Source organism: Marmota marmota, unplaced genomic scaffold (genome assembly GCF_001458135.2).
Source record: "Marmota marmota marmota unplaced genomic scaffold, marMar, whole genome shotgun sequence".
In the NCBI taxonomy this organism is placed as follows: domain Eukaryota; kingdom Metazoa; phylum Chordata; class Mammalia; order Rodentia; family Sciuridae; genus Marmota; species Marmota marmota.
Window position 1 is genome coordinate 45,366,349 of NW_026000026.1, and position 144,179 is coordinate 45,510,527.

At 36.0% G+C, this 144,179-nt stretch overlaps 1 protein-coding gene across 4 annotated transcripts; it reads left to right on the forward strand.

Annotated features, from left to right (window-relative positions):
* Positions 1–38,250: 38,250 nt before the first annotated feature.
* Positions 38,251–113,499, forward strand: Xrn2 (5'-3' exoribonuclease 2). 4 transcript variants are annotated; one of them, XM_015483435.2, is made up of 30 exons: positions 38,252–38,435; positions 58,808–58,935; positions 59,019–59,130; positions 60,986–61,097; positions 62,006–62,064; positions 62,141–62,230; positions 63,056–63,128; positions 63,366–63,416; positions 64,045–64,202; positions 65,368–65,442; positions 65,524–65,657; positions 65,763–65,820; positions 65,905–66,012; positions 70,694–70,738; positions 72,107–72,238; positions 74,873–74,991; positions 77,222–77,357; positions 78,809–78,916; positions 79,012–79,101; positions 79,825–79,897; positions 83,074–83,157; positions 84,068–84,165; positions 84,756–84,835; positions 86,146–86,202; positions 96,006–96,074; positions 96,158–96,289; positions 98,492–98,619; positions 105,734–105,797; positions 110,399–110,537; positions 112,930–113,499. In XM_015483435.2, exons 1-30 carry the CDS (start codon positions 38,361–38,363, stop codon positions 112,993–112,995), a joined length of 2,853 nt encoding a protein of 950 aa, XP_015338921.1. In that variant the 5' UTR covers positions 38,252–38,360; the 3' UTR covers positions 112,996–113,499. The 4 variants fall into 4 exon arrangements, with proteins under 4 accessions (XP_015338932.1, XP_015338921.1, XP_048667340.1 ...); XM_048811383.1 differs by lacking the exon at positions 38,252–38,435 and adding an exon at positions 39,061–39,183; XM_015483446.2 differs by lacking the exon at positions 65,905–66,012 and having other exon boundaries at positions 38,251–38,435.
* Positions 113,500–144,179: the final 30,680 nt, after the last annotated feature.

Sequence of the window (144,179 nt, forward strand, 5' to 3'; positions counted from 1 at the left end):
TCCTTTAGGTAGTTCCCCTTAAATCTTTTTGAACAACACAGTGTCATCATTTGCCTTTCTCCACTGATGTTTTCCATTTCCTCAATCCAGTCCAGCCATTGACACAAAGACTAATATTTGATGACAGATGGCTCTGTGAGCTTCTGTTAAGGCCATATCTCACTTTTGGAATGCAAGTGATAACTGAGTTCCTCTAGAGCCTTATTTATTATACTATTATTGTGCACAAACTCATTAGATGTAAAACATTCTGCCAGTCAACTTGATCCTACTCTTCCCCAGCTGTCACATTGGCAGCTCAAAGATGACAACAGATGACACCATTGGACAGTACCATACCATCTCTTGCCTTCCCAAATTTAAAGCTGGGTGCTACTCAACCCAAGGAATGTGCTCGAGAAAAGAGCTAGGGAGGCTTTCTGTGGCATCCTGTGGTTTAATCACCATGGTAGTTTACTAAATGGCATTTATAGGGTCCTGCTGGCTGGCTGGCTTTTCCTAGCCCTCGCAAGCACACTTACAGCCACTGTGAAATCGAATGAAATCAGATGGCGTCTCTCCCTGCATTCCCACAAGAATACTGTCAGTTCTGCATGGGGACTGGATCCTTGCTTAGACAAGTCTTTCTGCTTTTCCAGTTATGCCTCATCCAGTCTCAATGTACAAAGTTCTCCTGGGCATTTTTGCTGTGATAATAAGAAGTAGCCTATGTTAGTCAGTATTTTGTAGCTGTGACCAAAATACCCAACAAGAACAACTTGGAGGAGAAAAACATTTATTTTGGCTTTATGGTTTCAGAGGTTTAGTCTATGGTAAACTGACTCCACTGCTTAGGGCCCAAGGTGAGGTAGAACATCACAATGAAAGTGTGTGGTAGAGGCATTCTGCTTTGTTCATGGTGGCCAGGAAGCAGAGAGAAAGAGAGACTGCAAGAAAGATGGATGAACCCTTCCAGGTCATCCCTCCAGCGATCCGCCTCCTCCAGCCTTGTACCACCTACCTCTAGTAACCACCCAGATAGTCCATCTTACTATGGTTGACTACTTTTTTTTTTAAGGCAATTATTTGGAACATCAGGACCTAAACACTCCAGTTTATATTCTTATCCTCCAGACATGAAGGACTAGTTTCTCATTGGATTACAGTCCTGGCTGCTTTGCTGCCTGTCCTAAATGCCACCATGACACTTGATGATCTTTCTTTTCCCACATCCTCCCAAGGGGCTCTTCTGAGGTTCAGTGTCACAAAGGACCAGAATATGAATCTGGGGAGCCCAGTACAAGCTCCCATGGTATGAGAAAACTCTAATTGCTCACAGGGAAAAGTGATATCATGATTATGCACTTGCTTCACCCATGCCAGCAATGATTAAACCCCCAGAGGTCACTTTGATGATCTTCTATTGGGCTTTTGAGACTCAGCTCAAAAGGTTATCTTCATATCCAAGCCTAATAGGACCTACCTCACAGCAGTCTATCCAATTCATTAAGTGCATTTTGATGGAGTGACAAATAATACTATTGTCAGATAAGATTTACTGGACTTGCTGTATGTATGTACTATATAAGTACTGGGATTCAAGTATAGGCTTGCTAACTTCTGAACTTAAATGTTTAACCATTGCATGATTCAGTTTCTCTTTGTATATTCTTCTATATTTACCATATAGTACTGGAAAGCAAAGACTTCCGGTTTCTCTTCAAAATTGACTTTCCTCTTCTTCCTAGGAACATGGTTGCCAAGTTGGCAATTGTTTTCCAACTTACTTTATGGCTAGGTGTGGCCAAGTACCAGGTGTTCACCAGTGACATGTAAGAAATTCCCATGTCACTCCTGAAAGAGAAATCTTCCCTAGGACTTCTAGAACTCTTTGTTTTCCAATGCCTGGAATCCAGCATGACCACACAGACCAGGATGGTACTCTGAGGGATGGTGGAGGAACCAGATAGGAAGGATCTGGGTTTCTGAACACATGGAACAGAGTCATCTGCTAAATCTGGGGCTATTAATGTTGTGAAACAGTTCTATTCCCTAAGCCACTATGTTTTGGGGCCTGTTTATCATAGCAGCTAAAACCTCACTCTAAACAATTCACATTGAGATGATCTTTTTTATTTTTCATTTGATATAGAAAAGTCCTTGATGGCAGACACCATGCCAAATTCATCTTTCTATATATTTGACCTGGCATAGTGCCTAGGGCATAGCAGGTCCTCCAGAATGAATGCACCTATAATGAGGGATTCCATGAATGGCTTTGGTTTAGATATAATGTGTCCCCCCAAAGTTCCTGTGTTGACACAGGAATAGTCAGAGGTAAAATTATTGGATTATGAGAGTTGTAATCTTCTCAGTTCATCCTAGTTTAAATGGACTTACTGGGTGGTAACTATAGGTTAGCTAGGACGAGGCTGAAGGAGGTGGGTCACGGGGGGCATGCCTTGGAAGGGAAATGATTTTCTTGTATCCCCAAGCACATTATCTTAAGTTCCTGGAAAGTTCCTGCAATAAGGAAACTCTTGTTTTCCCCCTTTTTCATGGAACACTTTGACCACTGTTTTCAAATGAAATGCCCTGGTATGATCAAGGAGATGAAGAATTTTGAAACACACTCACCCTTTGGGTATCCTGTTCCTGTGGTTGCTGACCTTCAGGAAATTTGCACTGACCACAGCTTGTCTTTCCTATATGTGGTACACAATCCCTTTACTGGTCTACCATGAGCCTCTCTACCTGGCATTAAAGTCCTAAGAAGCTGACCTGGCCCTGTGACCTGCAGCAGAATTGAAATTGTGCCCCTTTTAGGCTGGAGCCTCATGAGTGTCTGGCAGCTTCTTCTTTTGCACAATGTGGGGAACCAGCTGTCATGTAAGAAGTCTGATCTCTGAGACCACCATGTTGTGAGAAAGCTCAAGCTAACCACATGAGGAGGGCACCTGAAGGAAACCAAGGAATCCAGCTGACAGCAAGTTATCCCATTCAGCCACTAACATTTTGAGCATCACAGGAGATGCCACATAAAGAAGAGATGAATGTCTGTCCAGAATGCAGACCAGGAACAAATAAAAAGTTACTGGTTTAGGCCTCCACTACACTCACACCACTGTATTTTCCATGTGATTGATTGGACTCCTGAGTTGATATGCTGGGTCCTCTGACACCTTCAATCTCCTTTCTTCTATGGTGTCTGCTTTTTTCCTGGTAGCCTACATGTTGCAGCCAGCATCTCCAAAGAAAAGGAATATCCCCCTACCCGATTATAATACTAATATTTTATTTAAGATCATATCACCAATTATTGATCTCACAATATAAAATAAAATCGCTGGGATGTAGCTCAGTGGTAAAGCATCCCTGGGTTCCATCCCCAGTGCCAAAAGGAAAGAAAAAAAAATGTGAGCCCTGGAGGGAGAGAACAAAGAAGAAGGCACAGCAGTCTTTGCAGTGTGGTGTTGAGAGAAAGTGAAAGAGTCATAATTTTATTCTAATATACATTGTTTTCAAGGATGTTCAAAGGTTCACTTTTGGTCTCAGGCCCTTTTGGTGTGAGCCCTTTATTGTGACTACTTTGCTTGGAGGGAAAGGGACCACGACCCATATGTGGACAGCTCCCCTCATCTACCCTCTTCCTTAGGAAGCTAAGAAAGCAGAATCTGTAGCGACCCTACAGGTTATAACTGGGATCTTGGGAGTCAGATGTAAATGTTCCTATAAGGAAACCTCTCTGCCAGAACTGAGAAGAGAGAGAGAGAGAGAGAGAGAGAGAGAGAGAGAAAGAGGGGGGGGGCAAAAGAACAGATTGCAGTCTCTATCTTCTGTGAAGCCTCTAGGGAAGAACCACTGATTAAAAATAGAAGGTCAATATTGTTCCTGCTGGGCAAACTTGAGATCCTTGAAGAGCCTCTCAGCCCAGCAAAACTCTCAAAACCTGCTCTGGAGTGAGCAGAAAAGAGACTCAGTAGGTTTTCCCTCACGGCTAATCTTGGCCTGAGTTCATCATTAAATAAAAAGTGTTGGATATTTATGTTGCCTGAGCTGCCCTGGTCCAAACGGCATTCATCACAATTCTGACCTTTATAATTTCCTGAAGGAGCACAAGGTTGAAGTCACTCCAGTTCTTCCTTTTCAGAAAATGGGAAATGATCTTTGAACTGTCCAGAATAGCACACCAGGTGCCTTTTGGAATAGCTCCTCCACAAGGCTTGTCTGTGACCTCTCCTGACCCTTCCATTCTAACTGCATTCATTTGCTAAAAATGACCAGCCTCTTTTCTGGGGCAGCAAACAATTTTATTCATAGATTTTAAAGTAGATGCCAAATATTATAATAGCTGTGGTTTAGGATCACAGCCACCTTCTTCCATCCCAGCAGCTATAAAAGGAAACTCTGAGGTAACCATATTCCCATGCAGGGTGGGAATAAGGAATTGATCCCTGGCCCTTAAGAGGCAAAGCAGATAAGAAGGTCAGAGGGAAGTTCCTCTGACCTTTGCTCCCACTTACCCACCAGCCGTAAGCCCTGGCCTTGACCTCTCTGTTAAGAATGTCCTGTACAGCCAGGCATAGTGACACATGCCTTAAATCACAGAGACTTGGAGGCTGAGACAGCAGGATTGCATTATTGAGGCCAGCCTCAGCAACTTAATAAGACCCTGTCTCAAAATAAAAAATAGAAAGGGCTAGGGATATGGCTCAGTGGTCGAAAGTCACTGGATTCAGGACTGGGGTTGTAGCTCAGTGGTAGAGTGCTTGCCTCATACATATGAGGCACTGGGTTTGATTCTCAGCACCACATAAAAATAAATAAATAAAATAAAGATATTATTTAAAAAAAAGAAAGAAAGAGAAAGTCACTGAATTCAATCCCTAGTACTGGAAAAAAAAATCCTTCAGGGATTCTCATGACTATTTGCCTTGAATTCATCCTCACCTGTTAGAAGAGACTGAATAAGAAGAAAAAGCAACCCCCGAAGAACACTATTCTGAAATCGGAACTAAGACTAGAACAGAATCAGAACCTCTGGAGATGGCAAATACACCATATACTCAGCTCTGACACGCACTGTAGATTTTCTTGAACGCTCTACTTGGTATCTTTTCTTGCAGGTTCTGGCTTAATTTAATCCCTCAGTGTGTTTGAGTATCACTACTCCACGTCCAGAGTATGCTTTCCTCTTCTGTTCCCTGCCTGGAGGCTGCTGGGAAACCAGCTAGCTTGTTAAGTGCACAGTTCTGACCCCTGAGCCTTCTCCTTAGAGCAGTGGCACCCAAACTTGAGTGGCATCAGAATCCAAGGGTGGGGGAGCATATAAAATCTTGATTCCTAGCTCACCCCCAGGGATTCAAATCCAGAAGTCTGGGATGGAGCCTGAGAATATGCCTTTCTCACCAGTTCCCAGAAGGTGCTGTTGCTGCGGGATAGGAGACTGAACCCAGAGAACTTCTGCCTTTAGATCTCTGAGCCATCAACTAATTACTCTCTCACCTTGTTTTCCATGCACATCCTCACACTGTGGGAAAACTATGCCCCCAAAACACATGTGACATGGGAGGAAATGCTTTTCTCTGGGACTCCTGTAACAGTTATCTTTTGACTTGACTCCTGGGATAATGTGGAAAGGCATTATGGTTTGGATCTGAAATGTTCCCCCAAACTCATGTGTTAGGCAAGACAGCAATGTTCAGAGGCAAAATAATTGGATCCTGAGGCCTGTAACCTCATTAGTGATTAATCCATTGATGGCTGAGGAGATCACAGGGAGGTGGGACCCAGTTGGAGGAAGTAGGTCACTGGGGGTGACCTATTTTTTTCCTCTTTCTCCTCCCCCCTTTCTCTCTCTTTCCCTCCTTTCGGGCAACATGAACGGAGCCACTTTCCTCTTCCATGCTCTTCCACCACAGTATTTCTGCCTTAGAGCCAACCAATCATGAACTGAGTTCTCTGAAACCATGAGCTAAAATAAATCTTTCCTCCTCTCAGTTGTTCCTGTCAGATATTTTGGTCAGAGTGATGAAAAACTGACTAAAATAAAAGGAATACAAGCAAAGAGTCATGTGCTAAAACTACACCGGCCACCAATTGCAAGACTTGAGCTTTTGTAAGTCTTGAGGTTTGTGCAGGGTGCAGTGGTGCATGCCTGTAATCCCAGTGGCTCAGGAGGCTGAGGCAGGAGGATCACGAGTTCAAAGCCATCCTCAGCCACTAAGCAACTTAGGGAGACCCTGTCTCTAAATAAAATATGAAAAGGGCTGGGGATATGGGCTCAATACTTAAGCACCCCTGGGTTTTATCTCTGGTACCCTCCAAAAAAGACTTGAAGTTTACATTGATTTACAGGGAAAGGTAATCTTAGATGAATAAAGGCAAAGAAATTTCAAGAGTGGAGGAAAATTTAAACTTTATCAACTATTTCAACTGCTTTTGATCCAATCTTACAAATATTCTGTCTTCCAAAACTAATTTATAAATTGGTTGTTTCACCCTCAGAATGCACTTTCTCATGACAAGTATGCTACATGGTGGTAGGTTCAGATCAGCCCATCAAAAGTTATGCAAATATCTTAAGTGTGGCTGCAATTGCTCATTTTGCACAAAAACTAAATGTAGCAAATCATGTTTTATTTTCTCCTTAATTTAATATGACATATAAACATATAGTGTATACAAAAAGCCTCTTATTTAATTTTTTAATTTTTGGATACTAATTTTTACTTCTTTTTAATTTTTATTATGGAGAATTTCAAATATACACAAAATCTTTCTTCACTTATATTTCCTTTCATTACTCCATAAACCACCTATATTATTTTAAAACAAATGCAAAGTATCACATTATTGTATTGGTAAGCAGTTTTGCATGTATATATAAGTAATAAGCATTCTTTTAAAAAATCTGTTCTAATTAGTTATACATGACAGTAGAATGCATTTCAACACAACATACACAAGTGGAGTATAACTTCTCATTCTTCTGATGTACATGATGTAGAGTTACACAGGTCATGTACTCATATATGCACATAAGGTCATAATCATAGGGTCATAATGTATGATTCATTTTACTATCATTCCTATACCCATACCCCCTCTCCTCCCTGCTCCCATCTGTGTAATCCAAAGTACCTCTATTCTTCCCTAGCCCCACCCCCTTATTGTGAATTAGCATCCACATATCAGAGAAAACATTTGGCCTTTGGTTCTTTGGGACTGGCTTAATTCATTTAGCATAATATTCTCCAGTTCCACTGATTTACCAGCAAATGCCATGATTTCATTCTTCTTTAAAGCTGACTAATAGTCCATTGTATGTGTGTGTATGTGTGTGTGTGTGTGTGTATATAAATTTCTTTATCCATTCATCTGTTGAAGGACACCTAGGTTGGTTCCATAGTTTAGCTATTGTGAATTGAGCTGCTATAAACATTGATGTGGCTGCATCACTATAGTATGCTGATTTTAAGTCCTTTGGGTATAAACTGAGGAGTGTGATAACTGGGTCAAATGGTGGTTCTAGTCCAAGTTTTCTGAGGAATCTCCATCTGCTTTCCATAGTGGTTACACCAATTTGCAGTCCCACCAGCAATGTATGAGTGTACCTTTTCACCACATCCTCGCCAACATTTATTGTTGTTTGGATTCTTGATAATTGCCATTCTGACTGGAGTGAGATAAAGTATCAGTGTAGTTCTGATTTACATTTCTCTAATTGCTAGAGATGTTGAACATTTTTTCATATATTTGTTGATCAATTGTATTGTTTCTTCTGTGAAGTGTCTGTTCAGTTAGCCCACTTATTGATTGGGTTATTTGGTTTTTGCTGTTAAGATTTTTGAGTTCTTTATATATCCTGGAGCTAGTGCTCCATCTGAGGTGCATGTGGTTAAGATTTTCTCCCATTTTTTAGGCTCTCTCTTCACATTATTAATTATTTCGTTTGCTGTGAAGAAGCTTTTTAGTCTAGTTCCACCCCATTTATTGATTCTTGGTTTTGTTTCTTGAGCTTTAGGAATCTTGTTAAGGAAGTCAGTTTCTAAACCAACATGGTGAAGATTTGGACCTACTCTTTCTTCTATTAGGCACAGAATCTCTGTTCTAGTGCCTAAGTCCTTGATCCACTTTGAGTTGATTATTGTGCAGGGTGAGATATTGAGGTTTAATTTCATTTTGCTACATATGGATTTCCAGTTTTCCCAGCACCATGTCTTGAAGAGGGTATTTTTTTCTCTCCAATGTATGTTTTTGGTGACTTTGTCTAGTATGAGATAATTGTATTTATGTGGATTAGTCTCTGTGTCCTCTATTCTGTATCATTGTTCTATGTGTCTGTTTTGGTGCCAGTACCATACTGTTTTTGTTACTGTTGCTCTGCAGCATAGTTTAAGGTCTGGTATTGTGTGATGTCTCCTGCTTCACTTTTCTTGCTAAGGATTGCTTTGTCTATTCTAGGTCTTTTATTTTTCCATATGAATTTCACAATAGATTTTTCTATTTCTATGAAGAACATCATTGGGATTTTAACAGGAATTGCATTAAATCTGTATAATGTTTTGATAGTATGGCCATTTTGACTGTATTAATTCTGCCTATCCAAGAGCATGGAGATCTTTCCATCTTCTAAGGTCTTCTTCAACATCTTTCTTTAGTGTTCTGTATTTTTCATTGTATAAGTCTTTAACCTCTTTTGTTAGATTAATTCTCAAGTATTTTTGTTGTTGTTGTTGAGGCTATTGGGAATGGGGTAGTTTTCTAATTTCTTTTTTAGTGGTTTCATCACTGATATCTATGAGTGCATTTGATTTAATGGTGTTGATTTTATATCCTGCTACTTTACTGAATTCATTTATTAGATCTAGGAATTTTCTGGTGGAGTTTTTTTGATCTTCTAAATATAGAATCATGTCATTAGCAAATAGTGATAGTTTGAGTTCTTCTTTTCCTATTTGTATTCCTTTAATTTCTTTCTTCTGTCTAATTGCTCTGGCTAGAGTTTCAAGGACTATGTTGAATAGAAGTGATGATAAAAGGCATCCCTGTCTTGTTCCAGTTTTTGGAGGGAATGATTTCGATTTTCCTTTGTTAAGAATGATGTTGGCCTTGAGCTTAGCATGCATAGCTTTTATAATGTTGAGCTATGTTTCTACTATTCCTAGTTTTTCTAGAGTTTTGAACATGAAGGGGTGCTGTATTTTGTCAAATGCTTTTTCTGCTTATATTGAGATCTATCTGCTTATATTAAGTCTAATGATGTGATGATTTACATTTATTGATTTCTATATATTGAAATAACCTTGCATACCTGGGATGAACCCCACTTTATCATGGTGCACTATCTTTTTAATATGTTTTTGTATGCAATTTGCCAGAATTTTCTTAAAAATTTTTGCATTTATGTTCATCAGGGATATTGGTCTGAAGTTTTCTTTCCTTGAGGTGTGTTTGATTGGTTTGGGTATCAGGGTGATTCTAGCTTCATAGTGTTAGGCCAAGACTCAAGAAAAGACCACTGACTCCAATTAAAATCAAATTAAAGCAAGCTTATTATTTCGACCGGCCAGGCTGCCTCTCCCTCCCAAAACGGCGGGAACAAGACAGCCACCCCACCTTTCCTACAGCCCAGCTTTATAGCCCAGAAAGTTACACAAAAGGGGGGTTACAGATAACAGAACTCTGACAAGCATCACACTAATGGTAGTTTACATTTTTTTTTTTTTTTTGCTGGCCCCAACAACAGAATTTATGAGGACCATTAGAGCCTCAGAGAGGGTTGTTGTCTGGCCAGGGAAGGCCAATATTTATGAGGTGTCACTAAAGTTTCAGAGAGGGCTGCTATCTGGTCAGAGAGCCAGGCATGGGTGAGTTCAAGGCACGGGCAGGCATTCCAAGCAGGTTCAGAATTTGCAGTAATTTATAGTAAAGCCGAAATTATCTTTTCATGGCTTTGTGGCAAGATGGCTCCCAATTTTAATAAAAGATCAGGTTGGGTCTATCAATAGAATGAGTTTGGAAGGATTCCCTCCTTTTCTATTTCATGGAATAATTTGAATAATATTGGTGTTAATTCTTCTTTGAAGGTCTTGTAGAACTCAGTTGCAAATCCGTCTGGTTGTGGGCTTTTTTTTTTTTTTTTGGTAGGCATCTATTGGCATCTTCTATTTCATTGCTTGAAATTGATCTATTTAAATTGTGTATGTTCATCTGATTCAGTTTGGGTGGATCATACATCTCTAGAAATTTGTCAATGTTGTCAAGATTTTCCATTTTGTTTAAGTATAAATTTTCAAAACAGTTTCTAATTATCTTCTGTATTTCAATAGTGTCCATCGTGATATTTCCTTTTTCAACACAAATTTTAGTAATTTGATTTTTCTCTCTCTTTCTTTTCATTAGTGCACCGAAGGGTTTATCGATTTTATTTATTTTTTCAAAGAACCAACTTTTCATTTTGTCAATTTTTTAATTGTTTCTTTTGTTTCAATTTCATTGATTTCAGCTCTGATGCAGAATCTCTGTCTCTTTATTGAAGTGATCTTTCACTTCCTGTATGTTCTCTCTGATTTCATTCCTTATACATCTTTTACTTTGCAGATCAGTTTAACTGTGTACATTCTGAACTCCTTCTCTGACATTTCTTCCACCGTGGTGTCAACGGATCCTTTTATTGGAGTATCTTGGTTTGTTTGGGGCAATTTTTTTTCCTTGCTTTTTCATGTTGTTTGTGTTTCTACCCATCTAACAATATGAATCTGAGGCAGAGTTTCTACTTTGGGGATTTATAGTGTCCCTGAAGATTTCCAGTATCTCACTGTTTAGGGGGAGATAAATAATAAAAACAACCAATGCAAACAATATACAACATTAATCTAAATAGCTCTTACTATGACATTTACAATGTTAATTATCACAATAAACAGAAATGATATGATCAGTTATTTCCTACAATAAAATGAGCAAGTTTGAAAAGGATTTATATTTTCAAATGGTGGACAGGGAGAGAAAAGAAGTGATATAGGATGTGATATTTATGAGCGAGGAGGATAGAAGACAGAAGTAAAATATTAAAGAAAGAGAGAATAATAGATTGTCTATTTTGAAAAAACAGGAAATAGAAGGAAATATATATATATATATATATATATATATATATATATATAAATTAAAAATTTTTTAAAATTTTAAAATAAAAATAAAATACATAACAAAACTAAAACATACTAATCAAATATCCTAGTTCACAAAAAAAAAAAAACTAATCCATGAAAAACAACTGGCTTCAAAAATACTAGAAATGAGAAAAAATATATAAAAATGTATAAATATCCATGTACCATCAAAGTCACAATTAAACAAAGAAAAAGAATAAAACAAAAAAATCTTGATGAAAAGTTAATAAATTCTTCCATTGCAGTTCAAAATATTCTCAGCAGTTTTAGGTGGGGTCATCTGGAGAGTGATGCCGGAGTGAGAGATGTAGTCCCATAGGTGGAGTTCCTGAAGGCAGGGTTTAGGCTCAGATGGGCTCCATGCTCTTCCCTGAAAGCCAATTGGTCTGGAGATTTTAAATCAGTACACCTCCAGCACCCAGTACTTGCTGGTCCATGCTGGAAGACTGTACCCCAGGTATCTCTCTTGGGTTCCACTCATATGGTGGGGGAGCCAATTCTTAGTCTCCTACATCATCGGTGTACCCCATGTTTCATAAGTCTTGGGTTCAGTCTTCAATCTCTCCTGCCCCCATTCTTCCTAATTCCCAGCTAGATGCATCTCTCCCAGCCAGTCCTGCAATGAGTCAGATTGGAGGGGATGGGGTAGAGCCAGATAGGTTTCCCATGACCAGTTGTCCCCTGTGTAAATCTCTCTCCACATTTGATTTTCTCTTGGTCACTCAAGCACACTGTATGTCGTGCAGTGTGTGTCACTGGGCCTGTATGTTAGGTCAACACCGGGTTTGCCAGGAATTGGCTTCCTCAGCTGCCGGCCCCACACCAAGGCTGCAAAATGGTTTCTTCCTTTGTCCTCCTCCGCACAGCACACCACCTGGGGAGATGGCAGCTTCTTTCCCCACACAGGGATATTGTGCAGGTGTGTTGGGCAATGTCCTTGATCTCTAAATGTTCTGTATCCAGACACAACTCAGACCTCCCAAAACTGTGGGTTAATTTAATTCCCTTATCCTTCTTCTATGCTCATGGAAGGACTGCTCTGGCTGGTGCTTCTGGCCTAACCATGGTAGTGGCTGTGCCACTGGGGATTTTTTCCTTATTTTATTATATTCAACCTTCTGAGTCCCTGATCTGCTTTGAATGTCCAGTTTTAAATTTCAGTAAAGTCCCCCCCACACTTTTTTTGTTGTTGTTCACCCACCTCACAGAGAAGCTGCCTGTCTGTTTTCTTGGTTTCATGCCTCAGAACAGCCAGGAATGCAACCTCCTCTATTCTGCCATCTTGAAAAAACCCAAAGTATTTTTAAAAGTCATGCTATTATGATTATTTCACCCCAAAAGGTTGGCATGTTCCAATTTCTCTTTGTGTTATTGACTTGTAGTTAAATTTGACTGTAACCCAAGAGCAGACATAGTATAATTTGAATTCTTTGAAAATGGTTAAGATGTGTTTAGGGTTCACAGTATGGTCTATGTTGGTGAATGCTCCATGTGAGCCTGAAAAGAATGCGTTTTCTGTTCTTTCAGATAAATTAATCTATAGATGCCAATTATAGTCAGGTGTTATAAGTTCAACTCTGTCTTTACTGGTTTTATATCTGCTGGATGTATCTATTTCATTTTTAAATTTTCTTTATTTTTTAATTAACACACATTGATTGTACAATATTAATAGGATTCACTGTGATATTTTCACACATGTATACATTATGCATGGTTCATATCCCTCCACTCTTCTTCCACCTTCAATCTCCACCTGCTGAACCTCTTCCAGTCTCTAGTAATCACTCTTCTTAAAAGTCTTCTCTTTTAATAAGCAGCCATTTTGCAATGTATGGCATTACAATAGATGTCACTGATGGAACATACTAAGAAGAGAAGAGCATTGCATCTGTGATATTGCTTCCAAAATGTGTGGTGTAAAATGAATCAGGAATAAATATTAGACAAACCCATACTGAGGGACACTTTATAAGAGAACTGGCATGTGGCCATGTGCTTTTTTAAAAATGGTAAGGTAGTCCATTGCAGTGGCACATACCTATAATCCCAGCAGTTTGGAAAGCTGAGGCAGGAGGATTGTGAGTTTAAAGCCAGCCTCAGCAACTTAGCAATGCCTTAAGCAACTCAGTGAGATCCTATCTCAAAAGAAAATATTTAAAAAGGCTATGGATGTGGCTCAATGGTTAAGAGGCCCTGGGTCCAATCCCTAGTTCCAAAAACAAAACAAAAAATGGTAAGGTCAAGAAAGATTAAAAAAAACAAAACAAACAGTGCTAACTGATAGAGACTAACTTAGAGTAATGGCAACTCAGTGCAAATATGTGATCCTTGTGGATCCTGGACTGGAAAAAAAATGCTATAGTATATGCTATTAGGACACCTGACAACATTTGAATCTGAAATGTTTAGTAATGACATTGTGCTGATAATTTTCTGAATCTTGATAATTGAACAGAAGTTGTGAGAGTGAGTTCCTTTGTTCTTAAAAAATGCACTCATGGGTAAAGGAGCATTGTATTTATAACTTTACCCAAATGGTTAAAAATTGTGTGTGTGTGTGTGTGTGTGTATGAGAGAGAGAGAGAGAGAGAGAGAGAGAGAAAATAATGATTTAAAAAAAAACAGGGCAAAATGTTTACAATTCCTGAAATCTTCTCAATAAAGATCATACAGGGGCTCTTTGCACTATTCTTGCAATTTTTTCTGAGAGTTTAAAAATATTTAAAAATAAAACAAGGGTTGGGGATGTGGCTCAAGTGGTAGCGCACTCGCCTGGCATGCGTGCGGCCCGGGTTCGATCCTCAGCACCACATACAAAAATGTTGTTGTGTCCGCCGAAAACTAAAATAAATAAATAAAAAACAAGCTTCTAAAATCGTTAATTTTCTTATTTCCTAATGTGGGACACCACGAATCCTTGTTGGTGCCCATAGGTCCTGTCAGTACTGCCTCACTTCCAAATAGAGTAAATGTACAAAGAATTTTATTTGGATGGCAAAGCAATTTCTTTGTCTTTCCCTAGGGCATTATTTGTGCCCTTCTTGTCTTAGCTCTCTAGTCTTGAGTGCCAACTCTTTTCTAATCTCTTAGAATTTCTTTTTCATGGTCCCACCCACAGTCTTTGGCCTGATTAGGAGCCAGGTCCTAACGAATAAAAGTTAATGTTCAACTTTGTGTTTTGTTTATAGTTCCAAGAGACACACCACACTCAGTTTTCATACCTGACCTCTGAGCTCTGCCAGGATACAGGATCCTTGGTCAATTAACATGCAACCGGGACCAACAGAATCCAGAGGATGAGAAAATCAGAGATGGGAATGAGAATGGGAAGGCTTGAACCCCAAATTAGTGCTAGTGGTTAGGACCAACTGAGTGGTCCTTGCTCAAGACTAGGGTTTTAGAGTATCAGCACTATGGGAGGGAAGGAGAGAGACATCCTTGGGCAGGGGCAGGTAGTCTTTTGCTTGCAAATGACCCATTCCAGTTTGCTGATCAGCAGGAGTAGAGGCAGAGGGAGAAGGAAGGGAAATTGTAGTGTCTGGCAGTTGGTGGGAACGCAACTCCATTCAGCAAAGATACTGGTGGTGGGGTTGCCAAAGAGCATTGCAGAGTAGTCACCCAAAGCTTGTCTATGGAATCTGTTTTCTCTCTAGAGCAAGACAACTGTGCCCACAGAGATACCCCCTACTACCTAGTCATAATAGGCTTCTATTTCAAATTTGGGTCTCTGAAAAAGAAAGATTCCAGAAGTTTCTCAGTCTTTCTTCACCCCACTGCTATATTCAGTCCTCCCTTAGGAGGTTTAGACCCCATGGGAAGAAGATTCCTGAAGATGCTCAGGAATTCTCACTGTGTAATTTCATGCATCCTTTCATGAGCACATTGTGTGTGTGTGTGTGTGTGTGTGTGTGTGTGTGTGTGGTGGGAGAAAGTATCTCTTCTGAATTCTATTGTTATTTCAACATTGTCTCCCCCCCCAGTAATACCTATTTTTAAAATGTACTTAATGTGAATAAGAAACTGCAAGGGGATGAACATCAATGTCTTACCCTTCCAAGAAAGTATTATAAATGTTTGGCTTCATGCACTTCTAATTTCTCTACAAAATTTTGTTTTTAATGTCCAGGTAACTCATGAATGAGTTCTCCATCTATAATACTGAAGTAATAAACAGTTAAGTATCCTTAGGGGTGTTTTACTATGTATTTACAAACATACATTTAGAAATCCAAATTTTTATGATTTTGATTATGAAAGTGCTACAAATTACAAAATATAACTACTTATATTTTTACCTTGGTCTTTTAAAATTTCTACAAGTCAGGTGCAATGGCACACACCTGTAATCCTAGTGCCTCAGAAGACTGAAGCAGGAGGACCACAAGTTTAAAACCAGCCTCAGCAACCTAGACCCTGTCTCATAATAAAAAAATAAAAAGGGCTGAGTATATAGCTCAGTGGTAGAGCACTGCTGGGTTCAATCCCCAGTATCAATAAACTAATAAATAAAACAAAAATAAAAATAAAGTTGCTAAGGAGTATTTCTTTATACAAATATATCAGCTTGACTTAACCATTCTCCTTTCTATTACAAAGGGTTCTACCTTGAAAATGTCCATACCTGCTTCCTTGTACACAAGGACATTTCTCTAGATACTGAGATGAGAATGCTGGTACAGTTTGATAGAAACTGCCAAGTTGACCTTCAAAAGGCTGCACTAATTTTTACTTCCATGTTTTATGAAAATTACCCATTTCCCCATAACTCACCATCCATGAGAGTTATTGTCAAATATAATAGAGAAAAGCCTGGCATCATTTTTACTTAATTTGCCTTACTTAGGTTGAACATCTAGTCAGGTTTACCATTAGGGAATAAGTCATTTTCATTGAGGTCAGAAAAATAAGGCTGGCAGATTATTGCCTTTTGTAATTTGTAGTGCCAGGTTCAATATGTCAGTTTGGTAAATACTCTAAGGATGTCTGGAACGGACAATTTTGGAAGCTTGATGATTTAACTTTTAGGATGGGAGTGTATATTCTGCTTTAGAATGCAAGGGAAGGGGGTCTCCCCATGTGCAGCCCATTTCAGCCCCCATTGAGGGTTTAGACCAGACTTGGTCTCCCCTCCTTGTGGCTATTCCAACAAATGGTTGCTAAAGAGCTCTGGGGTGACCCTATAAAACTGCTTTGCCCATCAACGAAAAAGGACAAGATGCTGAGAAACCCTACTCTCCAAATTATAGACACTAAAACTTTTGCCATTTGAAACCCTATCAGTGTGAAGGCAGCATCTGCCTCTTGCATGGAGGGTCTGAGCTTTGAGGGACACTTTGGCCCAGGGAAGCAGCCTCTATTTCCACCTGGTATTACTTGACCCTTCAACTTTAACTTCCAGTTTCCAAGGACACAGGACCCTGGTCCTCTTCTCAGTCAAGACCTAATATTTCCTCCTTCATATGCAAACTTGCTTGGCTTTGGGTTTAACAAAATACTGCTTCATTCAAATTTCACCTAAACTCCACTTTCCTTCAACCCTTGAAAGTCTCAGTCTCTCCCTCAATTTTCTGAGGAGCACCATGATGCCCATGGAGCTCTTTCCCTTGTTTAATACATAACATACAGTCTAGGTGTTACCTATTCTGTTTTGTAATTTCCTCTATTCTATTAGAAATTTTTCACTTCTAGGTTTTTGTTGATGTACATCAAACCCTCCAGCCAGACACAGTGGCACATACCTATAATCTCAGTGGCTCAAGAGGTTGAGGCAGGAGAATCAAGAGTTCAAAGCTAGTCTTAAAAATTTAGCAAGGCCCTAAGCAACTTAATGAGACTCTGTCTCTAAATAAAATATAAAAAGGGCTGGGGATGTGGCTTAGTGGTAGAGTGACCCTGGGTTCAATATTTAGTATGGAAAAAAGAAGAAGGAGGATAAAGAGGAGGAGGAGGAAAAGGAATGCTCATAATGCATTTTTTTCTACTTGAAAGAATTATAAGCATCTGAATATGAAATTGGTTAAAGGAAAGGATGGAAAATGATACATCTAGAAAGTATTTTTTAAAAAGATAATTTAATTATTTTAACATTACACAAAATAAATTTTTATGACAAAAACATTTCTAGAGATAGTCACTTCATAAAGATGTAACAATTGGAGAGGATCCAAGATGGCGGGCCAGCGGAAGGCAGCATTCTGTGTCCCTCTGTGACCTGGGACTCAAGTAGTGAGAATACTGCCTCTCTGTGAGCAATATTCCTGCTCCTGCATGCAGGAATCACAGCCCCCTGCCTGTCCAGGGCTCCAGGTCTCAACATCAGAGTAGGTCTTCCAACTACTCGTCCATGCAGGATGACCAGGGCAATGACACCAGCTAACAACAGATGACCCCATTGGCATTAGCACCCTCACAAAACTTTCAATCAAACACCAGAGCAGAAATCATGGATGCCGCTCTCACACAGGACACCTAGTAGCTTCCCACAAGTAGGAATTCCAGCTGCCACTCCCGTGTGGACCTCTATCTACTAAATTGGGGCTCCCCCAGTATCCACCATCTTGGGACTCAGCAGCAGTGGAGATACTGCATGCAGTGGCCTGCCTGCACCAGAGAACTTCACACAGGCTCTGAAGTCAGCCAACAGTCATACACTGCACACCACAGAGCTCGTTTCTGAACTCATCATCCAATAACATTACTCGGCTCTCCCCACCTGACTGGACACCCCACCACTGAAAGCAGGTGCATCCATCCTGCATCTTGGGTCACCTTCATCACCATCTTCAGTGGGGGGCAACATCCAGTTTGGAACTCCGGCTGGCCAGGTACCCAGTTTCTAACTATCCCCTCTCCCCAGCAGCTGCTACCCTGGCACAGTGACACCCTAGTTACCTTCACCATCCTGAGGGCAGATATACCAGCTAACAATAGATGACCCCAATTATTGGATGAGAAGGGAAGCAGGAAAGATACGGATTTCTAACCAAAACAATACTGTTTCTTCCTTCAAAAAAATTTTCCCCTCTGCCTCTCTATTCTCCCACCCTCACATCCCCAAGATATGTGAAACCAAGTATTTTGCATGAATTAGGATTTTGAGGACTGGGATGACTGAAGAGTATATTACAGTTGTGTAGTATATTCTTTTTTAAAAAATTTTTATCCCACCAGTTTTTACTATCTTAACATTTTTTATTTTTCTTTTAAATCTGTGTTTGTTTTATGTACTCATACTGTCTCTCCACTTACTTGTCTATCCAAATTACTTCCTCTCTCTTCTCCTGTTACTAATCTTCCTCTTTAGATTTCTTTTTCACACTTCCTAAGATATAACAACTCTATATCCTCACCTCCTACCTCCTCAGCATATCATCCTACATCTCACCCCTGGTTTCTTTGTCCCTTTTACAAACCTACTAAATATTTTGTAGATAACAATTAAATGCACCATTTCTTTACATTGTGACCAAAATGTAAAAGTCTTAATAGCAAACATTTGTTTTTAGGGTGTATACTGTTTAATTGGGATCTGGTAACATTGTTCTTCATCTCAAAGAAGTGGTACTGGATCTCTACAGGGGCACAATAAGCCTACAGGGTAAAAATGGTAATGACTTGGATGCACAGAGCTAGAAGGGAAGACACAAAAGCAATATGAAAAGACAAGGAAAAAAAGTGCCCCCAAACATATCAAGATACCACAGTATTAAAATACATGGCCAGCACAGCAGGAGGAATTACAGAGAAGGAGTTCAGGATGTTCATGATGAAAATGTTCTGAGGATTAAAGGATGATATAAGAGAGCAAATATAGGCAGCAAAAGATCATTTGACAAAGAGCTACATAAACAAATACAAGTAGCAAAAGATTACTTCAATAGGGAGATAGAGGTTCTTAAAAAAAAACAGAAATCCTTAAAATGAAAAAAAATCCAATAAACAAAATTAAAAGTTCAATTGAAAGCATCACCAATAGATATAATCTTGAAAAGAATGTAGACAACACAGTGAAAATGGTAAGAAACCATGAGCAAAACATTCAAAAAATATGGAATAACATAAAAAGACCAAATTTAAGAGTTATTGGGAGAGAGGAAGGAATAGAGTTCTAAACCAAATGAATGAGCAATCTATTCAATGAAATAATATCAGAAAAATTTCCAAACATGAAGAATGAATTAGAAAACCAAATTCAAGAGGCTTACAGGATGCCAAGTGTACAAAATTACAATAAATCCGCACCACATTATGTTGAGGGCCACAGCCAAGTCGGGATGACACATGGCATTTTTGCCCGAAGTAATGGTTGAGAGGTGACGCCAGCGAGCCATTAAGATGATGACTTTTGAGTTCTCATGGAGTTCCCGTTGAGTTCTGGTTGAGCTCTCACGGGGATTCCTGAAGAGTTCGCATTGGTTGGGGAAGTGCCGGAGGAGAGATTTTCCGGTGGGTGGTTCCTGGAGGAGCCGTGTGGCAGTCAGGAGAGTTCCCGGGATCGTGTGTGGAGTGTGCTGGTGGAGTTCAGAAATAAAGTTTGTTCCTGCTTGAGTGGCTCGTGATTTGTGCCCAGCCGGACTGCGGCAACATTATAATGATGATGCCTAACATACAGAATAAGGAGAGAATATTAAAAGTCATGAGAGAAAGGAATCAGATTACATATAGGGGGAAACCAATTAGATTATGTGCAGATTTTTCAACCCAAACCCTGAAAGCTAAAAGACCCTGGAACATATATCAAGCTCTGAAAGAAAATGGATGCCAACCAAGAATCTTGTATCCAGAAAAATTAAGCTTTAGATTTGATGATGAAATAAAAATCTTCCACGATAAATAAAAGTTAAAGAATTTACAACTCAAAAGCCTATACTACAGAACATTCTCAGCAAAATATTCCATCAAGAGGGATTGACAAACAACAAGGAAAATCAGCAAAAGGAGGTATTACACTAAAGAAAAGACTAATCAAAGGAGAAACCAAGTCAAGTTAAATAATAAAAATAAACAAATGTGACTGGGAATACAAATCATGTCTAAATAATGAATATTAATAGCTTAAACTCACCAATCAAAAGACATAGACTGGCAGATTGGATTACAAAAAAAAAAAAAAAAGACCCAACAATATACTGCCTCCAAGAGACTTATCTCATAAGAAAAGACATCCATAGACAGAAGGTGAAAGGTTGGGAAAAACCATATCACTCACATGGACTGTAGAAGCAAGCAGGGTTTCCATTCTCATATCAAATAAAGTTGACTTCAAGCCAAAGTTAATCAAAAGGGATAAAGAAGGACATTTCATACTGCTTAAGGGAACCATTCATCAACAAGACATAACAATAATAAATTTACATGCCCCAAACAATGGAGTATCTACATTCATCAAACAAACTCTTCTCAAGTTCAAAGTCAAATAGACAACAATACAGTAATTCTGGGTGACTTTAACATACCTCTTTCACCATTGAACAGATCATCCAAACAAAAGCTGAACAAAGAAACTATAGAACTCAATAATACAATCAATAACTTAGATTTAACTGACATGTATAGAATATTTCATCCTCAACAAGCAAATTGACAACAAGCAAATACACTTTCTTCTCAGCAGCACATGGATCCTTCTCTAAAATAGACCATATATTATGTCACAAAGCAACTCTTAGCAAATACAAAAAAGTAGAGATTCTACCCTGCATTCTACCAGATCATAATGGAATGATAAAATAAAAATCAATTATAAATCAATGATAAAATAAAAAATAAAAGTTACTCCAACACCTGCAGACTAAATAATATGCTACTGAATAAAAAGTGGGCTGCAAAATACATCAAGAAGAAGATTAAAAGATTCTTAGAGGTAAATGAGAACACAGATACAATGTATCAAAATCTCTGGGACATTATGAAGGCAGTACTAAGAGGAAAGTTCATTGCATAGAGTTCATTCCTTAAAAGAAGAAAAAGTCAACAAATAAATGACTTAACATTACATCTCAAAGCCCTAGAAAAAGAACAACAAATCAACATCAAAAGCAGTAGAAGACAGGAAATAATTAAAATCAGAGATGAAATCAATGAAATTGAAACAAAAGAAACAATTGAAAAAATTGACAAAACAAAAATTGGTTCTTTGAAAAAATAAATAAAATTGACAAACCTTTAGCCATGTTAATGAAGAGAAGGAGAGAGAAAACTCAAATTACTAACCACATGATTAAAAAGGTAATATCACAACAGACACTATAGAAATACAAAGGATAATTAGAAATTGTTTTGAAAACTTGTACTCCAATAAAATAGAAAATATCAAAGGCATTAATAAATTTCTTAAGTCATATGATTTGCCCAAATTGAATCAGGATGATATAAACAATTTAAACAGACCAATATCAAGCAATGAGATAGAAGACACCATCAGAAGCCTACCAACCAAGAAAAGCCCAGGAATGGATGGATACACAGCCGAGTTCTACAAGACCTTTAAGAAGAACTAATACCAATACTCTCCAATTTATTTCGGGAAATAGAAAAAGGGGGAACACTTCCAAACTCATTCTATGAGGCCAATATCAACCTGATTCCAAAACCAGGCAAAGATACACCAAAGAAAGAAAACTTCAGACCAATATCTCTAATGAACATAGATGCAAAAATTCTCAATAAAATTCTGGCAAATTGAATATAAAACATATCAAAAAGATAGTGAACCATGATCAAGTGGGATTCATCCCAGGGTGCAAGGTTGCTTCATCATATGGAAATCAATAAATGTAATTCATCACATCAATAGACTTAAAGACAATAATAATATGATCATCTCAATAGACACAGAAAAAGCATTTGACAAAATACAGTACCCCTTCATGTTTAAAGCAATAGAATAATTAGGAATAAACAGGAACATATCTCAACATCCTAAAGGCTATCTACACTAAGCCCCAGGCCAACATCATTCTAAATGGAGAAAAATTTAAAGCATTCCCTCTAAAAACTGGAACAAGACAGAAATGCTCTCTTTCACCACTTCTGTTTAACATAGTTCTTGAAACACTGGCCAGAGCAATTAGATTAAAGAAATTAAAGGGACACGCATAAGAAAAGAAGAACTCAAATTAGCACTATTTGCTGACAATATGATTCTATACCTAGAAGACCCAAAAAGTTCCACCAGAAAACTTCTAAAACTAGTAAATGAATTCAGCAAAGTAGCAGTTTATAAAATACACACCCATAAATCAAAGGCATTTCTGTATATCAGTGACAAATCCTCTGAAAGAGAAACTAGGAAAACTACCCCATTTACAATAGCCTCAAAAATAAATAAATAAATAAATAAATAAATAAATAAATAAATAAATAAATAAAATACTTGGGAATCAACTTAACAAAAGAGGTGAAAGACCTCTACAATGAGAAATACTGAATGCTAAAGAAAGAAATTAAAGAAGACCTTAAAAGATGGAAAGATTGCCCTTGTTCTTAGATAGGCAGAATTAATATTGTCAAAATGACCATGCCACCAAAAGCAATATACAGATTTAATGCAATTCCAATCAAAATTCCAATGGCATTCCTCATAAAAATAGAAAAAGCATCCATGAAATTTATCTGGAAAAATAAGAGACCCAGAATAGCTAAAGCAATCCTTAGCAGGAAGAGTGAAGCAGGTGGCATCACTATACCAGATCTTAAACTATAGTACTGAGCAATAGTAATAAACATCATGGTATTGGCAAAACAGACTGGTAGACCAATGGTACAGAATAGAGGACACACAGACTAACCCAAAAAATTACAATTATCTTATATTAGACAAAGGCACCAACAACATACTTTGGAGAAAAGATAGCCTCTTCAACAAATGGTGCTGGGAAAACTGGAAATCCACATGCAACAAAATAAAATTAAACCCCTATCTCTCACCATGCACTCAAATCAACTCAAAGTGGAAAAAGTAGGCCCTAATCTCCATCATATTATTTGGATTTGGCCCCAACTTCCTTAATAAAACTCCTATAGCACAAGAATTAAAATCAAGAATTAATAAATGGGATAGATTCAAACTAAAAAGTTTCTTCTCAGCAAAAGAGAAAAATCTGTGAGGTGAATAGAGAGTCTACATCTTGGAAGCAAATTTTTACCCCTCACACATCAGATAGAGCACTAATCTCTAGGGTATATAAAGAACTCAAAAAAGCTAAAAACCAAAAAACCAATCAATAAATAGGCTAAGGACCTGAATTAGACACTTCTCAGAAGATGATATACAATCAATCAACAAATATATGAAAAAATGTTAAACATCTGTAGCAATTAGAGAAATGCAAATCAAAACTACTCTAAGATTTAATCTCACTCCAGTTAGAATGGCAGCTATTAAGAATACAAACAACAATAAGTGATGTGGGGAAAAAGGTACATTTACACATTGCTGGTGGGACTGTAAGTTGGTGCAGCCAGTCTGGAAAGCAGTAATGGAACCACCATTTGACCTATATCCCTCTCCTTGGTCTATACCCAAAGGACTTAAAAGCAGCATACTACAGGACACAGCCACATCAATGTTTATATCAGCACAATTCATAATAGCTAAGCTGTGGAAACAACCTAAATGCCCTTCAGTAGATGAATGGATAAAAAAAATGTGGCATATATACACAATGGAATATTATTTAGCAATAAAAGAGAATAAATCATGGCATTTGCAGGTAAATGGATGGAGTTGGAGATGATAATGCTAAGTGAAGTTAGCCAATCCCCAAAACCCAAATGCCAAATGTTTTCTGTGATATAAGGAGGCTGACTCATAGTGGGATAGGGAGAGGGAGCATGGGAGGAATAGACGAACTCTAGATAGGGCAGAGGGATTGGAGGAGAAGGGAGGGGGCATGGAGTTAGAAATGATGGTGGAATGTGATGGACATCATTATCCAAAGTACATGTATGAAGACATGAATTGGTGTGAATATACTTTGTACACAACCAGAGATATGTGCTTTATATGTGTAATATGAATTGTAATGCATTCCACTGTCATATATTTAAAAATTAATAAAAAGGAGATCAAAATAAATTTTTAAAAAACCTCATTATCTTAACACTTACAAACTGTGCAGCTTACTGTTGGCCTCAATATTGTTTTTAAGTGGAAAAATGGCCTTCTGTGACTTTAAATTAGAATCCCCACCCCATGGCTATTCCCCTTCCTTATGTCCTGTTTTGCTTTACTTCCTAGCACTTATCACAGTCTATCACAGCATTACATATTGTTTTGGTCACTTTGTGCTGTCTCTATTTCATCCCCACTCCCACCCCAAAACAACCACTATTTGTGCAGAATACTGTGCACCTGCATCTGAGTCTGGTCCATGGCAGATGCTCAGTCAGTATTTGTAAGGTGTTGTCGAATGGATGGCATGACTCCAAGAAGGGAAATGGAGAGCCACACATCTGAAAACAAGAGGCAATTGGACTGTTCATATCCATGTGTTAAATGCAGACCATTGTTAGAGTCTGTAAACAAGTCAAAATAACACCTGGCATTTTGCCAGGGGAATGTTAGAGTTCATAAACAAGTCTGGATGGTGCCTGGCAAAATGCCAGAGGGAGTGGTTTGAGAAGTAACAAAAGCAAGCCATTAAGTGTGGAGATTCCTGATTGGTTGACTGCTGTATCTAGTTTATGCTAATTAGATAAGCTGTGTGGAATGTATAAATACTGCTCCTGTCCTGCAATAAATGGCTCCCACTCCTGCTGTATCAATCTACACAAGTTGTTCATCACCCTCCGGTTATTTTGCTGCAGCCGGACTGCGGCAGACCATAAGTATCACACTCAGACAAGGGGGAGAGCATCTAATCCTGAAACTTTAAAGCCAAAGGATATTCAGAGAGACCTGGTTTAGCTCCTCCTTTTTATTTATTTTATTTCTGATACAGAAGATTGAACTCACAGGTTCTCTACCACTGAGCTACATCCGCAGCCCTTTTCATTTTTTATTTTGAGACAGTAGGGTCTTACTAAATTGCTGAGGCTAACCTTGAACTTGTGATTCTCCTACTTCAGCCTCCCAAGTAGCTGGAATTACAGGCCTGCCACTGCACCCTGATAGCTCCTCCTTTTATAGGTAAGGGCAGTGGGATCTGAAGGAGATGAGAGCCTCCATCAAGGGTACACAGAAGCAGGTAGGTTTAGAAGCCAAGACGTAATTTGGGCCACTAGATAGAGCTCTCAGTTCTTATGCCACTGGAGAAGGGCAACCTTGTATCCCCAGCTTGGCAGTGCTGCTGGATAGGAATGGATGGGATTTCAGAAATGAGACTGATTCTGTGAATTGGACCATCAAAGTCAAGATCATGCTTTACTGATTCTCCTTATACTAGACAGATGGGAAATGCATTTGCTTTGGATTTGGGATCATTTCGTTTACCTTTGGTCATAGGATCAACCACATAGAAAACATTCCTTGTCTTTGGTATTATTGAATCCCCTACTTTTAAACCATAGGCTAAAGTGCTTTCTGTAAAAGGTAGTTCTCTGATTCTTTTGTTTCATTTTTGAGAGCACTAATTAATTTAAGACATTCTCCTATTATGCTATACTAAATTCTAGAGTGTGAGTAGCTCCCAAATTGTGTACCTACAAGTCAGATAATGACTCATTTTTGTGTAACAAATGTGCCCAATTCTGTTTCAGTGCTTTTTTTTTTGTATTAGGAATTGAACGTAGGGCACCTCGCATGGTAGTGCTTTACCACTGAGCTACATCCCCAGGCCCGTGTTTTAGTTTTTATTGAAGTTTCTTGAATGATCCTATTTAAATAACCTGTGTTAGGACAAAGAAACACAATAGTTCAGGTGGAAAAAAATAGGGATTTGCAGAATAGTGCAAATCAGGTTTGAAAAATAGAAGAAATTAGAAATGGAGTTTACACACTTCAAACACTAAATTAGTAAAGTATTTCCCCTTCAAATTGACATTACTAAGAAAAACTGGCCACTAGTAGCTTTTAAAATGCATAATTTTTCTATCCCCATCTTCTCCCGTCTCTGTTTTCATCTTTATGATTAGCATTACCTTGAAGAAACTACAAGCTGAGCCCAGGAGACATTATGGGTCCAAATCTTGCCTGATAATGCTTCTAATAGCCTGTAGACTTAATTCAAATTCAGCATCATCAAATGGATGATTTACACTTACTTGCTTAAGCAATGAATGAATAATGAGGCAGGATGGATTACATTTTTCTTTATTTTTTCTTTTTGTAATTGTCATGAACCACACATTCCAATTTTCTAATTTGTGCTTCAGTTAAAATTGCATCAGTCCACTTAGTCACTTCACGTTCTCTAAGAGCCATCCGCTAGTGTTCCCCCTTTTTGATGGCTTCAGTGGCTCTCATCCTACAGACACATTGTATATTTGTGTCTTATGCAAAGCTTTGCTCATAATTGATGCTTATTAAATGTTTGTTAACTGAATCTGTGAAGAGAGAATGCTCCCTGTTTTTTCTCCCTTGAAAACAGGATTTCTAAAATCCTAGAAACAGGTTTGGTATGGTTTTCCTTAAAGACAAATTAAACATCAAGATTAATAATGAGCCAGGCACAGTAGCAAATGTCTGTAATCCCAGTGATTTGGGAGGCTGAGGCAGGAGAATCACAAGTTTGAGGCCAGCCTCAGCAACTTAGTGAGAACTTGTCTCAAAAAAAAAAAAAAAAAATTCAAAGGTCTGGGGATACAGCTCTAGAAGTAAAGCACCTCTGGATTCAGTCCCCAGTTCTAATAATAATAATAATGTCAAACATCCACATTGGTGCCTAACCAACTAGGGTTGTTGAGCCCTACTCCTGACCCTCTTGGTTGGTAAGTGTGTTTCATCAGCCACATGGATAACTTCATGGTTAATGTAAATCCATTTGCAGTCCTGGAAGAACTGCCACTCAAATATGGCTCAGTTGTAGATGGGCAAGTAATTTAATGATGCATGATGTAAGTACATAAAAGAAACCATGTAAGGTGCAATCTGAAAAGAAAATAAAGGCAGATGGTGGAGAGCTGAGATGATAGACTTTAGGAGTGTGAATTCCATGCTATAGAAATCAGGGCCCAAGGTGTACCTCAGTGGTAGAACACTTTCTAGCATGTTCAAGGACCTTGGTTTGATCACCAGGAACACACACACACACACATACACACACACACATACACACACACACACACCCCAAAGTTCCCACAGTTTTTGATGAGGCTATTAAATGTTCTTAATCATGTTTCTATAATCAATGTTTCTATAATCATTGAGCATGATATTTAGGTGAAATGATACAAGCCCTTTGGAAAACCATTTGGCGATTTCTTGCAAAGTTAAATATCCACCTATCATGCAACCCTTATTCCTAGGTATTTGCTTCAAAGAATGAAGATGTGTTACCACAAAAAGACATATATGTGAATGTTTGTAGCACTTTTATTCCAAAAAACGAGGAAGAGCCCAAATATGCATCAATAGGTAAATGGGTAAAGAAATTGTGGTACATCCATATGAGATGCTATAAAGCAATTAAAACAAAAAACTGGGTTGAGAATATATCTGAGTAGTAGAAACTGGGTGAGGTCCTGAGTTGGATCCCCAGCACTGAAGAAAACAAAACAAAACAAAAAAAACTAATGATTCACACAGCATAGATGCATTTAAAAAAATTCTTCTAAGTAAAAGAAGCCAGACAAAAGACTATAAATGGTATGATTTTGCTTATATGAAACTCTTGAAAAAAAAACTGAAGGATCAATGATCGCTCAAAGACATGGGTAGGGAGAAAGCTTTTTCCACAAAGGAGCCCAAGGGACCCTTTTAGGCTATATTTTGATTGTACTGGTGATTCTTAAGTATATACATTTGTCAAAACTTATTGAATCCTACAGTTAAAATGGATAGGTTTTAAGCTATGCAAATTATATCTCAATAAAGTTGGTTTTATTTTTTTTAAAGGACTATAATGATGCTTATTAAATGTTTTTTGAATGAATCTGTGAAGAGAGATTCAGCTATACACAAGGTAACGAGGAGAAAACAGAAGAGACTTTCCACCCACCCTAAGATCTAGGGTGAGGCTAAGGGACTGAGAGATGACACAGAGCCCTGAAATGAAGAACAGATGGCAGAATAAATTAAGTGGCCAAAAAAAGCAAACAGACAAGAAGTAGAGACAGAAGGGGAGCAGAAGGGAGGGGGGGAAAGAGAGAGACAGACAGAGGAGGTGAGGAGTGGGACAACTATACCCATCATTTTAGTGAAGGTCTTGTCTCTCTCTTACATTAAGTCCTGTTTCAAACCATTGGTTCCTTCACAAATGCTTGCTTGACTCCCCACCCACACTAAACTTTTACTTCCTTTGAATTCTTATAGTAAATTCAGTTTATTTATAAATAGTTATGGCCTCTGCTGCCTGAACTGCTATTCAAATTAATAAATTTAGATGTGTTTATCTTTTATCAATCAAGACTAAGTTCCTCAAGAAAGTATTGGACCCTGGGTTCCCATAGTTTCCTTTACAGCTAGGCAATCTTGTAGATAGTCTTGATTCATCTTTTCAGTTCCTGAAGTTGGACTGGGTTATGAATTTTGGGTAAGGATGATGCATCTATAATTCTATTAAGATTCTATTTAGAGACTTGGTAGGGAGATATTGAATCTTATGAACCCCTCAGTAATTCATTCCACTCCTTCTTTAATTGACAGACCATAATTTCTATCATAAAGTCAAGACCCACTTTAGGGATTGTCCTCTCTGAGACAAATTGAAATGGAGTTATATAGTTAGTTACCTGGTGATTTCATATCTCAATAATTTTTTTTTTCCAATCAGGAATTTCAGCCAGGGCGGTCACATTTGTATTCAAAGCCTGCCAACTCTGACCAGAAATCAGGTCTCCGTTTAAGACACACCTTGACAAGTGGATTAGATGTTCTAGTGAAGGCAGATAAATGTCATTCATGTCACTATAAATAAAAGTCTGGGCCTGCTTATCAGCTTGTAAGGTTGAGGTCTTACCTTCAACACTTCACAGAGTGCTTTATACTTTATGATCTTTTAAACAAGGTCTTTTCCATCCAGCTTCTTCCATTTATACTCCCAGAGGGAATTATTACTCTTCAACTCTTTGAAACATACGGCTTCTGTCAAATTTCTGTCTTTTCTTTTAAGAGACGATACAACCTGTGGCCTTAAATGGAAATCTGCCAGAATTTCCTCAAATGTCATAGTAAGTTATGAAATGTAGTGGGATCCTTTCACAGTCCTGGAATAGGATGTCTTGTACCTGTTTTACCAGTGAAAAATATTCTAGAGGCTTTGATTGTTTGAGGTTATGTTTAGAGCATAGGATTTGTGATCTAAGTCCATGTCATAACAAATATAGATTTAGTTCTGTGTTTTTCATCACATCCTGTTCTCTGAAACTTAGGTACGTACATACAGCAGTATGTCAGTAGCAGCATGTAGACATTCTACATGTGCAGCATCGTTTCTTAATACATCTGTAGTGCTACTTCTTAAAGTATCTGAGGGATAGGAGGCTTACAACTTTGTAAAAAAAATAAGGATTCTCATGGTTAAGAAATTTAGAGATGGAATAACTAAAAAAGGATCTAAGATGTCACAGAAATGCAGTCTGCTTAGCTCAATTCAATGCAGAATTCCTAAAGTTACTTGATCACAAAATCTCATTCTCAAACATTTTGGGGTACAATACTCATTGTTATGTTTTGGGGGCAAAGAATGTTATGTTTTTGATAGATTTAAGATGTGACTACAGACTGAGAAACTTTAGAATTAAATACTATTTCTGACATTATCAGTTTACACTTATTAATGCCTTAAAAATGCATTTTTAAAGGCTGGGGATGTGTGAGGCTCTGGGTTGGATCCCAGGATCGTATAACAAAGTCTTTTAGTTATCTGCATTTTTGTATCTACATTTTTGAGCTAAATATAAAGCCTCTTTGCTTACCAATGCTATGTTCATTTGTATTTGTGAATTACATTTCCTGATAATTATTGTAGAAGGTTTCAGGTAGTAAGGAGCATTTGAGGTCTCAATGTATCAAATCCTAGAGATTTGAAAACTAGCTTTGGATGGGTTCTAGGAACAGAAACATATAGATTCTATTTCTAGCTTAATGTTCTAAAATAGGCTCTTGAATTTTTTGGTCTCAAAATTCCTTTATACTCTTAAAAATTATTGAAGATTCCTAGGAGCTTTTATTTAGTGGATTAGAACTATTAATATTTACCATTATAGAAATCAAACCTGAGAAAATTTAAAAATACTAATTTAAGGGCTGGGGGTGTAGCTCAGTGATAAAGCATGTGCTTAGCATGCATGAATGGATTCAACATCCAGTGCTACCACCACAAAACAAAACACAAATAAAAAACTCCACTAATTTGTTGGTCCATTTAATAATAGCACAGACAAATAACAATAAGAGATTCATAACATATTATTATAAGTGATATTTTTATGCAAATAACTGCACTTTCTGAAAAAAAATTATTAGCGAAAAGATTGACGTTGTTTTACATTTTTGGAAAGCTTGTCCATATCTGGCTTGATAGAACACAACTGGATTGTCACATCTGCTTCCAATTCAACTTGTTGCAATATCAAATGTCACAGAGCCTCTGAAAAATTTTACCATACTCTCTCGAAGAATGAGTGAAAAGGGAAAGTAACAACCTAAAAGTTTTATGAAAATAGTTTTGACCTCATGGGCCCCCCAAAAGAATGTCTGGAACATACTTTGAGTACCACTTCTCTAAGAATTCAATTCAGTAAAAATACTGAGAATATACCAAAAGCCCACTATAAGATAAATAAAAAGATATATCCCTGACTCAAAAGTCTTCACAGTTTCTTTCCACACAAATTTCACAGGCTGGCCTCAAACTTGCAATCTTCTTGCTTCATCCTCCTGAGGAGCTGGGATTATAAGTATATGCCACTATGCCCACCTTCAACAAGATATTTTCATTGGAGCATTATATATACAATTCTGGGATTCGTTATGCCACATTCATGCATACATTCATTCATGCACATAATTTGATCAATCTCATTTCCTAGTTCCTTCCTTTTCCCTGTTCGCCCCCCTCCTCAACCCCCTTGCTCTACTCTGTCAATTAAATCTTTTTGTGTGTGCCAAAAATTGAACCCAGGGGCACTTACTACTGAGTCACATCCTCAGCCCATTTTATTTTTTTATTTTGAGACATGGTCTTGCTAAGTTGCTCAGAGCCTGGCTTTGAACTTTTGATCCTACTGCCTCAGCCTCCCAAGCCACTGGGTTTATAGGCATGTGCCACTGTGCCTGGCCCTCGACTAAATCTTTTTTTTAAAAAAAAATATATATATACATCTTTTCCTAACATGTAATATATATATATATATATATATATATATATGTACACAACATCTTTTATTTTTATGTGGTGCTAAGGATCGAACCCAGTGCCCCACACATGCCAGGCGAGTGCGCTACCATTTGAGCCACATCCCCAGCCCAACTTATTTTTTTATATGGTGCTGAGGATCAAACCCAGTGCTTCATATCTGCTAGGCAAGTGCTCTAACACTGAACCATAACTGTAGCCCAACTAAATCTTAATACTATTCTAAGACTTGGTGATCTTTCCTCCTCCCTATCGTATTTTATGATCCCTTTGAATGATAAAGTCTCTACTTTTCCTAAATGTCTGTTATTTATGTGGTTCATTTGAAATTTTAGCCAGATACTGTAGTAGAAGACTTTTTTTTTTTCTTTACTGTTGGTCAAACTGATATGTAACTATTGGTATTTCATTCTGTGGTTACGTCTTGTTCTTGCTTCTGATGAGGGCAATAATTTATTTTTTCCTTATGGTGCCCAAGATATGCAGCAAAGACTATGGATCTCAAATTGATATTTAGTAATTTGCTTTGCAACTAATTGAATGTGACACAGAGAGTATAATTCTATTTTCTTTTCCTACTCTTGAGCAGTTAGGAAAAATATATTTCCCCATCTCTTCTGCGGTTGGCCTGGGGCCATGTGACAGGGATTGAGCTACCACCAAGCCTTCCCCCCTTGAAAAGAACCAGTGTAGTTCTCATTCCCTGTTTCCCTTTGGGTAGTGACTGTGATGGTCATGTGTTAAGCTGGAAGAAACAAAGATGAAATAACAAGATCCCTGAGTCACCATGTGGAGGACACCTTAGAGCCTGACATCACACAGAAGATTTCAACCATTATTTGTTAATGCAACAAATTGTACCTTTTCCTAACATATTTTAGTAAAGAGAAGAGAATGTACATAAATGAAATAGAAAATAACATAAGACATAATATCATGTGTAGAAGAATTAAAGTGATATGCAAGATGAAGGTAGGCAGAAACCAATTTGGTTCATATGCTAGGAGAAGGGAAGAGAGAATGAATAGTATTAAAATTGGCAAAAAGGTGGTGGGAACACTAGCAGGGCACATTCAGTAAGGTGGGATGTTAGAGTCTGTAAACAAGTCAAAATAACACCTGGCATTTTGCCAGGGGAATGTTAGAGTTCATAAACAAGTCTGGATGGTGCCTGGCAAAATGCCAGAGGGAGTGGTTTGAAAAGTAACAAAAGCGAGCCATTAAGTGTGGAGATTCCTTATTGGTTGACTGATGTATCTAGTTTATGCTAATTAGATAAGCTGTGTGGAATGTATAAATACTGCTCCTGTCCTGCAAAAAACGGCTTCCACTCTTGCTGTATCAACGTACACAAGTTATTCGTCACCCCCCCAGTTATTTTGCTGCAGCCGGACTGCGGCAGTGGGAATGAGTAGGAAATACAGGAGAAGAGTATGAAGTCAGGCTTGACATTAGAACATTTCCAGCCACATATGATAGCTGGAAAAATGAGGTTCTGCTAGATTATTAAATTGTTCAGAATCTTTAAAAGTGGAACATACTAATTAAATTATGAAATTTCTTCAAGGCAAATAATGCAGAACAGGTAAGCACAAAAATGGCTAACACTTTGGTCTTAACATGTTTGGGACTATTCCCCAAGCACTGTATCACTGAAGTGTCACAGAAATTTTATGGTGTCTCTAATCCTCATTTTACAGTTGAAGAAACTGAGAATTAGAATGGTTAAACATCTTGCCAATGTATTAGGGTTCTGAAGAGAAACAGAACCAACGTCATGTAAGAAAGATTCATTTTAAGAAATTGGCTCACATGGTTGTGTAGGTTTGGTAAGTCCCAAGTCTAATGTCTCCCTTCCCTGGGGACCAAGGGAATAGTTGCTGTCACAAGTTCAAGGGCAATCTGCTGTCAGTATTTGTCCACTAAGGCCTGTGACTTGATAAGGCCTTCCCACATTATGGAGAGTAATTTATTTAAATGTTAATTTCATTTTTTAAAAAACCACTTCCACAGAAATATATGGAATGATATATACCACCTGGGCACTGCGACCCAGTCAAGTTGACATATAAAATTAAGTATCACATTCAAGACCCCAGGACTAGACCCTGCATTTCTCTAATTCTAAAGCTGAGAGAAACTCCCTAACAGACAAACCTCATTATATATTTAAATCGAGATTATGTTGGCAAATTCCTCAACTTCAAAAAAAGGCAAAGCCATAACGAATAGAGTTCTGCTCCCCACTCTAGACAAAGTGTGAAAAATGTTTTTTTTTTTAATATATTCATGATGAAGACAAAATACTATCACTAAGAAGTTGAAAGTGAGAAAATTATGTGACTATAGTCACTTCAGCAGTATACCAAAGAGGTATAAACTGGTAAATTGGAAACAGAACTTTTTTCTTTATTAAAACATTTTTTAGGAGATGAAAATTTTACTAACACATTGTAAGAGAATGACATTAGGCTTTTCATAGTATGACTCAAAAAGGGCAACTTTTAAAATTGATAGGTCTTTATTCAAAAGAATGAAAAGTCATCAATACATTGTAGAACAAAGAGGTAAGGCCAAATAATCTATAAATATTAGTCAATAATCTCTTTAGAGGTAGGGTGGAGAGATGGAAAAGCTAAGAATGATGCCAGGCATGGGCCGGAACGTGGTGGTGAAGGTATGGAAAGGCATTATGGGAGGTGGAACCCCCTCCCCTCCTTATTAAAAAAAAATTACTTTTGCCTTTCCAGTGGCCCACCCATGGTGGATACTCAACAACGTTCATCAAGTAATAATTGAGTAGCAGCAGTTTATGTGCTGAGAAAAATTCAAAAGACAACATGTAGAGCCTGCCCTGTCTGCCTGAACCTGTGTGGAGAATTAGAATCCACATTTTGTGTGTACTTCAGTTCATTGTGGTATTTTCATTTAGAATTTTGGTTCATTTATCTGTTCTACTGTTAAATAGTGGGGTGATTTTGTTTTAGCTTAGCCACAACAAAAGTGCTATGAATAGTTTTTTTATGCTTCTTTGGCAGTAAATTGCTGGGCACTAAAGTAAGTGTATCTTTAACTTTAGCAGATCACATTTAACTTTTTCAGAGTCCAATTTACATTCCCGCCAGCAGTAAATGAAAATTCCTGTTGCTTCATATCTTTGCCTTCATTTGGTATAGGTGGACTTTCTAGATTCGCCAATCTACTGGAGTGTACATTGTGACTTTCCTTTGAAATTCTTATTGCTTGAGAATTTTTGCACATGTATTGGCCATTTTTATTTCCTCTTTGGTGAAGCTTTTGTTGATATTTTTAGCCTATTCTTCATTTGGGTTTTCTATCAAATTAATTTCTAAGAGTTCTTAAATATTTTGGATATTAGTCCTTTGTCAGTTGAGTGTATTCAAACAGTTTTTATAACTCAGTGGCTGGTCTTTTTATTGTCTTTACCATGCTTTTGTGGAACAGAATTCTTATTACAGTATATCCACTTTACCAGTGTTTCCTGAATGGTTAGTGATTTTTATACCTCCTCCATCTAGACAGTCTATTGTCTTTTAAATGCTTTATAATTTTGCCTTTTATTTAGTACTGTAATCCCATTGGAGGTTGTTTTAAAAAAACTTTTAGGTAGGACATCCAATTTCATTTTTTCCATTTAGATAAGAAATTATTAAAAAGTATCCCTTCCCAGTGCTACATCTGTCATTTTTCAAGTGCTCACATACACATGTGGGTCTATTTTGGGGCTTGTTTCCCATTGACTCTTTTGTCTATTCCTGCACCAATACTCTGTCTTGATTATTATAACTTAATAAATCTTGTTTCCTAATTTAGATAGCATCTTTGCACAAATAAACTATATTAATTTCTAGGCCCTAAGCTTGTTTAATTTGGATTAAAAATAAAACTTCAAGAGAAAAGGAAAACCTCTTTTTTCAGTTAAAAAAAAATCTGATCTAGAATGGGAAGAAAGTTAACTGGAGGCTTATCTCACATGAAATAATAAAACATACATGACAACTTTCAAATGAATAAAACTATTTTATCAGAGTCTGGCAGAGAGAAAGTTACCTAGATATTAATTATAAGGACTTGGCACACATGATATAAAAGACTGGAAAATCCAGTTCTTCATTGTTAGCTAACAAGATTTGAGACTCAGGAAAGCCAATGGATAGATGAAACCTGGGAGCAACTGTTTGGACAAATCTTTTTTGCTTGGGAGCTATTACTTTTGTCTATTCGGATCTTTCACTTATTTCAAGAGGTCCATCCACATTATGGAAATCATCTACTTTACTGATTAAAAATTTTAATCTTATTTTTAAAATGCCTTTCCATAAATACTCAGAATACTTGACCCAATATCTGAGTACTCCATGATTTAGTCAAGTTAACCCATGAAATACATCAGGTTATATGAATTTTGTGAGGATCAGGAGGGAAAAGAGGCATTTGATAATCCAGAGGACAACAATAGGCAAGAAAATTTCAAAAATTCCTTTCTATTATAGTAGCATTACATAATGTTAATAATGCCTAAATGTTAATTTATGGATGTTTATGAACATTGTTTTCTATATATATTATACATTTTTCATATTATTCTTCACATTAATATAAATCTGATGTCAGCTGGGGCCTTCTTCTACCTCCTTTAAGTCTAGGCAAAAACGTTTCAAAACCTCTGAGTTCTTAAGCTGCAGAAGTTCAATATTACTACTAATTCTCAACACACATTCTCTCCTCTTCTGCTTCTTGAATTGTTTGTTGGCTAGCCCTGTGATTCTAGACCACAGTGACCTCAACATTAGACAGTCTCTTCTTCAATTTCTTCCTTTTTGAGTGTAAGAGTAGGATTTATTGAAGAATAGAAACAAGAACTCTTACAGTGCAAGAGGGGACCTGATAGCAGGTTTTCTCCCTTCTTTAATTTCTATAATAAGAAAAAAACCTATACCAAGCCTGAATCTGACAGACTTTTACAGGAAACACGGGCTGAGGAAGATGTCACAATACTTGGTCCATATACTCCTGCCACCTTTTAGGTTTCTTCTCCTCTCCAACTTTTACCCTCCCTTTTTCTAAGTGCTAAACATTCCAATTTTTGGACCTGTTCAATCTTACCACCTGGTTAAATTGGCTGTGCATGCCCCAAATATGATTAACGGTTTGTTAAGACTCTTTCCTTTGCAAGAGAGTGGAATTTAGTCCAAACCAGCTTAGAGCAAAAGGAGATTTTTTTTTTTAAATTTTTTGCTCATGGAATCAAAGGAAACTTATCAGTCATACTGCTGAAAGACAGGGATTTAGCAAGTCCTCAAAAACCACTGGCACCTGGGACTTAAACCTACTGGTAACAAGTCCAATTCTTATTTTACAGCTGGAAGGGGCTGTCTTACATTCTTTATAACTCAAAATTCAAAAATGCTGGGCAAGAACTTCAAATGGCTCGACTTGGCCTGACCAAGTACCAACTGCCTACGATGTGTGTGTTCTATAAGAACAAAGCACTTCTCAGGGAAACCAAATACTTGAGGAGGGATCTTTTCCAAGTAAAATGAAGAATTTTACCATAGCCATAATACTCTGGAGTAGTTTTCACTACCCTTGAGTAAAACACAAGATAACCACTTCTCTAAGTTCCATACCAGCAGTTTAAACAAAGTGTCATCAGACCACAGAGGAGGGGACAATGATTGCTTGCCGGATAGCACAGAGAAATACTTCCATTGAGGCCTCTTGAGGTGAGCCTTTAGGATTGAGTGTGATTTGTCAAGCCAAGGGAGGATTCAGGGGAGAGAGACTTCCAGGCTTGAGCAAATGGACATAAATACCTCCTCTTCCAGAATCTCTCCTTTCATATGTTGGGGAAAAAATATACATGAAGTCATCAGAAAACAAGGGATAAAAGTATCATAGGACAAGGACAGGAGATTAAGCGATCATTCACAAACTGTGTGAACAAACAAGTGATTGAACCTCCCTACAACTTGGCTTTCTAATACATGTTACACAGGATGCTAATGGTATCCTGAGAAGGCTCAAATGATGATTAAATGGGACAATCCCTTAGTCGACGCCTTAGTACATTCTAAGGGCTCAATAAACACTAGAGAGTGATATTAGCAATTTTTTATATACATAAGTGTAGCTGGAAAGCTGTATTGGATACTGTATCCTGGCTAGATTCTATACCTATTTAAAATGAGTTATTTATGAAGACCAGTCATAATTATTGTGAAGTTCTTTAAAACGCTCCTTTCTATAGTCCGGAGATGTACTGTGGGCACAAAGCCAAAGAAACCACGAAATGGAAATGAGAGTTTAAATGCTTTGATTCAACTCTACATTGAGACGAATTAAAAAGGAAGTGAGATCCCCGCGGAGCCATGGCAAAGGCATTACCAAGAAACCCCGCGATTCAGAGGAGCTAGACCTCGCTTTCCCGGGCAGCGAACACCAAGAACAAGCTCGAGAAGCGAAGCTAGCCGCAGTCTTCACACCACCTCGTCCGCCACCGAATCCGGCCTCCCAAAACCGCCATTACCAAGAGAGCCCGTCAGCTCCTTCACCTAGCTGAGGCCCCTTCCCGGCTTCCTCGGCGCGGTGCAGTGACGTCACTTCCGGTCCCCGGCGCGCACGTGGGAGGAAGTGCCGGTGCCCGCGGCTGCCGCTCCTGTCTCTCTGGTTACGCTGGTCCGCTGGCCCAGCCGCTGACTCCAGGTGCGCTGCTGCTATGGGAGTCCCAGCGTTCTTCCGCTGGCTCAGCCGCAAGTACCCTTCCATCATTGTCAACTGCGTGGAAGAGAAGGTGAGCAGGCGCCAAGCGGCCGCCGCGGTGGAACCCGAAGACTTGGTTTCTCTAGGCCGCGGCCCGCGGCCTAGAGAAACCAAGTCTTCGGGTTCCACCGCGGCGGCCGCTTGGCGCCTGCTCACCTTCTCTTCCACGCAGTTGACAATGATGGAAGGGTACTTGCGGCTGAGCCAGCGGAAGAACGCTGGGACTCCCATAGCAGCAGCGCACCTGGAGTCAGCGGCTGGGCCAGCGGACCAGCGTAACCAGAGAGACAGGAGCGGCAGCCGCGGGCACCGGCACTTCCTCCCACGTGCGCGCCGGGGACCGGAAGTGACGTCACTGCACCGCGCCGAGGAAGCCGGGAAGGGGCCTCAGCTAGGTGAAGGAGCTGACGGGCTCTCTTGGTAATGGCGGTTTTGGGNGGAACCCGAAGACGTTCGGTTCTCTAGGCCGCGGCCCGCGGGTCCAGCCGCCTGGCCGGGAGCAGCCCTCCGGAGCTCGTGCCACCCTGCCAGCTCCGCGGGCAGCCGCTGTCTGACGCGCGGTTGGTCGCGGGCTCAGGGATTCGGGATCCCTGGGAACAGCCCGAGAGGGGCGGGGGCGGAGCTGGGTCAGAACTCGCGGGAGGGCCGCTCCTCCCCTGTCCGCTTTTCCCGGCACCGGAAGGCTCCGCCCACGGCTTTGTTTCCTCCCGGGACCGCGCATTTTGGGTCTCTGTGGAGGCTCTACAGGCTCAAAAGCTGTTGAGCCACGCTTGTCATTGGTAAGGGTTGCGCGGATGCCGATTCTTGCTTTTAACAACCTTTAAAGTAATTCTGTCAATGATCTTCTTGTTATTTACTATCCGAGAGAGGCCATTTGTTTCTGTTGTTAAATCTTAGGCGAAAAGAAGCATGTGAGAAAGATCTAGGAGGAGACAGAGGTCTTATAAGTGCCGCTTTCTCCGTGTGTGTCTGCTACTGGACAGCTTGCTTGTTGACGTTTTCAAGACTCTTAGATGCACTCGAACAACACATTTTTTTGTTGTTAGTTTGTTAATATGTCGGTGGATTCTGGGCCTTTCTTGAGTTCTGTGTTTAGCGATTCTGTCCGAGTTCGATTTTGTACTTATTTAGAATTTATGGACTGGGAAGGTTCAGGGTCACGGTTATCTCCTCCCGTTCCTGGTTTTTGAAGTCAGCACCTGCCTGTTGCTGTGAATTTCTTTTTCTTATATTGCTGAAATCTTGATTTTTACTTTCTTAGCTTCTAACCCGGTAGAAACTAAAAGCCTTGTTTTGGTGACATTCTCAGTATTTCTTGTGTTTGTTTCCCCCTCACCCCCAAAAGAGAAACTGCTAAACTAAAAGCTTGTTCCCTTTGTAAAACTTTTATCATACTTTACATTCCCGTGGGCTAAAATAACAACAACAAAACAGTTCCTTGTTCTGTTTCCCATCCTGTCCTCTCCCGAGGCAGACATGTAACTGTCTCAGTTTGTTTATACTTAATTTTTCAGTTTTAGCTATTTCTAATTAGTTCTGGCCAAGGATAGGAGAGGATTTAGTTACTTATTCAGCCCTCCTTCCCATCCTCCTAATGTAGTAAAGCACTATCTTTATTTCTTTTGTTGGCAAACTTTGTAACTTCAGGTAATACATCTTAAAAACAAAAAGTCCATCGCCTGTGTAAAGTATCCCTTGAGTTGTTGGTTTCTAAGATTAATATTTCAAGTTTGTCAGCAGCACTTTTTCATTTTTGACTTTAGCTATAAAAGTTTGTTTCTAAAAGCTGAGAGATCTGATTGTACCATTGATTGTTGTTACTGCAGATTCACGTTGTGTACTGTGATTCTGTTTTTATGCTCCTTTTGTCTTTTTCATAGTGCTGCCTTTCTTTTTTTCCACTTTACGTCTTTTTCACCCAAAAGTTCTTTTGTTTTTTGCTTTCACTCAAATCCTTTTTCTTGGAAAAGAAGTTTGGAGTTTTATTTCTGTTGCTTTCACATTAGTTTTTCTATAGGCTTGCTGGAAAGCTGCTTCCTGAAATTTTCAGTGGAAGGTACTGTTTTCTGGATTATCTCTCTTTGCTGGATTAAATCCTTTCTTGGTTTTTATTCTCAATTGATTCTTAGGAAAAGCTGTTGTAGGATGTGATTTTTCTGTCAATGTAGTGCCCCACATATCTCCATTCTATCCCATACATGTGAATGATCATAAGCTGGGTATAGAGTTCAAGTTTGGAAACTAGTTTTCCTCAAAACTTTAAAAGCATTATTCTTTTGTCATTCAGTATCGCTGATAACAAGTTCAATGTTAAAGTGATTTTTATTTATTTAACCAACGCTTATGTAGCATTTACCATAAACCAGGTACTATTCTGAACACTTTCTAGATATTAACTTGTTAGATCCTTGTAACAACTACATGACTACTGCTACTACCTATAACAAGGGTAAGAAAATGGAAATAGAAGGGATGAGTAACATATTTAAGATCACTCAACTAATAGATGTCAGAGCCAGTGTGTGAAAACCAGGAAGGCCATGTTCTTAATTTTTGTGCACTTCAGCTTTCATTCTCTTTTAATCAATTTTTCTTTCTGAATTTTATATGATTTGAGTTTTTTGGAGGGGGGGGTTGTGGGGGGTCGGAGGTACTGGGGATTGAAACCAGGGATGCTCTACTATTAAGCTACATCCCCAGCTCTTTTTTTTTTTTTTTTTTTTTTTTTTTTTATTGGTTGTTCAAAACATTACAAAGCTCTTGACATATCATATTTCATACTTTAGATTCAAGTGGGTTATGAACTCCCATTTTTACCCCGTATACAGATTGCAGAATCACATCGGTTACACATCCACATTTTTACATAATGCCGTATTAGTAACTGTTGTATTCTACCTTTCCTATCCTCTACTATCCCCTCTCCCCTCCCCTCCCCTCTTCTCTCTCTGCCCCATCTACTGTAATTCATTTCTCCCCCTTGTTTGTTTTTTTTTTCCCTTTCCCCTCACTTCCTCTTGTATGTAATTTTGTATAACCCTGAGGGTCTCCCTCCATTTCCGTGCAATTTCCCTTCTCTCTCCCTTTCCCTCCCACCTCTCATCCCTGTTTAATGTTAATCTCCTTCTCATGCTCTTCCTCCCTACTCTGTTCTTAGTTACTCTCCTTATATCAAAGAAGACATTTGGCATTTGTTTTTTAGGGATTGGCTAGCTTCACTTAGCATAATCTGCTCTAATGCCATCCATTTCCCTGCAAATTCTATGATTTTGTCATTTTTTAATGCAGAGTAATACTCCATTGTGTATAAATGCCTCATTTTTTTTATCCATTCGTCTATTGCAGGACATCTAGGTTGGTTCCACAGTCTTGCTATTGTGAATTGTGCTGCTATGAACATTGATGTAGTAGTGTCCAAGTCACCTAGGATCTTGCTAAATTGCTGAAGTTGGCCTTGAACTTTCGATGTCTTGCCTCAGCTCCCAAATTGCTGGGATTACAGACCTGCTGCACTGCACCCTGCTACTTTATTTATTTATTTATTTATTTTAGATGGCATCTCTCTGTTGTCCAGGTTGGCCTCCAACTCGAGGGTTCAAGCAATTCTCCTGCCTCAGCTTCCCAAGTAGTTGGGACTGTAGGCATGCACTACCGCACCTGCCATTTTCTGAATTTTAAACTTTCATGATTATGTACCTAGGTACAGATTTCATTTAAAATTTAAATTCATTTTGATCAGTACTTGGAAAAATCTTTGAGTCTGGAGTCTTGTGTTCTTCAGTTTTAGGGAATGCTCTTTGATTATTTCTAGACCTTTAATGTCCCTTACCAAACTCTGGATATTGGTCCTCCTAATCAGATTTTTCCTCTTCTGTCTCTCCTTCTATAGCTCTCCCCTTTCCTCCTTTTGCAGCTTTATTGAAGTATAATTGACATAAAATAAATACATATTAAAGTGTACATACAATTTAGTATAATGTATGTATACATGAAATCATAACCACAATCAAGACAGCAAACATCATCTCTAAAACATTCCTTCTGTTCCTCTGTGATTCCTCTCTACCCTCCTTGTGGCCCATTTTTTGTCGATCATTGATTTGTTTTCTGACCTTACACAGATAAGTTTTCATTATCTAAAATTTTGTATAAGTGGTGTATAGCATATACTCTTTTTTACCTGGTTTACTCACTTTCATGTAGCATTAAGTATTTTGAGATTTGCTCATGTTGTTACATGTATCAGTAGTTCATTTCTTTTTATTTTTGGATAGTATTCTAGGCTGTGAATATATTACATTTTGATTATTTATTTTTCGATTGATGAGCATTTATTGTTTCCAGTTTGTCTATTTTTATAGGCAAATATCTATTTGTGAATATCTGCATACGAGTCTTTGTGTAGACATGTGCTTTTGTTTCCTGGGGGGGGGGAACTAAGAGTGAAATAATTGAGTTGTATGGTAGATATATGATTATTTAAAAACCTACCAGACTCTTTTTCCAAATTGGTTATGCCATTTTACTTTGACATGAACAACACATGGAAGTTCCAGTTGCTTTACTTCCTTGCCAACACTGGGTGTAACAGTTGCTGTTTCTAGTTTTAGATATTCCAGTATGGTGTTAGCTTATTGTGGTTTTATTTTATTTATTTATTTTTATGTGGTGCTGAGGATTGAACCCAGGTCCTCGCATGTGCTGGGTGAGTATTCTACTGCTAAGCCACAATCCCAGCCCTTATTGTGGTTTTAAACTTGCATTTCCCCAATGACAGGGGACACTGAGCATCATTTCAGGTAATTTTGTCTTCTCTCTTTTTTGTCCCATTTTCAGTCTGACTAGACTGTTTCTCAAATAACTAGTTTTTGTTTTGTCAATTTTTCTTTATTGTTTTCCTGTTTTTTTTATTTCTTTGACTTCTGGTGTTATTTTTATTTCCTTGTTATATTCACTTTGGATTTAGTTTGGTTTTCAAGCTGAGGTCATTGATTTCAGACTTTACTTCTCTTTCTGTGGAGTGTTATAAATTACCTTCTAGAGGTTGTTTAAACTATGTGCCACAATTATGGGCGTGTTTCCATTTCATTGTGTATATATACCTAAGAGTAGATTTCCTGGGTCATGTGGAAAGTCTGTGTTCAATCATCTGAAGAACTTTCAGACTATTTTTCAAAGTGGTTGCACCATTTTACATTCATTCCTTCCAACAGTATATAAGGGTTCCAATTTTTCCACATTCTTGGTGTGTAGCAGTTATACTATGTAGTGGTTACCAGCTTACTTGAGTCTGGTGGAATAGAACATCCTATATAATAAGTCACATGAAGCAGATTTATTATTTACAGACAGGCATTAAGGTACAAGAGAGGCTTAAATTTTGATGTTGATTCATTGTGGGATGATTCCCCAAGACTCAGGAAAACTGCCTAGGGCAAATGAAATCTCAGCTGCCCTACATTCAATGCAGCTGAGGGACCACCTAAAGGCAGACAACCTGGGTTATATACCTCTGGGGTGATGTGACTCACTGTGCAAAAAAACTTTGGCATCTGGCTTCTGGGGGAAAAGAGGAACAAAGCCCAGACTGTCCCTGTCAGTTCTCACTATCTCAAGATGTTCCATTCCCTGGGAGGGACAGGAAAAGCCTTGGCAGTTTCAGCCAGTTCTTTCCTGTTTTAGGATATTGCATTCCCAGTACATACATTTTGCAGTTACTTTGAGACCTCATAAGCAAGAAAAAGTGGGGGCAGAGCAGGTGGTTTGGGAGTGGAATATATTGGTCTAAGGCCACCAGAGAACTGTCATGCTCTTGCAGACACTTGTTAACTGACATTTTGATTCTAGCCTTCCTAGTGGGTGTGTGAAATGATATGTTGTAGTTTGACTTACAATTCCCTGATGACTAATGATATGGAACATCTTTTTATATGCTTATGCCATTTGTTTCTTTTTCTTTTCTTTCTTTTGAGGAATGGACTGGGTGAGAGAGAATATTTGTTTCCTTCTGTATGTAAGACCCTTTCTGGATATATGATTTGCAGTGTTTTCTCCCCTTCTGTGAGTTGGCTTCCACCTTTTAAATTTTGGTGATGAAGTCAGTTAATATATTTTTTCTTTTATTGTTTAGGCTTTTGGTGACATATCTAAAAATCCATTGCCAAATCTAAGGTAACAAAGTTTTCATCTAAGAGTTTTATAGTAGTATAGCTCTTAAATTTAGGTTCATGGGATAAGGGTTCAACTTTATTCTTTTGCATGTGGCTTATTGTCCCACACCATTTCTTGAAAAGACTGTTTTTTCCCCTATTCAATGGTCTTGATACCTTTATAAAAAGTCATTTGACCAAAGGGATATTGATTTATTTCTGGACCCTAAATTGTACTGCAATGATCTATATGTTAACCTCGTGCCACACTGTTTTGATTTATGGTCACTTTGTAGTAAGTTTTGAAGTCAGGAGATAGAAATATTTTTATTTTTTTCTTCTTTTTTAGGATTATATTAACTATTCTCTTTTCCTTGCAATTCTGTTTGAATTTTAAAATGAGTTTGTCAGTCTATATAGAAAAGTTAGGGAGATTCTGATAAGGAGTTCATTAAATTTGTGAATCAGTTTGGGGAGTATTGTGATCTTAATGTAGAGTCTTGTGTTCATGAATGTAGGATATTTTCCCTTTATTTAGAACTTCTTTGATTTAATTCAACAATGTTTTGTACTTTCTAGAATATAGGATTTGCATTTTTTTGTTAAAATTTTTCCTTCTTTGAATACTATTGTGAATAGAATTTTTTTGAATGTTCACTGCAAATTTATAGAAATTCAGTTGATTTTTATATATTGACCTTATTTCCTACAACCTTGTTGAATTCAAATTGGTTCTGAAAGTTTTCTAGTGGACTTTAGGATTTTCGGTTGACAAAAATCATATCATCTGCAAGTATATTTTTATTTCCTTTCCAACATGGATGCCTTTTATTTCTTTTTCTTGCCCATTTACCTTACTAGAATGTGGACTAGGAGTAGCAAGACCAGGCATCCTTGTCTTGTTCCAGGTCTTAAAAATAAAGCATCCAGATTACCATTAAGTATGATGTTAACTGAGGGTTTTGGGTTAGATGCCCTTTCTATTGAGGAGCTTCACATACATTGCTGAGTGGTTTTTCTTTTCAATCATGAAAGAGTATTGGATTTTATCAAATACTTTTTTCTATGTGTATTGAGATGATTATGTCATTTTTTTCCTTATACTTTACTAGTGTGATGTATTGCATTAATTTCATTTTGGATATTAAACCAACTTTGTATACTTGGGATAAATCCCACTTGGTCTTGGTGTATAATTGGTGTATAATTCTTTTATATATTGCTGTCTTTGAATTGCTAGTATTTTGTCAAGGATTTTTGTATTCATATTCATAGAAGATATGTCTATAATTCTTTCTTATCTACTTTTGTTATGCCTTTGTCTGGTTTTGTATCAGAGTAATAGAAGCCTTAAAATGATTTAGAAAGCCAGGTGTGGTGGTGCATGCCTATAATTCCAGCAGCTCTGTAGGCTGAGGCAGGAGGATCACAAGTTCAAAGCCAGCTTCAGTAACTTAAGGAGGCCCTAAGCAACTTAGTGAGACTCTGTCTCCAAATATAAAAAGGGCTGGGGATGTGGCTCTGTGGTAAAGTACCCCTGGGTTCAATCTCTGGTACCAAAAAAAAAGAGAGAGAGAGTTCAGAAGTGTTGAAAGAGTTTGTGAAGAATTGGCATGAATTTATTCCTTTGTGTGTTTGTTAAAATTCAGAACCATCTGGGCCTGGATTTTATGTAATTTTTTGATGTATGATTATATATAATAATTTTTTAAATAATTCTTTTTGTTTCTGGAAGGTTGGCAATAATGTACTCAGTTCTGTGTCTGATTCTAGTAATGTGAATTTTTGCTTTCTTCTTGGTCAGACTCACTAAAGATTTGTTAGTTTTATTCTTTTTATTATTTTTTCCAGATCTGTACTTTTATTTTAATTTTTTAAAAATTTATTTATTCTAATTTGTTATGCATGGCAGTAGAATGCATTTCAATTCATAGTACACATATGGAGCACAATTTTTCATTTCTCTGGTTGTACACAAAGTAGAGTCACACTGTTCCGTATCTTCATACATGTACTTAGGGTAATGATGTTCATCTCATTTTACCATCTTTTCTACCCCCATCCCCTCCATCCCCTTTGCCCTAAAAAGTTCCTCCATTTCTCCCATGATTCCCCTGCCACCCCATTATGGATCAGCATCCACATATCAGAGAAAACATTAGACCTTTGGGTTTTTTGGGGGATTGGCTTACTTCACTTAGCATTATATGCTCCAACTCCATCCATTTACCTGCAAATGCCGTGATTTTATTCTTTTTCAATGCTGAGTGATGTCCCATTGTGTATATATACCACAAAATTTCCTTTTTAGATTTTAATTAGTTATATATGACAGTAGAGTGCATTACAATTCATATTACACATATAGAGCACAATATTTTATTTCTCTGATTGTACATGATGTAGCATTGCACCATATTTGCAGTCATACATGTTATACATTACCTAGGGTAATGATGTTCATCTCATTCCACCATCTTTCCTCCATCCATGTCCCCTCCCGACCCTCCCCTTTGCCCAATCCAAGTTCCTCCACCCCCCCCACCCCCATTATGGATCAGCATCCATTTATAAGAGAAACATCTGGCCTTTGGTTTTTGTGGATTGGCTTACTTTGCTTAGCATGATATTCTCCAAATCCATCCATTTACCTGAAAATGCCATGATTTATTCTCTTTTAAAGCTAAGTAATATTTCATTGTGTATTTATACCACAGTTTAGTTTCTTTATCCGTTCATCCATTGGAGGGCATCTAGGTTAGTTCCACAATTTATCAATTGTGAATTGTGCTACTATGAACATTGATGTGGCTGTGTCACTATAGTATACTGTTTTTAAGTCCTTTGGGTATAAATTGAGGAGTGGGATAGCTGGATCAAATGGTGGTTCCATTCCAAGTTTTCCAAGGAATCTCCATACTGCTTTCCATATTGGTTGCACCAGTTTGCAGTCCCACCAGCAATGTATGAGTGCCTTTTCCCCCACATCCTCACCAACACTTATTTTGTTTGTATTCTTAATAGCTGCCATTCTGACTGGAGTAAGATAAAATCATAGAGTAGTTTTGATTTGCATTTCTCTAATTGCTAGAGATATTTAACATTTTTTCATATATTTGTTGATTGATTATATAATCTTCTGAGAAGTATCTGTTCAGTTCCTTAGCCCAATTATTGATTGAGTTATTTGTTTTTTTGGTGGTAAGTTTTTTGAGCTGGAAGGTTGGCAATTTTGTCAAGGATTTTTGTATTCATATTCATAGAAGATATGGTCTCTAATATGTAGAATCTATATATTATATCCTAGAGATTAGTGCTCTATCTGATGTGAGTATGGTAAAAATTTGCTCCCATTCTGTATGCTCTCTCTTCACTTCACTGATTGTTTCTTTTTCTGAGAAGAAGCTTTTCAGTTTGAATCCATCCATTTATTGATTCTTGATTTTATTTTTTTCACTTTAGGAGTCTTGTTAAAGAAGTTGAGACCTAATCCGACATGATGAAGATTTGGGCCTACTTTTTCTTCTGTTAGGCTCAGGGTCTCTGGTCTTAATTCCTAGGTCCTTGATCCACTTTGAGTTGAATTTTGTGCATGGTGAGAGATGGGAGTTTAATTTTATTTTGTTGCATGTGGATTTTCAGTTTTCCCAGCACCATTTGTTGAAGAGGCTATCTTTTCTCCAAAGTATGTTTTTGGTGCCTTTGTCTAATATAAGATAATTGTAATTTTGTGGATTAGTCTGTGTGTCCCCTATTCTGTACTATTGGTCTACCAGTCTGTTTTGGTGCCAATACCATGCTGTTTTTGTTACTATTGCTCTGTAGTATAGTTTAAGGTCTGGTATAGTGATGCTACCTGCTTCACTCTTCTTGCCGAGGATTGCTTTGGGTATTCTGGGTCTCTTTATTTTTCCAGATGAATTTCATGGATGCTTTTTCTATTTCTATGAGGAATGCCATTGGGATTTTGATTGGAATTGCATTAAATCTGTATATTGCTTTTGATTTTGACAATATTAGTTCTGCCTATCTAGGAACAAGGGAGATCTTTCCATCTTTTAAGGTCTTTTTTTTTTTTTTTTTATTGTGGGTTGTTCAAAACATTACAAATTTCTTGACATATCATATTCCACACTTTGATTCAAGTGGGTTATGAACTCCCACCTTCACCCCATACACAGATTGCAGAATCACATCAGTTACACATCCATTGATTTACAAATTGCCATCCTAGTGTCTGTTGTGCTCTNTGAGGAATTTGGAGCCCGACCCCACAGTATGTAGATCGTAACCAACTTTTTCTTCTATCAGACGGCGCGTCTCTGATTTGATATCAAGCTCCTTGATCCATTTTGAATTAACTTTTGTGCATGGCGAGAGAAAGGGGTTCAGTTTCATTTTGTTGCATATGGATTTCCAGTTTTCCCAGCACCATTTGTTGAAGATGCTATCCTTCCTCCATTGCATGCTTTTAGCCCCTTTATCGAACGTAAGATAGTTGTAATTTTGTGGATTGGTTTCTGTGTCCTCTATTCTGTACCATTGGTCCACCTGCCTGTTTTGGTACCAGTACCATGCTGTTTTTGTTAATGGATGTGTAACCGATGTTACACAAAAAAAAAAAATTTTTTTCTTTAGCATTCTGTATTTTTCATTGTAGAGGTCTTTAACCTCTTTCATCGATTCCCAAGTATTTTATTTATTTATTTATTTTTGAGGCTATTGTAAATGGGGTAGTTTTCCTAGTTTCTCTTTCAGAGGATTTGTCACTGATGTACAGAAATGCCTTTGATTTGTGGGTGTTGATTTTATATCCTGCTACTTTGCTGAATTCATTTATTAGTTATAGAAGTTTTCTGGTGGAATTTTTTGGATCCTCTAGAATCATGTCATCTGCAAATAGTGATGGTTTGAGTTCTTTTTTTCCTGTGTGTATCCCTTCAATTTCTTTCATCTGTCTGATTGTTCTGACTAGAGTTTGAAGAACTATGTTAAACAGAGTGGTGAAAGAGGGCATCTCTGTCTTGAAGTTTTATTCTTTTTAGAGAACTAGTTTTTGGTTCATTGATATTCTCTTTTTAAAAGTTGTTTTATTAATTACTGCTCTAATCTTGATTTTATTTGTTCTGTTTCATTTAGGTTCAGTTTATTCCTTTTATTCCTTATTTGATATCTTAAAATAGAAGGGTTAGGACATTGATTTGAGGGTTTTGTTTTGTTTTGGTGGTACTGGGAATTGAAGCTGGGGGTACTCTATCACTGAGCCTTCAGCCCTTTTTTTTTACTTCTTTCTTTTTATTTTAAGACAGGGTCTTTCTAATTTACACAGGCTGGACTCAAAGTTCAGATCTTTTTGCCTCAGCTTCCTGAGTGGTTGCAATTACAGGCATATGCCATTGCTCCTGGCTGAGATAGTTCTTAATTTAGGCCTTTGCAGCTATAAATTTCCCTTTGGAATTTAGATTTATCCCATAAGTGTTGGTATATGTGTCTTCGTTTTCACTGATCTCAAAGTAATTTTTTATTTCCCTTTTGATTTCTTTTTTGACCTGTTGGCTATTTAGGAGTATGTTATTTAACTTCCACATATTTGTGAATTTATCAGATTTCCTTCTGTTGATTTTCTTAATTTAATTTCATTGTGGTTGGAGAATATAATTTCTTATTTTTACGCTTTTAAATTGAGAGACTGTCTCTTGTGCACTTGAATGTACATTGTTCTGTAGATAGATGTCTGTTAGGTCTAGTTTTTGATGTTGTTCAAGTCATTTGTTTCCATATTGATTTTCTGTATCATTGTGCTACCCATATCCATAGTGGATTATTGTCTTCAGCTGTTATTTATTGAATTGTCACATTCATTTATTTTTTATTTCATGTTTTGGTTCACTGTTATTAGTTACAGAAATATTTCCGTTGTTATCTTTTTCATGATGGGTTGTCTTTTTATCATTATAGTATTTCCTTCATGATCTCTAGTAACAGTTTTGTTTTAAAGTTTATTTTATCTGATCTCAGTATAGCCATTTCAGAGTTCTCTTGGTTGCTCTTTGCATAATTAACTTTTCCCATCCATTTACTTTCTTACTTTCTTTGTGTGTGTGTGTGTGTGTGTGTGTGTGTGTGTGTGTGTGTGTGGGTGGAGGGGGGGGTGCTGGGGATTAAACCCAGGCCCTTCTGCATGAGAGGCAAGCATTCTACCAACTGAGCTATATCCCCATCCCCCATCCATTTACTTTTACTTCCAGTTTTTGAATTTCAAGAGTATGGTCTGTAGAAAATATGTAGTTGGGTCATTTTTTAAAATCCATTTTGATTTTATTGGATTATTTAATTCATTCACACAGTGTAATTACTGATATAGTTGGTTTTACATCTGCCATATTGCTTTTTGTTTACTCTATCTCAGTCATTTTTCTTTTATTCTTCCTACTTACTTTTGCATTGAGGGAATGAATATTTTCTGATGTAGCTTTCTCATTTCAGTAGTGATTTTCTTCATGATTTTTGAGTGTTTTTCAGTCATTGCTCTAGAATTACCATATATACTTACTAGAATCAGCTTCAGATTTATATTTGCTTAAATCCAGCAATTTATAGAACTTTTACTGCTTCATAGCTTGATTCCACTCCCTCTTTTGGTATTGTTGTTATATGTTATATATAATAAGATTACAAGCCAGCAAATACATTGTTGAGAGTTTACCCTCTAGAGTTATTTCCTTACCCATAGCAATTTTACTTCCTTCTACCTCCTTTTGTACTGTTATTGGCGAACACATTACACATAGATTACGTTTTATTAGTAAACCTAACAATATATTGTATAATATTTTATATAGTTTCTTTTTAGTTCAGAGAAGTAAAGAGGAAAAATGTGTAAAATTACTAGAGTTCTTTGAATTTGAATTATCATATGGGTCACTTCCTTTCAGAAGAATTTCCTTTAGGATTTCTTAGATGTTGAGTCTGTTGGCAACATATTTTCTCTCTCTCATCTGAAAAGTATTTTTATTTCACTTTCAGTTTTGAATAATAGCTTTCCTAAGTTTTTTTTTTTTTAATTTATTTTTTAGTTGTATCTGGACGAAATACCTTTATTTTTATTTACTTATTTTTATGTGGTGCTGAGGATCAAACCTAGGGCCTTGCACGTTCTAGGCAAGTGCTCTACCACTGAGCCACAACCCCAGCCCCTAAGTTTCTAGATTAACAGTTTTTGTTTCTTTTTTCTTGCTTCATTCGTTCCACTGCTTTCTGGCCTCCCCACCCCCATCCTTGCTCCAAGTCAGTTATTTATTTATTTATTTATTTATTTTGGTGCCAGGGATTGAACCCAGGAGCACTTAACCACTGAGCGTCGTCATCCCCAGCCCTTTTTTGTATTTTATTTAGAGATAGGGTCTCCCCGAGTTGCTTAAGGCCTTGCTAAATTGCTGAGGCTGGCTTTGAACTCACAATCCTCCTGCCTCGGCCTCCTGAGCTGCTGGGAAGCTATTAATCTTTTGGGGATTCTCTTTTAAGTGACTCTTCATTTGCTCCTTTGCTCTCTCAGTACTTTCTCCTTGTATTTTAGTTTCAGCATTTTTACTCTTCTGTGTCTGTGGGTCTCATTCTGTTTATCTTACTTGGAGTTCATAGAGCTTCCTGGATTATAGTGATTTTCTTTTAATAAATTTGGGGGGTTTTCAGCTGTTATTTCTTGGAGTGTTTTCCCCCTTTACTCCTTTCTCTTTCTCCTTTACTGGTGCACTGAATTGTGTTCTGTATTTCTTTTCAGCTCTGTTTATTTTTCTTCATTCTTTTTCCTCTGTTTTTTTGGCTTGTATAATTCTTTTGTCGGAGGGTACTAGGGATTGAACTTGGGACGCGGGCACTTGACCATTGAACTACATCCCCATCCCTATTTTGTATTTCATTTAGAGACAGTTCTCATTTAGTTGATAAGTATCTCGCTAATCTACTGAGGCTGGCTTTGACTCATCCTCTTGCCTCAGCCTCCCGAGTAGCTGGGATCACAGGGTTGTGCCACGGCACCCAGCTTCAGTTACTTTTTAACTCTTTCCATTTGGTTCTTTTTGTATATAATTTTAAAATCTGTTGACATTCTCTATTAAATATGAATTTTCGTCATACCTTTGTTTTTGTCTTCAGTCGTCTTTAGTTCTATATCTAACTAAATGGCTTACAGGTAATACTGGCCAATTTAAAATATCAATTAAGTCTAAGATCTGCTCATGCTCACAGGCAGCTGCTCTTGCTTTTTTTCCCAGTGTATGATTCATGCTTTCTTGGTTTTAGCATGCCTGATTATTTTTGGTTGCAAACTGAACATTTCTGTTGGGTATTGGGCTCCCTTCAAATCCTTCTAGGGCTTTTATTTGTTTATTGACTGGCTGGATTATTTTAGTGAACTTGTTTCTCCCTATTATGCCTTTGGTTTTGCTTCTTATGGCGGTGTGATTTTTGGTATGCCTACAGTCACCCTTGGATAACAGTGGCACAGGTAGTGCTTCCTTTTGTTCTGGTCATACCCTATTATTGCTCTGATATTTAACAGAAATTTCTCTACAAACTAGTGAAGTTGGATTATGGCTTGGGATTAGTTTCTGAGATCAGTGTTTTTGCTAAATCCTGGAGGGCTCCTTCCAGTTCTCTTATTCTCCAATTTTCTTCTGTAAACTAGCTGGCCTGTGATCTTGGTTATTTTTCCAGTAGACTCATGGATCTCCTCCCAATTACTTTTTATAGCTTTCACCATTCTTGAGAGTTCCTTTAAGTTTAACTTTGCTGTGCTTTTCTGCAATTGAGATAATTTCCAGTATTTTCATAGGTTTTCTTGATTAGATCACTGTTTTCCCTTAGGAACATTTCCCAAAGTTTGGAATGTTTTTGTTTTTAAAATAATATTCACCAGTTTCACTGGGAGCAGGTAAGTGGATCTGCTCCCTCTCATGTTGCAAGTTGATCCCTCCCATATGTTTCAATATCTGGAGAGAAAGGATTATTTTTATACATTTTACATATTTTGTGTTCTCCATAGTACTAGTGTTAGTCCTTGGCACACATAATATTGAATCTAGTGAAATTATGTTAATCAGTTTAGCATAGTGGTCAAGATAACAGATTCTAAGGTCAAACTACTGTATTAAAATCCTAGTTCCTCAATCCAATAGCAATGTTAACTTAGGAAAAGCCACTTAACTGTAAGCATAAGCATTTGTAAGTGGAATACTTCTGATCTCACAGGATTGTTGTGAGCATAAAATAGAATAATCTATGAGTAAAGGCCTTTAAAAGAGGGCTTGTCACATTTTAAGTGCTCTATAAATGTTAGTGATAATTATTAGTCTTTCTTCACTAACACTGTATAATAATGAAGCTCTAACACAAAACTTGAAAAAAATAGTAATCACAGGTATTCAAATGCCCTATTTGGCAATTAAATTAAAACGTATAGTATAGGACTGAAGATAAAGTTTAGTGGGGAGAGTGCTTGCCTAGCATGTGTGAGGCTATATTCCTAGTACAGCAAAACAAAATTAAACACACACATGCACACACACACACATAAATTTATAGTCTTGTTTTCTAAGATAAAATAATAAAATTTGAAACTTTCATTAGCCGTTTGTATATTTCTCCCCAAATACAACCCACATCTTATTTCTTTCCTATAGTTTCTAGCTGCTTTAAGGGAAATCTAAAATGAGTCATACAGTTTGGCATGTGACTCTCATCAGTAGGACACACTCATTACTCTGGAACCTTAAACATGATTCATGATTTTTCTGATGTTGTTAAATCCCATGTAGGCCTAAACAAAAATGCATCTATTCAGCTGTTACTGGCAGTAGTTTCTGTTTATAAAGTTGATTGTAACAGTGAGTTTATGAAATTGATTTTAGTGGTTTACTTCAAAAACTGTGAAATGTATTTTTATACAGTAGTCCTCCTTATTTGCAATTTTCCTTTCCAAGATTTCAGTTACCTGCTGTCAGCTCTGGTTCTAAAATGTTAATGAAAATTTCTGGAAATAAACTTCATAATTTGTATATTGTGTGGTATTCTTAGTAGTATGATGAAATCTTGCACAGTGTTGCACCATCCAGTCTGGAATGTGAGTCATCCTTTGTCTAGTGTGTTTACTCCGTACATGCTACCTGCCTGTTGGTCACTCAGTAGTTATATCAGTTGTCTCATTGATATGTTATTGCAGCATTATTGCAGTTTTTTAAAATTGCTTGTTTCTTGAATTGTCTATTAAACATTTTGGAACCAAAATTGACCACAGGTAACTGAAACGTAGAAAAGTGAAACTGAATGGTGGGGGGCGGGGCTGCTGTGTAAGAATACATCCCACATTGCACTGCCACTGTTCAGGTAACCCTTAGTTTACTTAATAATGGCCCCAGAGTACAAGAAGGGTGATGCAAGCAATTTTGACATGCCAGAGAATAACTAACTATAAAATGCTGTTTTTAACCCAAGGTGAAAGTTCTCAATAAGGAAAGGAAAAAAAAATGTGTTCGGAAGTTATTTGGATCTATAATAATGAAACACAGTGTAGTGTTCAGTACTATCCACACTTTCAGGCATCCATTGGAGAGCTTAGAACATACTCCCTGTGCATAAGGGGGGAAATTACTGCATAGACATCATTATTTATGTATATGTATTATCTTTCTGTAAATACCTTCTTTATTTTAATTTCTTGGAATGTTTGTGCATAGATACATTGATATTTGAACTTTTGGTTTAGGACACATGTGTTTTTTCCTTTTTCCATGAAATAGAGGAGGAGTCAGCTTCTTCCTAAGGCAGAGCTACCTTGACTCCCAGCCATTCTGGATAGGGATGCTCCCTGTTTCTTCATGGAATTGTTTGTCAGTCAGGCATTGTTCTTCCTTCTGACCCAGGCTTCCATATTCTCTGGGAATGCATGTCTCAAGTTATCTTAGACAGTGGGACATGATGGGAAGGAGAGGAGAGGGCAGGGGTTGACCCTCCCAACTGGTTCTATTCTGATGGGTCTTCCAGAAGCTGTCCCTTGAGCTCCCTCTCTGGGCCTGGATCCCTCTTGTTTTCTCCCACCATCAGCAGCATCTCTCCTCTACCATATTGTAGGTATTATACTCTGTCTTCAGTCAGGCTGCTAATTTCCCATATTTCAGGCATCTCTTGTGCTTTCTTGTCCACAGAAGGTTCTGCCTCAGGTTTTCCACCACAGATATGCAATTACTTTGTTCAACTTTTCATATGGTCTTGGGTAAAAAAAACTGCAGTGTGTTCTCGGTGTGTCATCTGAAGGCCCCAAAAGGTAATGAAAAGTTATTATATGAAATTAATTGGTTTTAAGATTCAGAGTGACTCTTATTTTAGATGCCCTTTGATTAAGGATCTCTTTTTAACCCAACGGGAAGCATGCTGATACTGTATTTGACAAAGTTTTTGAGGAGTCTGTTCCTTTGTTGACATCAAAATCTCTTGAAAAAAGGAGTTCCAAATTTATGTAGTATGTGTTGAATGTGTTTGCAGTTCTCTTGAGGGGAAAATATATTCAGTTTTCTTATTGGGCTTCTTTTCTCAAGATTGGCATCCTTACATGCCACTTTCCCAATACTGTGTTTTTTTCTGGGTAGTGGAGATAGAAATTCTTGTGCAGCTACATTCAGTATTCATTGAAGAGCTATAATACCTAGTGCTGTGTAAGCACTAGGGTATGAATTAGCCTGCCAGTGACCTGTTTTGTGACTAAAGTTTTATTGGAACACAGCCACACATTCATATATATCTTGTTTTGGCTACTTTCATAATACAAAGGCAGAGATTAGAGTTTGCATCTGAGATCATATGGCCCGGAATAAAATGCTTACTTTGTGAGGCTCAAAAGATGAGTATTGGTTTTCCTGAGTGTGGTAGCTGCTTGTTACAGGAGAAAGGAAGATATGAACTCTGAGGTGTAGGGGTTAGACAGAGAGGTAGATAGCCTCTTGACTGAACAGAACTTGGTTGTTTGGTGTTCTTTCTTTCTGTCTATCTGTCTGTCTGTCTATCTATCTATTTATTTATTTATTTATTTATTTTTGCATAGACTGCCAAGAATTGTCTTCCTGCTTTCCTTGCCACTTACTACCTCCCATGTGCGTGTGTACACACACACACAGTTTCTCATCAAGCCCTTTATGTACCAAATGCTAACAGCTTCTTCTCTGATCTGTCCTTAAATTCCTGTCCATAACCTTTCTTCTGATTATAATACAAATTGAGGTTCCATCTCAGGTCCTTCCTCCTTCTCAAAGAGATATCACTCTCCTGAAATTCATTTTTTAAACTTCATTTGCTTTTCTCTGTATTCATCCCTGAATAGTATCTAATATTATTTCATAACTTTGTGTAAATGGTATACTGTATGTAGTCTCTTGTGACTTGCTTTTTTGGCTCAACAGTATATTTATGACCATTCACTCTTTTTTTAGAATATCACTTTTGTCTGGCAATCCAGTATATGAACATATTAGCTTGTTATTTTTGATGTCTTTATTTATTTGTTTATGTTTGATATCAAGGATTGAACCCGGGGTGCATAACTACTTCTTTATTTTTTATTTTGAGACAGGGTCTTGCTAAGTTCCTAAGGGCCTTAATAAATTGCTAAGGCTGGCTTTTAAGTTAGGCTCTTCCTGCCTCAGTCTCCTGAATTGCTGGAATTAGGCGTGCACCACCACACCCAGCCCTATTATTCTCTTTTGATAGGCTTTTCCTCCCCTAATTAAACTGACTTTTGTTTTTTTATTCTTCTAAAAATAGCTTTATTAAGATTTAATTTATGTATTATGAAATGCACTTGATAGAGTAGTACAGTTATCTAATTATAAACACTTTGATCACAACTAAAGCAATGTTGTGTTTGTTAGAAGTAACTTCCCATCTCCCTCACCTTTCTTTCACCCGAACCTTGAAACAGCATGAATCTACATTCTGTCTATAGATTTGTCTATACTGTCATATAATTAGGATCAATACAATATGTAGTCTTTTGTGATTGGTTTCTTTGATTTCACATAATGTTTTGAGGTTTATCTATAATGTAGCATGTACATGAAGGGCTTTTAAATTGTTTACAGTATTTTTTTGCTAGATTGCTTTGTATGTGTTTAAAGAACTGTTATTTTTTGAACGACTTTCTATTAATAATAGTAAAAACTGGATCTCATGTTCTTAATCTTTTGTTGGAACTCTGGTAGGAAAATACAAAGATAATACCATTTATAAAAATACAGTTGAACAGTGGGTAGGCCTTACCTTTTGAAGAAATCACAGTGTAGTTAGGTTAGAATAAAAGGTTAATTGTACAACTATTGTGCTTACAGAGAGTAAGCACAATTCTAAGGAAATCTTGGAGAAGAAATGCAGTTAATTTCTTCACAGATAGTGTACAGGTGTTATAAAGAAAGTGACATTTAATCTGAGATATGTACAGGTATTATAAAGTAAATGACATTTGATCTGAGTCTAGACCTTGGAAAATTAATAAGATTTCAGGAAGTGAGTGCTGGTAGAGAGGAAGAAGCCTTTCGGAAAGGAGATGTATTAGGAAAGGGCATTGAGAGATGGAAGAGCATTTCCTAGGAACTTTTTGAGAGACCAAGTGTACCTCAACATTATGGCAGCAGGACAGGAGACTAGATCAGGCTCATTGGTTAGCACCTGCTTTGGGAATCATTGGCAAATTAGACAAGATTAAGACAGGCAAATTTATGTTTTAAAAGGAGGACTCTGATAGTATAGCAGGTGGGCTGGAAATCAGAGTCTCCTGGGGAGGCAATCCATAGGAAGGTTGTTGTGACCTTTTAGGTAGGATATGATAACCTAATGTTCCTGGTAGTAGGAATAAAAGAAGATGAAATGGAAAGGCATTTTTTAGGTAAAATTGACAGGACTTATTAATGTGGGTGAAATTAATTCTAAGATGAATACCTTGATCTCTCACTTAGAACAATTTGAGTGATTTGAGAATTTTTATTAAAATCTCCCACATTTGTCACAATTAACTTGTGTTATAAGCCCTGTACTTTCAATGGATGAGTTTTCTGCTTCAGTTTGTTTTAAGGAATAAAATAAGACAATATCTTATAATTTATTACTTGAAGTGTTTTGTTTCCAGTTCAGAAATGAAACAGGTTCATATTGAGCCTAGGATCTGTCATTTTTAGACCTGAACAAACTACTATTAATTATCACTTCCTCATAGCCAAAAGAATGCAATGGTGTCAAGATTCCAGTTGATGCCAGTAAACCTAATCCAAATGATGTGGAGTTTGATAATCTGTATTTGGATATGAATGGAATCATCCATCCCTGTACTCATCCTGAAGACAAGTACGTAATTCATTTTTGTCGCTGGTATCACAAGTCACAAAGGAAGTACCACATTATATTACATTGTTTGCTTATCATTATAGACCAGCACCAAAAAATGAAGATGAGATGATGGTTGCAATTTTTGAGTACATTGACAGACTTTTCAATATTGTAAGACCAAGACGACTTCTCTACATGGCAATAGATGGAGTGGTGAGTGCTAAAATAATTAATTTAGAAGCCTCCTTTTATTTTTGTTGTGTTCCCAGTGCGTAAAATGAAAGTCAGCTAAACAGTGAAACATGTTGATAGAGCCTATTGCTTTAGTCATTCATTCAGGCATTTTTTAGTACTTATTTTGTGCCAGGTACTGTGACATTCTGGGGATATTGGTGAATGCCCTTCTTTTTGAAGGACTTTCCATTAAAAGGAAGGAGACATAGATCCATGAATGAGTTTAGTTACAGGTACTCAATAATACATGTAAGGTGTTGAGGAAGCCAGGGCTGCTATAGAAATTAGGAGATAGAGAAGACGACTTTTATCCCATTTCTTTAAGGATGAAGAATATTGGAGATTGGTAGCCATTGTGTTGAGGAATGAGTGGGAGTTGTGGAAAGGAGGGATGACCTTCCAGATTCTTAAATGTGCTGCTGGGTTAACACACTTTCCATGCCTTTGACTACACTGATACATTTGGATAACTACAAGTAATTTGGATTGAAAAAGGAGGTAGAGCAATAATTCAAGACAGCCTCACATGCCACTCTCAGGAGTTTGGACAGTGAGCAGTAATCTCAGTAATTTAAGAGCAGAGTATCTTACTGACTTATGGTAATTATACCAAGTAGGTTAGGTTATAAATGACCGCTAAATTATACATTAAGATATAAGAAAATTAGGGTAAATCATAACCCTAAATTTATTAGCTATAGGCAACTAAATTTTCTTTTAGATTTAGTACATCCTGGTGATTAATAGAATGATTTTGAAAATCCAGAGAACTTGACTCCAAGAAAATTAATATTACTATGGATCTTTTTACTCAGTGAAAACTCTTAGCTTCTTTTTATCTTGCAGTTACAATGGAGTAAGGAGAAAAAAGAACAGGAATACATCTTGTTAAGAGCATATTCCAATTCACATTCAGCTAGACTTCTTGAAGAAAGTCTTTAATTTTACTCCAGTATGCTCTTGCTAAGTCAAGTATAAAATATGTGCATATTTATGTGTATGTATATATGTGCATGTATACATGCATTTTTTTTGTTGAAGTGTACATTTAGATCATAGAACTTGTTATATGAGAGGACTATATTAGGTAGTCTTATTTTACAGAAAGAACTTTTTAAAGGAATATTATAAAACTTAGATGTTGTCAAAATATTGCAGAGTTCTTCCAACTTCAAAACTCATCTCAGTAACTTCAAAAAACTTAACAGTCCATTTCACTTCACTTAGGCTTGTTCTGTGATTTAAGTTACATTTGGTTAGAATGATTTAAAAGTACTTTGGGTTAAAACATTGCTCCCTTTCTAATTGTCTTGCTGTATTGAAAAGGAAGATGGTAATTATGAACCTTAATGTGGGAAATACAAAATAGATTAAGGTCCTGCAGGTCAGAAAAAAGTTCTCTATTGCTTTATGGGACATTGTGAATCTGATTTGGAGATTGTCTTTCCTTTTAAGTCTTGGACATAGGAAAGGTCTCCCTGACCCTGGACCTGTAGTAAGTACTCTCTTAATTCTGGCTAGGTCTTATCTACCTTGAAGCATCCTAACCCAGGAGAATTAGCATTAGGCTGTGACCCTTTGCAGTATGAACTATGTGGTTTTATAGAATGTTTGTTCATTTGTCAAATCACTCACTCATCTGATAAAGCTCTGCTTTGAGATTCTTGGTCCAAATTTAAGTTTTCAGGATCTGCTCTCTTATCATGAAAAGATTATTAGACTTGGTACTTACCTTCCATTTTAGTGTGCTCTTTTTATAAGAACGATTGATTGAAAATAATATACAGATCTACTTGTGAACAGTATTATGTGAATATGAAATGAATGTTTTCAGGCACCACGTGCTAAAATGAACCAGCAGCGTTCACGGAGGTTCAGAGCATCAAAAGAAGGAATGGAAGCAGCAGTTGAGAAACAGCGAGTCAGGGAAGAAATATTGGCCAAAGGTAGAAAATTTATATTTTGATGTTGGACTTTTTACTGGTGTTCTACAAAGCCTTGAAATTCCTAGTGGGTACAGAGATAGATGCTGACTAAGTGTCAGTGAGGAAGACGGTCAGAGGCAGTTGATGCTAATTGGTTCTCTCCTAACCTGCCGGCCTATGGGTGAGGTGAGGAATGATTGGTGATTTTAGCAGGGTGATTTGTTTGGTGTCTGCTATATAAGACAATGATAACAGATCAGGAAAGCCACAATTTATTTACTCAAGACAATTATACTTTACAGTTGGAAAAAAGATGTCATAGGCCTGCAGTTATAATACATTTTACGTTAATTTGTTGGAAGTGTGCAAATATAGTTACCTTAACCACAGCTTGTAATTAAGACTTAAAACCTGTTTATATTCATGATGGAATGTTTTTCGTTTTAAAGGTGTTTTCTTTCTTGAAGATGCTATAGGATATATTATTAAGAAGCAGCTAATCAGAGATACAGAGGAAAAAATTGGATTTTCATATCCTGTTAGCTCATAATTTTATTTCTTACATAAAGCTCTGATAAACTCAAATTTTTAGTTTTATTTTTCTATATCATCTTAAGAACTGTTATCAAAATTAAAACCCTAATCAGGGGTGTGTGTGTGTGTGTGTGTGCATAAGAGCTTCATAATTTTTATGTTTTAAGTAACAATATAGTATATCTTGTATAGCATATGTTGTTCTACAGTTTTTTGAAAAGCTTAATTTAAATTTCAGGGGAGGAATCTTATTTTCTTCCCCCCAAGAGGAAAATTTTCCTTAGATAACAATGGTGTTTTTTTGTATTTGAACTTTTCTTGTTGTTCTGCCTTAATATTGATTAATTTATTTCACTTTTTTATGGGGGAAACAAAACATTGCCTCTTTTCTCCAGGTGGCTTTCTTCCTCCAGAAGAAGTAAAAGAAAGATTTGACAGCAACTGTATTACACCAGTAAGTAGTCTTATATTTTGCTAGCTATTGCTAACTCTTAAATGATAGGTTAATTTATTTCCTTCTATCATTTTAGGGAACTGAGTTCATGGACAATCTTGCTAAATGCCTTCGCTATTACATAGCTGATCGTTTAAATAATGACCCAGGGTGGAAAAATTTGACAGTAAGTTTCGCATTTTGGTACTTCAAAAAGATGAGAGTGATCATTGAGACTGCACTTTGATATGACTGATATTATTTATACTTTTTCCCTCCATAAAATGCCCATTGACTATCAGGGAAAAGAAGCATCCAAGGTTATTGGAAATGGGGTGCCTTGCATGGTCAGGTTTTAGATAGCTGAATTTTCTCTCAGTGCCAATTTTGTTCCCTTACTGTCACTGTGGAGCCATAAAAAGGGTTTCATAATTTTTTTAAAAAAGTGTGTGTGTGTGTGTGTGTGTGTGTATAACATGTATGTGTATAAAAATATAGTTTTTAAGTAGAAAGTTCAGTAGTTAGATACTAAAATATAGCCAAATTAAAGTTGTGGAGTTGCCTTTTAAAAATGACTATTCTCATAAGTAAAATGTAAATGAACTTTTTTTCCCTGTAAATGAACTTTTATGTAATTTTAGGTTCATAAATGTGTTTTCCTTGAATTAGAAATGGTGAGCTGTATTTAATTGGTATCTTTTATTGATCGTTCTTGGGGTTTGTAAGATTTGGTGCTTTATCCTCTAATAGTAGTGAAAATAATAAGAACTTGTAAACTTATCAGTTTTCCTAAGGCTGTGTTTTACCTAGACATTTCAGTCTTTTTCATTCCATGTAGTAAGTTAATTAAGTAATATATGCACATAATATATGGTGTTTAATATATGCACCTTATTCAGAAAATTTTCCAACTAGAATTACTGTCTTAATGTAATCATCTCAGTTTTTCTTAGTTCTGATTTTGTTGGTGGTAGAAAACAGAATGACCTATTAAAAACTTTCTTTTTTATAGGTTATTTTATCTGATGCTAGTGCTCCTGGTGAAGGAGAACATAAAATCATGGATTACATTAGACGACAAAGAGGTAAAACTCACTTATAAATATTTGTATATTCTATGAAGAAAAGATGGGCCAGGCTGCGGTGGGAGAGCATTTGCATATTGGGTGCAAGGTGCTGGGTTCAATCCCTAACATAGCCAAAAAAAAAAAAAAGGAACAGAAAAAGAAAAAAAAGCTATTGACTATAAAATATTTGGCAAGATGTTAATATTTTGTGGTTTGTAATATGTTTATATAAATATATGTTTCTCTTCTCTTTAGCCCAGCCTAACCATGACCCAAACACACATCATTGTTTATGTGGAGCTGATGGTAAGTTTCTTCTTTAGGGTTTGCTTTTCTTGGATTGAATCATAGTAATTGATAAGTTGGTGTATAGTAATGGCTTATTTAAGATTGTCGAAAATGCTTGCTTGTTTTAAAATTCAGAAGAACTATTGAGTTGCTGTTTAGTCTGTTATCAGTGATCACCTGTCATTCTTTTCCTTTGGTACTAGTGATTAAACCCAGTGTTTCACAAATGCTAGGCAAGCTCTGTGCCAGAGTTATATCCTCAGTCATTTCTAAAATTTTATTTTAGGACAGGGTCTCACTAAGTTGCCCAGTTGAACTTGCCATCATTCTGTCCATCCTCCTGAGTAGCTAGGATTATAGGTGTATACCAACATGTGCAGCTTCAACCTTTTGGTATTGTTAGCTACACATACCTCTATAATGAGAAATTCTCCAAGAATTTAATTCATAGTGGTAGTCTGTGTTGTAGATCCACATGTCTGGAGACCCTGTTGACTGGTAACTGCTAGTAAGTTGTAGACTTTTGGCTTTGTTGACTATCTGTACTGGTTAGGGATTTTCCTTATGTTGATGTCTTATAATATTTCAGTTATAAGAATGTTCTCAGTGTTCACTGTTCAATACTTTTTTTCTCATTAATTGAAAGCTGATCTCATTATGCTTGGCCTTGCTACACATGAACCCAACTTTACCATCATTAGAGAAGAATTCAAACCAAACAAACCCAAACCATGTGGTCTTTGTAATCAGTTTGGACATGAGGTCAAGGATTGTGAAGGTTTGCCAAGAGAAAAGAAGGGAAAGGTAAGAACTTTGATATGGTAGTTTCCTCATTTAATTTTTTTTTTTTTTTTTTTTTTTGGTAAAAATACATAATACAGAATAGACCATTTTAAGCCTATTTAAGTGTAATATTAAATAGCATTAAATGCATGCAAGCTGCCTCATTTTTAAAATGCTATTCCTCACTGAAATGTATCTTTTAAAGCCTTTTATTTTATTTATTTTTGGTACTAGGGATTGAACCCAGGGGTGCTTAACTACTGAGCCAAATCCCCGGTCCTTTTTATTTCTTATTTTAAGACGGGTCTTGCTAAATTGCTGAGGCTGACCTTGAACTTGAAATCCTCCTGCCTTAGCCTTTTGAACCACTGGGATGTGTGCCGCTGTGCCTGGCCACACTTTTAAACACTTAAACCCACATTCAAAAGCATGCAGACACTCATTTTCTAATATACCCTATATCTAAGTGAGGTAAGTTCTAATAGATAATAAGATACATTACATGTACTTTGTAGAAGTTTCTTGTTTCAAATGATTACTCCTTTTAAAAGTAACTATAAATTAAATATATTAAACTTCTTGATATTTCTAAATTATTCACAGTTTCTGTGTATTTTAGGTTCACTTGCTTATAGCCAGTTCTCTTTAATTGGATTTCTGTTTAAGAATATGGCATGGAGGAAAAGTGAATAAAGGCAGATATATACAGTGTGATTTCAGAGATGCAGTAGAATAAAGGTGGCATATGCGTATCTAGGCACACATTTCACAGAGAAAGGAGTAGAGGTGTTTACATCAGAGTATTAATATTGTTTGGATGTAGATCAGGGATTGGTAAACTACAGTTATCCAGATTTGGTCCAGGAGCTAAGAATGGTTTTTACAGTTTTAAAGGGTTGTAAAACTATAATAAAACATGAAAGAGTACATAGCAGAGATTGTATGAGTCCCTCACCCCCAAGCTAGAATATTTACACTCTGGTTCTTTACAGAAAATAGTTGCTGACCTCTGGTGTAGGTGAGATTGTTTATGGGTAATTTTTATTTTTAAATAATTGGTGAAAAAAAATTTGTACCTGTCATATTAAAATGATCTTGCTTTCAAAAAGCCTTAAAATTTCCTTGGCTGGGAAAAAAATGCAGAATTTGGATTAAACTTTTTTACTCTCTACTCCCATTCTTATAGCACGATGAGCTTGCAGATAGTCTCCCATGTGCTGAAGGAGAGTTCATCTTCCTGCGGCTGAATGTTCTTCGTGAGGTTTGTATCAGTAGTCATTGAAACTGGAGTTCCTAAAACCTTTTGATAGCTTTAATGGCAGCCGTTGCTTTTTGGTTATAGTATTTGGAAAGGGAACTTACCATGGCCAGCCTACCATTCACATTTGATGTGGAGAGGAGCATTGATGATTGGGTCTTTATGTGCTTCTTTGTGGGAAACGACTTCCTTCCTCATTTGCCATCCTTAGAGATTAGGTAAGTGTTTTTTGTGTGTTTTTAAATCCCAAACCACTGTTTTAGTCCTCTTAACTTTACATAGCCTGCTGGTCCTAATGCATAATGTTTGTCTCCTGGTGGCAGGGAAGGTGCAATTGACCGTTTGGTTAACATATACAAAAATGTGGTACACAAAACTGGGGTAAGTTTCACTCTTGAATAATTTCAAATAGAAGTATTTGCTTTTTTAAGAAGATCATTTTTACATGTATTTTATCACTTACAGGGTTACCTTACAGAAAGTGGTTATGTCAATCTGCAGAGAGTACAGATGATCATGTTAGCAGTTGGTGAAGTTGAGGATAGCATTTTTAAAAAGAGAAAGGATGATGAGGTAAAGTGTTTCTATTGTGGTAGCTAAAATTGCTCCTGTATCTAATAGGCTGTGATAATCCTGTTATTGTACTTTTAACATTTTTTAGCACGTTGTTACATTATTATAGTGCAACAACCCTAATGTAATCATAAGCTGTCAGTGCTTTGATTATGTCGTAAAGGCTGTGATGCTTGCTATGTGGAACTATGTATTGCACATCATTTGAGTAAAATATTGATTTTTTTTCTCTCCTCATAATCTTAATTAGGATATGAATCCAAATGCCTCTCTAAACAGTAAAACATGGAATTAGGAGTCCAAGCCTTGAATAATGCTGGTGTTGAGCTAGTGACTGCCATGTTTTATAGGGTAGGGAATACTTATGCTCTCTAAGACAGGTCAAGACCTAATAACTTGTATTCTAGGAATAGAATGTAGGGATCTGTCTGGGTTAGATTGTATCAGCTAGGGCAGAGGGCTAGAAGAATTTTAGAATCTGTGGAGGGATACAGCTCTTAAGTAAAAAATTTAAACATAAAGGAAGGAAATAAAATAACAAAGCAGTTGAAATTGTATATAGGATGGGTAAATGCTTAGAGAGTTAGGGGTTTGCTTGTGCCACTCATTGAGATAGTGAGCACTAGGGGTGCAGGGACAAAGCGGGGATTGAATTTCGTTTTTGAGATACTTGCTTTTGAGGGGCAACAGATTTCTGAAAGGAAAAATGTATTGAAAAGAGATTTGAGAATTCTTAGTTCATGGGAGGAACTTGAGTCTTTAGTAGGAAATTTCTTGGGAGCTTGTATGAAGTGAAAGTGCCTCCAACAAAAGTCTCAAGAAGCATGGACATTTAAGGAAAAAGGAGTCAGTTCTTGAGAGATGGTAGGAAATCCAGAGGAGAAGCCATTGGTGCTGCCTAAGGGGTCAGAGTGAAATGGTCAGGCAACAAGCCCATGGCCAGGGATTGGGAGGCCCTGGAGAGCTGGTAAAAGTGGAAGGACAGCATCCTGGAGGCAGAGTGGGTCAGAGAGTTATTGGGATAGTAAAGAAAGTCAATAGTGGGCAAAATGAGCACAGTGAAGGAAATTTTTTCACTGACCGATTTTATAAGAAGTCATATGGCTATTTTTAGCAAATAACAACATAATAATGTTCCATTGCTTCATGATCTAACAGATTGAAGCATGTCATTAACTCTGACAAGATTTTTTGTTTTCTTCAACTTTGCGTATTATAGTCTAGTGGCCTCTTATTTTTAGAACTTTGAACATCATTCTATGTAACACTGTTGACTGTAAGCATTCTTGTCAAAAGCTGTGAAGACTTTGGCAATATTTTTTCTGTGATGGCAAGAATTTTCACATATAAAATTCAAAGTATAGAAGTAGTTTTAGGAGTATCAAATATCACTGAAGCCACTGTTTAAAATTAAGTTTTCAAAAAATTACAGTGTTTTCATTTGACCTGTTGCCATTTATGCTTATCAGAAACTATACATTCTGTGTTCTACTTGTATAAAAACTGCATGTTAGAGGAGCAATGGCTCACACAGCTGGCTTTATGTGGCTTTAGCAGTCTCTGTACCATTAAATATTGATGATGACTTGGCATTAGAAGGGGAAGTATGGGATTTCAGCACTGTTTCATATTTAGTTAGTATGGTTTCCAACTGACTTAGAGGACAGGAAGTTTTAAAACTTCTTTTTTGGTGTCCCTTAAGTCATATGATGTTCCTCATCATGGTTCTAACACCCTTAGAAATTCAGTATGAGAGCTTGTGAGTGTGTGCGCTTTTCTGGGAAGTGGTCTGTGGCTTTTGACTTGGTTTCTGAAGGAGCTCTTAATACAAAAAAACAATTAAAGATCAATAAGGTCCACACTGGTAGTCTGCTGTTCTGTTTGTGTGTAACTGACACTCTTAGAAATAAATATTTAACAAACCAGCAGAACAGATGGTAGAAAAGGAATGTGTCAATATTTGTTACTAAAACTGAGCAGTTAGGCCAAGCCTGGTGGCACACTCCCATAATCCCAGCTGTTTGAGAGACTGAGGCAGATGGATCACAAGTTCGAGGCCAGTCTGGACAATTTAGCAAGACCCTGTCTCAAAATAAAATAAAGGTGCTGAAGATATAGCTCAGTAGTATAGCATTTCTTTAGCATGCATAAGTACTGTCCCCAGTCCCAACAAAAAAGACCAGTTAGGTCAGAGATATAGTGCTTTTTATATTATGAGTTTTTAAAAAAAATATTTATTTATTTTTAGTGTAGATGGACACAACACGATGCCTTTATTTTTATGTGGTGCTGAGGATCGAACCTGGGTCCTACCCGTGCTAGGCGAGCACTCTACCGCTGAGCCACAATCCCAGCCCCGATATTATGAGTTTTAATGGTTGCCTTTTATCTTAAAAATGTTGGTTATTTATTATTCAGAAACATTTGTTAAGTGTTAGCCATCTGCCAGTGTTCTGAGTGGTGATGATATAGCAACAAACAAACAAAAATTCCTGCCCTTGTGAAACTTACATTATTCTTTGGCGAATGGACAGTTAACACAGGAACCAAATAAACCTTGTAATATGTTAGTGATAAATGCTTTGAAGGTGAAGCAGGTGAGGAAGCATCTGGAAAGGTGGCAATGGGGAGATTGCACTTCTAGAAAAGCTACCCAGGGAAAGCCTCACTGGCAGATGACTTTGGATAAAAACCTGGAGGATATTCAAGAGGGAGTATGACACACAGATGTTTGAAGGAATGGCACTTCAAACAGAATAACTAGTGCCAAGGCTCTGCAGCAAGTGCACACCCAGAACATTAACAGGATAGCAAGAAGCAGAGGAAGCAAATGGAGGGTAATACAGATGAGATTAGAAAGATGATGGAGGGCCATATCTGGTAGGACCTTAGAGGTCATTATAAAGATTTGAAATTTTATTGTATATTACTGGATAGTTTTGAGTAGCAAAGTGAGAAGATCTGACACATTATAAAAGGATCACTCCTAACTGTGTGGAGACAAAGGTAGAAAGAGTGCAGCAGAGGCTTTTTTCCCCATGTCCAGTTATCCAGGAGAACCCAGATGATGATAGTAGAGATAAAGGGTTGTTGGATTCTGAACATATTTTGAAAATAGAACCAGAGGGGTTTGCTAATGGACTAAATGCAGGATGTGAGAGAAGTTGTGGTATTAAGAATGATTCTAAGGCATTTTGCCCAAGCAGCTAAAAAATGTACTGAGCAATCCTCATGAGAAAGTCTGTGGGAGGTGCAGAGGTGGGACTGGGGATTCTGTGTTCAGATATCCAGATGAGATGTTGCGTGGGGAGAGGTCCTTTGATTGGAGAATCATCAGGAGATAGATGGTATTTAAAGCCAGGAGACAGGTGATTACCCTCTTGAGAGGAGAGCCATGGAGAGGTCCAAGTACTGGGCTCAGAGCAACACCAGCATCAACAGATTGGGGCATTGAGTACAGGCAGAAAGCAAGAGAGGAGAAGGAAAACCAAGTGAATATAGTGTGCAGGAAGCCAAGGGAAGAGTATGATTCAAAGAGGAAAGAGTCATGGTAAGTTAAGGACTGAAAACTTACTGATGGGTTTCCCAATCTGCAAATGAATCCTTGGTTACCTAGATAAGAGAAGTTTCATTGAAGATGGGGGCAGAAGCTTGATTAAAGATATTGGTGGTTTCCACATCATAGGAGGTTTTAAGGTAGTCAGTCACCTACCTAGGCTCCATTTCAGAAAAGCAGACTTTTTAAAGTCCACTGTTTACCCCTATCCTGACAGCAGCGATTTCACATCTCATTGAAGTATTATATTGCAGTTGACAGGACTGACTTGGAAGTTTCAGCAAATTAGGGTAGCCATTAGTACAGTACCTGCGGGTCCCTGTTTTAGGCCACAACAGCAGCCATGCCCACTTTAGCTGTAATTTCAGTCCTTTGGTACTCAGGGAACCTTTAGTGTTGGCATGTATGACCTTTGTACTGACTTTCCCAGAGTTAGTGGGAAGCAAGATTAACCCCAAATCTTGTCCAGTTGAAATCATGGCTGCACTTTAAAAATGAGTGGAGGGAAAGAATCATTGTGAACTGGACCTCTCTGTGGATTCAGTTGCCCCAGAGTAAAAGTGTATACATCTGAATTTCCCTTTTTCTTACATTGTATTGATTTTTTGGAAGCTAGGTGTTAGTGTTTGCATTGAGTCCCATTTCTCTTTTTTCTGTATTGTGCCATTCATGCTATGGATTTAGAAACTGCCAAGCCTTTAATAATGTAACTGTCTCTTATTGTCTTGTAGGATTTTTTTTAAAAAACAATTATTTATTAACTACACTCAGCTAAAACTTAAGAATTTTTGTTTTCTTGCTATATGGGTTTCCTCCTTATTGACAACCTGTTACATCTAAGGTAAAACCAAGGGTCTTTGTCATGGCTTTTGCAGTTTTCTGAAATGTCAAAAGTATTTAAAGAAAATTAAGAAAAACAATGACCTAAATTCAGTCTTTCTGCTCATCTAAAGTTCTGATAAACAGCACTTTGAACATGTAGTCCATTGCCTAATTTAATCTTATACCTAGATTGTTGGGGTCTTCCTTTAAAATTTAAATGGTCTACGCAATCATTCCTGGTAATGTTTAACTCTCACATTTTGTGTAATTATTTGACAGAATATGTGGATTTTATACTTTTAGGACAGTTTTAGAAGACGTCAGAAGGAAAAAAGAAAGAGAATGAAGGTGAGTTTTAATTTTATGAGGTTGGCAATAGCATAAATTTATACTCTGTGAGAAAAATGTTCATTACAGTAACTTTTTTCCATAGCTACTAGGAGTTGGTCAGAAACATAAATGTCCAATCAGCTGCCTTTTTACATGGAAAAAGAATACCCATGTCAATTTTTCTAAATTCTGGAGTCAGAGGATACAATAAGTCAGGGGATATATGTGACAGGTAGGAGGGAGGCAAGTGACATTTGGCTATTAGAATTGTTTACAATAATCAGACATTGTTTTTGTAATAAAAACAGTCAATTCTCTTTATATCCTTTTGAAAGTCACTACAGACTCTTTTTATTCCTACCTCTTTGTCAGGCAAATTTTCCAAGAACATGCTGCTCTAAGCTTTGTTGTTTCCCTATTTGGAAATCACCACTGACTCCCAATCCCTAAGAATCAGCTCTTAGTTGGGCATTCAGAGAACACTATAATCTGGTCCAGTTGTAGGCATTCCGTTTACTTCTTACTGTCTTCTAAATATACCATGTATCTGCTGACTAAAGAGTGTTACCTTCATTTGGTGCCTCCAAATGGATCCCTTTAACCACATCTTATGTTTTCCTCAAGGCCTTACTTGTTAGTTTTGCTCCTAGTACTACAGTCCTTTCTTTTATCTGTGCTGCTTTCTCCCGGTGATACTTGTTTTCTTACTTAATTGCATAATTTTTTAAGTCATTTAACTTCTTTAGCTCTTCTTTTTCTTGTCTTTTCAACTAGATTTTCAAAATTGTAGTGTTTAGAACTGCCTTTTATTATTATGTTGTATTAAAATTGAACAATTTCAGGAAACTCGAAGGGAGAAAAGTTGAGTTGTTTATTATATTTAGTTTCAAAATCATTAATATTGGGAGGGACATTTGATTTCTACTTGATATTATTTTCTTTCAGTATTCTTTATCATTACAGCTGTAATAGCTCTAATTAGTTGAAAATAGAGTTAAGTTATAGCAAGGTGAATTAATAGTTCTTAAGTATAACTCAAACTTTACTTTTTGAACTTTGTTGTTATATTATTTTCTTTGCCTGAAATCATGTCTTGAATGTTAGATTCTAACATTGTAAACAAAACAGTAGATTGGCATAATGAGACTAGTCAATTCTGTGTGTCAGAACAGTGACAGATGTGTTAAGTATTACAAATTGTTGTTTAAAGTATAAGTAACCATCTAGTCAAAGTATAGGCAATGTATGTTAATGGAAATCTATTTAGTCTTTTAGTGCATTTTAATTGTTAAGTGGTTACCATGAGAATTGCTTCTGTTGTCCTTTTCTTCCTGTCACCTGTGATTTTGTAATTTCATTTCTACATTTATTTCCATTTATGTTAAGAGAGATCAACCAGCTTTCACTCCTAGTGGAATTCTAACCCCTCATGCCTTGGGTTCAAGAAATTCACCAGGTTCTCAAGTAGCCAGTAATCCAAGACAAGCAGCCTATGAAATGAGGATGCAGAATAATTCTGTAAGTGGCTTACTTTTATGTGGCATTAAAGTGATGAACATGAGATTCCTCTTACAGCTAGTTGTGTGTGTGTGAATTCTGTTACATGGCCTAGAATTGTTTTGTTTTATAGTTTTTTTTGCCTTGAGGAAGTTTTAATTATTAAATTCATTTTTATCAATATGAGAATATCTAAATGATGTGAAAGAGAAGTATGTGGGATAGTCCATACATGTGAATTTAGATAGCTGAGTGTCCACAGTTGCTTTTCTCTACCCAAGAACTGTGGAGTGGATGGTGCTAGAAGCATGACTGTGACATCCAGATGCCTCACAGATGGATCAAGAAAGGAGGGCAAGTTTTGCTCCAATATTTCCTTTCCTATTTTCTCCTAGGGATCAATTATGGGCATTTGGCAATGTAGTATTTCTTAGGCTATCAAAAACAGATATTCCAACTGCCTAAACCTTTGCTCTCTAATTCAGGGATGGAATTGTTCTTAATAAATACTTTAAGGTAGCACTCACTATCCAAACTCTGGTTACTCCTTGTATGTAAACTTTAAGAACTGCATGAATTTGCCTCGTGGCATCCCTCCTTGCTTGAATTTTGTAATCCAAAACACAGAAATAAATCAACATACCCCAAAAAGCTGTTTTCTCCTGTCAGCTTCCTATTGTAGTGCCAGTAACCAAAGCTTAGAGCACTGTGTGTGGCAGCAGTAGGGATAGGGAACAGACTGAACTAAGAACCAACAACAGGGGAAGAAAGAATATGGAAGGTTCTGTGTTGTATGCATGATTTTGTTATGATACAAGTGCTGATTCTCAGGTATCTTTACAGGGCAACTTTTATGTGGAATTTTTTTTTTTTTAAATTTTGTTTTGTTATATATGACAGCCGAATGCATTACAATTCATATTGCACAAATAGAGCACAATTTTTTATGTCTCTGGTTGTATACAAAGTAGAGTCACTTTATGTGGAACTTTGCTATATCGGGGACTTATTCAAATTGTATTCACGTGAATTCACACTTAGAAGATATTAGATTTGGAATTTGAGAAGTAAGATTTTTGCCTGTTCTGAGAGAAGCAGCCTGAGTTTCTGTTGTATTTGTTGTTCTATTTGATTTTTATTCTTTTGTTCCATTAACAGTGGGATGTGGAGGGTCAGGAAAAGTGGTTATAAAGAGATAGCTGAGTTGAACATAAAAAGCTAATGTCTGTCATTCAAGATTATAAGATTACAGTCCCCACAGAGTAAAACTGAGAATGACTGGTATTCTCACATGCCTATTAGAAAGGATGCTTTTTTCTTAATATTTCTTAAGGGAGGCAGGTAACTTTAGACTTTGCCAGCTGATTGCTTTGATAAAGATTCCTTCCTATATTCGGGCTCCGTAGGACTAATTACCATTTTCCCCATTCTGGGAAAATGGTAATTGGGATCCTGTCTTAACCCCCCTTGACATAATTATTCCTATATAGAAGAGATATGGAATTTTTGGAGTCTTTTCATAACCTTAAGTTATGGTCTTAACTTAAGGAAATCATGAGCCAAATTATCAGTTCATTTAAAAGGAGCCTTTAAGTTTTGGAGTTTTTGCTGCTTTATTTATCCTTAGCTGTAGGAGTTGGTCTGTTGGTGGTAAATATTTGGTCTGTTGATGGTCAACATTGTTAATTTATTAAATAGCTTCTGTTTTCTCATATTTGTGGTTTTAAATTTTGCATTCTGAATTCTGGTTTTATTATATCTGAGGCTATCTTAATAGAATTTGTCTGATTGCAAAAACTATTTTAAAAAGAAAGTTTTTAGAATGAATTTGTATTTGGTATGTTTAGAAAAGAATACATTTATTGGTAGAGGGACAGCAACAGAGATTTAGCATTAAATGGTAGACAACTTTTTATTTTCTTTTCTTGAAAATATGCTATTTTTTGTTATATAAAGATGGAGTTTATATCCAGTTAAGTATCAGTTTGTACTAGGATAGTGGATTTCAAGTTCTGCTGCCAGTAGATACAGTACCTGGGGTCCATTGTACCATAGCTGCAGAGGCATGTGAATGTTCAGCTGAACATGGTGAAAGGAATTCTGGGGCAACACCTTCCAAGGTGGCCCTGGGCAAGCAGCATGTCCTTACAGTGTCTTCTCAAAGCAAAATCTTTTAAATGAACTTTTACTTTTATGTGCTTGAGCCTAAGATGAGTGAGTTCTGGCCAATTCTTAACATGAACTCAACATATCTTTCCTGTTGTCACTGTACAAAGTATTTGGCTTCTTTTTAGTGGTGCTCATCTCTTCAGCAACCGTATCTTCCTTGGCTCCAACTTTCATGAGCTTTTCTGTAATTGTAAGTTTTCAAATCTTTTTGCTAAGCTTTTGTTCATGATTATTGCAATAAAACTGGCTAAAAGCACGTTCCCCCCCCCCCCCCCCCCCCCCCCCCCCCCCCCCCCCCCCCCCCCCCCCCCNTTTTTTTTTTTTTTTTTTTTGAGGAGGAGTGGAATGGGTCAGATAAGTCTCTGTACTTTCTAAATATATTTTCCCGATCTATTTAATCACTTAAAGGTAGTGGTAGTTAGATGTACCTTCTTATGTAAAATGAATAATGAAATCCTTGTTCTGTAATGTCACAATTGTCTGCAGAGTCCTTCAGTATCTCCTAATACAAGTTTCACATCTGATGGCTCCCCATCTCCGATAGGAGGAATTAAGCGAAAAGCAGAAGACAGTGACAGTGAACCTGAGCCAGAGGATAACGTCAGGTGAAGCCATTTTTTGGTAGCACTTTGTTAGCAAATTGCGGAAATAGATGTGGTCTAATTAACTTTATTTAGCTTAGAGCAGTAGTGCCTTCAGATGCTTGTCTGTGATCTTTTTATCCACCAGTAATTAATGTGGAGAGTTAGAATAGTCAGTAAATTCCAGTGAGATGTGTAAGCTATAGCTGTTAAACCCAAGTATCTAGATTAGTATGCGTGCAGGTTTTCATCTTCCAAGCCACTTTCCCCTCTGAGACCAGGCACTAGATCTGCTAGACATGAGGTGTTTAGCTCTGATGGTGTGATCTGAATGTTACTATTTGTAGATTAAATTTTCAAGCTGCTTAACCTAGAAAGTTTAGTTACATTTGGGCAGCAGTATAATTTGTATTAATCTTTCAGTTGAAGAGGTTCTTTCTTAAAGTGAAATGTGCAAAATCTGTTCTAAGGCATAAATATTTTTTTAAAAAAACAACAAACTTGGTCATGTCAGGAGTTTTCGTGTTAGTTGTATACTTAAAATTTATCATAGAAAAATGATTCTTTAATTGATCCAAAAGTTTGGGACTAATATGTAATAAGATTAACAGCCTTTAATATAATTAAGTCCAATTTGGTCCCTGGGCCCTAGGTGCAAAACACCAATATTTTAGGCCCTGATGATGTAGCTTAATGGCAGAGTACTTCCCTACCATGCATAAACCTTGATTTTGGTCCCCAGAACCACAAAAAACAATAACAAAAGGCCAACAATCTAAAAAATTGTAGCTCATTTAGAATTTAGGAGAATATTTTTCAAAAGTAAATAGGACAGTAGTGGCCCACAAATCTTGCTTTTATGGGATGTGAAAGTTTGTGGTTCATGTTAATGTTTATAACTTAACAAGGATCATGTATAATTCTGCATTTTTCTCATATCCTTTGATGTCAGATCCATGGAGGCATGTAATCTAACATTTACCTGCTCTTTATTGCTGTTCACTTCTTTAACTCTGCATTTCCCTCTTAGAGCATTTTTGTGTTTGTTTTGCTTTTTTAAATTTACTTGTAGCCATCATGATCAATGCTAGTTTAATAGGTAACTTGATTTGTTTAATATTTTATTTTTTAATCCTAGTTCTAAGGATAATCAGGGTAAAGATGCTTCTACCAAGAAGTGCTTTGAGCTCTTAGAATTTATTTCATGAACATTTTCTTATAAAACAGTGATAAATCTACATTATGGATAGAGGCTATTACTCATAATTATTTTCTATGACTCCTTTGTGTGGGAGGGGGATTAAAATTATTATGGTATTCTGAAACATGACTGCGATTAACATGTGCAGTCTGGCACATGTGGAAAACAGTCCTTAATAGAGAATCATCTTGTTGTTCTTGATCTGTCCTGGCTTTTTAAAGTGTTCTTTTGCTTCTTCATGTTCCTTAAATAAAATGTTAAAATATTTTAGAGAATGAAAAATGGGTACTTAAAAACATGTTTTGGGTGAAAATGTGGTTCTTCACATTGTCTTTTCAGTGAAAAATGATAATTAATGGATAAATAAACCTGCTTTTAGGTTTTACCAGATCATACATTGTGTGTGTATAGATATATGGAGATGTAGAATGTGTATCTCTCTATATATATCTATCTCCTTCCTTTAAGCCATCAACAACTCTTAGCTGAAAGAGGGATGAGTCTCAAGCAAGGATAGAGAGAACAGGTATACACATAATTTCTGCCTGGTACCTAGGATATTTCATAAACTATTTTTTACATTAAAGAATACCTTCTTAAAAGTAGTTTTACTTGCGTAGTTTAAATATGTTTTAACAAACTGAAGAACTTGAACTACATAAAATATGTTTAAGTATTTGAATCTTAAGATGTAGTTTTAGAGTTGTTCCACAAAAAACCCTGTAAAGCATTATTAAAATTGAGCAAACAGATGTTCTGAGTGTACTTAACACATGGTTTCTGCCTCTCTCTCTTTTTTAAAATGTAGTGTTATAATGGTTTTTACCAAATTAGTGTTTTGGATTTTATTGTTTGACTGTCTTTAAGTTGATAAATTCTGTGCAAAAGGACTTTTTTAGAAGTTATATGAATCTATATTCACATTACTGTTTAACTCTTCCACGTTTTCCCTGGGTATTAAATATAAGTTGATTTGGGATATAAATCAGTAGACACAATCTATTATCAAAAAGTGTATTAATTCAATATAAACAGGCTTTCCTTGGTTTTTAGGTTATGGGAAGCTGGTTGGAAGCAGCGGTACTACAAGAACAAGTTTGATGTTGATGCAGCTGATGAGAAATTCCGTCGTAAAGTTGTACAGTCTTACGTTGAGGGACTTTGCTGGGTTCTTCGATATTATTACCAGGTACCAAAAGAAAATTTTTTTCCTATGTATGTCTAGTTAATCATTTTAGAAAGGTAGTGATTTCTATAATAATGTATAATACTGAATATCCTGAAATAATATCCAGACTCATTTTTCTAAGCTTTCTATTCAGAAATTTATTACCATAAATAATATTTGTTTGTAAAGACTTCAAAACTACTTGGGTTTATATAAGCAATTAGGTTTTGTTGTGGTAAAAGATATTTATCATCAAGTAATGTGGTTAACATACTTTGTCTTTAAGGTGATTAAATAGAGTTTTTAACTGACAATTTAAAAGTAACTGAGTTATTAGTTGACAGTTACTAAATGACTGAACAAAGGATAAAGCCTGGAAAATACCCGTTAGAGTTTGAAAGGAATTTGAATGATACTATTTCTTCCATAATATGATAATGATATTATATGAAGTGAATTCTAATTGAACTGATCTGTATCTTACTTAAACCTTTAATAATTGAGATATCAGATTGGTAAGAGAGTAGATTGACATACTGATGTACACTGGTAATTATCTGGTTTCACACTCAGAGAGTCAATCAAGTAAAGTTTGGTGTGACCTGGGAATAGATGAAGTTGGTTTTGTTTTGTTTTTTTAAAGAGAGAGAGAAGAGAAAGAGAGAGAGATTTTTTTTTTTAATATTTATTTTTCAGTTTTCAGTGGACACAACATCTTTATTTTATGTGGTGCTGAGGATCGAACCCAGCGCCCCGCACATGCCAGGCAAGCGCGTTACCGCTTGAGCCACATCCCCAGCCCTAGATGAAGTTTGTTTATAAGTAGAAAGTAACAAGAGTGGACCAAGCATCAAATGTGAAATATTCTCTTTGAATATTTGTTACTCTAAGGATGAGTCAAAAGACATGTCAAAAGGCATCTCTTTCCTATGTATATAACTTGCTTTTGTTTTCTTCTTGGTGTGTTTACTGATTTTTGTAGTTACAAGAAAATTATCACATTAAAACATAATAGTGAGTTGTAAAATGAAATTTGGCTGTTTTACTCTGAACCAGTGTTCCAATGATTTCCCTAGCTACCTACAACTCAGTAAATGTCAGCTACAACTGCTCTTGTTTCTAGTTTGTGTTGACAGCTCTAAAATTGGAAAGAAATGTCACCAAATATATATTCAGGATGAAAATCTTCACCAAATTGTGTTTGTGAATATAAAGTTTGGTGTTAGGTGCTGATTATTGAAGATGCTTTGCAGTATTTTTTAAGTCGGAGAGCCACTGGTATGAAGCAGAAAGTTCAGATTTAATCAAAACAAATTTTGGGATTAATGAGAAAAAATTAATATGTGGAATGTATACCCTAGAAGTCAAGTGTTTTATAAATAGAATATTATAGGCGAACAGTCTTAATTTTTTTTTACTATATCTATCATTAACATGGGTTTTTAATTTTTATTTGTTTTTAATGATTATAGGGCTGTGCTTCCTGGAAGTGGTATTATCCATTCCATTATGCCCCATTTGCTTCAGACTTTGAAGGTATTGCAGACATGCCTTCTGATTTTGAGAAGGGCACTAAACCGGTAAGCCTGACTAATTAGAATCAATAAAATAAATTTTGGATTAGGTAATAATTTGAGGTTTCAACTTTTTCCCCCTTATTTTCTCTCTCTCACAGTTTAAACCCTTGGAACAACTTATGGGAGTTTTTCCTGCTGCAAGTGGTAATTTTCTACCTCCATCTTGGCGGAAACTCATGAGTGATCCTGTGAGTCTTGGTATTTTCAGTGTGTTGGTTTTTTCCTTCCCCTGCTCCCCCACACCCACAATACTGGGAATTGAACCCAAGGTCTCATTCGTACTAGGTAGATGCTTTACCACTGAGCTGCATTTTCATCCCTATAACTGGGTTTTTATCATGTTTTTAATTAACATTAGTTGCAGTTACTTTTGCATCTTGTAGTTAAAAAAAAACTTCGCAGAAACTCAAGTATTGAGTTCTTCTGTGTATTTTTCACTACATATATTTCCCCCCAACATATTATTTCCCTGTTTTCCTTATAAATAAGTATCCTATCTAGTAAATAAAATTGGGTGATCCTCAGCCTACCTGTAAGATTTTTATTGTTGTTGTTTCAGCACTGTATGATGGCTTCTGGAAGCTTAAAATCTGGCTTACCTGAAATCACCTCTGAACTTGTTTTGTGTATTAGCTAGAAAAAGTGAGAACCATAGGAAGTAGGAAATAAACCCTTCACTGCCTGCCTGCCTGACAGTTCTAAAATTCCTTTCTCTTCATCTTTTTAGTAAAATTGTTAAATTTGTTTTACTGCACTTGGGATTGATGACCTCATATTTTTACATTTTTAAAAGGGGGTGTATCTCATTTCCTTATCAGGCCTGAAAATTTGAACAAAAGTTATATCAAATTCTTTGTAATAGAAGTGTGAGGCTTTTGTTTTGATTCTTTATTTTTTTCTCCCTGATGTAGGATTCTAGTATAATTGACTTCTATCCTGAAGATTTTGCTATTGATTTGAATGGGAAGAAATATGCATGGCAAGGTAACATTTAGACATTATTTCTTTTTGTTAAAGCTTTTTGGTAAAACTGAGCAATCATGACTTACGGGATGAAAGAATTCTTGAAAAGATGTTTTCAGAATTACATATGAAAAAAATGATATTTTTGTCCATCATTTATAATTAGCAAATGATTAATAGTACTTTATTTTATTTTTGGTATTGGGGTTTGAATCCAGGGGTGCTTTACCATTGATACACACACACACACCCATCCCTTTTTATTTTTATTTTTACTTTTGAGACAGGGTCTCACTAATTTGCTGAGGCTTCCTTTAAACTTGGCAATCCTCCTTCCTCAGCCTGTTGAGTCGCTGGGGTTACAATGCCCAGGTGTTAATAGTAATTTTAATAATAAATTCCAATAAACAAATTGAATTGGAATAGGTTAGTAGTTACATCTGTTGTCTCCTTTATGATTAATCAATAACATTTGTTACATTTTATGAGTAGTTCATTATTACCTTTTGAGATTAACAGAGAAAGAAACATGGTAGTGTCCTTTCAGAGTTTCCTTATACTGCATGGAAATTTTTTTAAAATATACTAGAAATTTTTATTTTATTTAAATACTTGACATTAGTTATTACTTTACCTATTTTTTTTTTGTTGTTGTTCTTTTTATTAACAGATTTTGTAGGAATGACCAGTTTCACTAACTTAGTGAGACCCTGTCTCAAAATAAAAGGGGCTTGGGGTGGAGCTTAGTGGTAAAGCATCTCTGGGTTCAATCCCCAGTACTGAAAAAGACCAAAATAAATAAATAAATAAGATAAAATATATCTTTGTACTTTTTCAAATTTTAGACTGTGTATACTTATCAATGTTGTAATTTAATAGCAATATTGTTATTTGTAAAGTTTATTTAGTTTGATATAGGTGTTTTGATTGTTATATATTTGATTGGTAGATATAGGAACAGAAAAGAAAACTTAAGTAATTTGATCAGAGGGTATGACTCTAGATCTCACTTTTGAAGTGACTGTGTTTATCTGAGCATACCCACTATCTGGGCAGTCTCTGGGTGATTGGGAGGATTAGGTGAGGTAATGCATGTAACATAGAACTCAGAGAACAGTAGCTGCTGTTCTCATTTTACTCTCAGCATGCTCTCAAGCACTGTTGATATCACACCTGGAAGTAAGATGTTCCTTTCTACCTGGCCATTAGGGTTGATGTGTTGCTTTTAAACTTTATTGCTCGAAGTGGCACTATAGGTTGCTTTCTGATTAGCTTCTGAAGTAAATATTGTAAGGAAGCCTTGTTGTAGTAAAATCCTGCAGGTAATTTTTTGTTTTTTAAGATTCTAAGTCTAATGGATAGAAAATAAAAGTTCTGTAATGTTGTTTCTCATTCATGCATTTATCTTAAGTGTTACCAAATAAAGCTTGAACAATTCCTTAAGGGTTTTTCTGTGGGTTAGCAGTAATTGAAATAGCCTTACTCAGATTATTATTACTCTTATTGTTGTTATTGCAGTGTTGGAGATTGAACCCAGGGCCTCATGCAGGCTAGGCAAGCTTTTTACCACTGAGACACATCCCCAGCCCTCTGATATTAATATTTTTTTTAATTATTTTTTTTAGTTGTAGATAAACACAATATCTTTTTTTATTTACTTATTTATTTTTGTGTGGTGTTGAGAATTGAATCCAGGGCCTCACACATGCCAGACGAGTGTACTACCACTGAGCCATAGCCCAGCCCTTGATATTAATATTTTTGAAATAATTTTTTAGTCTCTTTAGAATTCATAGTAGAATTAAGTTTCTTTATAACTTTAAAATTTCTCCTTACTAGATAGTAAAATTAAATGTTTTCTTTGAAAATATGGTAGCTAATGGGCTAGGATGTAGCTCAGTGGTAGAGCACTTGTGAGGCCCTGGGTTCAAATCTTTCATACTGCCCCCCAAAACTAACCACCATGTGTGTGTGTGTGTCTGTGTGTGTGTATGTGTATATATGTATGTACATATGTGTATATGTATGTATATAAGGAGAGTAACTTAATAATGACAATTTAGGGAAACATTTTTATTCTTCATAATTTTCAAATGCAGCAGTTTTGAATGGCAATAGTTTCAAAATTGTTTGGTTCTGTTTAATATTTGTTTTTGCTCTTTACCTTAAACTTTTATTTAGCCAAAATACTATTTTTTGATCCATAATAGGAGAACATACATATGTTTCAATGACTTTTTAAAATTTTACTGGTAATAGATAATTTATTAGTGGTATGTTTTGCTGAAAATTATGCATATAGATTCAAATAAAGCATTGCCCTTAATTCTGTCATACTCTAGGGAACCATTTTCAGCCCCTAACTGAACAGCCTCTGTTCTGTTTTCCACCTCAAGTTATTTAAGGATGTGTCTAAAGATTTTTGTACATGAATTAATTAATTAGGCTTTAAAAAGCATAAACTTAATACTATAGAAGTTTGGACTGGAAGATGCCTTTCTTATGGTGTAGTTGAATAGAACTTTTGAATATTTTAATTGAATGATCTCATTTTATAGCGGGTGTAATAAAGATTAAAAAAATAAATTAAAAATAAATAAATAAATAAATAAATAAAAAACTCAAGCCCTACAATGATTAGGTGGATTGTCTGAGGGCATCTTAGAGAGCAAGGCAAGAGTTTAGTGTCTAGTTGACCATTTCTTCATGAACAATTCCTTAAGGGTTTTTCTGTGGGTATCATATGCCAGGCATGGTGGCACATGCCTGTAATTCCAGGGGTGGCTGATGCCAAAGGATTGCAAGTTTGAGGTCAGCCTGACCAACTGTCTCAAAAAATAAACAGGTTTGGGGTATAGCTCAGTGGTAGAGTGCCCCAGGGTTCAATCCTCAGTCCCTACCGCCAAATAAATAAATAAAAAATAAAAATCATATCACCACAAAGATTCAAAAACCATGATTTTCTATATGAGCCATTTTAAGTATGAGAAATACGGAAAATGTTTTTTTCCCCTGCTACATATAAAATTGTTGCATCTGAGTTTGGCAAAATGACAGAGAAAATAGAGTTCAGTTCCAGAATGTCTTTATATCAAGAAGGTATACCACTAGTATGTACTAGATGAAATCATTTATTTGGATCAATAAGTTGGAATTAGGTTATCCTAATAGCTAGGATGGTTTGTTCATTTCCTCAGGTGTTGCTCTGTTGCCATTCGTGGATGAGCGAAGGCTTCGAGCTGCCCTAGAAGAGGTATACCCAGACCTCACTCCGGAAGAAAGTAAGATTTTTACTGCCATTTGGTCAATTTTGAGCCTGTGAAATACAGACTTCACATTTTCTTATAACATTAAACCCCCCATTTGTCATATTTCTTATAAGTGAGCATAAATCACTGATTTTACTTTATATAGCAGATATTAATTTTCTTAATCTATCATCTCTAAATGAAGTAGTATTTAAGTAACATTTATTAACTTAGAAGTCTTTGTTAAATGTATTAAAAAGTGATACTTCAAGAATATCCTTTGACATTTTGGTTGTTATATGACATGCACTCAAAATAATACTTTTGTCTGGTAGGAAGGTATTACTCATTTCCTCTGTCTTCTCCCTCCATGGCCTCCGAAATAATAACCTTGCTTGAAAGATTAGGGGGAAACAAGCATTTGCCCTTAGAGTGCTAACTTGAAATATTATTTTGCATAAAAGTGGCATTTTTTGGAATTAATACAGTAGAAAGTATTTAAATGGAGAAATTGTAAAGCTTAGCTCTATTGAAAAATGTATGTTTAATACCAGTACAATAAAAGTCTGTTAGAAACAATTTCTCCATCAGGTATCTTTAGAATAATCTTTATCCTCAGATGATACAGTTTGTATTTCCTTATATTAAGAAATTGAGTTCTTTATGATTAAGAAAACCTTGCCAATTATCTTATAATGTATTCAGTTACCTTTCAGTGATATCGTTTTCTGTTACTGATCTTTGAAAACATTGTCAAAATATTTTTTTCTTCCGTAGAGACACATCACGCATTTAGGTTTGTCACTTTAAAATTATTTGTCATAAACTTTATACTAGAATTGTTTTTAAAATTTAGATGCTGTTGTTGTGTGCTCACAAAAATGGGTCTAGTAAATATAATTGCTTAATACGTCATCTTACTCTTTTCTAACTTTCCCCTTAGATAAAAGGAACAGCCTTGGAGGTGATGTTTTGTTTGTGGGGAAACATCACCCACTCCATGACTTCATTTCAGAGCTGTATCAGACAGGTTCCACTGAGGTATGGTATACCACTGGTATGTACTAAAATGTACATACCATGAAATTTACCATTTTAACCATATTTTAGTTTAAAATTATGTGACATTAACTATATTTATGGTATTATGTCATCAACATCACTTCATCTCCAGATCCAGAAACTTTCACACACCCATATGGCAGTTTTGCAGGAATTAAACTCTGTCTCCTTTCCCCCATCTCCTATAACTTCTTTCTGTCCCTGAATTTGCCTATTCTTTGTATCTCATGTAAGTGGAATTATACAATATTTGTCCTTTGTGTCTGGCTTATTTCACCGATTATATTTTTAAGGTTCATCCATGTTGTAGTACATTGCAAAATTCCATTCTTTTGTATAGCTGAGTTATTTTCCATTTCCATTTATATGTCTCATTTCCATTTATATGTATATGCCCGTTTGTCTGTTGATGGATCCTTGGGTTATTTCTACCTTTTTTGACTCTTATAAATAATACTCCAGTGAGTTTTTATGAATAATAGTCCTAAGAACTTAAACATACAAGTATCTGCTTATTTCCTAATTTTTTTATTCATTTGGGTATATAATTAGGAATGCTTTTTCCACAGCCAGTGGATGTGCCACCTGAACTTTGTCATGGGATTCAAGGAAAATTTTCTTTGGATGAAGAAGCCATTCTTCCAGATCAGTAAGCATTCATTTGTATATAACTAAGGTGAATGGAAGGAAGTTTAGTTAGCATTTTTCTTGTGTCCTAACATTTTATTCTCTTGTAATAGTGAGAAAATAATACTTAACACAAAGTAAAACCTGCTGGATTAGAAAAGGCTTGGATTCAAAGCCCAGCTCTTTAACATATGGTAGACTGCACATTGTGCGGGGAACTCTGGGGTACCTGAAACCTATTAGGGCACTACAAGATTATAATTATTTTCATAGTGACACTAAGATTGTATGGTATTACTTGTTTTTCTCACTCATTTTTTTCTTTGAGTGCACAGTGGAGTTTTTCAGAAAATAAATGTAGTGTGATATTTTAAGAGGTAGAACCAAAAGCAAAGAAAGTCTGACTTACAAGTACTAAACCAGATACTGAGATTTTCAAAACTGTAAAACAATGATACTCTTCTCATTTATTTTTATTTTGCTCTGTAAAAGGTAGCTGTTTTTCATTAAAATGTTATTTATGTTAACATGTAATAGATTTTTTCATTATCTTTAAAATGTCTTAATTTTTAAAAACTAGTTTTAATTTTTCAATTAATAGTTTTAATTTTCAGTAGGTAAATATTGATAATATAGTGAACATAAGCAAAAGCTCTTGGAGATTCTCAGTAATTTTTAAAATTTTAAACAACAATAATAAAAACTGAGATCAGAGTTTGAGAATAGGAATATATAGGTTTGTATTCAGGAATGGAATTGCTGAGCACAGAATATGTGTGTCTTCATCTTTATTGGATAACTATGTAGTGTTTTTTAGAGTGGTTATATCATATTATAATCCCAGTGGCCATTTGTGAGAAATCAGATTGCTCTGCAGATCCTGGCAAATTCTTGGGACATTGTAACATTTTAATTTTTGTTAGTCTGGTGGCTGCTTATTGACAGTGATTTATAATCACATTTCTCTGATTACTAATGAGTTTAAATATCAAATGGCTAATCATTTGATTTTTCTCATTTATGAGGTACGTGTTTCGTTTCTTTTTTTTTTTTTTAAGTTAATCTGTTCTCTTTACTGATTTGTAGGGTTTTTTGTTTTGTTTTTGTTTTAGAAACTGATAAACTTTTGCTCATAATCATTTTTTGTCTAGGAGATGATAAACAAGGAAGACAGGGTCATTTTCTAAAGATACAAATAGTCATAGTGTTTTTGTTTGTTCATTTTAATTAATTTGCTCTTCTGTAGCCTAATAAACATATTAACATTTTACTTCCTGTTATCTAAAAGGTTACAGTTTACAAACGGATGGTTCTTTTCTTGTTATTCTTTAGAGTAGTATGTTCTCCTGTTCCCATGTTACGAGATCTGACACAGAACTCTGCAATCAGGTAAGTTTTCCTAAATTCATAGCATTCACCCTGAACACAGCTCTGAACTTGCAAATGAATAAAATTTTAAAAGAGCTCTGATTTCACAAGGAATTGGCAACTGTTAATCCACCAATGCTTTGAGATTGGTGGAGAGTCCCTGTGTTTCAGACCTCAGAGCAGGACCTCTTGACTTTAAATTATGTATATTGTTAAGGTTACTGATTTAACAAGCGTGCTTATCTGTTTTCTGGTTTCCCCTGACAACCTCTAATTCTTCCTGGATTAGGAAAGTGGGAGGTTTTTGGTAGAGTAGGAGTTTTTGGTAGTTTGCCATATAGAAGCAAACAGGCTTCTACGTCCCAGCAGCTCACACAACTTTACTATATTAATTATTTTTTATAGTTGTGGTCCCGTACAGTTTAAAAACAAAAACGTTATATGATATGTTTTAGTTAAGATGAGACAGAATGTGTTTGTGAAAATTTTTATCACACTGGTGGGCTCAGGGTATAGCTCAGCCATATAACTATTGTCTAGTATACATGAGTCCCTGGATTCAATCCCGAACACTGCAAAATAAATAAATAAAATAAATAAGTAAGTAAGGTTATCCCAAACTTGAGAGCTTATTTCTCCTCTCTGGAAAACTTATTTATCCCTCAGTTCTTCAGCAGTGATAGTACTTTCTACTGAGTAAAAAATAATGTAAAATATGACTGTGTAGAATAAAAATCAATACTTACTACTCATTTGTGTAATATAATTAGTAATCTTGACTGACAGCAGAGTTTACTGTCATTTTCTCCATTATTTAGGCAAAACTAAAACAAATACATCTCAGATATTTAAGAATTTAGTAAAGGCCTTCTAATCTTGATTCTTCCTTTCTTACCTATTTTTTAATCTCTCAGAAAACATTTTAGATTTTGTGCAGATTTTTCAAGTATAAGCATGTTTATTTCCTATCTTTAATGGATTTAGGTAGTAAATGTCATTCTAGAAAGCCTTTTATTTATAGAAAGTTAGGAAAAATCTTCCTGAATTGGTTGATTTTGTTTTGTTTATTTTTACACATAATTTGTCCTGGTCTTTGTCTTTGTACTCCTTTGTTAAGGGTGAAGTACAGACTTTAAAGCCATGCTCCTAAGCCCATCACAAACAATCTGGCTCTGATAGATTCATGTAGACTCTGTGTATTCACCCTTGGGGTCTCTGACTTGCATTGTCACTTCAGGCTGGTTAATTCCACCAGTTCTCTTTGGATTGTCACATTTTTGCTTGTGCTCCTCAGTTTTTCTGTATCTTTTCAAGGGGCTTCCTGCCCAGCCCTGTAGAAATAGTTAATTCTACTTAACTTTCTAATAAGGATAGAGAGGCTTGTCCAAAGGAGAGTTAAAGAATTAATGGATAGATCCTGGAGTTTTTGTTTGATTGATGATGATGTTAGTTGGTTGTTTCTATGCTTGAAGGTGATTTTGGTATTTGGTACTCACTATATTTTCACTATTAATTAAATTTATAAAACAAATCCCAGGTCTGTGTGCATATTCAGATGTATGCTTAGAATAATTTCAAAGTACAACTGATTTTGAGTTAATTTCATAAAGATTTGTGAAAGATTAAAGTTAACTTTTACCTTATGAGGTAATTTCAGTGTTTTCTCTGAGGGATAATCTTGAGGACAAGAAGCATTTTATTGCAGGTTTTTTTTGTTTGTTTGTTTGTTTGTTTTGGTGTGTGTGTGTGTCTGTGTCCCCATCCGTGTATGTCCCTGGACTTGTTGTGCTTCCTGGCATTATATTTGCTTTATAAATGAAAATCTAGAAATGCAGCTTCCATTGTTATTTGTTTTGACTCCTGCCATTCCCCCGCCCCTTTCTCTGTTTGAATGCATCCATTCCGTATATTGAGAATTTGTTTCCTTATGCTGGGTTGGTTATTCCCATCATATTTAGTCTAATTGGTAGTACTCAAAAGTATATTATACAAGTTATTAAGCTTTTGTGTCTGTGTGTGGGTGGGGCTGCTGGGGACTGAATCCAGGGCTTTGTGCATGTCAGGCCAAGTACTCTACCACTGAGCTACATTTCCCAGCCCCTTTGAACCATTCCAACTGTCTTAAGTTCATAGAAGAACCCTTAGGGAATACAATCAGCTATGACCTGAGAGATCTTTTTCAATTCTGATCTTATGTCATTCACCATATTAATAGTATAACTTGGAATAGAACTAAGCTGTCTCCTTTAATTTTCCTCATCCTGGTCTTCTTAGACATAATATTTTTTAACTAGTTCTTTGTTAGCTTTAAATATATAAACCCTTCTGTGTATGACTTTAAAGTTACAGAAAAGTTGTCTTTCCAGTAAAGCAGCACAGTTTTTGTTCCTTTGGAGGGGTAGGTGTATACATGTACTGACATGTATGTACCCTTTTATGTTTTTAAGACCTGTCATAATTTGGCAGAGCCATAGCTCTGTGCCTGCATCTAGTTCTTCAAAGACACCTCCTTTCCACCCAGGCTGGTCCCTTCAGCATTCCTTTGGCCTCTGTGTCTTCCTCCCTTTATTTAAAATACTCTTCCCTTTTTTTCTCTGCCTGTCCCTTTGTTGCTCCCCACTCACAAAACACAGTATATAATTTACATAATTTTGTGCATGTTATTTTTAGCATTGTTAGGTTTTTCTTTTTTCTCTCATGTCATCTAGCATGGTTCTAAACCCTTACAAAGGTTCAGTTGTTTATAGTGTTGGAAGCAGTGTTTGCCAGATTCTTCCAAGAGTTACAAACTTTTTTCTCTAGATGAGTGTTTCTCAAACTTTTTTTTCATCTTTGGGTAAATCAGGGAAGGAACAGAACATTCTTTCTTTAAGGAAATTCTTTTTAAAAACTCTGAATATGTGCGGAGATGGAGTTTTTAATGTAACCATTACTGCAGCATTTGTAAGGTTCATTATTGGCAAGCAGCTAATTTAAAATCAGAAATGCCTGACAGAAGTGGAGTACATGAAATCAGCAATAAACTTCATGGTGGAAAACACTTTGGAGGGTTTAACCTCCACTGCCTGTAATACTTTGTAGGACACTGAACTGGTTAACCTCTTCTGATAGAATGTCACAATTCTATAAACTCTTTTAAGTGTTTTAAAATGTCAAGTATATGAATTATGAAATTTTCCCTGCTAGAACAGTTTGCATTGGTATGCTGATTTAGCATTAATTACAGAATGCATGAGGGAAAGATAGAGTGAAAATGAAGCCTGGTATTTGGAATTTTCTGCTTTCTTTGTAAAGTGGTGCCACTATTCTTAAATGTTACTAGTACTTGATGTAGCATTCCTAAGGATAATACTTAGAGTGAATTAAATCAGGAAAAGGTATTGTACATTCCTTTACTTTTCTATTGAGACTTTGCTGTGTTTTCTTCTTATGGTAGTACAGATAAAAGCACAGTTCAGTTTCCTTATTTTCAACCATGTTTAGGTTTTAAATTTCTGTTTTGTACTTGGTGAAGTACAACCAGGTAAATGAAAATGTAAGAGAGTATACTTACTAAGGAAGAGATTCACTATATTGCTCTTGGGGCTAACCTGGTGGGTAGAGGCTAATGCTGGGTAAATCAGCAATGTTGTTCCCGTATTTGGAAAAAGTAAAGTGAAAATACTTCTGCAGTGCACAGAATTAGGTAAAATAATATAAATTCAAACACAATTTAGCTGGTCAGCCTGTTGAGTCCTTTAGCTGTTCCAGGGCTTTTTAGTTTTTTAGTTTTTGTTTTTGTTTGGGGTGGGTGGGATTTGTTTGTTTGTTTATTTGTTTGTTTGGCTCTGCTGTGGATCAATCTTGGGACCTCATGCTTTAGGCAAGTGCCTTATCACTGAGCTACATCAGGAGACCCCAAAGACTGTTGTATTAACTGTTTCTTTCCTTGACTTCTGTGAGACTTTGGGTGCTCCTGGGTGTCTCAGGGTTACTTAATGTTTTCCTTCCACAGGAAAACTCTCCACAATTGATGCTTTAGCCCCAGATGGTGAAAATTGTCAAAGGGTAATCTCTGCTTTTTTTCCCCTATCAATGATCTACTTTTAAGAATTTAAAGTATAAACCGGAAAAATATGAAGGAATTTTGAGAGTTTGAATTCATATAAAAAGTTACCCTTTGGCTCTTCCTTTGTCTGTTTCATTTTTAGGAATTGTTTGAGCTATCACATTGGAAAAGTGCATTCCTAAAAACATAATAGATCCTAGTATACATTTTTAGGAACCAAATAAAATACTAAAAATCTCTTTACCAGGAGAAGTTTAACTAATTTTAGGAGAGTATGATTTCAAATTGTTCTCAAAGACCCAAGGAACAAAAATGCTTTAATCTTCCAGAGCATAAATAGTGTCTTTATTCCTTCAGTGGAGACTTCCAAACTAGGTACCCCTTTTGTCTCTTAATGGTTTGTACTATGTTAAGTATATAAGACTACTTTGTTACATGTGGTTCTCCTGGGGGACAATGTGGGAACTCTTAGAAATTATTTTCTCTTTTCTTTTTTGGGTGCTTGAACTTAGGACCATTCGACCACTGAGCTACATCTCCAGCCCTATTTTGTATTTTATTTAGAGACAGTGTCTCACTGAGTTGCTTAGTGCCTTGCCATTGCTGAGGCAGGCTTTGAACTCTGGATCCTCCTGCCTCATTCTCCCAAACCACTGGGATTACAGGAGTATGCCACTATGCCTAGAAAAATTATTTTCTTAATGGCTTGGAAATTTCTTACCTTTTAGAGCATGAACATGAAAAATGGGATTTTTAAAAACAATTTTATTAAATAGTACATACAGTGAATTGCACATATTAAGTGACTAGATGGTTTATTTTCCTGTTGTTAATAACTCCTGTCTTTTGGAAGAGATTATTCTCCCAATCCTGGAATTATCTATCTTCTCTCCAAGAGCATGTTACCTTGGCTATTTCCTTCATTTTCTTAGTGTCAAGTCTTTCTGTGTATGACTAGCAGATAAAATCTTTATCTTGAACCTTCATCTGAATCTGATCTTCATTCTAGTTCCAATCCTGCCATTCTGTGTGGTTTCCCAATATCCCTCTTTCAAATGTATATTGAAGGCTCTTACCTAGATCACATCTATGACTTCTTTATGGGAGTCTTGTTCTGCCCTATTTCAAAGTGCTGCTTGCTTGTTCTTTCTGAAATATATCTTTGATCACTTTTATTTCCTTACTGATGACTTGAAATGACTTTAAGCTGTAGTCAAGCCCTTTATGACCATAATCCATAGCCTTTCTTCCTGTCCGTTTCTGTTTCTGCACTTTGCACTCCAGTCTAGCCCATTGCATTTGGGGTTCCACATGAGAATTAAGCCTCAGAGATTAAAGCTTCTGTTGTATGTAACAGGTAAGTTGTGTGTCCTGTGCCTCTAGAATGGTACTTGCTATTTATATTCTTTGGGAGAATTGAGAATATAGTCACTTGAATCGTTTTTATGTTGGGCTTCTTTCTCAGATCTCCACTGAGAAGGACTTCTCTAATTGTGCTTTTCCTTGGTCCTGCAAACAGGACCATATCTTTATTCCTCCCTCTCCCTTCTTCCATTGTCAGGAATCAAAGCCAGAGTCTCACCTATACTAGGCAAGCACTTTACCTCTGACTTACACACACACAACCTCAAATTTAATATTTTTCAGTTGACATGAAATGTTTTTACTTATGGAATATGGTGTTGTAATTCAATAAATGTAAACAATAAGTAATGATCAAGTGAGCATAATTAGCATTTTTATCTATTTATCATTTCTCTGTGTTGAGAATATTCAAACTCTTCTGGTTATTTTGAAATATGTAAAAGTTGTAAGCTGTAGTTGCTTAATTGTGCTGCATAACATCCAAACTGCTTCCCACTATCTGTGTTTTGATTCCCATTATCTACCCTCTTTATCCATCCTCCTTTCCTCCTCTCCTAGTGCTATTTATCTCTTTGTGCTTTCGTATTTCATTATCATATTGTTCTCTAATTCTCTCCATGTTGTCACAAATGACAGGATTTTGTCCCTTTTTATGACTGAATAATATTTCATTGTGTATATATACCACAATTTTCTAATTCACCTGTCAATGAACATCTGTGTTCATTTCGTATCTTGGCTATTTTGAATAGTGCTGCAGTAAACATGGCATACAGGTATCATTTATCACTTTGATGTAATGATTTTGTTTCCTCTGGCCACATATCCAGTACTAGGGCTGGGGTGTAGCTGAGTGTTAGAACACATGCTGAGGTCCTGGGTTCAATTCCCTACACCACAAAAAAATGAACAAACAAAAAATGGATCTATACTCAGTACGCAGTAAGATTGCTGGATTATACAGTAATTCTATTTTCAGTTTTTTAGGAACTTCCTGTTTTTCATAATGACTGTATAATTCTTATAAAACAATAGTGTATAAGTTTCCTTTCATGCATTCTTTCCAGCATTTTTATTATTATTATTATTATTATTATTATTATTATTATTATTATTTGCTGGGATTGAACCCAGGGGCACTTAACCACTGAGCCATATCCCTATCCCTTTTTTATTTTTCATCTTGAGATAGGGTCTCACTTAAGTTGCTGCGAGTTTTGATAAGTTACTGAGACTGCCTTGAACTCACAATCCTCTCTCTCAGCCTCCCAAGTCTGGGATTGCAGGCATGTGCCACCATTCCTGGCTTGTCTTTTTAATTATAGCCATTCTAATGAAGGTTTTGATTTGAATATGTTGAAGACTTTTTATGTATTTGTGTGTCTGTTGAGAAATGTCTGTTCAGATAATTTGCCCATTTTTTACTTGGATTATTTGTGGTGTGTGTTTTTTGCTGTTGAGTTGTTTGAGTTATAATATATTCTGGATATGAATCCCTTATCTGATGAATAATTTACAGAAATTTTCTCCCATTCTGTAGGTCACCTCTTGAGTCTGTTGTTTCCTTTGCTGTGCAGAAACTTCCTACTTTGATATAATCTTATTTGTCTAGCTTTGCTTTTGTTGTCTGTGGGTATTGGATCTTATAAAAAAAAAATCTTTGCCTATTCTAATATCTTGAAGTGTTTTCCCCTAGTAGTTTCATAGTTTGGGGTCTTAAATTTAGGTTCTTAGTCCATTTGAGTTGTTTTTTGTAGAAGTAGGGGTCTAGTTTTATTTTTGTGCATATATCTGTTCAGTTTTTTCAGTATCATTTGTTGAAGGGACTGTCCTTCTCTAGTGTGTGTTTTTGGCCCCTTTATCAAAAGTCAGTTGGCTGTAAACACATGGATTAATTTCTTTTATTCTGTTCTGTGAGTCTCTGCCTTAAAAAAAAAAAAATGCCAGTGTTATGGTGTTTTGATTATCATAGTTTTGTAAAATGTTTTGAAGTCAAGCATTGTGATGCCTCCTTTTTTTTTTTTTTTTTTTTTTGGTGTGTGTTTTGGTTTGGGTTTTTTTGTTATTGTTTTGTTTTTTTCTAATTCTGTGCTGAATGCCATTGGTATTTTGATGGGGAATGCATTGAATCTGTAGATCACTTTGAGTAATATGATCTTTTAACAATATTAATTCCCAGTCCATTAGCATGAAATGTCTTTCCATTTTCTTGTGACCTCTGATTTCTTTCATGAATGTTTTATAAGAGATTTTTTGCTTCTTTGGTTAAATTTACTGCTAGGTATTTTATTGTTTAAAAACATTGGATATTTTGAATGGGAATACTTTTTAAAATTTCTTTTTCAGACAGTTTGTTTTTGGTGTATAAAATGCTATCTTATTTTGATTTTTTGTTGTTAATTTTGTGTCTTGCAACTTGACTAATTTGTTTATCATTTCTACCAGTTTTTCGGTGGAGTCCTTAGGGTTTTCTTTGTATAAAATTGTGTCATCTGCAAATGGGTATAATTGACTTCTTTTCCAATTTGGATGCCCTTTATTTCTTTATGTTGCTTGATTGCTCTAAGTTTTCTAGTACTGTGTTGAATAAGAGTGATGAAAATGGATATCTTTGCCTTGTTCTAGATCTTTAGAGGAAACACTTTCAGGTTTTCCCCATTTAGTGTGATATTGATTGTGGATTTTTCATATGTAACCTTTATTGTGTTGAGGTATATTCCTTCTGTATCTATTTATTGAACCATTTTTGCATCTCTGGGTTAAATTACAGTTGGTCATGGTTTATGATCTTTTCAATGTGCTGCTGGGTTTGGTTGGTTCGTATTTGTTGGTTCGTATTTTGTTGAGAAATTTTGCTTATGTGCTCATTAAGGTTCATCAGAGATATCAGTCTTTTTTTTTTTTTTTTCCTTTCTTTCTTTCTTTTAATTTTGGTTTTGGTATCAGGGTAATGCTGGCCCTATAGAAAGAGTTTGGCAGATTTCTCCCCTTTTCAACAAAAATTTTTTTTAATAGATTGATAATAATTGATATTAATTCTTTTAAGTGTTTTGTAAAATTCAACTGTATCTTTGTTTCATTTATTTTCTATACCACACTGTAACTACTCTGGTCTCACCTTAAACCACAGCCTTTTTGATGATGGTTTCCTTGGTTGCCAAGTGAAAAAATTCCTTCTGAGATATTTTTTAGTTGCAAGTCCTGTTGTATTATCAGTTTTCTCTTTTTTATATTTGCAAAGCCCTACATGAGCCCAAATCATAGCTACTGTTTTCTCTGTCATGCTCTGAAACCTTTGACAATCACTGCCCTATTTTGCCCTCCCTATGCAACCTTGCTCAGTAGGGAACATTTGAGGTGCAAACAGTTACCAGTATAGGATGAGTTGTTAGAAGAAATGGTTGAGTGAGTAAAGCGGTGTTCAGTTGTTTTTGAACTTATGTTATTTTTATTATAAAAGTGAAGTTAATTTAGTGCACTTAAAATATACAGTTAAATTCTACTACAGGGAAATTTTCAATGTAACAGAAAAGTTGTTAAAGTGGCATTGTTCAAAAAGAAAAAAAATCAGCTATGTAAATATGTCAAAAAGTTCAGTAAAATCATATAGATTGGCTATAACTAAAATCTGTAATCATTGGAGAAATTTTGGAAAGTATACAAAATAATTAAAGGAGATGATGATTGTATAAAGTCATTGATAATCTTTCAGTGAATATATGTTTAGTACGTTGTATATGTTTTTCTTATATTGTTAAGTATTCTGTTAACTAAATCTTTAAACTACCGCCTGAGGATTCCATTTTTAGAAAGAGCCCTGGTTATCTTTAATAGTTTACTATTATTCATACACTTGGGTTTGCAGTCTTTTTAACATTATGAATAAAAATATTATTGGTAACCTTAAGTATAAATCCAATGCATAGCTGAGTCACTAGGTCAGAAGGAAGACCTTGTTTGTGCATGTGTCTGCCAACATTAGGAAAGAAGGGTACAGGATTCCAACCAGGAAGTTTAGTAGGTTGTTTTGTTTAGTTTTTTTTAAATACCCTCATAGGTGTCTTAGCTATTTGTGTGTGTAATATTTATTTATTTATTTTGTGAACCTCTTCAGCATATCTCTAGTATCATACTGAAATATCTCAGGAGTAATGTCCTTATTTCTCTGTGATCATCCACAGTTGGTTTCAACATGGCTTTCCCCACAAAGAAAGTTATAAGAAGGCTGTGTGTTAGGAATAAGAGGCATTATGATGAGGAAGATATTTAGCCATTTGGCAAAATCATTGGCTAAGAAAATTTTTAGAGACTTTAAAATTTTTATTCTGTTGAAACAAAAAGAATGTCAGTTTCCATGGTAATTAAGCCAAGAATTAATTAAATCATTAAACTGTTTATTGTTCTCTTTCAGCATTAATTTTAAAGATCCACAATTTGCTGAAGATTACATTTTTAAAGCTGTAATGCTTCCAGGAGCAAGGTAACAGCAGTAAACTATCTAGGTTTATTTTTTATGGGTGGTATTCATCCTTGTAACTAAATACTGTCTTTTCAAATGGTCAGAAAGCCAGCAGCTGTACTAAAACCGAGTGACTGGGAAAAATCCAGCAATGGACGGCAGTGGAAGCCCCAGCTTGGCTTTAACCGGGACCGGAGGCCTGTCCACCTGGATCAGGCAGCCTTCAGGACTTTGGGGTGAGTGGTAGGTTTTTGTCCCTTGTATAGTTTGCTTTCTTTGAATCATCTGACAAAGCAAGTCAGTATTTTTGGTACAGATATCTAAGAGCTTATAAGATACACTGATTTTGTAGATGTTAATGACTTTGATGCTTTTCTGCTTTTCTTCGCTTTTAGAAATCCACATCTGTCTTTGATTTATATATTGCATGAAAATTGTATTGTGTTCTCTAAGATATCTCGGTCCTCGTTCCCGTGTCCTCCCCACCTCCCCACCCCACCCTTGTTGTTTCCCCCCACAGTGCTGGGGATTGAACCCAGGGCCTCAAGCATGCTAGGAAAGTGCTGTACCACTGAGCTACATCTCCAGCCCACTGACACTTATTTTAAAGGAATAAAACATTCTCTTTACCCTCAAAAGTTTCAGCTGAATTAGTGGATGACAGAGAATCCGTATAAAGGGTTAATCAGTACAGTAGTACGTAAATGCAATTGGTCTCTCAAATTTTTGTGTATCCAGTGCTTGAACAGTGGTGTTCATTGTTGCTTGAATTGCATTTTTGTTCTACTCAGATTATCTTTTAATATGTATAATTGGCCTTTTTTTTTAATTGGCCATTTATATTTCCTCTTTGTAAATTTCTGATTTTTGTCTTTTGCTCTTATTAGCTACTGAATCATCTTTTTCCCAGCTGTAGAAATGACAATAAATAGAGAGGACTTTGTAACAATTACAGGTAAAGCTAGGATAAAAAAAAAAAAAAAACAGCAGGCTGGAGGAAATAGTAATGAATTATGATTGAAGAATTAATGATAACTCATAAATAGGTATTTCTAATTACTAGAGAAGGAAAGTGCTGTAGCTCAATGGTACAGCACTTTCCTAATAAATTACATCAGCATGTAATTTATTCCCCAAATAATAGGAAAAACGGTGTGGCATAGTGGTTAACAGAGTGGGCTTTGAACCCTAAATATTTGGATTCAGTTTCCTTTTTTACCACTTAATATAATTTTAAAAGTTACTGAACCACTCTATGCCTCAGTTTAATTAAATATAAAATGGAGACAATAATTACATCTACCTCATGACATTGTAAGAATTAAGTGAACTAATGTGTGTCGAGCACTTAGAATCCCTAAACACTGTGTAAATAAACATTAGCTGCAACTGTGGTTGTTTTAAGAAAGCCTTCATTCTTAGTATTAAAAGAAACAAATTTAGAATGGTCTTAGAATACCTTGTGGTTGTGTGAAGCACACCTGTAATTCCAGCAAGCTGGGAATCTAAAGCAGGAGGATCATGAGTACAAGGCATACTCAGCAATTTAGCAAGACCCTGTCTCAAAATAAAAAGGGTTAGAGTTATAGCTCAGTGACAGAATACCTCTGAGTTCAGTCCCAGGTCTGGTGGGTAGGGGGGGGTCATTTCCCATTATTCCAGTTATTCTGGAAAGCCACATAAAAATGCTTTTATTTTAAGCCAGGGTCTTGCTAAGTTGCCAAGGCTGGCTTTGAACTTGGTATCCTTTTGCCTCAGTCTTCTGAGTTGCTTAAATTACACATATATACCACCATGTCCAGCTCTAAAGATACTCTTAATTTTTCATCCATGTTCTTTTTTTTTAATTTATCCTGAGAAAATAATTTTAGAGAAACACAATTATAAGTATTTGGGTATATTATATCTATAATACTAGTACTAAATAAGAAGAAATGCTTAAAAATATGAACTCTCATTATAGTGAAGTATTTCATGGTTCTGTAGTGTGTGTGTGTGTATATATATATATATATATATATATATATATATATATATATTATAATTGTGAAAATTAAAAATAGAGGGAAATGTTTGATATAGTAAATTGAAAATAGCAAGATGTAGAGGAGTAATGTGTATAGTGATAGCAACAGCATGATCCTAAAGGAAAAAAATGGAAATGTGGAGGGGGGAATGTAAGACATTATTGTTTTGCATATATAATATTTTATTTAAATGATTACCAGTTAATCTTGGTGTAACAAATGAACATTTGCTATCACCATTACCATTGTATGCAGTTTTAAACTTTAATTATAAATTAAACTTCTTAATTTTCAGCTTATTCGGGTCTAGTAGTAAAGAGACGGCTCCTAGCATTTAATTAATTGTGTCAAATTAGTGTGATGGATATATCTATATTTTTTTCTGATGTGTTGTGGGGGATTCTTTTACAGCCACGTTATGCCACGAGGCTCAGGAACTGGTATTTACAGCAATGCTGCACCACCACCTCCCACTTACCAGGGAAACTTATACAGGCCACTGTTGAGAGGACAAGCCCAAATTCCAAAACTAATGTCAAGTAAGTTTTTACTAATTTGTTATTTTACATTCTAACTAAATATCAGAGCAGAGGTTGATTTCTAATCTCCATTGCTAAAAAATTCATGTATCGGTGCAAAGGTAAGGACTTTAAAAACATAATTTATGAGAATTTTAAGAGAATACTTTAGGCAAAATCTTTTAAATACGTTTTATCTTCACTGTATAATTAATTAAATAAAATGAACGGGATTTCTTCCATCACTTCACTTATAAATATGGTTTTTAGTTAACATGCAGAAAGGCATGTGGAGTTGATTGGTGTTCATTCCATTAATGCAAATATTTGGGCAGTTAAATCAGGCAATAGATTGTCAAAAAAACAAAAGTATCTTTTTTTTTTTTTTTTTTGGTAGTGTTGGGGATCAAACCCAGGGCCTTGTGTATGTTAGTCAAGCATTCTACCACTGAGCCACAAAAAGTATCCCTTTTATAAATAAAGCTAGGCATTGCTTTAGGTAGGGATGTTCCTTTAAACTTGTGGTTCTATGAAGACCTTGAGTTTCTTTAACCTCTCATAACTTGTGGACAGTTCTGAAAATTTTTTTAATATTTATTTTTTAGTTGTATTTGGATACAGTACCTTTACTTATTTATTTTTATGTGGTGCTGAGGATTGAACCCAGGACCTTGAATATGCTAGGCAAGTGCTCTACCACTGAACCATAACCCCAGCCCCCAGTTGTGAAATTTTAACTACAGAAATAATTAACATGGTATTTTGATTGCTTTGGGAAAGGTAGAAAGTAGTGTAATGTTAAACTTTATAGATTTTGCACTAACTTTATTTAATGTTATTTTTTAACTCTATGGCTGCACCCGTTTATCAAGGAAGTGTAAGTGATGTGCCAAATTCTCAAAACCACTGTCATCATGAGGATTTTATTTCTGTGTTTCCTGTTATCTGATTGGTACCCAACCAGACAGACGCAGCATAGCGGGAGAAGAAACAGGGTAGCAAGATGCTAACATTTGTTAAGTGTGAATGTCATGTCATTTGAAAATTTGTTTTCTAAATGTTTGAAATGTTTCATAATTTTTTTAAAAGAGTCTACTGTAATACAGGTTACCTTCAGAGCTCTTTATACCAGATTCATAGTAATTGAATTGCTAGGTTAAATTAATAATTGTTAGAAAATATTTATGCTCTGTGCCTACCACTGTTATAATGCTGAGTAAATTACAAACTACTTTTTAACCTAAAACTCAGTTTTTTCTGGGGATGATACCCAAAGAAAAATATGGGTTCTGAAGGTCTTATTCTCTCAGGGCCCTCTGTTTCCAGGGTATGCTTTCTCTGGTGGTCTGACTTGGAGTAGTCTATGCTTTAATGTCAGTGATTGGAGAATTATGAGAGACTATCTTGAAAACTATGGACTTTAGCAGTTTTATTTAGTGAAATGTAGAAAGAGTGAAGAATTTAATGAGCCTGTGGGGATCTGTATGGTACAGAGGTTAAATAGCTGCTTCCCTCCTAAGATTTAGCAAATAAGATTTCTGACCACTTCCATATATTCAATATCAAGTCATACTTTATATAACAGGAGAGTCTCATGACTTTGAAAGAACTGTTTATGCCTTGAGATTTTTCCTGTAAATGGTAAAAGCATGTCCAACTTAGTTTTAAAGATGGCTGTTGATTGACGCAGTTCTTAATCAGTTCCCTTTTTCTTACGGCTCTTCAGCATTTGCTTTCATCTGTATGCTAGCACAGCTTCCAAATAGGAAAAAGAATCAAGATGCAGAAATTCTGGAGCTGGCATGTCTCAGCTTGTTTAGTTTTATGTATGTCATCTCAAGATGATAATTATGAGGAATTTCTGAGGTTATTGCATTGAGTAACCTTAAAAGATTTGAATAGCAAAGGTGAAAACATGAGTTTCCCATTAATCAGCTTCCCCCCATTTCACATGTGTTAGTTGATTTTGTATTACTATAATGAAATACATGAGACAGGCTAACCTATAAAGAAAAGAAGTATATTTTGATTCAGAGTTCTGGAGGTGTGAGGTTGAGGGGCCCCATGTGGGGATTGCCTTCTTGCTGGCAGAGTCCTAAAGCAGTACAGGGCATCACATGAGGAGACAAGGAGAGAGAGTGTGTGTGTGTGTGTGTGTGAGATCTCCATTTTATAAAGCCACCAGGATTTAATTATGAGGACTCTACCCATATGACCTTATCTAATCCTAATCATCTCTCAAAGGCCTCATGTTGGACCTTGTAGTCAAATAAAGTTTTGACTCTCTTAATACCTCACAGTGGGAATTAAATTTGAATATATGAAGCCATGAGGGACATTCAAACTATATCCAAATTGTAGTACTATATTCCCTTAGGTATGGTAATCACAGGCCCACTATCACCATGGTCTATCTAAATATTACCTAGCTGCTTGCTCATTTATCTTTGCTTAATTTTTTTTTAACTCACATTGATTTATTTTCTGCTCTGATATTATTGGTTTGATATGCTTTTTCCCCCCAAATACGTATCAAAAAGAGATGTGGCTCACTGGTAGAGTGCATGTTTAGCATGTATGAGGACATGGGTTCAATCCCCAATACCCATCTTCCCCACAAAAAAAGAAGGAAAACAGGTCAAATACACATTGAAATGAATATATAACCATGTATATAAAAAAATTGTTCACACACTTGTTCCCCCAAATCATCTTGCATATTATTCTTTGAGAAATGTTAGAAATGTTACTCTAGGTTACTGATCCTTAACTTTTGAGGAATCATAGGCCCATAATCTAACATTCATGGACCTAATCTCCAGAAAGTTACTCAGTATGAGGGTATTGTCTTTCAATTTCAGACCACTGGATCTTGCTTGTTCTAAGATGAAAACAAGGGTCTGGGAATGTAGCTCAGTGGTAGAATGCTTGCTAGCATGTGTGAGGCTGGGATCCATCCCTGGCACCACAAAAATAAATAAATAAGCCCGAAGTTTATTTTGTTCATCAGCATCTTCACCCCAAAGATAGGGAATTTTATTCCCTTTAAGGGGCCTGCAGTCCTATAGTTCTTGGTCTGCTTTTCATGGAAATAGGCAACACTTACTTGCACCTGTGCATTTTATTTCAAGTAGTGAATACTTCAGGTAAATAAATCCTCCTTTGCCATTGTTGTAGCTGTTATTAGATATAATTTACACATACAAAATATTTATTAGGTACATATTTATTTTTATTTTTCCTTTTAGTCCTTTATCTTCTTTGCAGTACTTGAGATCAATCCCAGAGCCTTGTACATTCTAGGCAAGCTCTTTATCACTGAGCTATTCTGCCAACCCTTTGCTTCCTATCCTAATTAGCTGTGTGTAATAATGTCAGTTCTAAACTTTCAAAGTATTGAAATTTAATCCTGCCTTCTTGAAACCCTAAGCTTCTGAGCCTTCTGATTGAGAAGCACAGAACTTGAGGTTAGTTCTTACTTGAGGTTAGTCCTTCCGTAAAATAAAAATCACACAAAGCATCACCTCAACCAACAGCATAAGTGTCTGTGAAACTTGGAGGTTGTATACTGTGGTGGAAAGTGACTAAGAACATAACCCATGGCATTACTCTGCCCTGTAATAATCCTTTGACCTCAGCAGATTTTGATCAGTGCCCCAAGTTTCTTATCTCGAAGATGTTACAGAGAATATGAATGTCTATGTCACAGAATATTTATTTAGACTAAGTCAGTTTAGGTTGTTAAATACTTAAAACAGTACCTTACACATAAGTACTATGAAACTATTAAAGGATGAAAGATCAACTTTCCTTTTTATAGAATTTTGAACTTTAAGATTTGATTAGAGATTGTTTTTTGTAAAATGTAAATCTAAACCATTTAATCTTATTTTACAATGTTTTTAGTTTCCTATTTTCTTCATATAGTGTAAAATTAATACTCAAGAAGGGCCATTTGGTCAAACTGCCAACTCTTTATCAAGTGTCTGCTGCAGGTGTTTCTTATTGTTGGTCTTTGATTTGTCTTTGATGTGTCAGTTTTTGGCTGATGAGTAATTGTCTAGGTATTGATAACTTGTTGGAGTCAAGTGCAGTCCTGAGTACTCAGTATGAATAAGGGATTCAGTTTCTGCAGCCCTTATGAGAACCTGATATGTGACTTCTCTTCATTTCACTCAGTAAACTTGCCAATTAGCTGCATTTGAAAAAGTGGATTTTTGATTAGTGCAATCAGTAAACATGGAATCTTTTCTGTGATTGCCATGCTGATTAGGTAAATTGTCACTTGAGAAGCTATTGGTGAAGCCTTGGTTTATGTGGCCTTAAGGCTCTAGAAAAGGAATAAGTTTTTAAAGACCAAAGGAAAAAAATTAACCATCATTTTCCTCTCTCGCCGGTACCTTCTGAAGTGCAATTCACTATCTCAGAATTTTTTTCCTCCCTCTCAAATGGATTTTCTGTTAGAGCCATACAAATGAATGATAATAAGTTTGTTTTACCATCTACTTCATTACTTATCAGCCAGGAAATGTTTCTGCTTAACACTTAAGAGTTATATATATTACTCAGTGCCACATGAAGAAATTTGTTTAAAGGTGCCTTGAAGTTTTTGTTTGATCTTTTCCATTTTTTCTTTGGGGATTGAAAGCAAGGGATGTTTTATATGACAGAATTAAAGATTTTAGAAAATTTGCTTAGTTTTTTTTTTAATTTTTTTTTTTTTCCTTTTTTGCACATGTTTTCACTATGGGGAAAAAAATGTCCTGGAGGTGAGAAATAGTAAATGTGAAATAGAGAAAACCTGTATGCTAGCTAGAAGTTATGGAATAGGAACTTTTGCTAGCTTTCTAGAACTTTGTATTCAGGTAAACTGTTGAAGAGTTCTCTTCCTGCCCCTGCTAAACATTTATGTTTAGTGGACCTTAATTTCAGTTCTGCTTGGATATATAGCTTTAATATGTAGCATGTTTAAATCTAATGCATTTGTATAACTGATGGTGATGGCTTTCCCTCTGTTCATTCTATTTCTAGGAAAAAAATGTGAAAGTTTTGTTTTTCATAAGATATTAGGATAAGTATTTTGAAAGATTTTTCTTAAAATAGATTTTTTATTGTCTTCATTTGATCTTAAATTTATTAAGAATCTAGTATGGAAGCTTTTTTTAAAGTACCACAGAGAGTGTATTCCATGATTATGTCATGGAATACATAAAGAGATACCCTGGAACGGAATCACAGAATTGTTTTAATGATTAAAAAAAGTGTGTTATCGGGGTGATCACAGCAATTCTGTACATGTGAAGTACAATTTAGATAGAGGTCCAAATGAAATTCACTATATTTCTTTTTACTTCTTTTATATTAGCTAACTTTGTTTATGTAAAGGCACTAAAATAATATCAGGAACATTTGAACTGATTCTAATTTTCATACGCCACACGAATAGACCAGTGGGTTTCAAGTTTAACAAAATAATATTCAGAAAAAGTGGCACAAATGTTGATTTACTTTCCGCAGGTTGCTTTCTCATAAATGATAACTCATTGAAAGTTTTACAATATGCTGAGTAAACCAATCTTAAAATTTCCCATAGAAAGAAAGTACATAATTGAAATGATTGCTGTTTTTTTTTTTAAGAATGTCTGGATTTTCTGGTGGCTTTAAGTCTGTAGTAGTAATTCTTTCTGGGCCTTCTTAAGAGTAAGGAACTGTCTTCTCCCATTTTCTGTGGATTTCGTGGTGATTAGCTTCCCGAACTTCCATTCAAATTTTGAATAGGCACTACCTATCTGATGACCACCATAAAATCTCCTCAGTTTTGTTACTCAGTTTAACTTGTAGTCTTTGGCTTTTAAGAGGTTATTAAAAAAAAAAAAAGATTTTAATTCATATCAACTAGACATACCACCCTTTTTCCTATTCAAAAATGGGGAAGCAACGGCTGGTTTTCCCCTTCTTTTCTGAAAGAGTTGCTTCTAGTTTTCCTGCTGGAAACCTCTGCTGGTCATGGACCAAGAGGGCAGTGGGCTGCAGATAGCCAGCCCCTTTCAGGTAGCATGTCCACATTTAGAAAACCCTCCCAGTCTAGCCATCTCAGTCATGTCAAGAGGGGAAGAAAGTCCAGAGCAGAGGTAGCCAGTTATGTCATGATTATGAATAATAAATAATTTACTTATTTCCATATTCTTCTTTGTGGTGTTTTTTAAAACACAGTTCTACTTTTCTCCCCCCTCGTCCCTTTTTCTTTTTCACCAAAAACCAGATTGCATTTTTGGGTCTTAACTAGAGATAAGCTTTCATATCTTCCCTCCTTTAAGACAGTAATTTTGAAAAGCATGTTTCTAGTTTGTGTTTCCATTAAAATGTGAGCCTGAATACATTATAGTAAGCCTTGTTGTCCTTGGTCTCGGGACTCTGGAGTAGGTTACTGTCCTCACACAGTGAACTCATTAGACAACTTCTGGAACCAGCTGTTTTAATTAGGTCACAGCAACCCTGCTAAAGGCTGGAGCCAGAAGCTGTGGTTGGTTGATAGCCAGCCCCCTGAACTGCTGAATGCCCTGACTGACCGGGTGTTGGTGGGCTTTTCCTCCCGTATAATGTTTAATTTATATAGAAGAGCATGTTCAGTTTATATAGAAGAGCAGCAGCCATCTATTTGTATCTTATAGTTAGATGTTGCTAGTTCAGTTTTTTTGGAGGGGAGAGGTTTGATTATCAAAAACGAGAGAAAAGTGGGTGGTCCTTCATTGTCATGTCTTCCTGGTTTGTGTTGGAGAGATTGTGCTCTGTGCTTTTATGTCATATCCGTTGACATTTTAGGAGGAAAATTTCAGTGTTTGTTTTAAAATTACTGTTTGTTCAGTCTGCATTTATGAAAAAGACTATAAGACTTTTCATTTTGTACAGCATTTAAAATATAAGTGTTAAAAATATTATTTATACATGCAGAGGACAAATGATAAAGCAAACATATCAATTGATCCTGTTGGTTACTTTTTATACTTGTGTATATAATTATGATACTAATTTACTTGGTTTATGTTCTCAGATTTTTTAATTATAAAATATGTGGGTAACTGAAAAATGATTACTTAAAAAATTTTTTGTTTTACTCTTCCTTGCTATTTTCCAGATATGAGGCCCCAGGATTCCTGGCGAGGTCCTCCTCCTCTTTTCCAACAGCAAAGATTTGACAGGTAATATTAAAGCAAACATGACTTTTAGGTATTTTTCCACATCAATATTTGGGGTTTATTGGCTTTTTAGAATCTAAAATTTCCATAATTCAAATATACTTTTTCCTACCAAAAATAATTTTTCTTGTACCTATCCTTTGGGAAAATATATAGTTAACACTTGGAATTAAAATACTCAACTTTATATACTTGGGTTCTTGGCCTTTATTTTATTGAAGTTTTTTGAGATGCCCTGAAAAATGCAACACAGCTTAAAACTGTATTAGGTTTTGGTCAGGCTAAACAAATTTCTTTTTAGAAGGGTTGTGCAACTTAATGAGGCATAACTAATGGTGTTCCACTTTTATCATTTCTGTGTGGGCAACACAGCGTTAGTACAGACCAACCATTGATCCTTGCTACAAACCTCTTGAAGTCCTAATCAGCTTCTTTGGTAAAACTTTTTCAGGGCTGACAAGCCTATTGTAGGGCAGTGTCACTGTAGGTCAGTAGTTATTAGTTGCCACTGAAAACAGTTTCTTTAACTACTTAAGACTGAACTGAATTAAACGCAGAAGGGACTCAGAAGAGGATTATGGGATCTGCAGTCTAATAAGTGCCATGGACTAGGAAGAATGTGACATGGTTTAATAACAAGGGATGTTTGACATGTGTTCCCTCATTGATAAGTTGTGTGCTCCTAAGTAAGGTGGACTCTATACAACAAGACATCTAGGCACGTTATGAATAATTATATTAACATGTAGAATGATTTTTTAAAGGCAGCTTTAAAATGTATGGTTCATGCTAGTTTTGCCAACAGTAAATGCAAAAACAGATGGAGCCCCATCATAATAAGGCTTCCTTTTTTGCATTTTCAGTTCCAATCTGTTTTATTCCCCTCTCCTTTGGTGTTTTAGCAATCTCTAATCTGTTCACATCTGAAGTGAGTAGTGTTTTTATAAATGCTGCTTTTAAGAAAACTATAATTAGACTTCAAATTTTCATTTTATTGTTTTCTTCAAGAAGATAAAAGGAATTGTGTTACCCATTTGATTATTAGTAATACCAACTACTTAGTGCAAGTCACATCTTAAATTTAATGCAACTGGAAGTATGTATACTTATGTTTTATTTTTAGTATAAGTGCTCAAACACAACAGTATATGATACTATTTCCTTATCAACAAAGTAACAACATTTTTATACAAATATGGGGTAAATTTTTCTAAATTATATACTTAGTTTTCCCATTTTATTGCTCACTTCTTCCCCATGTTAATAATAATTGCTAATATTTATTATCTGCTCATGAACTGTCAGCACCATGTTAGCATCCTGTGAAAAACATGATTTTATATATTCCTACCACTAATCTTTTTGCTATTATTTTTACTAATGAAGAAACTGAGGCATATAGTTTAGTAGCTTACCTTAGGTCACTTTTCCATTATTATTCTTTACTAGGAAACATTCACTAAAACAAAACTCGTAAGAATATTTACTCTGAGCATAATATAAAGGCCACAGGGACTTCAAAGGAAGTGAAGAATCTACTTCGACTGAGGCATTCTTCAGTCCTAGCAGCTTTCCTTCCTCTGTACAAATTACAAGTTTTCCTAAGATCATCATCATCGTCCTTTTCCTTGCCCTGATGTTTTTACTCTACCCTAACCAAGTACTGGTATTATCCTGACTGACTTTGTGAAATCAGCAAATTAAGGACAAGTTTTAAAGGGTGTTTTGTGCTTCCATTTTAGATAGATACAAGCAAAAGTTAAATGTGAGTTAACTTAAAAGTTAAAAAGAATTCTATTTTATAAGTCTTAAATCCGGTCATTTAAGAAATAGGCCATTTTATTTATAAAGAAAACTAAGTTTGAATTCTGATATGCTAGGTTTTCCATTAGCTGATTAGTAGGTGTATTACATCATTTCATAGTACTTGTCAGTCCAACCATTCAGACCTTATAAGACTTAGAGAGGAGAAACTGTTTTGATTTTGCCAATTTATAACAACTGGAGTTATAAGAACCAGGTTTTACATAAGGTCCTTAATTTGGTACATTTCCACTGTACTATTTTGAGGGTTTGTTGAGAATCCTTAGAAAAGGGAGTTTTTGGTGTTGTTTTTTTTTCCCCTAAACTACACTGTGTTGTCTTTGAATTATTTCCTAGTTAGATATTGTCATTTATAATACATATATTCATTTGATTCAGAAATACAATAGGAACATCCCCGTCCCCTACCCCCTCTCTCCACACAAAGACAAGCTAGTGTTCATATTAAGCAAAAATGTCTGGCATTTGAGTTCCCTTTGCCACTTGAGTTCTGCCACATTGTCTGGGTTCTTATTGCTAGAGGAGGCTTGTCTTTTTTCGTCCTATGCAAAGCAGGCATTTAGTTTTTAACCTACGGGTGTTAAGCTCAGATAGTCATGGGAAGTCTTTAAAAACTCTAATTTGCTGTATGTCTAAATTAAAATTACTCAAATTGGTAGACTTCCATATGCCAGTTACTTTTCAAAGCAGTAATTTGGAAACTTAAGAATAGTGTTTCCGCTATGATGCCAAAAATGCCTCAGATAAGCTAGTTTTATAACAGCTAATTTTGAAAAATTAAGTTGTGCCAATTTCAGTGCTCCTATCTCAGATCTTAAAGATATATTTTCCTAGGCCAATTTTAATTTGTATATGCAAATTTATATGATCAATATAGAAATATGATTGTCTTGAAAAACAAAGGCCTCTCTTGCAATAAACAGCAAAAGAAGGTAGTGGATGTCACTGTTACTTTATTCTTTTTACTTTTAATTAATGATTTTTATCATAAATATCTGTCAAATATTGTTAGTAATAATTTCAAATGAAAAGGAGAATTGTGTATTTTTAATCTGGCTTTGTTCCTAACCTACTTTTCAAACAAAATATTTTTAAATTGCATTTATGATATATATTATCCATGCCAGCCAATTTTCCTGACATAGTTTCATGTGAGTTTTATCGTTGTAAAACTAAAAAGAAAAACTGGTCACAGTAAAACGATATGTGATTTGCATTTTTGGCTTGTGGGTTTTGCACAAATGGCCAAGATTGATGACTCGCCTTGGTCACAGTGCAGTTCTGAGCCCCTCACCTCTGGGAAGACCAGAAGAGACCATTCCTATCTCTGCATATGGAGCTGTTCTTGCTGAAACAGAATAAATATCTTGCTAGAATTTATTTTTTCTAATAATGGACCTAAAAATAATTATAAGCTCCAAACATATGCATTTCTTTCTGAGTTATAGACTTTTAATTTTATTTTGAATCACAGCAAATTATTTTAATGGAGCTCTAGTTTCTAACACTTAACTGTAAAGAATAGATTTGGCCTTCTTTAGAGAGCTGTTATTCTGTTTAAGTGATCACACAAAAATAATTATCTTTGGGTTTGTTTATTTGTTTGTTTGTTTTAAAGAAGGTGAGCTCTAAGTGAAGGGAGAAAGGTAGAATGTAGAGAGGATGGAGTCAGGCTTGAATGGCTATGAGAATACATTACCCGGTGAGCTCAACTTTGGGCTTTGTATCCCTAGGAGTATTTTTTCCCCTAAAAAGGGAAATTTATATGCCAGTATGGTAACAATTAATACCAACTAGTCAGTATTTAAGTGAATGTAAAAGTTAATTCTTCCTTAATATCCTTAATGCCCCAAAGCTTCTAATGTTAAATATACTAGAGAATTTTCCTTTTGTTTATTCTTTGTGTAGTGACTTATAAGAAGTTGAAAGTTATTCAAGGAGAAAGTTTTATATCTTAAATGACAATTGCCTTTAGAAGGTATATGTATGCTACATCATTTACAGCTTTTAATGAAGTTATGATTTAATACCTTATACCTGTTGTTTTGTATCTGCAAAGTTAAAATAGGCACTTGAAGACAATTAAAACATTTCTTTCGACTAGTAATCTGGGACAGCAAACTGGGTTATAATAGCTGTTGAATCTGTGTTCCCATGTAAACTGTACACCAAATGCCAGTCAGCCCATGCCAATTAGTGCTCATGTTGCTAGGTCACCGTGGTCAATTGAAAGCTGCATCAATAGAACTTGAAAAGGTTTCCTCCCGATCAGACCTTCTGACATATTGAGCAGAATAATGGATGGGAAAAAACAGCCAAGTCCCCTACCCTGGATTCAAAATACTCAGCAGTAAGAATTCATTTGCAACCTGCAATTAACTAGAAAGAATGGATTCCAAGAACAAGTCTGGACATTTAAAAAAAATAAAGCCTCATTCTCCTGTCTTGTACATGTCTACTCTTTGGATAGCTTCATAAATGTAACCAACTTGGTGATCTTGGATCTACATCTTCAAATGACTAGAAGGAAATTTTACAATTGGAAATGAACAAATTACTTTTTTAAAGTTAGACCTGACTGAATTTAAAGATTTTGTTAAACAGCTGCTGAAATATATTAGACTGTACTGGATATAAATAAGGGCCATTCTTACACTCTGTATTGCATGTGACAAATCCAGACAGATTGGATTGTCCTAAAATTTGGAGATGATATCTTTTAAGGCTTTGTATAGTGTAAGAGGCTTGACTTCTAATACAGACATGGTACCTTTCCACAGAGGTGCTGGAGCTGAACCTTTACTGCCGTGGAACCGGATGCTCCAAACCCAAAATGCAGCCTTCCAGCCAAACCAGTACCAGATGTTAGCCGGGCCTGGTGGGTATCCACCTAGACGAGATGATCGTGGAGGAAGACAGGTAATACTTCCTGTGGACTGGGTGGAAAGCTTACTGCTCACCTTTTATTTAATCATGCCTTTGAGGACTCTGTACTTTTCAGTATTTCTGGAAACAATATTAGCAGAGTAGGTTTGCCAAACTTGTGTCCTTCATTAAAAATGTACCTAAGGTCAGGGCTGGAGGTATAGCTCAGTTGGTAGAGAGCTTGCCTTGCATGAACAAGGCCCTAGGTTCGATCTCCAGCACCACAATAAATGAATGAATGAATAATTTACCCATCTTCTTTAAAAAAAAAAAAAAAAAAGTACCTAAGGTAAATAGCTGCCTCACTAACTTGGTAATACCTTGAAAGGTACTTAAGAATTACCAGCCCGGAAGCCCTTTTAATAATAGTTGATAAAGCACAAATACACTCAGTCACAAAAACATTGTTTTTCCTTTAAGATACTGTTCTTTAATAGAAACTCAAATTTTCTTAACAAATGAGAATTTTTTGGAAGTTGAAAGAAAGAATCTGTCTATTCAGTGTTGACTTTATTCTTCTTGGAAATCTCCTTTCTTGATTCATCATTGATATCCTTCTATGTGGAAAAAAAATCTTGAAGATTTTCCACATTCATAAACAAGTTTAGTAGATGTAAGCTTCATTTTTTTTTCTCTTGATAGCATCTAGTTTTAGTATCATTTAAGATAGAGTCCTGTTTAACATAATTTCTCCCAGCAATTTCATATCCTGGCCAGTATTTACATGTTCTTTAATCAAATTCTTGTTAGAGAACAGGATTGGAATGCTGTGGTGTTCGTGGAGTTTGGCACCTGCAGTGATATGAAGTGGTTTTTAAATTGCTTACCTGGTGTTGCCTGCAGGACTTTTGCAGTGCTTCACATATTAATTTTCTAACTCAGGTTTTTGCTGTGTGTCTCTTTTCATGTAAGATCTCGTTTCTGATAGCTAAGGAAAATCTTTTTTTTATATTTTTTTGTGTATTCTTACAAGTCTCCATCTTTTGAGAAAATAATCACCTTAATTGCAAATATTTAATGCATTTGGAGAATTTGTTATAGTTCAGTAAAATCAGTTCATTTGACTTTGAATTCTTTCAACTCAAAACCTTTAAATAGAGATTGTGCTACTAGAGTCTAAATGTCATTATGCAATTAAAATAATAAGCATTTTAAAATGAGGATATAACTGGAAGAAGCCTTAGAGAATGTTTAGTCCAGTCACCTCATTTTCCAAGTCAGGAACTGAAATCCTTGAACCCCATGCAGTATGGCAGCAGAACTGCCGTGGCTTGATGACTCCAGTTCATCATCTTCCTACTTCCTATAGAGGAGATCTCGTCCCTTTTAGGGTACTCTCTGCTGTTAGAGGAGGTTATTCTTATTTATTTAGAAGATATAAACCAATTGGTAAATTTGTGTTTCATTTTTTTTTTCTGTCTTGTTTCCACTGACATAGTTTTTTTTATTAAATCACGATTGTCAAAGTGCTATTAAGTTGCAGAAATTCCTGTTACATAGTCATGTCTTTATTATCTTTTTAGTGAAGTTTATGACTGAAAAGGCCTTACACTATGGCCGTCAGGGTCTGCATATACTATAGTTTAAGTTTCCTAAAGTGCTCTGAGTGGCAAAATGGAGGGTGTTCAGTTTTATAACCCTGGAAGCCTAGAAAGGGAATTCTCCCTCCCCCCGCCCCCACACCCGGCCAGTGCTGGGGATCAAACACAGGACTTTACCCATGCTAGGCAAGCATTCCTCTACTGAGCAACACCTCCAGCCCTTAGAAAAGGAATTATGATGGAAGGGTTGTTGAATTTATCTTTTATTATACAGAAATGTTACTTGCAAGCATACTAGATTATATTATGTTACCACTAATTGATTATGTAATAACTTTAATTTATTACTTAATGCTCTACTATTTATAACCAAACAAAAAAAATCCCTAAAATTAATTGCTTATTAGGCCTTAAGCTGACTCAGCAGGCTCTTTTCCTTGGTTATATAAAATTACTTTCATAGTGTAATATGTCTAAAAATGGTGGGGGCTCCTTACCACAAAGTGACTTGAATTACTACTCGAGATGGTGGGAAAATGAGAACATATTTACCCTAACATTTTACTGTAATTCATTGTATATACTTTGAGGAATTTCTTAAGTGTGGTTGTTGAGGCTTATTTGGTTAGTTTTCAGTGATATCCTTTGTGCTCCAGTCTCCAACTTTGCAACAAGCTTGTGTTAAAGCTCTGGATTCAAAGTACCTATTTATGGGGACTTTCCATGTGCTGTACCTTAAGACACACTTAGCTTTTTTATGTTGTGTTTTTCCACACAGGCGTAAAATTGATTTCTTTGCAAGGGAATTAATCCAGAAAATAAATTCTCTCTTTGTTTATTTTCAGGGATATCCCAGAGAAGGAAGAAAATACCCTTTGCCACCACCCTCAGGAAGATATAGCTGGAATTAAGCTTTTGTAAAGCTTTCCCAAATCCTTTCATCATTCTACAGTTTTATGCTATTTGTGGAAAGGAGATTTCTTTTCTCAAGTAGTAGTTTTTAATAAAACTACAGTTCTTTGTGTATTTCTTTTAACTGTGTATATTTTTACTGATCTGATCTCACTGTTTTATGTTGCTTTCCAAAGATGTGTTGTTGCATAATACAGTGGATCTGAATTTATTATTGCTTGTAAAACACATTTGATGGAATTAGGAGTACTGGTTTTTCATTATGGTTAAAAATCAAACCAGCTGTGGATTTCAAAACACAGTGTATTCTTATTCTAGATCATCTAAGATCCATGCTGATTTTTAATGCACAAGAATTAGGTGTGAACTCTTGAGCTGGAACCCTCAGCAAACTAGAGTGTATATTGTTCAGTATTTCTTTGGAAACATTTCATTAACATACTTGTCTTACAGAAATTTCTGGACTTTAGTAAAAAAAATAAAATAAAGTTAAACTTTAAAAACTCTGGTCTCGTGTTTTTTTATAGGATTTCAGCTTTGAAAATCTTGACAAAGCATGTTTTTCATAAGTCAACTTTTGCACAAAACAGTTCATTTCTACAATTAGATGTCAGAAACAAGTCAGTGACGAAGCAGATATTAAGAGGATATGGTTAACACAATCGAACAAAAGTTTTTATTTTATAGTATGTTCATTACTGGTAGTCTTTGTAAAAATAAATTATTTACGTTTTTATAAGTTTCACCTAGACTTGTGTTCCAGTTTTAAGGACTTGTTCTGAATCTTTGAGAATAAAAGTTGAAAATTTTAATTCATAGCTAAATAGTCTGTACTAAAGTAACTAACTGTATGTTATTTTACAGATTTCAATTTGTATCATTTATTTTCCTTACTACTAAGCACAGATTTCAATTTGTATCCTTTATTTTTCTTACTTCTAAGCACATTAATTCTTAAATGTATGTTTGGAGCTCACCCACAGTATTTTTCCATGCATTGTTATTTGATTAACAAAACAAACTTACACATGACTCATGTAGACTCTTGTTGCTTTGTCTCAATTTTTTCCATCCTAGCCAAAGCTTATAAGATTTCATTTTGAAATGCCGTCTATTAAACATCTTCCAAACATTCAAAATGTGTAGCCATCTAAATGAAGTATTGCATAATGCAAAGGTGCCACCTAAGTTTCTTAGGAAGTTTTTGCTTTAATACTCAACCAAAGCACCCTTTTTAATCTTAGTTTATGTGAAAAAATTGTTTTCATCTTAACCTTGAATAGGAAGTTATTTTGAAACAATTGAGTTCATTGCTAGTAATGGGTGAATAAAGCAGGATCCTTTTATTAAGTGCAGTAAGAATTGCCAACATAAACATTATGATTTACACTCATTCTACTTTAAAGTGATAACGCTGTCGATTAAATATCCACATTCTACATTAAAGTGATAATGCTATTAAATATCTTCCAAATATTCAAAATGTGTAGCCATCTAAATGGAGTATTGCATATTGCACAGGTGCCACCTAAGTGTCTTAATCCTTCATGAGACTGTCTTATATAATTCAGCTTTTGACTGAATGTTTAAGCCCAAGCAAGAGGCTTGATGGACCAGTAATGATGCTAAGGTTCCCTCTGCAGAAATGGGTGTGCTAGGTCTGCTAGTGGAACCTTCCATTGTTTCACCCTGGCTTCCTTCTCTCCCTTTTTCTTGTCTCTTCTGTCTTGTCCCCACCTTGGACTTTTACAGTTATTTCAAATAAAATGCTTTGTACAGTTTTTAAGTGGAATAGTTACAGCTATAAATGTCTCCTCAAAATTCTAATGTCTAAGTCAAAGGGCCAATTTTAAGTAGTTACACTCCATTATATTTTTAAATAGGGCACCCCCCCACACACACACACACCGCATTAACAAGTTTTAAAATCTTAGAACCTGCAAACAGCTTAACTATTGTGGCACTAAGGGCCCCTAATGAGCAGCTGTCTTTCCTTTTAAAGATCAAATGGGGTAATATATGTTAAAGTGCACAGCCATCTACAAACTGATATTAGATTGCCATTTAGCGTTACAGAGGCAAATTGGGTGTAATAACCCATAGGCTAATTTTCACAGGTGACGCAGGACGTCAGGAACAAGCCGAGATGGGTGTGGGGTTCTCGCCCTAGCGTTTCCCTAGGCGCCTTGGATGGAGGTCCGGGGCACCTGGGCTGAGCTGAAGGGTACGAAGACGCTGCGACTTCGCAGCCAGAGGTGGGGTGGTCCTTAGAGTCCTTGTTCTGGGTAGCTGGCCCCCTTCCACTCCCGCTTATGTCGGGAAGCGCCGAGACACCGCTGCACGTGGGGCGCGTGCCCGCATTCCTTGCCGGGCTTGCGAGTCCCGGCGACCTAGTCTCTTGCCCCGCCGCCTTGGAGCGCTGCAAGCTGGTTGCGTGGAACAGGGTGGGTGCGGGAAAGCTCACACCCCCGACCCTCAGAGTAGCATTATAGCATTTTCCCTTTGCTCCCGGGACGCGGCGCCGGGCTCCTCAACCTGCCCAGCTTCATTATCTCCCGTCCCTGTATAAATGCAATCGCTGAACCTGTAAGAGAATATCAGAAATGTTCCTGCCCCCGCCCCCTCCGCGAAGCTACCATTTTAAATTCGAAGTCTAAATGTAATCAAACTTAACTTGCTTAGAAATCTAAAATACAGACATCCTTGAAATAAATTCCCCATTTCCAGCCTGCAGAGGCTGTCTGGCTCCGTCCCAAACCTCCTGCCCACCCTAAAAGGATCAGGGAACTGAGATCCCATCAGACTCTTCCTGGTAATCATCTGCTTTATTTCTAACCTGGGGGGAAAAAAAAGGTTAGCCAACGAATGAAATAACAAAAGGCCCATTGTGGATGTACGTTGCCGGTGTATGTTGCCTCCACTCACAGTTAAATGGAACACTCTGACTTGTTTCACTATTCTGTATTTATAGAAGGAGGATCAAGAGAGAACACGATTTAATATGTGCGGGTGAAATAGAACTAGAGATGTTCACTGCTGCAATTTAGTTTTTACAACTTAAAATTAGGCAAACATAGTGGTTAAAAATTTATTAGACATCACCTAGACAATTACTGAAATTAAAGGTTGACAGATTTTCTTTCTTTTTCTTTTTTTTTTTAAAGGGCATTTCATTCGATTTCAGGTAAAATGTTCTAAAACAAAAAGAAAACAAAAAGCCTCTTCCACAAACTTGTTATCGCTAAACTTAAAAATTATATAAATGATCTTGAAATCATAGAGCAATTTCAATACTTGTTGGAGAACGAATTCCTAACGAAATGTGTGGGAGCAGTTCCCAGTCTGGGCATCTTTGAAATATCCCCCAGATGATAATTCTCACTAGCAGTAAAAGGTTACTTATTTATGTTTTATAGAATGTATCCTGGTTCTCTGTCTCCCTAGACTTGGGGGTGGATAAAAACAGCGTTTCAAAAAACTGGACTCAAATGATTAACATACTTTAGTGGAACATACTTTAGTGGTGTTCAACAGCTGGGTAATATCATCCATCCTCTGAACTGCATTTAAAATTTATATTACTACCACATAATTCATTCTTTCCTACTATGCACAAATTCATATCTAAAATTTGTTTTGTACTTCTTTATATAATTATGATTCTTGAATTTATTTTAAGTCTTCCTAAATCATCACTATTCCATGTAGTTAAAGTGAGTCTATGGAAGGTGTTTGCATTTAGTGAACAGGATTGAATCTCTGATTTGCTTTAAGTTAAAAGTAAACAGTCACTAGCAGAATGGAGTTTGAACACATCTGTGTTGATAGAAGTCTGATTGACTACTTGTTCTGACCTTTAGGTTGTGGTTCTAAGCAAAGCCTTAAATAGAAGACAACTGGGTTACACTCTCTCCCTTCCATATACAAAACACCCTTCTTATGTCCTTCAAAATTGCACACACTCTCATACACAACACTTCAATTTACATCCCAATGCAGATTACAGAAAAGTACCTGCAATCCCTGCCATTCCTCTCCGCAACTTTGATTCTGGGTTTTGATTTCTGTGTCTCTACTGGAAAAGATATGTCTAACGACCCGCAAAACTGTAGGAAAATGTCAGATTTCCAGAGTTAGCGTTTCTGAAACTGAGGTTTGCTGTGGCCTCTGTTAAACTTCAAGGGGGCTTTGTTCCACTCAGACCCTGTGCCAGTTCTCTCTCTTGGTTGTGAAGACACTTATCCTCCTCTTCAGTTAATGAGTTTCACCTAGTCTGGCCGTTTGTGTTTTTATAAAAGATCTGCAGAGCACTAACTGCAAAAGAAAAAAAGCTCTTGCTTTGCATTAACCAAAAGGTGGAATTCTATAGCAAAAACATTTTCTTTTAATGTTTCAAGAAGCAAACCTTTTCCTAATTTCAGGATGTGCACACATAAACTCAATAAATTTCTGGGTGCAGAATGTTAAGCCTTTTGCAGCAATTCTTGTTTGGGTTTTTAACTACTTAAAGGAATGCTGAAAAGAAAAAAAAGATATGACTACATTAAATATACTCTTAGAAAATATTGAATAAAAGTGTTTCTTCTTAATGACTTTTAAAAAACAGAGTTCACTTTATCAGCCCAAGGGATTCTTTGTTCTAGAAATAAATTGCCAAGGAAAAAACAGTCCAGGAAGATTCTTTTTTCCTTAAAAATGTTATCAAGTGCTCTTAGGCCATAAGCAATTATTGCTTTTGTAGTTACTGCGCTGTTAAAAATTATATATGTGGAGATATATATATATGCATATGTGTAAATGTATATAGATACACACACATATACATATACTGCAAACCATGTGGACTTTAAAAACATGTATTCTACAACAATATGTATCAAATTGATATAAACAAGCATTTTGAACATATCAGTGATAATTTTGCTGGCTTGGTTAACATTTACTTTATTGTCCATCCATTAATATGTTAAAAAAACAGCCCGAAGATTTTTCTGTTGGTTTATTGTACTTTGTCAATACTAATTTGTCTGCTGAAATTATTTCTTCTCATGTAGAAAGTTTCTAAAATTATATCTCATTTTTCAAAATATATTCACAGTTCCTTGAAAAAGGAATGATGATCATTTTGCTTCTTCCTACGCCCCAGTGTGACAGAAACTGGGGTTATTAAAAAACAAAAAAGCATATAATATGTAAAATATAGTTTAGAGAAAGTGCAAATTTAACTTCTATAACACCTGCCTATGGATTCACTTTGCACATTCAGAAAAATGTTCAAACAATGAAATGAAATATTTCAGGTTCAAACTCTTATTCTGAAACCTTAAAACCCAAAAGAGATTTGGGGTCTTTGATTACTATTTGTTCGATCATTTGTAAATCACGCTTTATCTATGTTCTTTAACTTTCATTAATTTATCAGCTCACATTATTCAGCTATTTCTAAGTATTTTTCCAATACCAGGTACTTAAATCATGAATAAACTGAGTTGTGATGTCACATCATTCCAACTAGTGTCTTAAAAACAAACAAAAAAACCCTGTACACTTAATGAAAAAGAAATGACCACTTGACTTTTACGAAAAAAGTACTTCAGGTTCTTTTAAGTTATATTTAAATATCCATTTGAAACATAGGAAATATAAATCAGTATATTAAAGAGTAAATACATTATTATACAATAAAACACCAACAAAATCGGTGCAACTCCTATTAAGTCCTAAATATGATGGAAAATTAAATATTTTAGTTATTTTTCTTTGTATCTTGATTACAATTCAATAAGACACCTTAATCTTTCTTCTTGACATACTTTGAAATAGACTGATGCTAATTTTAGCAATTTACCTTTGTTCTAGTACTTTGTCAAAATTTTCAAATTCAGACAAAAAATGCCCTAAAAAGAGTAAATAACATGCCTATAGAAGATAGGGTGTATTTATTTTATCAGTTGATTTGGAGAAACCAGATTCCATATAAAAAGTAGTTTATAACCTTATGGTGAGCTGCATCTGGGGATGGGGAGGAGGTGAGAATTCTCTTCTAGGGTAATATACAAACACTGGGGTGCCAGATGGTGATCAGAACATTTTGAAATCAACATTAAATTTAAAAAAGCTATATATATTCATATAATCAGTACTTTTTGTTTTTTTTTTTTTACCCATTGCTCTATTTTACCTAAATGGCAATAATTCCTTTTAAATAATGTTGCTATGTGTACGATCCACCTTGAGCTACAATTCAATTTACTTTCAAACATTAATGCAATTGCACTTGCTGGGGGGGTGGGTGGGGGGGGGGGGGGGGGGGGGGCTTTAAAAATTCGTCTCCCAAGATAAACAAACGTCGCTTCGAAATGGACTCATCGTTAAAGCTGGGTTGACTTTTAGAGATACAAANAGCGGCCGCGGCCCCCAGGGGCGCCCCCAGCCCGGGCGGCGCGCCGTCCATGGCACCGCCGAACTTCTTGTAGGTCTCCTCGATGGGGCTCAGGATGTCGGACACGGAGAAGGGCGTCGTGTGCTTGGGGCTCAACGACATGGCTCGGCGGACGGCCAGGTAGGGGGGCCCGGGGGCGGGCGCGGGCGGGACGCGGCGGCCGCTCGTCGCCGCCACCTCGGCAGCGGCGGCAGCGCCTGTGAAGAGTAGTCAGCGGCGCGGCGAGCCCCCGGAGCTGCGGGATCTGGGGTTTATTTTAGTCCGGCGCCAGGTTTACGACAGACTCGGGGGGCGGAGCAACATCCCAAACGAGCAAACAATGGTCATTGACATCTTTTTCTCTCGTCCCCCCCCTCCCCATAACGCAGGCAAAAAAAAAGGTAAGGGGGCAGTTGGGTGTTTCTTGAAAAGATCACCCCCCTTTGCTTTCTCCATCCTTGGCGCCTCTGTCCGCGCCAGTTACCCCGGCACCAGAAATAGAAGCCGGTGTTGAAGCTAGACGTGAAGGACTCCACACTTGTCCTCATCCACACATAAGTTTTCCTGAAGTGACTTAGTAGCCAAGTCCAGTATAACTGGGGAGGGGGCAACGTGCTGCTAAGTTTGGGAGGGGACGGTTTGCAGGGCTTTTCTTTTCCTTTCTAGCTACCAGCCCCTCACTAGCTCCATCATCTAAAGTGTTAAAAAAAAAAAAAAAGGCTCTTGGGTCCCACCACGAGAGCGCATAAAGAGAAGAGATACAATGACCGTCCTCGGCCATTGTAGGGCTCCCTAATTTATGCATCTTTAGATCCTTAAGCATCATTTTGCGGGCAACCGAACGGACACTTTCCAAATTAGCTCAAAGTATCCAAGTCCAAAGAAGAGAGAAAACAGACACTGACAAATACAAAGATGCTAACTTGTAAGTATTGTGTTTTTACTCTGTGGGGATGTAGGTTGAACAAGGGAAAGAGGGCACTTTTTTTTTTTTTTTTTTTTAATGTTTCATGGTTAGTTTGCATCTGTAAAAAGTTTTTTTTTTTTTTTTACTGTTTTTTCCCCTTTGTTTCCTCCCTCGCTTACCCCCCACCCATAGGATTTATTCCATCACTACACTAATAATAAAAAAAAAAAGTCTCAAGTATTTCTAGTTGTTTAAGGAATATGAAAGTGTAGAGGTCAGGTGAAAATAGTTTTTTTTTTTTTTTGAAAAAATAGAAAACCACAGATAAGCTGATTAGAAAATTTTGTTTTGTCATCTTTTGGTTTTCAAATTTACCTGCATGGAAAAGAAGAACTTAGACATTAAGAATTTTCCACTAAATATTGATCAATACAAAGAATAAAACAAAGAAGTGTGCAAAACATATTGACTGAGTTTTGAAAACAGTCTTACAATTTCAAAAAACATACTGATAACAGGGAAATGAAGATATAATTTTAAGTTTTCCTGAAGATTGGGTTAGGAAAAAGAAAAGCAAGGAGAATGCTTTTGGAAGTAATATTTGTTGTGTTTTTTAAAAAAGAAAGGAAGGATATGTGAAAACTATCAAAGGTTAACCTGAAGGCAAGAACAATGTTACATCTTCCTTTTTATGGTTGCTTTTGGCCCTGAGGTTGCAATCTCCTTCTTGTTTTGTCTTATTGTTTTAATCATTGTTCTGCTCATTTCAGGTAGTTTGGCAAAGAATCTGTCCTATTTCTAGGGGAGAAAAAGCCACATGGTCACCTATGGGAAGAAAGTGCAACTAGATTAGTGTTTAGAGTAATATTTATAAGTGCATACTGAAGAACAAAATTCAGTGTTATATATGAGTTATTTACAGACATCACTTATTGACTTAGGAAGATTAATATTGTTAAAATTTTTAATATGATGCTACTTTTACAGGTCTTCCCTGAACTTGAAACACCTGGGCTAGGTCTTCATCTTCACCTGTACAGGAATTACCTACTTACTTTTCCTTAATTAATAATACACAAAGAAGCCTTTATGTATGTATTTAAGCAATTACTGGGATCCTTCTGAAAACTCCAGCTTGGCTTTTACATTTTTGTTTTAAATTTATATTGCTTGTATTTATTACCTTAAATAAAAAAATAATAGAAAGTTATTTTAAACTTTCGTCAAAGACAAGGTAAGTAAAAATATTTGTCTTATAACATCTGTGAATGTAAAAGTCACTTGTGAGATATCATATTTTATTTTTCAAGTTTAAACATATTTCATAAATGAAATTGTTATTATAAATTCCATGTTGATTAGTTGTCCAAATTAAAGAGGTATTTACAAATTTTCCAGATGAATATTATTTAGTCTATTTTCGGGCAATACATTTCTTCTCATTTTATTTATAGGACATCAATATAACAATTTGTAAGTGGTGACACTACAAGTTGTTGCTTATTTTACTTTTTAACTGTACTGGGTCATATTGCATTAACATCTGGTAGGCTCTCATCTTTAAATAAAAAAGGTATTTATCATATCTGAAGAATCTCTGCAGAGAGTCACTTTCTGACTGCTTAGGAATACAGTGGGCCCAATAGTACTTCTTCATTGGAGGTGAGCAGTTCTAGGGGAACAAAATCTATAATTTTCAATGTTTCTTTCTGTATCTATGGAAGTATCTGTATCTATTCTTTTTGTATCTATGGAAGTTACATATGTTCATCTGGAAAACCTATTTGGATATGTGCAGATGATTTCAAATAGATGTAGTTTGGAGAATATATATGTATATTTAAATACAAAACAATTTGATATTCCATTGAAGCTTTTCACCAAATTTATTTCATCAGATTATTGTCTGCTGAAATTCTGACTGGGAATTTATACTTAGTTTTTAAATTACTATTGACTAAATTGGATTTTACAGGGAATATATTTCTCAGGAATGTTTTCCTGGTGTCTCACTCCTTCCCCTTTAAAAACAATGCTGGCACTCAGAAAGGAAAAAAAAAAAAAAGCCAATATTCTCAAAGGGAATACAGTGAAAAGAGAAGGCTCCTCTCCCCTCTCCCCTCCCAGTTCCCTTCTCACACTAAATGTTACCTCTTTCTTCTGGGATTGTCCACATATCTTGAAGCATACCATCACTTTATATATGAGGCATAACATGCTCTATATGGTTTGGTACCTTTCTTTTTTAATAGTTAGATTTTTGTGGTTTCACACTTCATACTTAACACTGAAAACTTGGTAAGACAGCCTGTGGCAGATAAAAAGATTCAGTGGTCTTTCTTGGCCTTTTGATTAAATGTGGTATTTATTGAAAACTTCTGATGTATTAATTAACCTTAGGAACAAAAACATTAGGCAAAGAAATTCTGAAAAAAGCTGTCTTCCCAGAGTTTAGATTTGCTATTGACATCTCAGCAAGAGGGGCCTGGGAGGAGCCCAGAAACCTTCTGCTAGATCCTCTTTGAATTGAAGGTCCAGACCAGTACTGAGAGGGAAAATTAGTCTTTCTAGAGTAGCAGATAGATTGTCCTGAATTTCCTCATCAAGATGAACTGTGTTTGACAATATAACTCTGCTTGATACTCAAGAGTGCCTTTTAGAATCGAGACACTTACTGTATTTGGGGTTAGTTTAAAAAGTATTTGTGAAATAATTCGATTAGTGAAATTTTCACATTGTAGTTTTAAAATATCATCTTTGCAGTTAAGAAGGAAAAAAGATTCATGTCAAAGACACTTGTATTTTATAGTAAAACTGGAGGTTAGAAAGAGAAAACAAAACTGCTAGGGAGCTGAAATATAAAGTTTATTTAAAAATTTTTGCTAATTTCATCAGTTTCTGAAATCAGGTCCCTCCCCCCTTTTTAGTCCACCTAAGTGCTTTTCTGTTTTCAGTGTTTATTTCAATTATTTTAAATTTATTTTGATAATTTTATGCTTGTGTTAATATGACTTCATTATTTCTCTCTGTATACAGTGCTTTTTCACATTTTCTTTACAAAATGCAAAATCCTTGCAATTTAACTACTCTTGAAAATATTTTGACTCATTCTTTCCTAAGATTCAGATGTTTTATATTAAAAATAGTTTTCTGTATTTTGATAAATGGATGTATTCTAAATTAGTACAATTATTAGTACAACCTAAGGATGAATAGTAGTTGTTAAAGACATTACCCTTGTTCAAATCATTGTAGTAATGCAGTCCAATTAAATGATTCCTAAAAACAACAACAGAAAACCCCAACCCAAACCAAACAAGAAACCACCTCTTTTACAGGAAAGCTATAATATTAGTTTTTATATTCATAGCAGAAAATAACATTAGGTTATAACAGGGAGCAAAAATATGAAAAATTGTTCAGTATATCACAATTCTCTCACCCTAGAATTGTGAGCTTGAATTTTGAATATTTTTTGTATTTTAGAAGTTATTTTAGAGTGATACATGATATGGAAAAAAACAATGACACCTTTGAAATATAATTTTTATTTCTAAATAAAAAGTTTATTTATGTATCTTGCTTACATAGAGTTTAATTTTTTTAAATTAAGGTATTTCCATTGAACAATATCTTTGACATATTTTACATATTTTAGAATGTCACTAAATACTTTTTTATAAGAAAAAAGAATCCTTTGACTTTTAAGCAAAATTATGTTTTTATGTACTATTTTGTGTGAGGAGCTTATTATTTAAATATTCACCCTATTACCACACACTAATTAGAATTACTATGTAGAACTTTTTAAAAATATACTTTTATAATCTTTTTCTTATATGCTATCAATTTTTGATGAGAGGTTCAATGATTTTAGATTTTCAATCTAAGAGGTTCAATGATTTTAATGTAAAGTCTTTTTCTCTATTATGTCTTATTAAAGATATATTACTTTACATTTATGAATTAAATTATAGTTGTCAAGGAAGGTATCAAATTTTATGTGTGAATTTTTTATGAAGTAATCAAATTATTTGTTGCCATCACTTTCTTGAAGGAGAACTCCAATTTTTGATACCTTGGCAAATTTATTAGTAGGTTATTGCATTTGTTAATGAAGTTTCAACATGTACATTTTAGAAGACATAGAACAATATTATTAGAGAATAATTTGTCCAATTTTGTCCTTTTTATGTACTGCTAATGTTGAGGTGATATTTACCATGTATAGACAGTTATATATATATAACTGTGTATACACACATATGCATATGTAGATATAGATATCAGGCTGAATTCTAGGTTGAGAATTGTGCTTAAAAGAAAGCAATAAGCTAGTGTTTACCTCATAAATCAGTAGCAGTTTTAATAGATTTTAAGCAGTTTAATTACTGGTTCAATAATTTGCATTACAAAGCCTAACATGAAACAATTTAATTGTTTATTCAGTCTATGAGTGTTACAAGAAGAATCTGATTTGTAAAAGTTGCTTCGTTGGAGTTCCTAAAAAATAATATATATACATATATATGTATATGTGTGTGTGTGTGAGTGAAAGAGAGAGAGAGAGAGAGAGAGAGAGAGAGAGAGAAAATGAATATGAATGTGTATGTGTGAAGGGGAGTGGTACTGTGGATGGAACCCTGGGCTTTGGGTATGCTAGGTAAATGCCCTACCTCTGAGTTTTACCCCCAGTACAATATAAGAGTCTTAACACCATATCTTTCAGGTGGGTTTGAAAATTTTTGCCCTAAAATATCCACTTTTTGAAGTAGTTTAGTAATGAGTCCTGACTTTTAAGCAAATCTAGTGTTTATTGTAAAGTTTTTGCAGATGAAATGCTAGATATGAAAGACAATTTGATCTTGTCACAGTATAGAGAATTATATAGTAGTAATACTGAAAATCTGATTTGAACTGGTTTTTCCTTTTAGGGGTAACATTAGAAATTTCACATAAGTGCCATAAAGCACAAGCCATTGGAATGTTCAGCCCCAAAATACCATGCCAGAGAAATGACAATTGCTGGGGAAAAAACTATATCAGCTAAAATAAAAGCAGTTTATTGTTAGTTTGCAATATATCTTTAAAAATGTATAATTATTTAATAGAAAAAAAATAAAACATTTGGAATAGATTGCCTCTTCCAAAATACGTTTACAAAAACAAAACAAAGTCATAAAATGGCAAAACTTGATGAAAATAATTTTAAAATTATATGATAAATAATAAAATAGAAGTTATAATCTTATAAAGTTAACTTTAATGATATAAAAAATGTTAAACTGTAAAGTGTATATTAAGGTTGAATGTTATAAGTAAGTTTTTCTAAGATTTAGATAATGTAATAATTTATAAGGCAATTGTTTTCATACATTCTTTATATGCTTACCATTATTCTGAAAGATTTTAAAGGAAAATATTTCACAGGAAGTTTTACTTTTCTGTAAATAGTCTTCTATGTATGTACTCTAGAGTTGATTCTCATAAATGTAGTATTTCTTTAGGATAATCAGTGGTAGTTCATATATGATTGAGCTACTATTGGCAGATTGCCTTGACAGCTTTTACTAACAATTTGCAGAGATTAAAAGGGTAGTGGAAATGGTGGTTTAGAAATTGCTTTCTAAAGACACTGGAGAATCAAAGAGAAACCTGGGGTTTCTAATGCTCTCTGAAATCATCTTTATATAAAACCCAGTTTAGTAGGTGCAAGTGCCATTTAAGTGCTCTGCTCATGAACAAAAATTTCATGTGGCATAAAGAAATTATTTGGTCATGGATCCTAAATGAACAAATTTGGTGTCTATTCTATACACATGTCATAAAGAGAAATACAGAATGTTTTATATCTTCAGTATATCCTGTGTGATTGTACTTAACTCCATAGGTAACCAATGAATATAGGTAAACACTTATCAAACCCTTTTCATGCTACTTAAGCTACTTGAAACTTCCAATTTTTTTGCTGTCCTTATAAAGAAATTATATATGAAACACATATCCAATTGAACAGCAAGTTTGTAAACTTTGTCCAGATAGCAATCAAAATCATCTAGCAATGAAAGAATATTCTCACTAACAGCAATTACTTAACGACAGCATAAATCTTGATCAGTTGAACCTGTAGAAAGGCAGGAAAGTAGCCATACAAAATTCTCTTTGAGATCTCCTTCTCCTACCTTTTCAGAATACATGTTTATTTGAAATCAATGCTGTAGGTAACCTACGTGCAGATCTTTGTATATCACAGGATAAATTTCTAGAAGTAAAATTTGATCTGAATGTAAGTTCATTGCACATTTGCCAATTGTCTTCCAAAAAACACTGTATCCATTTTTCTGTGGCAATGTATGACTTTTCTCCCCACATCTTTCACTAACACTCAATAATCACTATAAATTTTAGACAGTCTGTTTCAGTGTTACATAATAAGTATTTTAACATCTCTTTAGTATTTTCCTCTTTACAAAAATACTATTACTCATATAAAACAGCAAAAAGAAAAAAATCATAAGATACATTGTGTGTGTGTGTGTGTGTGTGTGTGTGTAAAATCCCCTGAAATAATCTCTGGAAATAACTCTATTAAGTATTCGAACTAAAAATTTTAGCCTAGAATGCTACTGCATTTTCATTTTCATCCTTGTAACTTAAAGAATAGTATAGTGAAAAGCAATTATGCTTTAGAATTAAATGGACTTCAATTGAATCCTACTTTGTTTACCACACTATAAAATTTTGTGGCATATGTAACTTAAGAATTCCGAGTTTTGTTTTTCTCAACTGTGAAAATGGGACAATTTGATGAAATATGTTTGGGTAATAGATGAAATCATCTATCATAGCAGTTCCATAAAATGAGTACTTTATTTCTTCCTTTTACTCTTTTCTTTTATGAGAATAACAAAAAGACATATTTCCTAAAACACCATGTTTTATTGCAGAAGTTGGTGACCAATATGTCAAAAGAGATGGCTAAGAAGTAATGTTAGTACATAAGTGCATCTGCATCTGCACCTGTAGAAAAAGTTATTCCTTGGAGTGCTGAGACGTCTTCTCATCATCCCATGACACCTCTCTTTCACTTAACCTCCTCTTATCACATGGAATTCTACAGCCAAAATGTTGAATAATATCTTCCCTATTGGGAAAACATGAATCTTCAGGTACAAAGGAAGTACCTTCTCTTTTTGGAAGAAAATCAACTGGATAATTCTAAAATCAAACAGAACAATTCTGTTCTATACTTTCTTTCTCCCTTTCTCTTTTTCTTTCTTTCTTTTTTTTTTTTTTTGGTTGTTGTTGAACTGATAGTTTGAGCCCAGTGGATTCTATCACTGAGATACACCCCAATTCTTTTTTTTTTTCTTGAGACAGGGTCAGGCTAAGTTGTCCAGGCTGATTTCAAACTTGTGATCCTCCTACCTCAATCTCCCAAGTTGATGGTATTAGAAGCATGTACCTCCATGCCTGGCAGAAATGTTTCTTAAGCACATACTTTCTGGGACATTCTATGCTAAAGTAATAATACCTTGAGAGTTTTGTCTTAGAAAACCCTAAATGGAGACTTTATGAATTTCATAGATCGGGTAGTTAGGAGGTGGAAATGATATTCTAGACAGAAGAGCATTAAAACAGCATGCACAGAAGTAATTTAAGTCAATTAAAATTTAGTGAATGTCTTAGTCCATAGGTATGGTTTGAGTTTTACCCCAAGGGTTCGTGTTCTGGAAGTTTGGTCCCAATGTATTGATATTGAGAGGTAGTAGAACCTTTAAAACCTGGGGACAGGAACTGGGGATGTAGCTCAGTTATAGAGCGCTTCCCTGACATGCACAAGGTCCTAAGTTCAGTGACCAGCTCTGGAAAAATAAAAAAGTAGGACCTAGTAGGATGTAGTTAGGCCATTTGAAGCCCTGCCCTTGGAAGGGATCAATGTAGTTCTCTTAGGACCTTAGTTCTCTTTGGAGTGGGTTGTTAAAAAGCAAGGTCACCCAAATTCTTGGCCTCATCTGCATATGGCAATTTCCTTACCATGTTGTAATACAACCAAGGGGGCCCTCCCAGAGGCCAAACAGATCAAATGCTTGATCTTGGACTTCCAGTCTCCAAAACTGAGCTAACTAAACCTCTCTTCTTTTTAAGGACTCAGCTTCAGGTGTTCTGTTATAGCAACAGAAAATGGGCTAAGACATTTATCATGTATGGAAGCTTGGACTTGAGAACAGCAAATTGTTATGCATGGCTGCAGCAAAAGATGCATATTGAGAATCAATAGAAGATGGGATTGGAAAGTTTGGCAGGAGCCATATTATGAAGAATCTTGTAAAACATGTTAAATAATTTAGACTTTATCCATAGAGAGCAATATTCATGTTTTGGAAAATCATACTGGCATCAGTGTAGAGAATGAATTAGGAATACTAATGCTGGGGTCAGAACATCCATTTAGGAGTTTATTATAAAAATTCATGCAAGAAATGAGTGACAATCATGAAAATGAAGAAGGAATATGAGAGATACCCAAGAGATGGGATATACAGGTCTAAAAGCTTAGGGAATTGCCATACAGTAATCTCTTTCCTTTATCACCATTTAACAGTTTTAATTCTCTATAACCCCATGTAGAAATTTAGGCCACCAGTTTGCTTTAAAACCCATGTTATAGCATTCACAGCTGGCTTTGGTTCCAGATTGCAAGAAACTAACTTGAAATGATTCACATGAAAATAGGTATTCATTTAAATGCTCCTGGGACTGGTCTCATAGACCAGAGAATTGTAAGCATGCAACTGGGTGTCAGGGACAGATGGAACTAGAAACCCAAATCCCACTAAGACACTTGTCTCCTGTTATCTCTCTGGATGTTTAGTGTCATTTCTTCACTTTAAATGGCTTTTCTCCATATGGCAAGAAGCAGGGCTAGCAATCTATTCTGTGTCCCCCTCTTAGAGTGGCTTCTACTATAATGGACTGTTTGTCTCAGCTTGGAACAAGGGCTCAACCCTGTGAGCACAGTTCTGTGATAGTCAACCATCACTATTACTATTGGGTTGAAGATATGTGCATATTTGAGAGAGGGTGGATAGAGAACAGCTCCCCAAAAAAAGGCAGGAGCAGAAGAGACAAAATGAAACAAAACTGCCACACCTCTGTTGTCAGAGGATTTCATTCAGTACACTTCCCTTTGACTTGTCTGCTTTCGCTGCTCCTTACTATCTTGCTTTCTGAAAAACTTTATGGTCTTCTATTACTATTTCTCCTTCTACTTCATGTCCATGGTATGATTCCTTTATTGACTCAGTTTTTTTCTTGCCCTCTCAGTGAATGATGTTCAAAACTCTGATATTCTGATCAGCAGTAGATCTCAAACTTTGCTGGTGGGGGTGCCAGGAGTTGAACTTTGAGCCTCTTGCATGCTAAGCATGCTGTCACTGAAGTACATACCCAGCTTCTAGATCTCAAACTTGTAGTTGGCTGCAACTATCATGTCCCACAGCTTTTGGATGCTCTTTTGTTTTTCATTCTTTTTTCCTCTTATCATTTCCACTGGAGAAGTTTCTACTGTCATCTCTTCACACCCCTGAGTGGTTTTGATTTATAGCATTTCCTTTTGATTGCCTTAATTTCTATCTCTGCTTACATGTGTTCTGGCATGTTTTCTATTTTTTCCATTAGAGTCCTTAACATAGAATTATTTAAAATTCCCTGCTAGATATTTCCAAAATTTGCACCATATCAAAGTCTGGTTCTGGTATTTTCTTTGTCTCTCAAATGGGCCTCTTTCTTGCCTTTTTTAGGGGGGCAGGGATATACTGGGGGTTGAACCCAGGGATGCTTTACCATTGAGCTATGCTTCCAACCCTTTTATTTTTCATTTTGAGACAGTGTCCCATCAGGTTGCCAAGGCTGGCCTTGAACTTGTGATCCTCCTGCCTCAGCCTCCTGAGTAGCTGATATTGTTAGCATGTGCTGCTATAGCCTCTTCCTTTCCCTTTTAATCATTTGTTTGAAAGCCAAACATTATTTGTCAGGTAGTAGAAACTGAGGTAGATTATTAGAGTAAAGTTTGTTAATCTACCTAGGAGTTGGACTATTTTTAATATTTTCTATAGTTGCAGGTGCTAGAGGCTTCAGACTTCTCTAGTGTCCTACTCTTGTCTCTCCTGTTATTTCTGGGCTTCTTAAAGAACTCTTTTTTACATGAAGTATGGGCAGGCATGGTGGTGCACACCTGTAATCCCAGCAGCTCAGGAGGCTGACACAGGAGGATCAAAAGTTCAAAGCCAGCCTCAGCAATTTAACGAGGCCCTAAGCAACTCAGCAAAACTCTAAATAAATAAAATATAAAAAAGGGCTGGGAATGTGGCTTAGTGTCAGGGTGCTTGCCTGGCATATGTGATGCACTGGGTTTGATCCTTAGCACCACATAAAAATACATACAATAATTTTTAAAATGTTCATATTTATGATTATAAAACTCTTAATCCAGTCAGTTAATTTCAATCTTCTAGTGGGTCTGTGTCCCTGTATATGATCTTCACAAGTAAGTCTTGCCTCTCCCATTCTTTGAATCAGAAAGGCTCACAAATGCTGGGGTTGAAGTGTCCTTCCCTCAGGTCAGTTACATCTTCCCTAAAATGCTTTTTCCCAAAGAGTGGGCATTTGTAGGGGAATGCTCTGAATGTATTTCACAATGGTTGCTTGCCCCTACCCATGGCAGAGCCTTAAAAGACTTTTTACTGCAACAGACTTCTGGGGTTCCTAAAAGTAAAGCCCATGAAAGGAACCCCAATAACCAGGAGTTGCAGGAAGCTATAGCAACCAGGAATTTCCCATTCTTATACTAGTCCACCCTTGGTCCACGTTCTCCCTTTAATTGCTACTCCCAGTTTATGGCTGTAGCTCTTCTACTCCAGGTTAGCAGATCTTGGCTATGAGTCTCTGAATTTGCTTATCTCTCCAGATTGCAAGGTGACAGATTTGTGTTCTTAGTTCTCTAACGGTGTTATGATTTGGATCTGTAATGTCCCCTAAAAAACACAGAAGTGTTCAGAGATGAAATGATTAGATTATGTAACCTCAAGAGTGGATTGATCCATTTGATTAATCCATTTGATGTATTAATACCTTGAATGGAATGCTGTAATTGTGAGCAGGTGGGGTATGGCAGGAGGAAGTAGATCACTGGGGGCATAGCCCCTTCTTTTCTCTGCTTCCTGGCTGCCATGAGCTGAGCAACTTTCCTCTGCTATATCCTTCCACCATAATGTTCAGCATCACTCAGGCCCAGAACAATGGAGATGGCTGACCATGAACTGAACATCTGAAATGGTAAGCCCCCAATACACGTCTTCCTCTAAGGTCTTGTCAGGTGTTTTGGTCACAGAGATGAAAAGCTGACTCTCACAAATGGGTTCAAAAAAAGTCACTAACTTCAGTTTTTTCTTCTTTCTCTTACTTTCTTTCTGTCTTTGTCTGTCCCTCTCTATTTCTCTTTCTCTCTCTCTTTCTCTCCATATTGTAAAGAGGGTATTAATAACTTCCCAGTTTTTGGGTGTGTGTGTTGGAGCTGAAGTGTGCTGAACATTTAGTAGCCACTAAAGAACTGTTTACTAGACACCATAATTTTGTGTCTTTATTTAAGGACTTATTTTTTGTTGTTCTGGGAATTCCCAAACTTAAAGGTACATGTGTGTGTGTGTGTGTGTGTGTGTGTATTTTAAATATATATATATATATATGATATATATGTACTATATATTTAAAGTTAAAAGTTAAAGCTTTTTCAAGCATTTTGAGAGTTATAATATGAAAGCATGATTGGATTAGTTTTATGTAAAAGATCTATTAGTGAAAATTATAAGTAGATCTTAAGATTTTAATCCAATATAAGAACCTTCTAGTAAAATTATTCAACAGTGTTGGACTTGTGGGTTGTACTTTGAAATTTTTTTTAAAATTATGGGTTGATTTGGGAATTCCACTAACATTTTCATGAACATATGCTGCTTCTTGTTTCCCCGGGTTGAGTATGTGAAAACAGAAGCTAAATGATAACTTCATGTATTTATGGTAAAGATAGACTTTCTGCAATAAGAAGTGGGACTGTTAAACTTCTGCTGTAGAGATTTAAAAAAATTTTTTTTAGTTGTAGATGGACACAATATTTTTATTTATTTAGTTTTATGTGGTGCTGGGGATCAAACCTGGGGTCTTACACCTGTGAGGCAAGTGCTCTACCACTGAGCTACAGCCCCAGCCCTGATGTAGAGACTTTTTTAAAAAAAATTATTTTATTTTATTTTTATGTGGTGCTGAGGATCAAACCCAGGGCCTCACATGTGCTAGGCAAGCACTCTACTACTGAGCCACACCCCAGCCCCTGGAGACTTTAATTATCAGAAACATGTGATTTTTAAATCTTCCAAAGGAGAAAGAAATCACCTCTGTTTCAAATTTTTGTCTCATTAGAGTTTAAATCCACTTGCCTAAATTAGTGGTGATAGCCTTTGAGAAAGCTTATGTAGTCTCCAGAACTGCATTTTAGGTTTACAGCCAGGCTTAGTCATGGAGATCCTACATAGCAGGAGATTATGTCATGCGCATAGAGGGGACTTTGGCAGCAAACTGCATTTCACTGTAGTGCTGGGCGGTAGGGATATTGTTCACAGTATGCCTATGAGGCAAGCAGAAAGAAAGTGCCTTGTGCACAAGATTCTGTGAAGATGGTTTTCCCCCTGCAGGAATTTTTGTGTGGTGAATAGACAGCCCCAAGATGTCTTAGAGTTGATCTTCATTCCTGAGAAAATGCCCTGCGCAGCAAAGTTGCTAAGAATGAAGAGCTTAAGGGTGATAAGGCTAGTTAGTATTGCTTTTTCACTAGAAATTTTATTAATGGTGAAAGAGGGAAGGCCTTGATTAGCTGTTTTACTTTTTATTGTTTTATTCTGAAGAAATATTCATGTTCCCAAATAGTAAAAAGCTTTTAAAAGTTGTTTTCAAGGGCTATGAAATATCATTTTGAAATAATAATGATTCTTAATTTTACATAATTCATAGTTTCTTAATTTTATATAATTTGTTGTTTTCTTTATTCTAATTCACTTGTGATACATTTATGAATATATTTTCATGTTCCAGAGATCACTTATATTGACTTCAATATATTGATGGATAGTGGCAGAATTAACAGGTTTTATGAAAAGTGGTCTTTCCTTATCATTCATAATTTTGAAAAAACTAAATTAAGGTATAATTATATATGTTACAATTCATACTTTTTAATGTTCTTTTCCATGAATTTTATTAAATGTACAGTCATGTAACCACTACCACAATCAAGGTACAAGCTGGGTGTGGTGTCTCACACCTGTAATTTCAGCAACAGGAGACTGAGGAAGGAGGATTACAAGTTCAAAGCCAGCCTCAGCAATTTAGCTGAGCCTTGAGCAACTTAGATTCTATTTCAAAATAATTAAAAAGTCTTGGGGATGTAATTCTGCACTAAAATACTCCTAAATTCAATCCCCAGTACCAAAACAATTAATTTTTAAAAAGACAGTATACTTCAATGAACCCCCAGATTTCACTTGTGTCCTTTTTTCTAGATTTTGCTTTTACCTTTGTGATACATTTTGAATCAATTTTTGTAGGGTGTGAGAAAGTATGGATCTATTTTCTTTTTTTGCCTCTGCCTCCTGCCATCCCTGTTTCCCTCTCTCATTTTGCAAATGTATGTCCAATTCATTGACCACCAATTGTTTAATTGCCTTTTTGTCTTTGTTGAAAATCAATTAACCAGATGTGTATAAATCAAAAATTTCTGAGCTCTCTCTTTTATTTCATTGATCTACTTGTCTATAAATCTCAAAAATTTTAAATTCATTAGTGTGGATGAGACCTAACATTTACTGTCATCAGTATTTCACTGTTTACTTAATCTATAACATGTCAAAAAAGTACAAAGCAAAGCTCTCTCCATAACATATTTTTGACTTCTGAAAATGCATTAGGTAACTGTAACTCATTGACATTTATATCTCAGAGCTAAAATACAATGATTACATTTGGATCAACACTTTCATTACTTACAGCCTGAAACTAATTATGTTGCCAGTATAATGAAATGAAAATGTTAACATGTTTAAATTTGTCATGTGAAAATATGTCAGATGTCACAATGAAACCATTTATTGTCATCCTTGTCACAGTTGCCTCTGGTCCCATAATTACTTTCTAGTTTCTAAAAAAATAGGTTTCAATATTTAAAATATTCAAGAGTAAAATATTGAAAAAGCACAGATGTTTCTTTCCCTGAACTCCTAGTAAAAATCCTTTTTTAAAATTTTAATGTTTTGCCATCATACATGTACTTTTTTTGCATTACAATTTTTAATACAAATATATGCCACAATTTTTCATATCTCTGTTTGTATATAAGATATGTTGACATCCAATTCATGACTTCATACATGTACTTTGAATAATGATGACCATCACATTCCACCATCCTTGCTAATCCCCTTCCCCCTATCTTTCCCTCATTTTGTCTGTCCTGAGTTTGAGTTGCATGGTATACTTTAAGATTGGGAGGACCTCAGCTTCTCCCTTTCCTACATCCAAAGAGGATTACTTTGTGTATGTATATGCTTTTTTGTTGTTGTTGTTGTTTTTCTTTTCTCTCTCTCCCTCTCCCTCCCTCCCTCCCTCTCTCCCTCTCTCTCTTTTTGCTTTGTTTGTTTGTTTTTTGGACAAGAGCTGTATTCTACCAGGTATGTGGTTTCTAAAGTATTCCATCTCCCAGCCTAAGTTATAGTTAAGTAACTATAGATACATTTTGTCTGTGTGGCAGGGAGCTTGGGTGGGAGCACCCACCACTAAACACTGTGTTTCTCTCTATACCTCCAGGGCTTGGGGTTCTAGATTAGTCACTCCTGGGCATTGTCAGGGCCATGGAGAAGGAGAGGAATGAGAGAGGAAGTTTTTACCTTAATCAGGGGCACCCTGATCTTGTCCATTGTGTACTCCAGCGACTCTTATTCTCAAATTACCATTGGGTTATGCCGCAGTCTGGCTGGGCACAAATCACGAGCCACTGAAGCAGGAACAAACTTTATTTCTGAACTCCACCAGCACACTCCACATACGCTCCCCGGGAACTTTCCCGAACCCCACGCGGCTAGTCCAGGAACCAGCCACCGGAAATATTTCCTCCGGAAATCCCTCCTCCTGCACTTCCCCAACCAATGGGAACTCTCCAGGAATCCCCAGGAATCCTCACAAGAACTCCAAAGTAGCGGCTGAGGCGGATAGTAATGCCTCGCCTGTCAACCAATACTATTGGCAAAATGCCAGGGGCCATTCCGACTCAGCTGTGGCTCTCAGCAGTGGCTCTCAGCAGGGTTACTTTCTGTAGTGTTAGCAACTTTCACTTCTGCCTTGACACTGGATGAATGGGATCATTCACAAACTCTAGCTTCCTCCTACTTTTTATACCATGCACCTGATTCCAGAAATGTTTGCTGTGGACTTATCAATAAGGATGTTCAATGTACCTGCTGAAGCTTACATGAATTTGCCTCCATTATACTGTGGTGTTTCCTGCTTAGCAAATCTCTGTCCCCCTGTCCTCCAGTTGACAGCTTGTGAGATGTGCCTCTGAAAGGGCTTTATCTCAACACTCTTTGATGACTCCCAGGAGGCAAGTCATTACAATTTTCTTGATGTTATTTCCCTCTTTCCCCAACAAATGAGTAATCTTTCTTATCATCCCCTCTACCTGGGTTAGAGCATAAGTTGTTACACCAAACTTAGGGGTTTACAGAGTTTGTCAGCACTTTGTAACACCCTGCTTTCCCATCCCACCCCAATGTTACAACAGATCTTTTCATCCCTCTTTTCTTGAGGACACAGCAGCCAGGAATAATAAGTAAGCAAGTGGTGCTGAATGAAATGTATCTAACACTCCTGATTCAGCCACTCATTCTCATGTGCTTGAGGTACCTTATTTATAGAAATTCCTGTAATTGGAGGATATCTCCTGTCCCTTTAAGATTCCAACCCTTGCAGGAGAAGACAGTAGGGCCAGAGGCTGCTCATCCCATCACTCAGTCTTGCTTTCCACCTGTCATTTTCCTAGGGGACACCTGGGCAAACAATTCCAGGGCATTTAGCCATGCCTCGACTCATCCTCTTTCCTAAGACATGACTTTCAGAGTCAGCCATTTAAAGAATAAGGTCTTATTCTTCTAGATTCCTCCATGCATTTCTCTATTTTAAAAAATACATGGAGTGATATTATACAGACTATAGGTTTCTTTGTTTATGTACTCCTATGTTGTTGGCCTTTTTGCATGTTTTCTGCTACGTGAGTCCATTGTATAACCATAGCATGGTTCACTTTACCAGACCTTTATTGACTAATGTTCTTGTTAATGCAGTATTCAGATATTGTGAGCAACAGTCCCATGATGTCACTTATATGTATATCTTTGTACACCTCAACCATGATTTCCTTAGAAGTGAAATTGATGGTTTCTATTTTAATATACACTATCCTTATAAAAAGTAGTACTATTTTTTCCCACCAGCAGTATATAAGGGTCGCCTATTCCTTATGTGCTTGCCAGCATTGGCCTTTGTTCTTCTTTTTCATTCATCTCAGACCATATCCATACCAGTAGAAACATGGCATTTTATTGTTTCAGTTTGCATCTCTTTGATTATTCATGTGATTATTCATCATTTTCATATACTTAATAATCATTTGTATTTTTATGTGAATTTCCTTTTCTTGTCTTTTTACTACTCTAGTGTTCATATTTTGCGTATTGCTTTGTAACCGTCTTTATATAACAACTAACTCTTTGTCTTGCATATATAATGTAGATATTTCACTCAGATTATTTTTTGCCTTTAAGTTTTAATTCTAATATCTCTTGCCAAATGAACTTCAAAATTTTTATGTAGTCATTTTTATTTGTAGCTTCTGGATTTGTATTTTTACCTCACTCAAATCTTATAAAAATATTTAAATGTATTTATTGCTTCTAATGATTTTTTAAGACCTTCTAACCACAGAGGCTCTTTCTTGTTATGAGGTTGAACATTGTAGGAAAACTTTCACTGCAGAATGGTATAATGGAGAAGGGTAATATGAAGTCACTTCTTTCTTTCCCCTTCATCCCATCCTCCTTGAAGTCACTTCTTGACAGGTCTGATGACATAGAATTTATGGACACCAAAGAAATTGCTTAAAACCAAGAGCCCAATTTCAAGACATTGGTGTTGTCTACACAGTTGTCTAAACAATTGCCCCAGTGTTTCATAAGTGAGGGGTAGATTTTTTTTGTTATTGAGTTGAATAAATATTTTGTTGACAGTTTTAACCAAATCTGCACTAGTGTTATAATTTGTAAACCACTAACCAGTTGGCCTAGATAGGTGTTTCTGTATCTGGAGGAAAGAAGCCTGGCTAAGCAATGTCATGAATTATTTTTGTAGCCACTCTGAGGAACAGAGTGGTCATCCCCTCAAAATTGGTTTTGGATGTTGATATTGATGACACCACACACATCAAGATGGTATGAAAAGCTTTATTACACATTACATACATGACTAAGGTCTCTATGGAAAGTAGGACAGGTGTCCCAAGTAAGTCTGAAATGGCTCCAGAGAGCCAGGAAAGAAGACTGTTAAGGGGTTTAGTGCTGGATCTGGGACAGGCTTCCATGCATAGGTAAGGGCTTACAAGGTTGGAATCTTCCCCCAGTATCAAAGGAGGGAGCCTCCAGGCCTCTTGTCAGCTAGCCCAGATGTGGAACACTGGAACAGAGGGAGTGAGAAGCTCAAAAACAGGTAGCAATCAAACATCAAAAAACAAAACAAAACAAAAAACAATGAAATCAATAAAACTAAAAAAAAAACAGAGTTAGACTACTTAGCATGTTACCAATCACTGAGCAGGGATGTTCACATATCCTTAGACTTATGCTGAAAGGTGGGAGTACTGGTATATTGAAGAGCCCCCCTCTCCCACTAATAGAGACAACCAAACACCTTTTATTTTTTTATTTTTTTTTTAAATATTTATTTATTTATTTATTTTAGTTTTCAGCTGACACAACATCTTTGTGTGTATGCGGTGCTGAGGATTGAACCCGGGCCGCACGCATGCCAGGCGAGCGCGCTACCGCTTGAGCCACATCCCCAGCCCCCAAACACCTTTTAAAAATAAAAATATTTGTGTCAGGAACTCTAAATAATCATGATGTAAGTGAGAATTCACCATGCCTAAACCAAGGCACCTGGATAGTTCAAATATTTATGTTGAGAAAGATTTTAAATGACTCAGCCATGAATGTAAAATGACCTTACACTCCTCTGATGATAATGTCTTGGTCTTCTGAGGTTTTCCATTACTTGGTGATTTAGTTACTAATGTTCTATGAATCAGATGTCAGCAATGCATTTATTTCTAGAATACTGAGTATCAAAGCTTGGGTAAACTGTGGCTATTTTCCTTTGTGAAAATTCTATTCGTTGATATGTGATTTTCTCATTTCCTCCTGAAATCACTCCATCATTGTCAGTAATTTCATTCTCTCTCTTTAGGCAGCAGTTACTGCCCTTGACTGCTTGCTTTTTAGATTTCTGTCTTTCTTGGTAACCATTTTCAACAGTACAAACTGACATAGTAGAGAATAGTCTGCTTTTGTTGAGAGTATAAGTGGCCATTTGATTTCAGTGGGTTCTTTGATTTAAAAAAATACATATATATCTATATCTTTGTGAACATATTCAGTTTTGAGATAAATTGGTCTTCATGTTCAATACTAATTTTCAAAGCCTGAATGATTGGTTGAAAAAAAAAACCAAAGAATCGAATGTTTCTCATATTTCACCATTAAGTGTTATGCTATGTGATTAATTTTTGCATTCTCTTGTCATATGCCAGGCTCTTAGTTATAAATTCCATTTTTAGTTATTTGTTTTTGAAGAGCTAATAGTCTGTACTTTTGTTTTAATACAGCTACTTTTTATTGTGTATTATTTATTTTGAGGTGGGGGCCTCACTATATTGCCCAGGCTGGTCTTGAACTGGTGGACCTAAGTGATTCCCCACCTCAGCCTTATGAATAGCTGGGACTACAAGTGGGCACCACTGCACCCAACTCTACTACTACATCTTTTAAAATACTTTGATCTGTGCTTCCTACACTGGTTTTTATTATATGTACAAATAACTTGTTTTCTTTTTCAAGGTAACATTCAAGCATCTTTTGCCACAGAGATTCTTTTTATTACATTTATTTGCTTGTCAGAATTCTAAATAAGAAATTTTTGAAAAGTAATGGTAGTTTCACACTTAGGTCAAGTTCACGGAGTTGAGGAATTTCTTTAATAGGCATATTGTTAAGAAAATTCAATATACAAACCTGAAAATTAAAAAGAAATCAATAAATAACATTCCTGGAAACATTGGACAAATTTTCACTTTAAATATGGGTAATAATCCTCTAATCATAAGAGTGACATTGGCTCACTGTACTTAAAAGTAGAATTCAGTAGTAGAATGCAAAGAAATTGTACTAATACATCCACACGAGTTAGATTTGCTTATTAAATCAAATAGAATTAAATCAGTAACCCCTGAACTAAAAAAATTTCCAACAGATACTGTAAATCCTTACAAGACTTGTACTAAACATGACTGATGTCATCATTACAATCTTGTATTACATTCAACATACCTGCATATTGATTATTGAAAGAGAACTGTCTTGTTCTCTATGAAAATAAACATAATACTAATATGATGAAGTAATGCTCTGAGAGTGTAATCGTGATGTTATCAGACATAGGGTCCAAGAATAGGTATCAAAAATGTTAAACCTTAGTCATCCATTTGTCATAGTGGGCAGTGCATCAGTATTATAAAATGTTAAACCTTAATGATGATGTTCCAACATTGCTATTTAATGTTCTAGTTTATGCCTAAATTCACAAAGTAGTATGGCAACACCAAATATTATTGCTTCATTTACTGTTAGAATGTTCTTATTATCCAGTAAGAGGTCCCAATAAATCATGGTGACATTTCATGTAGCTGCTATATTAATTTAGTACATATTTCTTTTGATCAGTGAATCAGCTTTCAGCATGTAATTGCATGGTACTTTAAGGTATTTAGAAAGACTGGAATGACTAGTAGAATGATTTTTTTTATTGGTTGTTCAAAACATTACAAAACTCTTGACATATCATATTTCATACATTAGATTCAAGTGGGTTATGAACTCCCATTTTTACCCCAAATACAGATTGCAGAATCACATCAGTTACACATCCACATTTTTACATAATGCCATATTAGTAACTGTTGTATTCTACTACTTTTCCTATCCTCTACTATCCCCCCTCCCCTCCCCTCCCATCTTCTCTCTCTACCCCATCTACTGTAATTCATTTCTCTCCTTGTTTTTTTTTCCCATTCCCCTCATAACCTCTTATATGTAATTTTGTATAACAATGAGGGTCTCCTTCCATTTCCATGCAATTTCCCTTTTCTCTACCTTTCCCTCCCACCTCATGTCTCTGTTTAATGTTAATCTTTTCCTCCTGCTCTTCCTCCCTGCTCTGTTCTTAGTTGCTCTCATTATATCAAAGAAGACATTTGGCATTTGTTTTTTAGGGATTGGCTAGCTTCACTTAGCATAATCTGCTCTAGTACCATCCATTTCCCTGCAAATTCCATGATTTTGTCATTTTTTAGTGCTGCGTAATACTCCATGGTGTATAAATGCCACATTTTTTTATCCATTCATCTATTGAAGGGCATCTGGGTTGGTTCCACAGTCTAGCTATTGTGAATTGTGCTGCTATGAACATTGATGTGGCAGTATCCCTGTAGTATGCTCTTTTAAGGTCTTCAGGGAATAGTCCGAGAAGGGCAATAGCTGGTTCAAATGGTGGTTCCATTCTCAGCTTTCCCAGGAATCTCCATACTGCTTTCCAAATTGGCCGCACCAATTTGCAGTCCCACCAGCAATGTACAAGAGTACCCTTTTCCCCACATCCTCGCCAGCACTTGTTGTTGTTTGACTTTTCTACTTGTAGAATTTGTACTAAAGATTCTAAAACTCCATGGTGATTAATTTTGTGTGTCAACATGGTTAGACAATGGTGCCAAATTAGTCAAACACCAATATAGGTGTTGCTGCATAGGTTTTGTTTAGATGTGATTAACACTGAAATCAGTATACATTGAGTTAAGCATGTTACCCTCCATAATGAGAGTGGGTATCAGTCAATCAGTTGAAAGCCTTGAGGGTAAAGAGTTAAGTCTCCAGGGGAAGGAATTCTGCCTCCAGCTGCTCTGCAGATTTCAAACTTTCCAGCTCCCACAGTCATGTGAGCTCACCCCTATATATACAGTCAGCCCTTCAAATCTATGGTTCCACATCTACAGGGTTAACCAATCATGGATTTAAAATATTAAAAGTTCATCTGTATAGAACAAGTACAAATTTTTTCTTATCATCATTCCTTAAACAATACAGTATAACAACTATTTCCATAAATACCTACATTGTATTAGGATAAAAGTAAGTGGTCTAGAGATTATTTAAAATACATGGGAAGGGGGCTGTGAGTGTAACTCAGGGGTAGATTCCTTGCCTATCATGTGCAAGGCCCTGCCCCAGCACTGCAAACAAACAATAAAAACAACAACAACACAAAAAGTAAAGTATATGGGAGGATGCACTTGGGCTATAGGCAAATGCTGTGTCATTTTATACAAGGGACTTGAGCTAAGAGAGGCAGATTTTAGTACCACAGAACTAATCCACTGTAGATACCAAGGGATGACTGTATACATGCATCTCTTTTTGGTTTTGTTTCTCTGGAGAACCCTGACTAATACAACTGTCAATTTAAAATAATCAAGTCCCCCCAAACCAAAGGTCAATTGTTTTCTCTGATATGTGGATGCTAACACACAACAAATGGGGGAGGGGAAGAATAGAAGTTCAGTGTATTAGACAAGGGGAATGAAGGGAAGGGAAAGGGGATAGGAAAAGGAAAGGCAGTGGAACAAATCAGACATTTATATATGAATGTACCATAGTGAATCTCCACATCATGTACCTCCATAAGAATGGGATTCTAATTAGAATAAGATATGCTCCATGTATATATAATATGCCAAATATACTCTATTGTCATGTATATCTAAAAAGAACAAATAAAAAAAATAAAATGAACTTTAAAACAAGAAAGTAAAAATGAATATTCTAAAACAGTCTCCAACACTGATAGTGGCATTTATCTTCACAATGGTTTTCCTCTAAAATCTACTCAGCTTTTCATTTTAGACTGGAGAATATTTTAGAAATTGGTTACTGTTGGTTCTGTTTCTTCCTGAACAGTTGTTTGTGTTTGGGGACCTACTGGATGTCATGTTCTCGCTGAATTTAAATGATGATTGTGTGTGTGTGTGGTGACAAACCATAAAAGAATTATGATACTAATATCCTGTCTGAAAAGATAGATATGACTCCATTTTGAACCTTCTCCATCTTTTGAACACCTAGTTTCATATGTCCCTTGAATGTTCCTGTTATACTCGGGCTGAGATACAGGGCACATTTTACTCCTTATGGCTTCTTTCTTTGCTCTTCCCCCTCAGCTATTAATTTTCAAGGTAAAATCCCAGTTAATTTATAAAAAGGAAGAAGTCATAGAAGGGTCACATGGTCTGAAGTTCGAGTGTGGACACAAGAAGACGTAATTGTGTACTTATGGTAGTATTGCAGGTCTAATAGGCTCAAGACATCAGCCAACTCATGCAGTATCCTACAGTCATTCCCATTTGTCACCACCTAATTACCAATTGGTGGAACAGTAGAGGAACCCTTAAAACTAGTGACTTCAGGTGATCTTTCCTTAGGGTTTTAGCCATTCAGTTGAAGATGATATTATCATTTATCAAGTACCTGGTATGTGCCAAGGCTTGTATTAGCAATTGGTGTTGTTCAATACAAGTAAAATACAGTTTTTATTCCTAGAGAGATTTTGTTCTAGTTCATAGTACAGCATGTTAAATACTAGAATCCAAATTTGAAAATATGTACCATAGAAATGTCATCCTTTCTCTACTTTTTGTATTGCCTCCATTGTCACAAATGAAATGTATTATATGGGTTTGGATTTATTTCTGGATTCTCTTCCCAACTATTAATCCATTTGTCTTTCCATGCACCAATGCCACATTGTCTTGTTTCCTGTCACTGTCTAGTATTTTTTATACCTGATTAAGTCTTCCTACTTTGTTCTTTTCCAAGAATGTCTTGACTATTCTTGGCCCTATATATTTTCATATAAATTTTAGAATCACTTCGTTTGCTTCTAAAAAATTTTTTGGGGGGATTTTGTTTGAAACTAAATTTTTTTTTATTTTTTAAATTTTTATTGTTGGTTGTTCAAAACATTACATAGTTCTTGATATATCATATTTCACACTTTGATTCAAGTGGGTTATGAACTCCCATTTTTACCCCGTAAACAGATTGCAGAATCACATCAGTTACACATCCATTGATTTACATATTGCCATACTAGTGTCTGTTGTATTCTGCTGCCTTTCCTATCCTCTACTATCCCCCCTCCCCTCCCCTCCCCTCTTCTCTCTCTCCCCCCTCTACTGTCATTCATTTCTCCCCCTTGTTTTTTTTCCCTTTCCCCTCACTTCCTCTTGTATGTAATTTTGTATAACCCTGAGGGTCTCCTTCCATTTCCATGCAATTTCCCTTCTCTCTCCCTTTCCCTCCCACCTCTCATCCCTGTTT

Coding starts and splice junctions, on each gene's coding strand:
- Xrn2 (XM_015483435.2), top strand. CDS start 38,361: ATGGGAGTCCCAGCGTTCTTCCGCTGGCTCAGCCGCAAGTACCCTTCC. Junction 77,358..78,808: donor TTCTTCGATATTATTACCAG/GTACCAAAAGAA, acceptor TAATGATTATAG/GGCTGTGCTTCCTGGAAGTG. Junction 78,917..79,011: donor TTGAGAAGGGCACTAAACCG/GTAAGCCTGACT, acceptor TCTCTCTCACAG/TTTAAACCCTTGGAACAACT.